Source organism: Arachis hypogaea, chromosome 3, assembly GCF_003086295.3.
Source record: "Arachis hypogaea cultivar Tifrunner chromosome 3, arahy.Tifrunner.gnm2.J5K5, whole genome shotgun sequence".
Taxonomy (NCBI): Eukaryota; Viridiplantae; Streptophyta; class Magnoliopsida; order Fabales; family Fabaceae; genus Arachis; species Arachis hypogaea.
In genome coordinates this window covers 21,951,435-22,095,613 of record NC_092038.1, presented here as the reverse complement: position 1 = coordinate 22,095,613, position 144,179 = coordinate 21,951,435, and the positions used below count along the sequence as shown (strand labels likewise).

Genomic DNA, 144,179 nt, shown 5'->3' with positions numbered 1-144,179 from the left:
CAATGCAAATTGTGTAACGCTTGCTTCCTTCGCTTCTCATCATTAACAATTCCGCTTTTTTCAAAACTGTTGTCACTCCTCCACCCTCACTTTATACTACTGTTTGAATACATAGAGAATATAGTGTGAGTGAGAAGAAGGAATCACCCCTTAGAGTTACTTAGGCAGCGTTTATTTGCGAGACAAAGACTGAGAGACAGAAACTTAAAAAGATCTTAATATTATGTTTGACATAGAAGTGTACAAGATTGAATTATATCTTAATATTCTGTTTGGTGTGAATCAAAACTAGATACCGAAATTGTGAAATTTATAAAAATACTCTTTAATTTTGTATGCAACCCTAACTCCAAATCCAAATTCAGCTTTTCAGGAATTGCAGCCTCTTCAACCCAACCCTTTCCCTCTCCGCCATGATCGTCAACCACTACAAGCTTAGGACCAACATAAAAAACTACAACCTGAGCGGCATGGGATGCAGCGCCGGATTAATCTCTATCGACCTCACCAAGGATCTCCTCAAGGCAAACCCTAACTCCTAGGCAGTGGTGGTGAGCACGGAGAACATAACTCTGAACTGGTACTTCGGGAACGAGCAATCCTTGCTCTTCTGCAACTGCATTTTCAGGATGGGCGGTGCCGCCGTGCTTCTGTCTAACAAGCGGCGGGATTGGGTGTGATCCAAGTACGAGCTGGTTCACACGGTGAGGACACACAAGTGTGCGGACGACAAGAACTACAACTGCGTGTACCAGAGAGAATATGTGACGGAAAAAATTGGAGTGTGCCTAGCGAGAGAGCTGATAGAGGTGGCCGGAGACGCACTGAAAACAAACATAACGACTTTGGGGCCGTTGGTGCTGTCGCTTTTGGAGCAGTTGATGTTCTTCGTGTCGTTGGTGAGGAGGAAAGTGATGAAGAGGAAGAACAAGGTGATTTACATTAGGGTTAATGTTGGAATTATTGAATTAGAATGAGGTAATTCAGGAATAAATTATAATTAAAATTTTTGTCGAGTCTTTAAAATTTTCTGTTTCCAGTGTTCCTATTTTTTGGAGGTATTGAAATACTAAAATTTTGAAGACGGAGACAGAAATTTAAGTACCAATCGCTAGCTCAACAAACATAATACTGAGTCTCTATCTCCCAGTCTCAGTTTCAGTATTGTGTTTAGTATAAAGTGGGAGACAGAGACTAAAATAAGAATGAAACTCTAAATTAATTTGCACGAAGGATAAAGTTAGAATTAATTAACTAAAATGGGATGTATAAAATGTTATTAAAGTTTCAGTCTCTATTTCCAAAAATTTCAGTCCCTGTGTCCCTATTTTTTGGAGGTACTAAAATAATGAAATTTTACAGATAGTTTAGTATCAGTTTTTGGAACAACATAACACTAAGTCCCAGTCTTTAATCTTCGTCATAATACCTCAAAACAAATGCTACCTAACAATATCAACGTAGTTTGAATTGATTTAAAAAAAATAATCTGATCCAAATTATAATTTATTTGCGATTTTGATTGCATCGGTTTTATTTTCTTTTAAAATCTAATCCAATCCAATCCAAACTATTGCGGTTTGGATTAGTTCTGTTTATTTGATTTTTAAAAAATTAAAAATTTAATATTTATTAAAAATAAAAATAATTTTAAATTGGTAAAATAAATATATAAATAAATATTATTTTATATTTATAAAATTCTTATTAAATAAAAATAACACATAAATAAAAAAATGTAACAAATTAAACCTATTATATATTTAATAATAAAATAATAATATTATATCCTATTTTACAATTTGAATTTGATTTATTCGATTTTGAGAAGTGGATCCGAAATTCAGTCTTATCCATGTAATTTGTTGAAAATAGAATCCAATCTAAGTCAAATTATTGCAGCTTTGATTAATTTTTTAACACTTCATAATTGTACTAAAAGTTCGAGCGCTACTAACTTCTATTCCTTTAATTATATACTGTATTTATTTAATATTGAGCTTTTGCAAATATGAATTGAAACCTTTAATTAAGAAAACGAAGATCCTTTATTTTAAATCACTTAATTGCAAAAGTTTATATATATATATATATATATATATATATATATATATATATATATATATATATATATATATATATTCACGTAATATTACATAGATTTGTTTTAAGATTTTCAAAAAAAAATAAACCGTACCCTTCTAAAAAATAAAAACAAAAATGACGAGAAAAAAAAATCTAACAATACAACTTATAAACATAATCTTCTATGTTTTTATAATTCTGTACTAAATTTTCGCACTTGTAACTAAAAGAGATAGAAATAGGAGATAAGAACCGGAAACATAATTTTGTAAACATAATTTTTTGAGCATTTGTGATGTTAAGGTGGTATTAGGTGTCAAGGATAATAAAGTAAATGAGACACGTGTCATTATTATATATGTATTATATATGCATTACACGTTTAAATATCTTTTACTTCGTTCCACTTAATGGTTTCGGTTTATTGAATGAAACCAAGTAACAATAATAATAATAATAGGGGGCATCTAGTGTACAGATGTATTTGTAAAGATTTTTGTCTTTTATGGTTGTTTGTTGATTTTAAAAGCGTGTCACTCAAAGTATTGCTTAAAGAGAAAGTGTTACCCTTAATCGTTAACTTGGCTCTGATACCAATTTTTAAGATGTAATTTCTTTTTAACTCTTCATATTTTGTTTCGAATAAATATTGAGCATTTATTACTAAGTCTGATTTTATTTTTATAGTTTTTTTTTTCAATCTTGTTTTAGTTTATAATATTCTTTTTTGCATTGATCATTGTATATAAAATCTTTTATCTGTTTATCTTTTTCTTTAATATAATTTTTCAAGTCCTCCAAAACTTCTTTTATTTCTACTCTTTCTGTTGTTTCTAAATATTTTTTTAATTTTTCAACTTCATTCTCCATTTTTTCTTTCAACAGCTTTAATTCTTTTAAGTCATAATATGGTGTTCCAGTCATTTATAAATTTTTTAAGTTTAGCTCCAACTTGTTTATATTTGTTCTTATTTCTATCCTTTTTATTATAAGGTCATTAATTTCGAACTGAAGACTATTTAATTCCCTTTTATACTCCTTTATTTTACTTTTTAATTTTTTCGCCCTATGTCTTTTTATTTTGTTTTCTGGTCTTTCAATCTTTGTATACTTCATTATTTATCTTAGAATTTCTGCAAATTCTATCATTGATTCATCACTATTTTCTAGAGATTCTATTAATTTTTCTAACTCTTCAACTTCTCCTTTCAATTTGTCATAGATTATTTTTAGAGCTTCAAATGCTCTTTGATTTATTTCAGAAAACTGTAAATAATTCAACCGATTTTCTCTTTCAAAGAGTTCTTGTTTTTTATCTTGATAGGTTACATATATTTTCTCTTTATTTATTGTCATAACTTAGTATTTAGGGTGTCATTTAATTTTTCGACTTTTTTTGTTAATTCTTTTATTTCAGAATTTTCTTCTTTAATCTTTAACTTAGATAAACTTAAAGGGCTATTAATTTTGGATTCTCTTATTTGAAAATTTGATGAAACTAATTTTCCTGATGGTTCTTTTAGTAAAAGAATTGGGTTTTCAATAGCTTTATATTTTGGTATTTCTGTTTTTACAATTTTCTGAAATAATTCATCGACATAAATTCTTTCTCTGTTTTTAAATATTATACTATGATGGCTATTTGTTAAAGCATAATTTATTGCATATGTAATTGAAAATGGTTCATTGTCTTGTTCCATTAGATTCTTTCTGTGAAATTTATAAGCCAAACTTATAGATCTTCCAAGATTTTCAGTTGATAACGGTATAGCATATCCAAGATGGGCATTGAATTTAACATTTACGTTTGCCAAGTTTCCATGAACAATTCCAATTATTTGATCTATTGGGTCATCAGTAATTCTTTTGTCACAGATTGCTAAGCTTATTGGTGAATTAATTCCTTTCATATATGTAGATTTGATTAAGACTTGTATAGTACTAATATGAATCCATCCAATTTTAGATTTTTTTGTTGATCCTTAATTTTCTCAATCTGTTTACTAAATTCTTCATCATTTATCAAAGCTATTTCAAGTTCTCCATTAGCAGATTTTATCTTTATAGGGGCTTCAAGTTGAATTTTTCCATAGTATATTATATTTTTTCTATTAAAAACTTCTTTTAAAAGATTTTGTTTATTAAAATTTTCATTTGATTTGAGATTTAATTCTGTTTTTAGAACAGCCTGTTTTTCGTTATCTAATAAGGCAGATAATCTATAATAATCAGATTCTTCCATTAATTCTAAACTTTCTAAATAATTCATAACTATGAGATTAAGACAAAGGCGTACCTTTCTGGAGAAAAACTTCCTTTATTTAAAATATTTTACATAAGATGTTTTTATCTCCAGAGGGGAGATTGTAGATACTAACTCCAGAGGGGAGTTTAGAATTGGTTTTTCCTAAGGGAATTCTTCTTCAAACTATAGAATCGCCTCGGCCGCTTCCTCCTTGCTCTCCTAGCATATGAGTACTCCTAGCCTCCTGCTTTCTATTGTTTGATGCCTTTTACAATTGCCTAAGCAACCTATTTATAATGGTTGGGTCTGATGGACAATTCCCATCCTTACCCTTCTTATGACGTCATTGCTTACGTCATTGTTTATTATCTTGCACCAGCTACATCGTTGGTGCTCTATGACCTAAGCGCTTACGTCACTATGCAATAATGTTGAGAGATGCTTCAGATGTGCTGTCCTCCTCTTTCATCATGTGACCTTCAGATGCGTTGTCTTCTTCCTTTATCATGTGGGTTGATTCCGTTTCATTATTGCTTTCTGAGATACATAGCTGGCACTTGTGGTCTTCTCTGTCTTTTATCAAATAGCAGAGATTCCTCTTTATCCCTTCGGGGAGCTTTTCTAAGAGTCCAGATAAGTTGTAGAATGCTGATTCAAATTCTACTAAGAGTCTCATCTCTCTTTCTTCAATTTCATTTCTTTTATTGGACACAAGCAAAGTATTTCTGCTTTTATAATTGATTCTTGTGTGAGATTCTCTTGTTATCTTTTGAGTTCTTTCGAAGACCCTTGCTAGTGTGCTGGCTAGTCTTCCTTCATGACTGTAGATTGTTAAATCTTGAACTTGATCAATTGGTTGAAAATTTCCTGGGAAGACGGACATGAAGATTACTTGATGTGCTGGAACCAAGCATTCTTCTTCTTCATTAAAAATAGGTTGACTATTCGTAAATTTTAGGGATATATCCCTTGGATTTACGTTGTCAATCATATTTTTAAATCTCTTTACTGCATCAATGAATCCTGCAGGAAACTCACTAATAATTTTCAAATCATTAAAAATTAAAATTGTATCAATTAATCCATACTGGAAAAACTGATAGGTGTCAGATGGGGAAGCTTCTGGAAATATAACCAGCTTTGTTAGCTGTTCTTTCGCAATAGGATAATATCCCAAGATTGCCCTTTTTTCTTCAGTCCAATTCAGGACTATGTTAAGGGTTTCTCTGAGATTTGATTTACAGACCCTTTTCTTTTCCTTGATTTCAGCCCTTGTAGGAATGTTTCTTATTATCCCTGTTCTCTGGGTTTGAATTGGAGCTTTATCTGCTCTTTTTAGGGTTTGCTCTGGATGAAGAGTTTCATATTCCCTGAAGGATTCTTTTGCTTCTTCCAGTGTTAAAAACCCTCCTTTATGAATTATCCTTGATTGATGTGTAAATGGTGCTGCTTTTTCCCAGGCATCATATACTCCTTTCATGGGGCCATTATAAATTACATAATATTTTTTATCTTGAGTGGATTTTTTGATAATTTCAGCAATTGTTTTATTTTCTGGAATTTTTTCCTCACCTGATTTGTCCACCACGCTTAGCTGGCTGAACTCTGATGGTTTGGGTTGTTGTGTTGATTTCATTGCTTCGATGACCTTCTTGAGGGATTGGATCTGTATCTTTATTTGCTGACAATGCTTGCACTTTTCAAGTTCTTGTTCGTATTTTTGAATTTCTTGATCTAATGCGTTGTAGACGAACTCCATTCTCTTGTTAATGTATCTGCAATAACATTTTTGTCACCCTTAATATATTCAATTTTTATTGGATATTGTAACAAAAATAATTGCCATCTTACCAATCGTCCATGATTATAATCAACTTTTAAATTATATCGTATAAAACCTGTTAGGTAACTTGAATCTGTCCTTAATGTAAATTCTTTGGGTAGTAAATCAATTTTCCATTTCTTAAGAGATTTAATTGCTGCCAGAATTTCCTTTTCATGAGTGGTATATCTCTGTTCTGTTGGAGTAAAAGTTCCTGAAATATACCTGCAAAGTAATTCCTTTGGGGGATATTTAGAATCTAGTGATTCTTTTTCTTGTTCTAAGCTTTTTATAGCTTTCTTAGCTTTTAGACATCCTGACCAGGTTATGTCTGAGGCATCTGTTTCTACTATTAAGTAGTCATTTTCTTCTGGAATATAAAGTTCTGGAAGTTTTTCACATAATTCTTTAATTTTTTGAATTTGCATACTATCTTTTTCATCCCATTTCCATTCTTTTTTAGTACTTATTTTTGGAAATAAGCTTTTAGTATATTCTGTTATATTTTTTAAGAATCCTTGATCAGAAATATAGTTTATACACCCTAAAAATCTTTGTAATTGTTTTCTATCTTCTATTTTATTAGGAAATAAGTTTACTTTTTCTAGAACATTTGGTTGAAGTTTTAGCCTTCCTTGAGCGGATAAAATTAATCCTAAAAACTCTATTTCTTGTTTTGCTATTCTTGCTTTCTTTTTGCTAAGAACTAATCCTTTTTCTTTACATCTTTCTAAAACTATTAATAATTTTTGAAGATGATCTTCTTTATCCTGTTTTGTAAAAATTAGTATATCATCAATGTACACTAAAACAAATTCATTTAATTCCTTTAGATTTTCTTCCATAAATCTTTGATAAATACCTGGGGCTTATTTTAATTCGAATGGTAATACATTCCATTCATAGAGCAACATACTTGTTGATTCTTTTGTTGGGCAAGTAAAAGCAGTTAATTTCTTTGTTTCTTCGTCTAAACGAAGTTGCCAATATCCTGATTTTGCATCAAGAGATGAAAATCAAGTTGCTCCTTTGATTTTTTCTAAAATAGAGTCTTTTCTTGGAAATTTATGAGCATCACCAATAGTTGCTTCATTCATCTTCTTATAGTTTATTACCATTCTTCGTTTTCCCCTTTTAATTTCATTATTGTTTTCAACGTAAAAAGCTGGAGCCGCATGAGGACTTTTACTTAATCTTATAATTCCTTTTTCCAAAAGATCTTTACATTCTAGTGAGAACTCTTCTCTATCTCTTGCGGAATAAGGAATTTTATTTGGAACATTTATCTCTTTTGTGGGATCTTTTAATTTAATGCTTACTAATTCGTTATTTGTATTTTTAATATCTAAAGGATTTTCAGCACAAATTTCTTCCAAAAGTTCTTCTATCTTTATTTCAAGATTATTTTTTGGAATGTTTATCTGAAAGTATAGATTTAAATAACATGTTTCTAGTATAGAAAATATTTTAAATTTTAAGATCTTATCTATAGTAGTAGTTGGTATTTTTATACGTTTTGATTTTTGATTTATTGAAGAATCGTGTGGAGCTTTTAAAACTATATATGTTAATTCTTGAATGAATGGATGATATAGCTTTAAAAAGTTATTTCCTATGATAAATTCCATTCCAGAATCTAACATATATATAGATGGAACAATGAACCTATAATTTTGAATAAAAATTTCAACCATCTCTGCTTTTTGGTCAATTTTATGTATTGATTTGTCAACTATTCTAACTCTTAATGGTTTCTTTAATTTTTTCCAATCAAGTTTTATATTTGAACTAGCAAAGCATTGTGTTGCTCCAGAATCTATGAAAGCATTTATAAATTTTTCTGTTATTTTTATAGTAATAAATGTAGCATTATTACTCAGTCTCTGAGTCTGTTTCTGAGACATATTCAAAAATATAGTCGAAGTTATCATCAGATTCTTCTAATGGTTCCATGAAACAAGACTTAGCAATTTCTATTTGTTTAGTAAGATCCTTTTTATCCTTCTTTTTTAGGCATTCATTTGCGTAGTGTCCTTCTTCTTGGCAATACCAACATTTACAATTTTCTTTTTTATTCGGGCAATAGTTATTTCTCTTATAAATCTTCCCATTATTCATTAGCAGGATATGGCAGTTTTGTTATATACATACTGAGATAATAATTTTTGTCTTCTTCTTTTAATTTGTAATAGTGTATTCTATATTCACATATATAAGACTCCACATTACATAAATCATATATCTGAATATTAGCTAAATGATTTTTTGCTTCTTGATATTCTTTATTATAGACTTCTTGCCTATGATCTATAATATTTTTTCCAAAAAATTCTTTATATAGAATCATCATTATATATAATATCTTATCATAAGCTGTTGTTTTTGTTTCTAATTCTTCTATTACTTGGTTTTCTATTGATGTCATATAATCTCTTATAGTTCCTTTAGTATGAAATCCTATGTAATTCCAAATGTCTCTTCCAGACAATTCACTAAGTTTTGGATTAGTAAAGGCTTCTAATAAGAAGGAATTCAACCAGTTTTCAAAAATTTCTTTTTCGTTCTTTTTGCAGTCTAAATCGAGCATTCTTTCTCCTTCCATTTCCTGGATTTTAGGAACGTATTTTGATGGTATTTTTGTATATTTTGAATCTTTATTTATAAATCCTTTTTTAAAAGCATAATTATCAAAACCTGTTTCCCATTTAAATTGAGATTGATTATCCTTAGATGTTCCAGCTTCATTTTTTATGTTTTCAGAATTTACTAATTCTTCTTCTATTTGAAAACCATGTTCCATAATATTATTTTCTTGAGCCATTTTTAATTGTTTAAAAAGCATTGTAACTTCTTCTAATTTTTTTTCAATATTCATAATTTCAATGGTGGTTTTACTTTTAAGTCTGTTATGTTGATTATATTTTGAAATTTTTCTTCTTTGGGATTCTCTTTTTCCTTATTTCTTTGAAATTTTATAGATAGTAATATTTCTTCAAGCATATCTACTATAGAATTTAATTGTGGGTTAAAAGTATGATGAAGATGTGGGGAATCATTTCCATGGTAGCATTTTTTAGAAATTCCATGTGAAAAGTAAGTTTTTTCAGGTTTTTGAAGTCCTTCAATAAAACTTATAGTAAAATAAAGGTTTTGAGAAAAATCATTTTGTATTGATTTTAAGAATTCAGTGTCATTACAGTTAACATTGGTTAAAATCATTAATTTTTGATCTATTAGTTTTGATAATTTAATTATTTCTTCTCTTAAATCTTCTAATTTACTTTTTTTCATTAGGTGACGCTTTTCTTTGTGAAGAGTTACGGTTTTAAGTTAAAAGTGTGGTTTTAGAATGTGTGGTTTAGATTTTGCCATGTAGGCACATCTTTAAAACAACATCTTTACCATATATTTCTCCATAATAATAATAATAACAATAATAATAATAAATAAGAGGGAAATCATGGCAAGTGGCATACATGCATGGAAATAGTGCTCATGATATCTTCTTCCCTGATTTCTCCGTTAAACAAACAAGGCCTCAAATTAAAGATGGAAGCGCCAGAGGTAAAGTACAACCCCATTTCTTGTAGTATTTTTGCTGGAGACACTAACATTTTCAATGCTCTTTTTTTAATATACTTCATCCACTTCAAACCCTATTTGATGTTAAACAGGATCTATTTCGTTTTAAGAGAGGTCTTCATGCTTTGGAAACTCTCAAAGATGTCTCTCATCTTGTGCTCTTTCACCACCTTGATGTTGCTGATCCTGCTAGTGTGGATTCTCTTGCAAATTTCATCAAATCTGAATTTGGAAAACTCGACATTTTGGTAACTTGACAAATTAAATTCCATATATATATATATATATATATATAATATTATAGCACTCTCTTTTTCTTTTTTTTTTTGTTTGCATGGAAGGGGATACAAGATGAATTATGTGAAAATAAAATTTCCATGTTTGCATTATTCTACTCAGAAATAAGTTTCATTGACTTAGTCAACTATATATATATAAATTTCTATTGTATGATTTGGGATTTTCTCATTTATTTTCATGTTTGTTAGTTGCATGTTAAGGATTTTTTTTCCTTACAATTCCACTAAAAAAATGAAATTGACTAATTTGTTCTGAATGTAATAAATTAAACTTCTCGTATGAAGCTCTGCATGCTAAGAGGTTTACTATCAAGTCATGTTTAGGGTTTATGTTATTAATTTTGAATACTAACCAGGAATGAGTTCATTGTCTTAATTAATAACCTTGACTTGGTAGCTTTCAATTGAAATGGATTCTATCTTTTTCCTTGTCATATATATTGATGTTTGAATATTATTCTTGAAGAAAAGAATTGCATTTTGTAGATCAACAATGCAGGGATTGGTGGACTTGTGATTAAGGACAATGATTTGGTCCCTCAAGTGTTATTCAAAAGCAGGGTAAGAATTTTACACCCAGTTTGGTTCATATTTTTTCATTTTTCAACATTTTCTATTTTAGAATTTAAAAAATATAAACCAAACACAATCTTAGCTTTTAATCTAAGATGTTTTCTTAGTATATTGAATTGGGTGAAATTTTTAGGAATTATCAGACGATGTAATAGAGAAAGCTGGAATAGTTCAAACATTCGAGCTAGCTGAAGAATGCTTGCAAATAAATTATTATGGTGCTAAAAGAACATCTAAAGCCCTTCTCCCTCTTCTCCAATTATCTGAATCACCAAGAATTGTTAATGTATCATCCTCCCTAGGAAAGTTAGAGGTAATCTTATTATATTATTTGGTATTATTCTCCATTATCATAATAAAGTTTATGACTCTGTTTTGTAGCTCTTAATATATTTTACTTTCCATGTCTAATTCAGTGTGTATCAAACGAATGGGCTGAAGGAATCTTGGGTGATGCTGAAAACCTTACAGAAGAGAGAGTTGATGAAGTGTTGAATGGATTTCTGAAAGATATCAAAGAAAGGTGTTTAGAAAGAAAAGGATGGCCTAAGGTTCTTGGTGCCTATATTATCTCAAAAGCTGCTATGAATGCATATACAAGAATTGTTGCTAAAAAGTACCCTACTATATGCATCAATAGTGTGTGTCCAGGTTATGTTAAAACTGATATAACTGCCAATACTGGACTTTTAACCGCAGAAGAAGGTGCTGCTAGTGCTGTCAAAATAGCATTGCTTTCAAATGCCTCTTCTGACCTTTTCTATTCTCAGAATGAAGTTTCTTCATTCTAATCCAATTGAGGTTGGTTATGTATATTCATTTCTTCTGTTTTTGGTAGATAAATAGTATCCATTTCTTAGGTCAAGGAAAAAGTGTTGGTGATCTAATATTTTTAATAAATTTGATAGGTTTGAAGGGGAAAAAAAAACAAAGAATTGAACATGAATGAACTTTTCAATATACTTTTTTGGTTGCCGGCAAAGGCTATTTTACCATGGTTAATCCATCCTAATCGAATTGCATATCTAGCTGAGATGAATGAATCTCTTAATAAAAAAATTGTATTTATAAAGTCCCAAATTTGGAATAAATTTAAGCGGATAAAGTCTTTAGAGCCAACATTGCACAATTAATATTTAATGGAAAGAAAAAAATTCAAAACTTATAAAAATAAGAATACCTGAAATTCAATTAGAAGAAACATTCCAATTTCAAATTTAACAAAAAATCATCTTTAGTGTGCTTTATGTTGGTCTTATTTAGTAATCTGCTATAATATTAGCCGAAATTGGTTGTCATAGTATTTTATATTGTTTGGTACCTTGATTCAATGATTATGTTAATTCGAGCCTCTTTCGATTGCAATATTCGAGACTCCAACCATTACTGTCTCTAACAACTCACATTTTGATATGGACATCTTTTTCAGTTGAGCAAAACTGTTAGCAGTTGAGGATGTAAACAAATCACGAGATAGTAGATGGTGCCAAGTTCAACAAACAATTACATGCCAAAATTTTCAAGTGTTCAAGATTTTCAAGAAATGGGGCCATCCAGGTTTGCTCAGAGCCTATGGATTCAACCTATGGATTTAAGCTGTGAAAGAATTTTGGTATAATTTTTTGTGTCAAGCAAAGGCCTTTGTGAGTTGAATATCTGTTTGAAGCCACTATCGACCACTGGGAATGTCAATCATGTTTGGATCTTGTGTTGGTGATGAATATTTTACATCAAATATTGGCTCAATAGAATCACATTTTGATTTAACTCTTTCAAATCATTCAGGGAAGAAAGTAAATGAAATGGTGGTAATGCATTTGATGAAATTTCACACCCTTCTGGAATATGCATCATAGAACTAACAACACACACATATGTGGTTAAATTAAGTTGTTATTATCCATAAAGTAATCTGTTAATAAGAATCAGATCAATCAGCTTAAAAGATTAAATGATTTCTCTTCCACCCTGTTGCCTAAAGTTGAAATCATTGAAAATAAATTGTTCATCACTTCAGTTGAAATAACCAAGTGTAGAAATTATTTCAAACTTGGACATAATAAAATTTTATTTGGAGAAGAATCTTTATTTATTTATTACCTGACTTAGAAACTATCATACTGCAGCAGCATTAAGATCATGGTGGAAGACCGAATTATTACTCGAGTTGTAAGAAACTTAAATCCTTCTAGAAACTTGATTCGCAATATATTTCAGAACTATGCCTCTACCTTACATGATTCTATGTGCAATTCTTTCAGATTGGAGGAAGATTGTAGTACTAGTGTTATCAATTTTGGACATTCAGAAACATCTAATAGACACAGCTGCTTTGACAAGTATACTATTCTAATCCATCAATGGGTTGCAACACACATAATTTGAAGAGGTACAATTCTTTTTAAATTTCCAATAATCTCCTTATTACTAGCTTCATCATGGGAGGGCAATATATTTTTGAGGGTTTCATCATAGTAATAGCTTACTTCCATTGTTTCCAAGTTGGGTGTCTTCTCAGATAATTCAATTGGCACATTATACTTATTATGCTCATCATCATTAAAACGGTAAAGTTTATTCAAACTCTCAAGATTTTCATCCTTACATTTTTTCAACCATGAACTTAAAGCTTGAGTGCATTTCCAATTCAGAGTCAAATTTTTCATCTTGGAAATATCCTATGACCAAAAGGGTTTATACTTATAAATAACTTTTTGAAGCTTGTAACTAAAAAAAGTAAGGGTGTACACTAGTTGGATTGAGGTTAGTACGAAGACAGAGAAGTTTTCATCTACAAAGACTTGTTTTTCCATTCTGCTTTGAGGTTTGCTTGAAGGGACCTAAATGCTGCAGAAAAGTTCTAATCAGTCCAAAATTATGTTGCCTATTATAATGTAGTTTTTCAATTGGTCACTTTTTTCTTTCTTTCTCCTTAAAAAAAAAAATCAAAACCGATATTATAATTTCAGAAGTTAAATGAAAATTTAAAACAACACGCATACTTTCAAAATTGATGGTCTTATTGATAATTGTATAATACATAGAATGTTACATTATACATTGGAAGTTAGAGTTGTCAGATGAAGCTAGGTCTAATTACTCAATGGGGCTATTAAATCTCTATTTCTGAATAGTTTTGGCATCTCTCTTTCCTTTGAAGTTCAGCAATATTGATATCCCTTAGAACTAGAATCCGGATCATATTATTGACTCTCTTCTTTTAAGTTTTTCTTGATTCTTGAACACAACTTTTATTTCTTTTGGTGCTTTGCACCTTTGAGCCTAGCCGTGACTCTAAGTGTTTTGTTTTCCAAGTATTACCACCTGATACATAAACACCACAAGCACTTAACTGGGAGAATCCTTTGGGTTCGAATTTGGCTTTGCTTAAATTCCCAGATAGTGGTGCTCAGAGCCTTAAGCGTACTCTTTAATAGCTTTGGGTCACGACTTTAAATGTTCAGTCTCAAAGATTACTTGACACTTTCACACCACAAGCATATAGTTAGGGAGAACAACTCTTTTGAGATTTTTAGGCCAATTTTCGACCCTCGTAACCATTGATGCTCAAAGCCTTTGACATTTTTCTTTTTCGATTTTCTTATTTTTTTTGCTGTTTCTTTTTCTTCAAGAATCAATCTTTTTGATATTTCAGAGAATCAATAATACTTCTCTAAATTCTTGTACTTCAAGAACCAATATGCCAAACCCCAACATCAAGTATGCTCAGTTAATTCATACATTTAGAGAATAAAGATAAGGTCACCACATCAAAGTAATTAGAATAACTTATGATGTAACTCAAGATCTTATGTATTTTCCTATGTTGGCACCTTGGGCTCTTCTAACCATTTCCACACATTCAGCAAACCAGTCCCATCTCCAGTGAAGAAGAGTCCGCCAGGGCCTATCTCAAAGGATCGAACTTCTTGTCTTGTAAATAGTCGACCTCTCTCTAGAAACCTGTAGAAGCAGACACAGTAAGTAGCTACAACAGTAAAAAAAACAAGCCCAGTAAAAGTAGCAAGACAAGTAGATGAAAGATTTATCATCACTCACGTCGGCAATTCATACATACGAACTGAATTATCTTTGCACGAGCAGAACAATATTGGCTTGGTCTCTGCATCAGTCATTCATACAGTCCAAAAACAGCCTATAATAACAAATAAAAAAAAAATGAATTGGACAAACCAATCACCTTCTTAAAACAAAATCAAAACATCAGCTTAAAGACATATTTGTGAACAAATGTTAGTGGTTGAACAACTTACAATTTGGTTAGTGTGAGTGTATGTCACTTCTAGAGTTCCCTCCTCGGTAACTTGAGAATTAAGATGGATCATGTTAACACAACGGCCAGTGTTGCAGTCCCATGCCCGAACTGTGCCGTCAATGCTACCAGAAATAAGTTTGTCTGAACCAGCCGGCAGTGCAATCCCAGTGATTGCCTGTCAACAAAATTTGAATATTAGCATAAACAAATCCAACTCAATGGCACTTATTAGTTTAACTAGACTAAACATCTTAGAAATAAATTTCCTCACCCTCAAACTTATTTCAATTGCAATATTCACTTAACTTCCAAATTAAACCAAGACAATTAACTAGAGAATAAGTTTACCAAATACACTAAACTGAATGTACTTTCTTTTTACTATTATATTTTTATTTATGAATATTCATTTCTACTATTTAAAAAAGGATTAATTAAACTTTCTTTCTCGATAATATTTTCTGAGATTCAAATAAGATTTTTTAGAATAGTAAGACATTTTTTTCTTTTTAATTTCAAATTAACCACTTATAGTCGAATTTAACTCGACCAAATTTCTGTTAAAGCAATAGATTTCTCCAAAAGAAGAATTTATGATTTTTTTTTTGCATTCTCACAGAAGATGAATAGAGAGCTACAACAATAGAATGATGATGATGGTGACCGCGAGAAGACTATGGATCACACTCTCCTGCTGTCAAATCCAATACATTTTGGTGAGATTTTTTGTTGCTCTTTTTCACGCCATATTCATGTTCCATAGCAACTTGATCAACTTTTACATAATCCATATATTTTAGTTTCGAACCGGTGGTGAAGCTTTCAATTGTGGAGTGCATGCACCGTTTTTAGAGCCAATGATGGCTTTGAATTTGTTGACAATGAAGCCATCGGTGTTTCCCATGTGGAGTAAGATTTGGAAATAAGAGGAGGAAAAAAACCCAAGACAAAACTTTTGATTAATGAAAAATTTCCTTTTGTCCTTTCTGTCTTTGCTCTGCTTCGTGTTCACTCATTTTGATTCTATTTTGTCATTTTAAATGTTGATGCATCTGCTTCTAAGTTTTGTCCCTGATCTAAGCTTTTAAGTTCTAATCTTTGTATGTGCTTCATGTTTGTGTTTGTGCTTGTGCTTCATGCTTATTGCATAATAATAAAACATTTAAATGTACTTATTATAATTTGTACTATATTTTAATTTATTATGTGTTTTGTGGTGAAATTATTAATTTAAAAAAAATGCTCAAATTTAAATAAATATATATTATGTATGATATATAATCTTAAAAAAATAAATGTATAACAAGTAAATTATGTGAGTCTATGAATTTCCAAGTCGAATTTACAAGTTGAGTTTAGATGAGCTCAATAAATTTATTTAGATTTGTGGAGTTGACAACTTTACATGTATTTATATATAAGTATATAATGACTAATTTTTCGTGTGCAGAAAATATTTTCAAATTAAACCAAGACAAAATACACTAAACTGAATGTACTTTGGTGTGTTCATATCAAATAATAAAAGGTGGAATCAGACATGTATAATTGTGTTCATGAAGCTTTGCAAGTGTAGAAAACCCATCACCATAAAACCATGAATGCAAATTCTGACACAACTCACCATGCACACAATTGTCAGTCATCCAATCTTTGCAAATACTGCGTGATTTATCCACACAAGCCTCGGCAACAGTAACCACATCTTCCACGTCTGCAGTCTTTTCAATCAATACAGCCTTTTGTTCACACTTGCTTGGCTTCTCAACAGATATAGCTTCTGGTCTGCACTCATCAACAGCCTTTAGTGCATAATTTTCTGGCTTCTTGAAGGCCTTGGGTGTGCAATTTATTGGCTTCTTAGCAGAGGAACTGGCCATCTTCTCAACGGACGAATCGGGCTTCTTCGAATGCTTATATGTGGTATTGGCATTATAGTATACATTGGATGGGGAGGTTGGTTAGCTATGTGAAAATGGACAAGGATTTCTGTTGCATCTCCCAGCTAGCCAATACTTACATGTTGGTGGTGTTGTACGACGCAACCGTTTAGTCCTCTTTGTTGTTGTTATAACAGCCATGATACTACGAAATAAAACACAGTATTCCCATCAATATATAACACCCTTCATTGCTCATTAATCTCTTCCAAAACTTAAACAACAACCCAATTAGAACAAGCTGCAGAATCCATTCCCTCATCAAAACCCACTTCTCCATCAACCCAACTTAACACCACTACTTAAGTAAAATACAATATGAACACTAAGGAAGACAAAAAAGAAACTCCAAACAAGGTAACGTGCTAAGAAGCAAACCTGAATTAAGAGTAGAATTGAGTTCGGAAAGTGCAATAAAACTAATAACAATTAGAATCACTGAATCAGCGAAGAAGAGAGTGTAAGAGGGTGTTTGTATAATAGTGTGGAAAATTGGATCACGTCCTTTATTTATAGGTTTCGTTGACGATGGAATTAAACCGAGAAAAATCAATAATCAATAAATATTAAATAGTATCATTATGAAATTCATTTATAGCTCGAAATCAATTCTGTTATATTCTGTTATATTTTGTATTTATTTTAACAAAAGAATATATAAATACTAATGGTAAGAAACACAATTTATTTTTTATTTTTTTATTTTTTATTAATATTTTATAGCTATATTTTTTATTATTATATTTTTCTAATTTTTTAAATTAAAAAATAAAAATAAATTAAATTTTTATAATATATTTTAATTTATTATTAAATAAAATATAAAAATATTAACTTTTATATTTTTATTTTTTGTATCATTTATATATACCATTATTAGACCAAGTTAGCATGCTAATGCCAACTGCCAAGTAGCATTAACTGTCGACAATAATCTCTAGTCAGCATCTTATTAGTAGTAATTTATGCTAAGAAATAATTTATGATAAAAATTTATTAGTAGTAATTTATGCTAAGAAATAATTTATGATAAAAATTTAATTACAATCAATTTTAACTGTCAAATAATTTTATTGATTTAACTAAATTTTTATTTAATAATTTTTAATTATTAATTTTATATAAAATTGACGGAACTTGAATTTTTAGTTGATTCTCTAATTCTAAATTAAAACAGATTAATAAATTTCTTTCAATTGCACATAAAGTTGATCATTTTAAAAAAAATATGCTTCACATGTTTTTTTTTAACGAAACAAATAAATTAACGCATAAAATCATTGAAAAATGTGAAGTCATAAGCCTATACAAGCCATCTTCACAAACCAATCCATAACAAAAACCAACTTATCAAATCTCATAAATTTCAATCAAATTCAAATCCTTAATCATCAACACTAGTTTTCTTAATCAAATTCATAATTACATTATTCTCTCAATCAAACCTCGTCGACTACATTCGATTGAAAAAACCATCAAACTCGTCCTGGTTTAATATAATCCTTGCATCATCAAACTCGCCCTGGTTCGATGCACTCGAACTTGCATCATACAATATTTGTTCTCAATGTTTGATTTCAGAAACGAAACAACGATAAAAAAAACAAAAATGTAGATAAGAAGAACAAAAAATCTGCGAACGCAGAGAAGAAGAAAAGAAAATCACTTGGTTGGATAAATCGCTTGATTGTAGAGCTTTTTTGTTATTATATGTGCTTATTGGTGCGCGAAATTGTGAACAATACTTTTCACAACTCTCATAATCCCCGGTCATGAACCCCAAAAACTTGGTGTTCAATACCATGGCATTAACACAACTTCGCACAACTAACCAGCAAGTGCACTGGGTCGTCCAAGTAATAAACCTTACGCGAGTAAGGGTCGATCCCACGGAGATTGTTAGTATGAAGCAAGCTATGGTCATCTTGTAAATCTTAGTCAGGCAAACTCAAATGGATATGGTGATGAACGCATAAAAACATAAAGATAAAGATAGAGATACTTATGTAATTCATTGGTAGGAACTTCAGATAAGCGCATGAAGATGTCTTCCCTTCCGTCTCTCTGCTTTCCTACTGTCTTCATCCAATCCTTCTTACTCCTTTCCATGACAAGCTTATGCAAGGGTTTCACCGTTGTCAGTGGCTACCTCCCATCCTCTCAGTGAAAATGTTCCTATGCTCTGTCACAGCATGGCTAATCATCTGTCGGTTCTCGGTCAGGCCGGAATAGAATCCAGCGATTCTTTTGCGTCTGTCACTAACGCCCCGCCTGCTAGGAGTTTGAAGCACATCACAGTCATTCAATCATTGAATCCTACTCAGAATACCACAGACAAGGTTAGACCTTCCGGATTCTCTTGAATGCCGCCATCAGTTCTAGCCTATACCACGAAGACTCTGATCTCACGGAATGGTTGGCTCGGTTGTCAGGCGAGCACTCGGTTATCAGGCGATCAACCATGCATCGTGCAATCAGGAATCCAAGAGATATTCACCCAATCGAAGGTAGAACAGAGGTGGTTGTCAGTCACACGTTCATAGGTGAGAATGATGATGAGTGTCACGGATCATCACATTCATCAAGTTGAAGAACAAGTGATATCTTAGAACAAGAACAAGCGGAATTGAATGGAAGAACAATAGTAATTGCATTAATACTCGAGGTACAGCAGAGCTCCACACCTTAATCTATGGTGTGTAGAAACTCCACCGTTGAAAATACATAAGAACAAGGTCTAGGCATGGCCGTGAGGCCAGCCTCCCAGTGATCTAAGATAGCATAAAAATGAAGATAGCTACCAAAGTCTCTCTATCATGATCTAAGAACTAGATGTCCAAAGATGAAAATACAATAGTAAAAAGGTCCTACTTATAGAAAACTAGTAGCCTAAGGTTTACAGAAATGAGTAAATGACATAAAAATCCACTTCCGGGCCCACTTGGTGTGTGCTTGGGCTGAGCAATGAAGCATTTTCGTGTAGAGACTCTTCTTGGAGTTAAACGCCAGCTTTAGTGCCAGTTTGGGCGTTTAACTCCCAATTGGGTGCCAGTTCCGGCGTTTAACGCTGGGATTTCTGAGGGTGACTTTGAACGCCGGTTTGGGCCATCAAATCTTGGGCAAAGTATGGACTATCATATATTGCTGGAAAGCCCAGGATGTCTACTTTCCAACGTCGTTGAGAGTGCGCCAATTGGGCTTCTGTAGCTCCAGAAAATCCACTTCGAGTGCAGGGAGGTCAGAATCCAACAGCATCTGCAGTCCTCTTTAGTCTCTGAATCAGATTTTTGCTCAGATCCCTCAATTTCAGCCAGAAAATACCTGAAATCACAGAAAAACACACAAACTCATAGTAAAGTCCAGAAAAGTGAATTTTAACTAAAAACTAATAAAAATATACTAAAAACTAACTAGATCATACTAAAAACATACTAAAAACAATGCCAAAAAGCGTACAAATTATCCGCTCATCACAACACCAAACTTAAATTGTTGCTTGTCCTCAAGCAATTGAAAATCAAATAAGATAAAAAGAAGAGAATATGCAATGAATCCCAAAAACATCTGTGAAGATCAGTATTAATTAGAGGAGCGGGGCTTTTAGCTTTTTGCCTCTGAACAGTTTTGGCATCTCACTCTATCCTTTGAAATTCAGAATGATTGGCTTCTTTAGGAACTCAGAATCCAGATAGTGTTATTGATTCTCCTAGTAAAGTATGATGATTCTTGAACATAGCTACTTATTGAGTCTTGGCCGTGGCCCAAAGCACTCTGTCTTCCAGTATTACCACCGGATACATACATGCCACAGACACATAATTGGGTGAACCTTTTCAGATTGTGACTCAGCTTTGCTAGAGTCCCCAATTAGAGGTGTCCAGGGTTCTTAAGCACACTCTTTTTGCCTTGGAACACAACTTTATTTCTTTTATTTTTCTTTCTTTTTCTTTCTTTTTCTCTTCTCTCTTTTTTTTTCCGAAATTTTCTCTCTCTTTTTTTTTTATATTCACTGCTTTTTCTTGCTTCAAGAATCATTTTTATGATTTTTCAGATCCTCAGTAACATGGCTCCTTTTTCATCATTCTTTCAAGAGCCAACATTCATGAACCACAAATTCAAAAGACATATGCACTGTTTAAGCATACATTCAGAAGACAAAAGTAATGCCACCACATCAAAATAATTAAACTGTTATAAAATTCAAAATTCATGCAATTCTTATCTTTTTTCAATTAAGCACGTTTTTCATTCAAGAAAGGTGATGGATTCATAGGACATTCATAACTTTAAGGCATAGACACTAAGACACTAATGATCACAAGACACAAACATAGATAAACATAAGCATTAATTTTCAAAAAACAGAAAATAAAGAACAAGGAAATTAAGGAACGGGTCCACCTTAGTGATGGCGGCTCTTTCTTCCTCTTGAAGATCCTATGGAGTGCTTGAGCTCCTCAATGTCTCTTCCTTGTCTTTGTTGCTCCTCTCTCATGATTCTTTGATCTTCTCTAATTTCATGGAGGATGATGGAGTGTTCTTGATGCTCCACCCTTAGTTGTTCCATGTTGGAACTCAATTCTCCTAGGGAGGTGTTTAGTTGCTCCCAATAATTTTGTGGAGGAAAGTGCATCCCTTGAGGTATCTCAGGGATCTCATGATGAGTGGGGTCTCTTGTGTGCTCCATCCTCTTCTTAGTGATGGGCTTGTCCTCATCAATAGGGGTGTCTCCCTCTATGTCAACTCCAACTGAATAACAGAGGTGACAAATGAGATGAGGGAGCCAAGGTAGAGGACTTGTCCGCCACCTTATAGAGTTCTTGAGCTATAACCTCATGAACTTCTATTCCTTCTCCAATCATGATGCTATGAATCATGATAGCCCGATCTATGGTAACTTCGGACCAGTTGCTAGTGGGAATGATTGAGCGTTGGATAAACTCCAACCATCCTCTAGCCACGGGTTTGAGGTCATGCCTTCTCAATTGAGCCGGCTTCCCTCTTGAATCTCTCTTCCATTGGGCGCCTTCTTCACATATGACTGTGAGGACTTGGTCCAACCTTTGATCAAAGTTGACCCTTCTAGTGTAAGGATGTTCATCTCCTTGCATCATGGGCAAATTGAATGCCAACCTTACACTTTCCGGACTAAAATCCAAGTATTTCCCCCGAACCATAGTAAGATAATTCTTTGGATCCGGGTTCACACTTTGATCATGGTTCTTGGTGATCCATGCCTTGGCATAGAACTCTTGAACCATTAAGATTCCGACTTGTTGAATGGGGTTGGTAAGAACTTCCCAACCTCTTCTTCGGATCTCATGTCGGATCTCCGGATATTCACTCTTTTTGAGTGAAAAAGGGACCTCGGGGATCACCTTCTTCAAGGCCACAACTTCATAGAAGTGGTCTTGATGCACCCTTGAGATGAATCTTTCCATCTCCCATGACTCGGAGGTGGAAGCTTTTGCCTTTCCTTTCCTCTTTCTAGAGGTTTCTCCGGCCTTGGATGCCATAAATGGTTATGGAAAAACAAAAAGCAATGCTTTTACCACACCAAACTTAAAATGTTTGCTCGTCCTCGAGCAAAAGAAGAAAGAAGAGAGTAGAAGAAGAAGAAATGAGGAAGAAGGGGATGGCTTTGTGTTCGGCCAAAGGGGAGAGAAATGGTGTTTAGGTTGTGTGAAAATGAAGGAGTGAAGGAGGGTTTATATAGGGAAGGGGGAAGGGTAGGGTTCGGCCATGTATGGGTGGGTTTGGGTGGGAAAGTGGTTTGAATTTGAATGGTGGGGTAGGTGGGGTTTTATGAAGGATGGATGTGAGTGGTGAAGAGAAAGATGGGGTTTGATGGGTGAAGGGTTTTTGGGGAAGAGGTGTTGAGGTGATTGGTGAATGGGTGAAGAAGAAGAGAGAGAGTGGTGGGGTAGGTGGGGATCCTGTGGGGTCCACAGATCCTGAGGTGTTAAGGAAAAGTCATCCCTGCACCAAATGGCAAGCAAAATCTCGTTTTGTGCCAATTCTGGCGTTAAACGCCGGGCTGGTGCCCATTTCTGGCATTTAACGCCAGCTTCTTGCCCTTTTCTGGTGTTTAACGCCAGTCTGGTGCCCCTTTCTGGCGTTAAACGCCCAGAATGGTGCCAGACTGGGCGTTAAACGCCCATCTGCTAACCTTACTGGCGTTTAAACGCCAGTAGGTGCGTCCTCCAGGGTGTGCTATTTTTCTTCCTGTTTTTCATTCTGTTTTTGTTTTTTTCATTGATTTTGTGACTTCTCATGATCATCAACCTACAAAAGACATAAAATAACAAAGGAAAATAGTTAATTATAAAACATTGGGTTGCCTCCCAACAAGCGCTTCTTTAATGTCAGTAGCTTGACAGTGGGCTCTCATGGAGCCTCAGAAATGCTCAGAGCAATGTTGGAACCTCCCAACACCAAACTTAGAGTTTGAATGTGGGGGTTCAACACCAAACTTAGAGTTTGGTTGTGGCCTCCCAACACCAAACTTAGAGTTTGACTGTGGGGGCTCTGTTTGGCTCTGTTTTGAGAGAAGCTCTTCATGCTTCTTCTCCATGGTGACAGAGGGATATCCTTGGGCCTTAAACACCAAGGATTCTTCATTCACTTGAATGGTCAACTCTCCTCTATCAACATCAATCACAGCCTTTGCTGTGGCTAGGAAGGGTCTGCCAAGGATGATGGATTCATCCATGCACTTTCCAGTCTCTAGGACTATGAAATCAGTAGGGATGTAATGATCTTCAACTTTAACCAGAACATCCTCTACAAGTCCATGGGCTTGTTTTCTTGAATTGTCTGCCATCTCTAGTGAGATTTTTGCAGCTTGCACCTCAGAGATCCCTAACTTCTCCATTACAGAGAGAGGCATGATGTTTACACTTGACCCTAAGTCACACAGGGCCTTCTTGAAGGTCATGGTGCCTATGGTACAAGGTATTGAAAACTTCCCAGGATCCTGCCTCTTTTGAGGCAGTTTCTGCCTAGACAAGTCATCCAGTTCTTTGGTGAGCAAAGGGGGTTCATCCTCCCAAGTCTCATTTCCAAATAACTTGTCATTCAACTTCATGATTGCTCCAAGGTATTTAGCAACTTGTTCCTCAGTGACATACTCATCCTCTTCAGAGGAAGAATACTCATCAAAGCTCATGAATGGCAGAAGTAAGTCCAATGGAATCTCTATGGTCTCATTTTGAGCCTCAGATTCCCATGGTTCCTCATTGGGAAACTCATTGGAGGTCAGTGGACGTCCAGTGAGGCCTTCCTCAGTGGCGTTCACTGCCTCTTCTTCCTCTCCAAATTCGGCCATGTTGATGGCCTTGCACTCCCCCTTTGGATTTTCTTCTGTATTGCTTGGGAGAGTACTAGGAGGGAGTTTAGTAATTTTCTTGCTCAGCTGACCCACTTGTCCCTCCAAATTTCTAATGGAGGACCTTGTTTCAGTCATGAAACTTTGAGTGGTTTTTATTAGATCAGAGACCATGGTTGCTAAGTCAGAGGTATTCTGCTTAGAACTCTCTGTCTGTTGCTGAGAAGATGATGGAAAAGGCTTGCTATTGCTAAACCTGTTTCTTCCACCATTATTGTTATTGAAACCTTGTTGAGGTCTCTATTGATCCTTCCATGAAAGATTTGGATGATTCCTCCATGAAGGATTATAGGTGTTTCCATAGGGTTCTCCCATGTAATTCACCTCTTCCATTGAAGGGTTCTCAGGATCATAAGCTTCTTCCTCAGATGAAGCTTCCTTAGTACTGCTTGGTGCATTTTGCATTCCAGACAGACTTTGAGAAATCATATTGACATGTTGAGCCAATATTTTGTTCTGAGCCAATATGGCATTCAGAGTGTCAATCTCAAGAACTCCTTTCTTCTGATTAGTCCCATTGTTCACAGGATTTCTTTCAGAAGTGTACATGAATTGGTTATTTGCAACCATTTCAATCAGTTTTTGAGCTTCTGTAGGCGTCTTCTTCAGATGAAGAGATCCTCCAGCAGAGCTATCCAAAGACATCTTGGACAGTTCAGAGAGACCATCATAGAAAATACCTATGATGCTCCATTCAGAAAGCATATCAGAAGGACACTTTCTGATTAATTGTTTGTATCTTTCCCAAGCTTCATAGAGGGATTCTCCTTCCTTCTGTCTGAAGGTTTGGACTTCCACTCTAAGCTTACTCAATTTTTGAGGTGGAAAGAACTTTGCCAAGAAGGCATTGACTAGCTTTTCCCAAGAGTCCAGGCTTTCTTTAGGTTGAGAGTCCAACCATGTCCTAGCTCTGTCTCTTACAGCAAAAGGGAATAGCATAAGTCTGTAGACCTCAGGGTCAACCCCATTAGTCTTGACTGTGTCACAGATTTGCAAGAATTCAGCTAAAAACTGATGAGGATCTTCCAATGGAAGTCCATGGAACTTGCAATTCTGCTGCATTAGAGAAACTAATTGATGCTTAAGCTCAAAGTTGTTTGCTCCAATGGCAGGGATAGAGATGCTTCTCCCATAGAGGTCGGGAGTAGGTGCAGTAAAGTCACCCAGCACCTTCCTTGCATTGTTGGCATTGTTGTTGTTTTCGGCTGCAATGAGTTCTTCTTCTTTGAAGAATTCGGTCAGGTCCTCTAAAGAGAGTTGTGCTTTGGCTTCTCTTAGCTTTCTCTTCAAGGTCCTTTCAGGTTCAGGGTCAGCTTCAACAAGAATGCTTTTGTCTTTGCTCCTGCTCATAAGAAAGAGAAGAGAACAAGAAAAGGTGGAATCCTCTATGTCACAGTATAGAGATTCCTTGAAGTGTCAGAGGAAAAGAAAAGTAGAAGACAGAAGTAGAAAATTCGAACTTATCAAAGAAGATGGAGTTCGACTTTTGCATTAAGGGATAGTGTTAGTCCATAAATAGAAGGATGTGAGAAGGAGGGAAGTGGTTTTTGAAAATTAAGTAAGAAATTTTGAAAACATTTTGAAAAACACTAATAATTTTCGAAAACCAAGAGTGGGAAAGAGATCAAGTGATTTTTGAAAAGATTTTGAAATTAGAAATCAAAAAGATTTGATTGAAAACTATTTTGAAAAAGATGTGGTTAAGAAGATATGATTTGAAAAACATTTTAAAAAGATTTGATTTTGAAAATTAAAAACTTGACTAACAAGAAAAGATATGATTCAAACATTAAACCTTTCTCAACAGAAAAGGCAACATACTCGAAATGTTGAATCAAATCATTAATTGGTAGCAAGTATCTTTGAGAATAGAAAGAAATTGATTTTGAAAAAGATTTGATTGAAAAATTGATTTGAAAAAGATTTGATTTTGAAAAGATTTTGAAAACTTAAAAAAATTTGATTTGAAAACAAAATCTTCCCTTTTAGCCATCCTGGCGTTAAACGCCCAGAATGGTGCACATTCTGGCGTTTAACGCCCAAAACTATACCTTTTTGGGCGTTAAACGCCCAACCAGGTATCCTGGCTGGCGTTTAAACGCCAGTCTGTCCTTCTTCACTGGGCATTTTGAACGCCCAGCTTTTTCTGTGCAATTCCTCTGCTGTATGTTCTGAATCTTCAATTCTCTGTATGATTGACTTGAGAAGACACAAAGTAAAAACATTTTTGGATTTTTAATAATAAGGACAAATCAAAATGCAATTAGAATCAAATAACAATGCATGCAAGACACCAAACTTAGCAGTTTGTATACTGCTGACACTTATGAGAATGCATATGAGACATACAAAAATACTCAAGTCAATTGAATTCAAAGATCAGAGCACGAAAATTATCAAGAATTACTTGAAAATCCTTAAGACACATGAATGAATGCATGCAATTGACACCAAACTTAAGATGAGACACTAGACTCAAACAAGAAATTTTTGGATTTTTTGATTTTTTGATTTTTTTGTGTTTTTCGAAAATTAAATGGAAAAAGATATCAAAATTCTTAATGAGAATTCCAGGAATCAGTGCAATGCTAGTCTAAGACTCCGGTCCAGGAATTAGACATGGCTTCACAGCCAGCCAAGCTTTCAAAGAAAGCTTCCGTCCAAAACACTAGACATGGCCAAAGGCCAGCCAAGCCTTAGCAGATCACTGCTCCAAAAGCAAGATAGATAGAAATCAACAAGCTTTTGTGATGATAAGTTGAAACCTCGGTCCAATGAAATTAGGCATGGCTTCACAGCCAGCCAGACTTCAACAAATCATCATGAAACTCTAGAATTCCTCTTCAAGAATTTCGAAAAAAAATAAATACCTAATCTAAGCAACAAGATGAACCGTCAGTTGTCCAAACTGAACAATCCCCGGCAACGGCGCCAAAAACTTGGTGCGCGAAATTGTGAACAATACTTTTCACAACTCTCATAATCCCCGGTCATGAACCCCAAAAACTTGGTGTTCAATACCATGGCATTAACACAACTTCGCACAACTAACCAGCAAGTGCACTGGATCGTCCAAGTAATAAACCTTACGCGAGTAAGGGTCGATCCCACGGAGATTGTTAGTATGAAGCAAGCTATGGTCATCTTGTAAATCTTAGTCAGGCAAACTCAAATGGATATGGTGATGAACGCATAAAAACATAAAGATAAAGATAGAGATACTTATGTAATTCATTGGTAGGAACTTCAGATAAGCGCATGAAGATGTCTTCCCTTCCGTCTCTCTGCTTTCCTATTGTCTTCATCCAATCCTTCTTACTCCTTTCCATGGCAAGCTTATGCAAGGGTTTCACCGTTGTCAGTGGCTACCTCCCATCCTCTCAGTGAAAATGTTCCTATGCTCTGTCACAGCATGGCTAATCATCTATCGGTTCTCGGTCAGGCCGGAATAGAATCCAGCGATTCTTTTGCGTCTGTCACTAACGCCCCGCCTGCTAGGAGTTTGAAGCACGTCACAGTCATTCAATCATTGAATCCTACTCAGAATACCACAGACAAGGTTAGACCTTCCGGATTCTCTTGAATGCCGCCATCAGTTCTAGCCTATACCACGAAGACTCTGATCTCACGGAATGGTTGGATCGGTTGTCAGGCGAGCACTCGGTTGTCAGGCGATCAACCATGCATCGTGCAATCAGGAATCCAAGAGATATTCACCCAATCGAAGGTAGAACGGAGGTGGTTGTCAGCCACACGTTCATAGGTGAGAATGATGATGAGTGTCACGGATCATCACATTCATCAAGTTGAAGAACAAGTGATATCTTAGAACAAGAACAAGCGGAATTGAATGGAAGAACAATAGTAATTGCATTAATACTCGAGGTACAGCAGAGCTCCACACCTTAATCTATGGTGTGTAGAAACTCCACCGTTGAAAATACATAAGAACAAGGTCTAGGCATGGCCGTGAGGCTAGCCTCCCAGTGATCTAAGATAGCATAAAAATGAAGATAGCTACCAAAGTCTCTCTATCATGATCTAAGAACTAGATGTCCAAAGATGAAAATACAATAGTAAAAAGGTCCTACTTATAGAAAACTAGTAGCCTAAGGTTTACAGAAATGAGTAAATGACATAAAAATTCACTTCCGGACCCACTTGGTGTGTGCTTGGGCTGAGCAATGAAGCATTTTCGTGTAGAGACTCTTCTTGGAGTTAAACGCCAGCTTTAGTGCCAGTTTGGGCGTTTAACTCCCAATTGGGTGCCAGTTCCGGCGTTTAACGCTGGGATTTCTGAGGGTGACTTTGAACGCCAGTTTGGGCCATCAAATCTTGGGCAAAGTATGGACTATCATATATTGCTGGAAAGCCCAGGATGTCTACTTTCCAACGCCGTTGAGAGCGCGCCAATTGGGCTTCTGTAGCTCGAGAAAATCCACTTCGAGTGCAGGGAGGTCAGAATCCAACAGCATCTGCAGTCCTCTTTAGTCTCTGAATCAGATTTTTGCTCAGATCCCTCAATTTCAGCCAGAAAATACCTGAAATCACAGAAAAACACACAAACTCATAGTAAAGTCCAGAAAAGTGAATTTTAACTAAAAACTAATAAAAATATACTAAAAACTAACTAGATCATACTAAAAACATACTAAAAACAATGCCAAAAAGCGTACAAATTATCTGCTCATCACTTATATCGGATCTTTTATTTAATTATTAAATTTTGTCTAAATTTATTATTAGATTGAATTAGATTTAATATCCGGTCAATTCCAAACAATTTATAATATCTTCGCTATATCAAAAAATAAAAATAAAAACTCATCTTTCGTATTAGATAGTTATAAAACATAATTAAAATTGAATTCATAGTTCAAATAACGTATTGAAGGCTGAAGCATCATAATTAGGGCAATTTACCTAAATAAAATGGTTGGGATAAATTTTTACTCAAATGCAATAATTACAATTCATTAATAGGTAAACCGTGATAAGTTACTGTTCATACCCTGGCCCAATAATAAAGGCCCAGGTCCAAAAGAAAGGCTTAGTCCAGAGGATTGAGCCTTACTACGCACCGACCTGGTGTCAAGAAGTCGGTGTTGACTACGATTTGTCCTAAAGAAGTCGGGCACGAGATTAGCTGGTAGATAAACACTCATTCAAATGAGTAACCGCCCCTAAAATCTCTCTAATCGCTTCATCAAGCCATATCTTAACCTCCCTAAGATAATGGGACGGTTAACACCCTAAAGATATGGCACTACTCCAACGGTGGTTATTGGCTCACCACTATAAATACACTGACACCCATCAGGTATCTCTAAGCCCAATACTCTCTAGACCTGTTCATACCCTTGCTAACTTAGGCATCGGAGTGTCTTTGCAGGTACCACCCCCATCTCCTCGTACAAACAAGTCGGACGGAGTCTCCCGAGTTGCACACTCATTCAGAATCCTCCTCCTTCACACATTTGGGCCAACCAACGTCATTTAACCCATCAATCTCCGGTTACCCACCGTAACATTGGCGCCGTTGCCGGTGACCCGAGAGATCATTCACCAATGGCGGACAGATCCCACGAAGAAGGTCATGTGGAGACAGACTCTGAGCAAGAGAATCTGGACACAGGAAATAACGATGTGGATCTCACCCTCCACCAGGAAATTGATAATCAGCACAGAGAAGGCACCTCCGGAGTAAAGAACCCGAAGGTAAACTCCTCAGAAGGGCGCGAGTCAGAAAAAAAGGACCATCCCATGTAACTGAACTCATGGGATTAGTCCACAGCTGCCTGGAACAGTTAGAACAGGAGCGGGAGCGGCAAAAGGAAACTGAAAAGAACCTAAAAGAGGAGATGGAACGACGAAAAGAGTTAGAAAGAAAACTCTTAAAGTTAGAATCCTCCCTCAAAAGTCGCAACTCCCGTGACGAACAAGAAGAGCCGCCCTTAGGTGAGGAAGATCCTTTCAGCGAGGACATAATGAGAGCAAAAATTTCGAGGAACTTCAAAAGCCCTGATATGGACCTCTACGATGGAACCACGGATCCAAAGCATCACCTGAGCAACTTCAAAAGTCGGATGTACCTAGCCGATGCTTCCGACGCTACGCGATGCAAAGCCTTCCCGACCACTCAATCGAAAGCAGCGATGAAGTGGTTCGATAGCCTCCCTCCGAGGTCGGTTAATAGTTTTGAAGACCTCTCAATGAAGTTTTTGATGAGGTTCTCAATCCAGAAGGACAAAGTGAAACATGCACCGAGCCTCTTGGGAATAAAACAGGAGGTCGGAGAATCTTTACGAGCCTATATGGAAAGGTTCAACAAAGCATGTTTGGAGATTCAAGACCTGCCCACAGAGGCAGTCATAATGGGATTAGTCAATGGACTCAGAGAAGGCCCCTTCTCGCAGTCCATATCTAAAAGACACCCCGTTTCTCTAAGTAATGTACAGGAAAGAGCTGAAAAGTACATCAATATGGAGGAAAACGCCAAATTAAGAGACCTGAGTTGGCGACCTGGGCCCCCTCCCTCAACAAAAGAGAGGGAGAGGGAAACCAAGAAAAAGGAAGAACTCGGTCTCGAAAGGCCAAGAAAATATCACTCTTATACTCCTCTGAAAGTTTCTATAGTGGATGTATACAGAGAGATTTGCAACACTGAGAGATTGCCACCCCCTAGACCCATTAAAAATAAAAAAGGGGGGAGCCGCAGCGATTACTGCGAGTACCATAAAATATATGGTCACTCCACAAACGACTGTTACGATCTTTAAAATGTGATAGAAAAGCTGGCTAGAGAAGGTCGGCTTGATAGATATCTCATAGAAAGGTCGGACGGTCATGGAAAGAGAAAGCGAGACGAAATGGATAGAAGAGACCCACCACCGCAGACACCAGAGAGACATATCCATATGATCTCAGGAGGGTTCACGGGAGGGGGACTTACCAAATCCTCTCGCAAGAGACATCTCAAAAGAGTCTACCAAGTCGGGGAAGAGTCACCCGACCTCCCTACCATTTCATTCACAAAAGAAGATGGGTAAGGAATAATCCCTGGACACGATGATCCAGTAGTAATAACTATGATCCTAGCAAATGCCCATCTCCACAGAACCCTAGTAGACCAAGGAAGCTCGGCGGACATTCTTTTTAAGCCCGCCTTCGACAAGCTAGGGTTAGATGAGAAAGAATTAAGAGCCTACCCCGACACCCTATATGGATTAGGGGACACGCCAATAGAACCACTAGGAATTTTACCCCTTCACACCACTTTTGGAAAAGGGGAAAAATCAAAGACTATGAGTATAGACTTCATAGTCATTGATGTGCGGTCAGCATATAATGCTTTAATCGGCAAAGCTACCCTTAATCGGCTCGGAGCAGTGGTATCCACTCCCCACCTTTGCATGAAATTCCCGACCTTAGCGGGAATAGCGACGGTAAGGAGAGACCAAAAATTGGCGAGGAAATGCTACAATGAAAGCCTAAATCTGAGAGGAAGGGGCAGAGAAGTTCACACAATAGAGCTCGGTGGCGCAAGGGCCAGAGAAGAGCTGCGACCACAACCGGGTGGAAAAACCGAGGAGATACAGGTCGGTAAAGAGGAAGGGAAAAATACTCATATAGGAGCCAACTTGGGGGAAACCCTAAAACAAAAATTGACCAAGCTCCTAAGAGATAATTCCGACCTCTTCGCCTGGAAGGCCTCTGACATGCCAGGGATAGACCCGGAACTCATGTCCCACAAGCTCTCGGTTTATCCAGGATCCCGACCTGTACAACAAAGAAGACGCAAGTTCGGTCCAGAACGAGCCCTAATAGTAGAAGAGCAAGTGCAGGCGCTCCTGGAAGCTGGCTTCATCAGAGAAGTCAAGTACCCAACATGGCTAGCCAATGTAGTGCTAGTCAAAAAACAGAATGGCCAATGGAGAATGTGTGTCAACTATACCGACTTAAATAAGGCATGTCCCAAGGACCCTTATCCCCTACCAAGTATTGATACCCTAGTGGACTCCAGCTCGGGGTACCAGTACTTATCATTTATGGACGCCTACTCGGGATATAACCAAATCCCGATGTATGAGCCAGACCAGGAGAAAACATCATTCATCACACCAGAGCTAATTTCTGCTACGTGGTCATGCCATTCGGATTGAAGAATGCAGGAGCCACATATCAAAGGTTGATGAATAAAGTGTTTTCCCCTCACCTAGGGACCCTAATGGAAGTATACGTCGACGACATGCTGGTAAAAACCAAGAAGGAAGTCGACCTCTTGTCAAACCTCTCACAAGTCTTTGACACCATAAGGCTGCACGGGATGAGACTAAATCCCGCAAAGTGCGCCTTCGCGGTGGAGGCAGGGAAGTTTCTAGGGTTTATGCTAACACAAAGAGGGATCGAAGCCAATCCCGATAAGTGTAGAGCCATCCTAGAAATGAAAAGTCCGACTTGTGTGAGAGAAGTTCAGCAGCTCAATGGCCGACTTGCAGCCCTCTCCAGATTTTTGGCAGGATCGGCACTAAAATCCCTTCCTCTGTTCTCCTTATTGAGAAAGGGATGTCAGTTTGAATAGACTCCGGAATGCGAGGAGGCGTTCCAAGAGTTCAAAAAGTTTTTAAGCCAACCTCCTATTCTGACTCGACCAGCACCTGGAAAAAATCTCGTCCTGTACTTATCCGTAGCGGACAAAGCTGTTTCATCAGCCCTAATAAAAGAAGACGAGGTCGGACAACATCCAGTTTATTTTATCAGTAAAGTTCTACAGGGCCCTGAGCTAAGGTACCACAAACTAGAGAAGTTTGCCTACTCCTTAGTAATAGCCTCACGAAGGCTACGACCTTACTTTCAGGCTCACACAATAAGAGTCCGTACGAACCAACCCATGAAGCAAATCCTCCAAAAGATGGATGTTGCAGGGAGAATTGTTCAATGGGCAATAGAGCTCTCTGAGTTCGACTTAAGATATGAAACTCGGACAGCAATTAAAGCCCGGTGCCTCACCGACTTCGTTGCAGAATACGCAGGGGATCAGGAGGAAAAACCGACTACATGAGAACTCTATGTAGACGGATCCTCCAATAAAACAGGGAGCGGCGCAGGCATAATATTGGTAGATGAAAGAGGAACCCAGATAGAGGTTTCCCTAAAATTTGAATTCCCAGCTTCAAATAATCAGGCAGAATATGAAGCCTTAATTGCCGGATTGAAATTGGAAGAAGAAGTCGGTGCTACAAAGGTGATGATATACAGCGACTCACAGGTGGTGACCTCCCAGATAAGTGGAGAGTATCAGGCAAAAGACCCAAACATGAAGAGGTACTTGGACAAAACTCTGGAGCACCTTGGGCATTTTGCAGAAACCGAGGTTAAACACATAACTCGGGATTTAAACAGCAGAGCAGACGCCCTGTCCAAATTAGCAAGTACCAAACCAGGAGGGAACAACAGAAGCCTGATTCAAGAAACCCTCCAGGAACCCTCAGTAGCAAAAATAGAAGACAAACAAGAAGTACTTGAGGTAGTCGGTTTAAACCTCGGATGGATGAACCCCTTAGTCGAATACATGAAATTCGACATCCTCCCTAAAGAGGAGAAAGAAGCTAAAAAGATCCAAACGGAAGCACAACACTACACCTTGGTGAGAAATATCCTCTACAGAAGGGGGATATCAACACCATTGTTAAAGTATGTACCAACCTCAAGAACCCCCGAGGTATTGGAGGAAGTACATAGTGGGATCTGCGGAAACCATCTCGGAGCAAGGTCACTAACCAGAAAAGTAATCCGACCTGGATTCTACTGGCCGACCTTGCAAAAGGATGCCACAGAATTTGTGAAAAAGTGTCAACCATGTCAGATGCATGCAAATTTCCACGTGGCTCCACCAGAAGAGCTCATCAGTATCACTTCTCCATGGCCTTTTGCAAAATGGGGAATGGATTTCTTAGGTTCTTTTCCCCAAGCGCCAGGACAAGTCAAATATCTGATCGTGGGAATAGATTACTTCACAAAGTGGATAGAAGCAGAACCATTGGCCACCATCACCGCTCAAAGAAGTCGCAGGTTCCTCTACAAAAATATCATCACAAGATATGGGATACCTTACTCCATTACTACAGATAATGGAACCTAATTCACCGATGCTACCTTCAGAAGCTTAGTAGCCAGTATGAAAATCAAACATCAGTTCACCTCGGTGGAGCACCCACAAGCCAATGGGCAAGCCGAGGCAGCCAACAAAGTCATACTGGCAGGGCTAAAGAAGAGATTGCAGGAAGCAAAAGGAGTTTGGGCTGAAGAGCACCCTCAAGTGCTTTGGGCTTACAGGACAACCCCCCAATCCGCTACGGAAGAAACACCTTTCCGACTAGTTTATGGCGTAGAAGCCATGATACCAATAGAAATCAATGAGCGAAGCCCAAGGGTAATTCTCCATGACGAGGTCAGAAACATACGGGGACACAAAGAGGAGCTCGACTTGCTCCCCGAAGTCCGAGAAGATGCCCAGATAAGAGAAGCAGCATTGAAACAAAGGATGACTACAAGGTACAACAAAAAGTCATTCGAAGAACATTTGCCCCCGGATGACTTGGTCTTAATCAGAAACGACATTGGAGTCAACAAATCAGGAGAAGGAAAGCTCGCCGCAAATTGGAAGGGACCATACAAAGTCAATGAAGTTTTAGGAAAAGGTTATTATAAAGTAACCGACCTGAACGGCACTGAGTTCCTAAGGTCGTGGCATGCTTGTAATATGAAAAGGTACTACAGTTAAAAGCGAACTCTACTCCCTGATGTACTCTTTTCCCAACTTCATGATTTTTTCCCATAATTAAAGGGTTTTTTCCGGAGAAGGGTTTTTAACGAGGCATCATAGTAGAGGCTAAGGGAAAATAGGCTATTAAAACTGTTAGTAGCAAAAAGGTACCTCCCCAATTAATAAAGATTTTTTTTTCATCTACAATATCTCTTATAAACTCCTTTCTATTTTCTAAGTCTTTCGACGAAATGCGCCGACTTAAGCTTGACAAAACGTGAAAATCCCATGAACCGACCTAGATGGTCGTCAGAATAAAACGACGAGGTACAAGTCGGTGTAAAGAGGTTATATAAGCCGATCGTAAACAACTCGGAAACAACTCGACTCGCAAGTCGAAACAAAACTCCGAGTAGAAAAGCTCGAAAACACTTCGACTCAGAAGTCGGAGTGAAGAACCGAGCAGAAGAAAAATGTATCGCAAAAATAACCTAAGTCATAAAAACCCAATAAAATATGGTTGGGCGTAAGGAATAACAAAAAAGAGATTGAAAAACCTAGGAAAAAGTTTAAAGGCTATCTAAAAGTCCTTAAACGAAAAAGGCTCGGAAAAACAGACGAGCCAATGGGAAAGGTTTTCGGAAAAAGATCAAGGGGGCTTTGAAAAATTAAAATCAGAAAAGCATACACGCATAAGGTAACTTAAACCCTTATCCAAAAAAGGGTATTTATTTTGTTAATTTAAAAACCCTTATTCAAAATGGGCACTTGCTAAAATATTTTGTTTACGGCCTTAAAAGGCCAAAAGAAATTGTTCAAACGTCACCAAACAACATATAAAGAGTTTAAAAAAGGGGGGACTCACAGGCCGAGCCCCCATATAGCCATAAAAAATTATTTCTGCAGAGGAGTAGACGGATCACCACTACCAGAATCAGGAGGAGCGCCACCAGGACCGGGAAGAGAGGCATCCACAGGAGATGAAGAGGAAGTCGGAGGAACAACTGAAGAACTCGAAGCGTCCTTGGAGCGAGGAGGGGACTCAATAATCCTCTGCCTCCGAGTCTTCAATTCTGACTCGGAAACGATTACGGGGGCAGGAGGATCCACAATAGCACCATCAATAACAACTTTATCAGGATGTAAAGGAGAAAGATCCAAGTCGGGAGCAATAACTCTGACTTGCTCCAGGAAAATCCTCCAAGACTCCTCGGCACCAAGCAATAGAGTCCTCCAACTCGGCATACGCATTTTGAGAGTTCAGCAAATCCTTCCTCACAGATACAAGATCTTGAAATAAACTCTGATAACTCTCCTGTGCTGTCTTCCTCAAACTCGCCTCCATGTTGCATTGGGCCCGCAACTTGCTCTCCTTCTCCCGAAGGCTATCTCTCTCCGCCCTCAGCTTAGCTACCTCCTCCTTCAACTCCCTCTCATGGTCCTGGTAAGAAAGAAGGCTCCCCTCCAGCTCCTCAACCTTCGAGGTTAACCCCAAAGAGCTGAGAGGAGTCTTCTCAAAAATATCCAAAAGCTTGCCACAAACACCCGCCGCCCTAAAACTCTCCTCAGCCAGAATGGTGAGATGGTTTCGAACAGAAACATCATCCATACTTATATGAGGATAGATGTTCTTTTGGACGAATGCAAGAGCATCCGCCTTAACCCCACCATCAAAAGAAGAGCCAGACTCTAAAGTCTTGCGCTTCTTCTTCTCTGGCTCAGGAAGAAGTCGGGCGGAGGGGAGTGGCCGAGATAAGGTTGAAGAAGAAATCACAATGGGTTGAGAGGGAGTCCCCACGTTCTGAGGAGGAGGAGGAGGAGAGATGATCGTCCTGGCACCACCAGCCCTGGCCCGGGACTTTGCCTTAGCCTCCTGAACTCTCTGGTAAGATTCCTGAGCATTCTTCCTTGCCATGTCTGCAAAAGAAACAATTAGCAAAAATTACAAGTCGGCAAACCTCAAGTCGACAGATACAAGTCGGAAATAAGAAATGCATATACTACCTAGTTGCGACCGAACAAAGGTCGGCGATCCCTGGAGGAATTTCCTAGTGTCCAAGTATGGGGCCCTCCCCCACACTTCTCGGAAAAATTCCATAATGGCCGCCTCCACCTCGTCCAGGTCGTCTAGACCGTACTTCTCGCAAGGGGAGGCCTCCAACCAATAGAGGGGAAAGCGAGGGGAAGAATTCTCATCCAGGAAAAAGGGGTGGTGACCCTCTACGGCTTGCACTTTGAAAAAATAATTTTTGAAGTCATGGAAAGATTCGTCAAAGAGGGTGAAAATTCTCTGACCTTGTATGGCTCGGAAAGACACTCACTGCTGCTTATTATTTAGCCCACTAAAAGGCTTAGTCATGTGAAAAAGAAAGAAGAAAATCCTCAAAGAGGTCGGAAAGTCCAAAGCGTGACTAATAAATTGATAAATTTTCAAAAAACCCCAAGAATTGGGGTGAAGCTGGGTAGGGGCAACTCGACAGTGGTGCAAAACAGATATTTCAAAATCCGAAAAAGGAAGAAAAACGCCCAAACGGGTGATCATACATTCATACATAAAGAAAAAATGAGGGGCCGCCTCATTGGCCCTCCCAAAACACACCCGGTCTTCCGGACCCGGGATTACCAACTCATATTTTGGCTCGTCCTCCTCCGAAGTACAAATCCTGTGGTGAGTACGAAGATGAGTAATAAACTCAGCGTCGACCAAGGGTTCCTCCCCTAGGACCGTGACATCAACCCACTGAGAAAGAACATCTACGGAAGCCATTTCTTTTTTCTTATAAAAGGTGACAAAAACCTACAAAAGAAAAAAGAAAAGAAAAATCAAAAAACACGGTCTCTAAAGGGAGGAGATACGAAGCCAAAATTTACAAACCAACCTATCTACCCACAAAATAAAAGCATGCAAACACAAAGCATGTCATGAAGGAAGAAAAGCTAACCTTTATCCAAAAGTGAAGGTTGGAAGAAGCAGAAGTCTTCAAACGCAAGAATGCAGCACGAACGAAGAAAGAAGAAATTTGAAAGATTGCAGAAACGGAAAAATGAAAGAGAGGGAAAGTATTTATAAACATGCTAAGGGGCATAATGGTAAAAACGGAGCAGTCATTAATGAGAGTGCACCGTTACCAAAGCCATCAATCCCTAGGTGCATCCCTAACGGACACGACGCTTGAATAGACGTAACTGTCAGAAATAAAAGGTCGCGAAAATCACGTCGGTTTAAAAACCCGTGTTTCCTCCAAGAAAGTCGGCTACGAACCCGAGTTAAATACTTGAACCAAAGCCCTAAAGAGATCTTGGGCTCAAGTAGGGGCACTGTTCATACCCTGGCCCAATAATAAAGGCCCAGGTCCAAAAGAATGGCTTAGTCCAGAGGATTGAGCCTTACTACGCACCGACCTGGTGTCAAGAAGTCGGTGTTGACTACGATTTGTCCTAAAAAAGTCGGGCACGAGATTAGCTAGCAGATAAACACTCATTCAAATGAGTAACCGCCCCTAAAATCTCTCTAACCGCTTCATCAAGCCATATCTTAACCTCCCTAAGATAATGGGACGGTTAACACCCTAAAGATATGGCACTACTCCAACGGTGGTTATTGGCTCACCACTATAAATACACTGACACCCCTCAGGTATCTCTAAGCCCAATACTCTCTAGACATGTTCACACCCTTGCTAACTTAGGCATCGGAGTGTCTTTGCAGGTACCACCCCCATCTCCTCGTACAAACAAGTCGGACGGAGTCTCCCGAGTTGCACACTCATTCAGAATCCTCCTCCTTCACACATTTGGGCCAACCAACGTCATTTAACCCATCAACCTCCGGTTACCCACCATAACAGTTACCACGTTTTACTTTTTACACATAAACTGTGGCAGGTAAGCACAGTTTACAAATGAGACAAATGAGCATAAATCGCGGGAAGTAAGCACGGATTATACATGAATAACGTGGGTGAAAACCGTGCTAGGTTCCCACAGTTTATGAGTAGTTAGTGATCATAAAACCCCATAAGTTACCACGATTTATGCGTGGAGTAATATAAATACAAATTTCACCTATCACATTGACTAAACTTATTTATTTACGTAAAGTTTGTTTATGGACTCAACAAACTTGTTTACATTTTAATACGATTTGAATTGTATTAATATATTTTTATAAATTTTAATCAATTTAATTTTATTTAAATAATTAGATTTTTAAATTATAAAATTTGTATTAGTTGTAATTTAAAATTTAAATAGATATAATTTAAATTAATAATTTATAAAATTGTATGTATTCGTATTATTATACTCATATGATTAATTATATTTATTCGATTTTTAAAAAATAACAGTGGTTAATTTTTTTATTTAAATATATTTATATTATTTTTAAATTAAAAAATATACTTATTTAAAATAATATGAGTATGTTTATTTAAATTTAAAAAATTTTAAAATAATAAAAGTATGTTTATTTAAAATATTAAAATTTTAAATTTTAAATAAACTTACTTATATTAATTTTAAATTTTATTTGAAATAATATAAATATGTTTATTTAAATTAAAAAATTAAAATAGTAAGAGTACATTTATTTAAAAAATTTTAATTTAAATATAATATAAGTGTATTTATTTATTAGTTAAAAATTAATAACCATTATTTTTTTAAATTAAATAAATATAATTAATCATATGAGTACAATAATACGAAACATACAATTTTATAAATCATTAATTTAAATTATAGCTATTTAAATTTTAAATTACAAACTAATACAAATTTTATAATTTAAAAATCTAATTATTTAAATAAAATTAAATTGATTAAAAATAAAAATATACCAATACAATTTAAATCTTATTAAAACGTGAATAAGTTTGCTGAGTTCATAAACAAACTTTACGTAAATAACTAAATTTAGTTAATGTGATAGGTGAATTTTGTGCAAACTTTATAAAAACACAATAAAAAAAATTAAATCCTAAAAAATAACATGATTTTTTTTAGAATTAAACTTTTTATATTTTATAATAGAAATAAAAAATCTGATTAACATTGAGCTAGTCCAATATTCTAGATAGTTTTTTTTAGTGTAATTCGAATTGCATCCCTTATAATTCGAATCAGGTAGTAAGTTCGAATTACGTACGAATTTTGGCTGCATATTTCGAATTGATCAACTTTGAATTACTGTTGGTTTGTAATTCGAATTACATAAAAATATGCTTCTTAGTTTTTTTTTTTATCTTTTTTTATATTGTTTTGGTGTTTAACACGCTTCTTAGTTTAATTTATTATTATTTTCTTTTTTAGATAAAATTTAATTAAAAAATATTATAATAAAAAATATAATTATAAAAAATTAATAAAATAATAAAATAATAAAAAATTAAATTATATCTCTTATTAATATTTTTATATTATTTTTATATTTCAACACATAATATTTATGTTTATATTTTATCTATTAAACATAATTTTATTATTTTTTTATCTTTAATGATGTAAGTCTCATATGCATCTAAACAACTAAACATATGAAACTAGCTACATTTTTTTTATCTTTAATGATGTAAGTTTCATATGCATCTAAACAACTAAACATATGAAACTAGCTACATGAAACACATGGGTGCGTTTGTGTATGTGTGGGTTAAATTGGGAAAAAAATATTCAATGAAATCCAAGCCCAAAAAATTTAATATACATATATAACCGCCTGTCAATTTCTTTATGGTTTCTTACAACTTTTTTCCCAATATGTTTGCCACATTTGTTTATGTTTTCCATCTTTGTAATATAATTGTGTGAGACTGTAATACATTTAGATCTACGTGAGAATCAGCTATTTGGATCTGTGATATTTAAGATATTTTTATTTATAATAATAATAACAAAGTTTTGTTCTGCTAGCTAGAATCAGCTACATAAATCAAATAATGCTATTAAATTTTATCATGTGTCATGTTTATAGAGAGGTTATTTGCATGTAAATCTTGTTTGACTATCTCATAAATGATCTTTTTAGATTTTCCTCTACTTTTCATTACTTGTTCATCTTCCATTTTATCTACCCTCCTGACTGGATGCTCTGTCGATCTTCTTTTCATATGTCTAAATCACCTAAAACGCGATTCTACAATTTTTTCCACTATAGGTGCTACTCCAACTTTTTCTCTCTTATATCTTCATTCATTATTCTATCCAATCGCATATGACCACTCATTCATCTCAACATCTTCATTTCTGTCACACTTAGTTTATGTTCGTGCTTCTCTTTGACCGTCTAACACTCTGTACCATAAAAGTATAGCCAGTCCGATAGCAGTGCGACAGAATTTACCTTTAAGTTTTAAAGAACATTTTTGTCACATATAAAACCAGACGCACTCCGACATTTTGACCAACCTATTTGGATCTTATGATTTATATTATATCATGTTCAATCTCTCCATTATCTTGTATGATACACGAAGATACTTAAAACTCTTAACTTTTTATAGGATATTTTCTCTAATCTTCACCTCTATATTAGGGTTTTTCCTTCACAGACCAAACTTACATTCCATATATTCCGTCTTTCTACAATTTATGCGCAGACCATACACTTTTAGAACTTCTTTCCATAAATCTAATTTTTTATTCAAGTCTTCCCTTAACTCTTCTATTTTTTATTTAAATTAAATAAAATTTATGAAAATACATAAATACAGCGTAATTACATAAATACACAATTGGTCACATCTCGATTGTTGAGGAGTTCTAAAAATTAAAAATATCTCGGATGTTGAAACATGTGTCAGAAGAGTAAAATGGGTACTGAATACCCGAGATACATGCAAAAATAAAATATGAGTATGCACAATGCGAATATATTTATGTAATTACGTGGTACTTTACGTATTTTCGTAAATTTTATATTTATTTAATTTAAGTAAAAAAATTCGTGATATTTACATAATCCAATCTAAAAATTGCGAATATGATTCGATTCGCACACTAATTAAATCGAATTGTAAATTTTAGGTAAGTATTTGTATATCTGCGAATCTCCACAAAATAAATAAATAAATATTTTTTGTGGAATAAAAAAATCTTTTATCCGTTTCATCGCATATTAATATACATATTAATACACACCACCCTGCTCTGGTGTTCCAAATCTTTCATCCGTTTCATCGCATACCAATGCACAGTCAAAAAGTGGCTCCACTAGTATAATATTGATGAATTTCTGACTGCTAAAACAACTGGAGTTCCCGTGAAGTCTAAAAAATAGTTAGTGCGACCACTATGCTGAATTCAGATATTTTGGCAATTGGCAATATTATTTCTCACACTTTTGTTTTGAAGTTTTTTTTTATATATATTTACATCTTCTTTTGGAATTTTTGTTAGCAAATTACATATTATAGCCCAGGATGAATCCATCTACCGTCTTGTTTTATGTGTGTTTAATTGGTGGAATTTTCTATTTTAATTAGTTTAGTTGTGTTGAGCCTAGTTTGATTTTGGGTTGATTAATGATGACAAACATTCAATTGGGTTGAAAGCCTAATATTGTTTAATGTGTGTTTTATTGTGGCAGGCCCATTAATTCTCTCACAGCCAAACAAAATAACTTGTTCATTCCTTTGATGCTTCAAGTAAATGCACAAGCCCAATACCTCACTCTTGGTTCACCATTCAGCAAAAATGAAAGACTATGCATTTGGCAACAGAAAAAGGACAGCTGTCTATATCATGAGCAAAACAGGACATCTGGCAAATAAAGGAGGCAACAACATAACAAGGACAGGTGTGGCTTTGTAAAAGCAAGAAAGGAAACTAAGACAACCACTAACCCAAGGACATCAGCTGAGCAATACTAGGATCGTGGTTGAGCAAAACACAATCGAGCAAAGAGCACAGAGCAGCAACAGCAAGGAAATGGAGCAGAATGCAAAAGAAGAGCATGCCAAGGAAGAAGGCCAAGCAAAGGTAGTGGTCGAGCTCCTCAAGCAACAGAGGTAGTGGAGCATGGTGAAGAAGGACTACTGCCAGCTATGACAGTTCCAACGAGCAGCTGGTACAAAGAAATGGAAGAGGAACAATGAAGCCAAGTTGAAGATATATAACAAGTTTCATTCCACCATTTCAAGACAAGAGAGAGAGACAACACACACTCAGAGCACCATCTCTAAAATAGAGTTGGAATCTCTTTCTTCTACTCAAGCTTAATTATGATCTTTGTGTTTATAGCTGTATTGCGTTATTTTCTGTTTTGAGAAAAGGTAATAATGTGAGGTTCAAAAGCCAAGAGAGAAAAGGCAAGAGTGATGCAAAATAGACACAAATTTCTGATGTATTTTGGGTTTATGAAATAGGATTAGTTCCCTTTATCAAGTTGGGTTAGCACTTGGGGAAATTGACTCTGGTTGATTCCCCTTTCTGGTTGGGTCAGCACTATGGGAAGCTAAGCTTTTGGAGGTGAAAGCTTAGGGGGTAGATACTAGTTGAATTAGGAAAAATTCAATAGTATTGGTGTATGTAATCTGTGAATGATTAGTGAAAATTCCACCATGGTTTGTGGTGGAGACTGGATGTAGGATTCATTGCACATAGAATCCGAACTAGGATATATGCTGGTCTTCATCTTCTCTTCCATACTCTTTACTGTTCTGTGTATGAGACTATTTCAAATAATCTTCTACAAATCGTGCTATAACAAAAACAGAATTTGAAGCTTTAAGTTTTAAACTAACTTGATTCAATCCCCCTTCTCAAGTTCAACTAGATCCATCAAGTTGTTATGCAGTTGTGTCATAAGATTGGAAGCATTGTTGGTTCATTTTCTAAAGAAGTCGTAAGGAGAGGTTAGTATAGACACATTAGAAATGCTATAGGTTTAAATATCCAAAAATATAAAAACTTAAACCTTACACATTTAAAAACTTTCCAAGAATTTTTAAATGAGCATAACTTAACACCAGAAAAATATCCAAAACTCGATTAATATGAACATCCAAAAATCCAAAATTTAGAACATAAAAAAATCCATATATTTGAACATTCATAATTTCATATATTCGGATATCCAAAACTACAAATTGAATATCCAAAACTACAAATTTAAATTGGAAAAAATCTCATGAAACATTCATAGTATCGTAGGATTGAACATTTAAAATTCTTTAATAAACCTCCAAAATATCTATAAGAAGAAAAAGGAACAACTCCAAGCAAAATGCAGCAACAACAGCAGCCAGAGATTTTTCATCAAACAAGTCTTGATAGAAGACAAGAAATAATTACCTCTTGTTCATACAAGGGCTTAATTAACTACACATCAAAATTTGTTGGATCTATGTGAGAGGTATCAGATGACATGGGTAGAGAAAGAGAGAGAGTTAAGAGCGTTAGTGAAGGAATGAAATATTAGAATGATTATACATTGTGTACACACAGGTTACAGAGTATAGTTCCTATATTTATACTGCTAATACATAACATGTTGATTCTGTTACTGTATCTACTTCCGAGGACGTAACTAATATTTGAACCCTTGTACACTTTTAATTAGGAGTTCGAATTCAAACGGATCCAAATTAATAAATTGTTCATTCAATTCAATCTAAACCGACTAAAATTACGTTAATTTGAATTTGATCGATTTTTTTTGGCAAACCACATGTGAATTAGATTGGATATCAAATTTGTTTTTCAAAATCGATCCAATCAAATCCAAACCAAACCGTACATGTAATACAATATTATTATATTTAAAATTACATTTATAATATATTTATTTTGTTATACATTTTTATTTTATTTATGTATTCTTATTATTTAATAAATATTTTATGAATTGAAAAACGAAATTTATTTATTTATTTATATTAACCAACCTATAATTTTTTTTATTATTATGTTATCTGATTTTTAATTTTTTAAAATATTATTAAAACTTGTTATATCATTATTGATTATTTAAGATTTAATATTAAAATTTAATATATATTATTTTTTTTAATTTATAAAACTCTAATTCAATCCAATCCAAACCACTTAGATTGAATTGTCTAAAAATAATCTAATCTAAATTACAGCACAAATAAAATTAGTATTTGAATGGACGTAAATTTTTCCAACAAAACTGAACCAAATCGCATTACAAACACTTCTACGTTTTTTTTTGGGACATTTAACACTTCTACGTTTAATAGTGGCAACTGGCAAGCATTTCAACCATTTTATCATTTTTTTTGGGTCATGACCTCATACCTTACTATTTCTTTTATCTTTTCTGATCCCTTTTGTGTCTTACTCTTTTATCTTTTCTGATCCCTTTTGTGTCTTACTGATGACGAAGTCCAGGTTCTTGATGGGCCATGAAATGGGCCTTGATGTTCTAAAATAACGGGCCAGTGGACCACAAAAGAAATCCTCCTGAACAAGAAAACCATAATGCTTCTGCTATATGCTTTTACTCTTCACTCCAAAGTTCCATAGCTTCAGAAGATCGACTTGTCTTGTGCCGGGTGCACTTTCTTTTGTTCTTTCTTTTTCTATCAACAGCACTTCCAAAATTTTCCTTCCCACTTTTTCCGTCGCAGCATAATCCTTCTATTCTCTTCTCAGTAACTCCCAGTTAGGGGTTTTTTTTTCAATTTATCAGCTCCTCCTCCAATGGCGCCCGATCCTAATCGCACCGCCGCAGGAGGTGGCAGTGGCAGCGGCACCAGCACCGCCAACGACGAGGTCGTGAACAAGAAGAAAGTCGAGAACGAAGATCTGGTGAGTCTAATACCCTGGCCTCTAGTTTTAGTTTATGTTGTTACTCGAATTCTAGGGTTCAGGATTTTCTATTTAACTTATGGAGAGAAAATTTTGATTTTTCTGGGGAAATTTGTGCAGTCCGATGAGGATTTGGCGTTGAAGCAGCAGCTAGAGTTGTACGTGGAGAGGGTTCAGGATTCCGACCCAGCTTTGCAAAAGGTTGCTCTTGAGAGCATGAGGTAAACCTAGTTTGTACTTGAGAATTCAGTGATGAGAGTTAACTCTATGATTTGAATGATTAACTTAGCATTTTGTTGAAAGCGGATTGAATCTGGAACGTTTGGTTGTGTTACAGACAAGAAATTCGTACTTCAACAAGCTCCATGACTTCGGTTCCCAAGCCGTTGAAGTTTCTTCGTCCACATTATGGAACCTTGAAGGCCTATTATGAGACAATGGCAGAGTCTGATTTGAAGGTAAGGTTATTTATGTGGTTTTGGTGCTGGCTTTATGAGACAATGATGGTAGTATTTTGGTGATTAACTGAATTGTCTTTTGCCAATGCAGAAGTACTTAGCTGACATATTATCAGTTCTGGCCCTTACTATGTCTGCTGAAGGGGAGAGAGTAAGTATTAGTTGATATTTAAAAATAAATTGAAATCATATGGTTACTTTGGTGAAATGAAATTTCCATTATTTGACTACTGTGTGGTTTATAACTCTATCAGGAAAGCCTCAAGTACAGGTTACTGGGTTCAGAAGGTGATATTGGTTCTTGGGGCCACGAGTATGTTAGGTGAGAATTTCTTTTCTTGTTTAGGTCTGTTTTTCATTTTTGGAAGATGGATTGCTGTTTTGTAAGCAAACAACTTAAAGGATTTGAAACTAAAATTCTGGTCGATGAAGTCTGAATGAATTGGAGTATCATACTTCTGCTGATTGATAGTATCTTTTGTTAGGAATCTGGCTGGAGAGATCGCCCAAGAGTATGCAAAACGACAGGTTGGGTTTCTAGCTTTCTCAGATGATTACTATTTATAGCTTTAGCTTAAATGTGCTTTAGCATGCATGTATCACCACATTCATTGATATCAATACTATATCATCAGACATAGTATAACCCCCCCCCCAAAAAAAAAAAAAAAAACAAAAGCAGAAGAAAAGTAGGACTTAATTCCATTAAACTTATTTTGCAACACCGTACAGTGCATCATTTGGTGTCCCATTATTTTAGCTTCAGGTACATTCGCAGTCCATGTGCTAGGGTGTAGTTAGTGTTTAGTTAGGAATTCAATGTGGCAATACCTACGTGCCCACCCATTCACCAGTCCTGTTAGCTCTACTTATAGATCTTAATAACCACAAGTTTAATATGTAATTGTAGTGATAAGTGTCTAATATAATATTGTCTCTTAAATATCAGGTCTTTGGCTAAGGATTTGATTTGAGTTGTGCTTTACTATGTAGTGTAGTTTACCCATATCAGATTGTCAAGTTCCTTTACAATCTAAGATTTCATGCTCTAATTCTCTCTTCACAGAGTGAAGAGGCTCCTATAGATGATCTCATGGAACTCGTACAACAAATAGTTGCTTTTCACATGAAGGTATGACATATGCCCATTGTCTTTGCTTTTGGAAAATGATCAGGGCACTACAAAATGTTAGAGTATATTTTCAACAATTTGACTAATTTCAATCGTGCTGCAGCATAATGCAGAACCTGAGGCTGTTGATCTTTTGATGGAGGTAATATGCTAGATCGCATTTTATGATGTGTCTTAGCTACCATATATTGTGAGTTACATCTGTTACTTTTTTAATATATAGGTGGAAGACCTGGATATGTTGGTTGATCATGTTGACAAGACGAGTTTTAAGAGGACCTGCTTATATCTCACCAGTTCAGCTAAGTAAGTGAAAATGAGGATTCTTTTATTTATTGTCTAAGAGAATTCAATTAAATTCAGGACAGATACAAAGAAAGGTTGAAAAACAGAAGTTTATCATTAGTTAATTGTGCACGAACTTCGTATCTCCTGTTTTTAATGAATTTATTGTTTGTCTGGCAATCTGTTACTCTTTCTGTTGGTTTCCTACATGTTTGGTATCTCTAGTATTTATTTCTGAACCATTATGTTATTTAACAATAAGAGTTATCCTTATACTGCTGTGAAGTGAAGTGATGTAATGTTCTGATTTGAACTGTGGTTAGCTTGTACTGTTGTTGGGGTTGTGGAAGACAATGGTGTGGTATGGGTGTTATTTGTTTACTTGTGATGATAGATTGAATTGTTATGTTATACTGTCATAATTATGGATTTAACTTGTTGATTTGATTTTGGAAATTTTAAGAATGGTATTTTACAATGTACTGGTGTTTGAGAAGGAGTTTGACTTTCACTGTGAGGGAACAGTTTGAAGGGTTGATCATGAGATAGTTATTGTGGTCATAATTATTATCATTTTACATCGATATTTATATGTGATTTTTCTTGGATCAACTGTTCTTTAGGGGTATTCGACTTTGGACACTGTCATAGATGCATTAACAATATTATTATTTACTTATTATATTTTACTTCTTCAGATACCTTCCCGGACCAGATGACATGCTAGTGTTGGACATTGCATATATGACCTATCAAAAGTTTGAGGAATATCCAAATGCACTCCAAATTGCATTGTTCTTGGATAACCTGCAGGTGTGACACTGGATTTCTGGATCTCAATTATTTTCTGATTGTGATTTATGAACATTTTTTTCTCGTGTTTTTTTGTATAGAGAATTCATAAGATCATCTGCTAAATTTTGTACTTGTATTCCCAATACTTGTGAAGAAATAATTTATATGTTGCTTAAATTATTATTGCTGTTTATAACTAACACTATTTTTGACAGTATGTGAGACAGGTGTTTACCTCTTGCAAGGATCCGCAGCGAAGGAAGCAATTCTGTTACATACTTGCACGTCATGTAAGTCCTGGAATTTTTGCTTAGCAGAAATGATGGTAATATGCCCATGTCAAGAGCTAACCTGGATCAGTAAATAGTAATCATTTGAGAGTTTGTGGATACTGCTAGATGTTGACAAATAAGCTAGAGGCAGACAGAGACAAATATTTCACATTTTGTTTGAGATTTTTCATTTAGCTGGTTTTTCTTTTTTGTTAACTATCTGTTGTGTTTGTTTACTTGTAGGGAATTACTTTTGAGCTTGATGATGAGTTAGTTCCGGAGGAGGATGAGAAAGAAATATTGCAGGAGATAATAAACAATACTAAGTTAAGTGAGGGATATCTGACTCTTGCTCGTGATATTGAAGTCATGGAGCCGAAGTCCCCTGAGGATATATACAAGGTGTGGCTTACTTGATAATTGCTGGCACCTTATTCTTAACTAATGCTGTATCTAGTTACTTCCAATGCCTTTAGATGTTGGGATAAGACTTGATTTTATAAAACTGAATTTTGTTGCAGGTTTAGTATTAGATATTTAGATATGATCCAGGATTTGGTGCCTTACAGCACGATAGCCTGGATTAACAGAGAATTTTTATACACATGCATACTGCTGCAAGCTGCTGAAGCTTTCTAGAGTTTCTTTTATTAAAAGAATTTGTCTTCTGAGTTTTGATGTGTTCATGGCCTATATATATTAGAAGCGTTTTCTTTTTAATTTTTTAATTTGCTCGGAATCTAATGTTCAAAATTGTTTGGTCTTTTGTAGGCACACTTGCTTGATGGCCGGGCTAGTGCTGGTGCAAGTGTCGATTCAGCTAGACAGAACCTTGCTGCTACTTTTGTAAATGCATTTGTAAATGCTGGTTTTGGTCAGGTACAATGTACCTTATAATTCAGGATTTTGTATCTTCGTATTTATTGTGCTTTTACATTATTGATGTTTTCTATTTTCCTAACTTCTCCCTTTCTTTCTGTCATTATTACAGGATAAGCTAATGACTGTCCCATCTGACTCTTCAAGTAGTGGTTCTTCTGGAAATTGGCTTTTTAAAAATAAGGAACATGGGAAGACTAGTGCCGCAGCTAGTTTGGTATAAATTTATTAATTGAACCTTCATTTTCATTATTGATAAATGAGGAATGCCACTTCCATTATTTCTAACTTGTATTATTACAGGGTATGATTTTACTCTGGGATGTTGACTCTGGACTTGCACAAATTGACAAGTACTTCCATAGCAATGATAACCACGTCATTGCTGGTGCATTATTGGGAGTTGGAATTGTCAATTGCGGTATCAAGAATGACTGTGATCCTGTGGGTTCAAGTTCTTCTCCTTGCTTCCATATGTTGCATATTTTTGTTTCCATGTTGATTCTTATTTTACTACTTTCAGGCTATGGCACTTCTAGGTGACTACACAGATAAAGAAGACTCATCAATTAGAATTGGTGCAATTATGGGATTAGGAATTGCTTATGCAGGCTCCCAGAATGAGCAGGTCAGCTGTTTCTCTTAATTTTTTTTCTTGGAATTTTGTTTTAGTAAAGCTGAGAGAGGTATGCCTGTTTTTATTTTCAAATTCAAAAAGTTTTGATTTATGCTTTGCATTTTTCAGTTACGTTGCAAATTGGCACCTATATTGAATGATGCTAAAGCTTCACTTGATGTGATTGCTTTCACTGCTATTTCATTGGGCTTGATCTATGTGGGTTCTTGCAATGAGGAAGTCGCTCAAGCAATTATATTTGCACTGATGGATAGGAGCGAGTCTGAGTTAGGAGAGCCTCTTACAAGACTTTTACCTCTTGGCCTTGGTCTTCTATATCTTGGAAAGCAGGTAGTTATTGTGTGTCTAGTTATCTTTTGTTTATATGCCTTTTGGTTCTTCAATTGTTCTGCTTTTTTACTTATTTAATATTATATAGTTAGGAGAAGTTCTATTATGAAATGCAGTCATGGTCACCAATGATTGTTGTTCTTTGCTTCAAATTGTGTTTTGTGACAACAGGAAAGTGTGGAGGCGACTGCTGAAGTGTCGAAGACTTTTAATGAAAAAATTAGAAAGTATTGTGACATGACTCTCCTATCATGTGCCTACGCTGGAACTGGGAATGTTCTCAAGGTACAGTGCTCACGATAATTCAATCACAGATTTTCTAGAAATAAATCTATGCTGCAGCTTTGTGTATTCACAATTTTCTTACACTTCTTCCTACCATGTAGGTTCAAAATCTCTTGGGTCATTGTTCACAACATCTTGATAAAGGTGAAACGCATCAGGGTCCTGCGGTGCTTGGAATAGCTATGGTAGCAATGGCTGAAGAATTAGGACTAGAGATGGCTATTCGGTCATTAGAGCATCTTCTACAGTATGGGGAGCAAAATATCCGCCGAGCCGTTCCTCTGGCACTTGGTCTACTGTGTATATCGAATCCAAAGGTAAAAATGGGGCTTGCTTCTCATGGCTGCAGACTTGTAGTCTTTATAGATGCATTCTCTTCTCAGAAAAGATTATCGAATTGAATGTCTGTAATTATAATTATTGGGCCAAGATGTCGCATCTGATTTTCTCTTTAGATGACCTTTTACTGGATTATGCCAGGTCAATGTTATGGATACCTTAAGCAGACTTAGCCATGATACTGATCTAGAAGTGGCAATGGTAAAGATATTAGAACCTAGTTCTCATTATGTTCTATATAACTCACTATTTGTAGCTAAAACTATATTTACTATGTTACAGGCGGCAGTTATCTCCTTGGGTCTGATTGGTGCTGGAACAAACAATGCCCGAATTGCTGGCATGCTTCGCAATCTTTCAAGCTATTACTACAAGGATACCAGCCTTCTATTTTGTGTATGCTTCATCCAAGTTACCTTATTTTTTCAATTCTCAATGTTGTTTTGGTCATTAAATTTCATTCACTACATCTTCAGGTGCGGATTGCACAAGGTCTTGTGCATCTGGGAAAGGGCTTATTGACACTTAATCCATATCATTCTGACCGTTTCTTATTATCACCGTGAGTAAAACCTTTTTTGCTAATCAGATTTTAATCATCAATTAATTTTGATGCCGGTGGCCATCTTCTCCCCTGATTTATGTTTTTAATCAAAGTTGTTCTATTCGATTTTTACAGGACAGCACTTGCTGGACTAATTACCATGTTGCATGCATGCCTTGATATGAAAGCTATTGTGCTTGGAAAATATCACTATGTTCTCTACTTCCTTGTTTTGGCAATGCAGGTTTGTTTCACTATCTGAACTCTTTCCGGTTATCTAATCTTCCTGCTTTTTTATGCCCTATCTGAGTTGCTTTGTTTCTCTTGCAACAGCCAAGGATGTTGTTGACAGTGGACGAGGACTTGAGGCCTCTGTCTGTCCCTGTTAGGGTCGGTCAAGCAGTAGATGTGGTCGGACAAGCAGGTCGCCCGAAAACGATCACCGGTTTCCAGACTCACTCCACGCCTGTTCTTCTGGCTGCTGGGGATAGGGCAGAATTAGCAACAGAAAAGTAATATATGACTGCCTTGTATGTTTAAAACTAGGCTCTTGTTGTCTTCTAACACTAACACTTTTTTTGCAGATATCTTCCCTTGTCGCCTATTCTCGAAGGTTTTGTTATATTGAAGGAGAATCCAGATTATAGGGAAGAATGAGGGTCACACTGATACCTTTTTGTTTGCTTTATTTATCTAGTCTCTGGACAGTATTTATAGTTGACGTACGGATTTAACATTTTCTCAAGATGTAGAAGAAATTATTTGGTCATATTCCTTTGTTTGGATGAAAAGGATGGAAACTACTGTTCAGGTGATCTCAGTTTGTATTGTTAGCTTTGTCAGTTCATTTGTCAATTTATAATTATATTCTTACACGATTACTTGATCAAGAATAATCAGATATGAATATTCCCATCCATTAATTCCGAAGACAACGTATTATCAAAGTGTGAAACAATTTCCATCCTAGTGTTCGATTTGGGTTACTCAGTTTTGGGAGGTATTATGCCTAATTGGGGACTCGGTTAATTATGGCATTATGGTTTTCCTTTTTTTTGAGTAATTGCCCATAATAATTACCCAAATTAATCTCTTTTAAAAGTGGACACTTTAGTTTTCAAAGGATTTTAATACACAATTCTATTTCTAATGTTTATTTTTGTTAGTCGATATAGTTGTGGGTTAATTTTAATTTTCTCCATATGATAACGTCAAATACTGAACTGGAACGTTAACTTGTACGAATGGCTATCAAGTGTTTGATAGCAAAAAAAAGAGTTGAATTTTAAATTAGTTCTTGAATTTGTACTCAGAGTATCAAAATGATTTTTGAAATTAATGATTATTCAATTTGTCTCTGAAATTATTTTCTGAGATTCATAGTAATTTTTAAAATAATTTCCGTCAATCTTTGTCATTAGAGAGGACTGAAACAATGTTATTTTATACTTTAAAAAATCATTTTGAGTCCTCTTCTCCAATCTTACTTTCTTATACTCAACGTTACTCTCTCACTCACAACGGTAGAGGCAAGTTTTTTTCTCACTATTACGAGATCGAGGTGCTCTATGAACACGCTGTCCAGCCTTTCTCACTCCACTGTTGCCATCATCATCATTCTCAAGCGCGCCCACTCGCTAGCGACCCCAAGGCCCACCAATAGCTCTACAATAATAGCAGATTTTTGTTCCTCTCTACTCGTAGCCGTTTGCGCTCTTCTTTTGCCTCCTCTCGTCCCTCTGCATCCTTTTCTCTGTAGCCAAGGTGAGTTTTTTTCTTTTAATTTTTTTTCAGTTATTTAATCATTATTGTTTAATGTTTTGAGTGATTGTTGGTTGTTGCTACTGATTCTGTTTTAATATAGCTGTAATGGTTGTTTTTTTATTGTTTTTCTATTCTGTAACTATTGCTATTTTTTTTGTGATTGTTGCTATTTAGGTTGATTGGTGCTTGTTATCTAGGTTAATTGATCTTTTTTATTGTTGTTAATTTTTTTTATGATCTTTTGTGATTGTTGGTTTTCTTAACTTTGTAATTTTTGCTGGTTATGATGATGTTGTTGTTGCTATTATAAAGTTGAAAAAGAAGAAGAAGAACAGTATGAAGAAGAGAATTGGTGAAGATAATTGGGAATTATGATTTTCTCTTATAAATACAAACGACGACGTGTCGGGGATTAGTTTTTTTTTTTATAAATACAAAACGACGTTGTTTCAGTCTAATTCAGCTCTCCAATGGCAATGAAAGAAGAAAATTATTTTGGGGACTACTATGACTCTTGGAGGAGAATTTCAAAGATGAATTTAAATAATTATTAACTTTAGGGATTACTTTGAGGTTTGAGTACAAATTCAAGGATTACTTTGAGGTTTAATTCCAAACAAAAAAAGAGAAGGACTTGCCCCCTAAATAAATTGGGACCGGGCAGAGATTAAGGTATATATTGATTAAATTGAGTTTGAATTGATACATTTGGTTAAATTATATTAGATTTTACTATAGTTGAATTGATATATTTGGTTGAATTATATTAAATTTTATTATAGTTGTGTTATATTTTTAAGAGTTAACTACTAATTCGGTATTCGAAAGTTGACAAAAAACTCTTTAAAATATGTTATCGATAAAACAACTCTCAAATGATTTTAAAATACCACGAAAAGAACCAATAATTTTTGTAAGTAACAAAAAAAATTCATATTTAGCAGTTCTAAATTTTTGTGACAATATTTAAATATTTAAAAATGTCACAATAATTTTTTTTAGAAAAATTCACTTGATAAAAAATTTAATAAATTTTAAAGATGAAAATATTTTATTTTTTAATAATGATGGCAAGAATTTGTATCAAAATTTAATCTTAAAAAGCGTTTTTAGATATATATTTAATATTTAGTTTTGTTTTATCGTATTTTTAAATATTTTAGGATTTATTTATGTGAGAGCCTTTTAGAATTTATTTTTTATTTTTTGTCAACAATGTGAACTTTGGGATTTGGATTTTTTAAATTTTGAATTTTACTTTAAAAGATAAAGTGTGATTTCTCACAATTTATTTCATAGGTAAGATTAAAAAAAATATGAAAAAAAATTATTTAAGGGTGAGAAATCACACGCGAATTTTTTTTCATGTGAGAGAGAGAAGAGTGTATCTCTGAATGGTGTGACAAGAGAGGTGCTTTACCTTGCTATGGTTAAGACAAATCGGTGCCTCCGATTTGTTTTATTTTTCAAACAAACAATCACAAATCAGACGGTCCGATTTGTGTTTTCGAAAATAAAAAAATTTTTAATGTTGAAATCGGACCGTCCGATTTTTATTTTTAAAAATAAAAAATAAAAAATACAAATCGGACCCTCCGATTTGCAGTTTATTTTTTTCTTCAAACAAATCGGACCCTCCGATTATAGTTTATTTTTATCTTTAAACAAATCGGACCCTCCAATTTGAACAAATACCAATAAAAAAATACCATATAAAAAAAATCTAATCTTCCAATAACAATGTATTACACATATATTTAATCAATATTAAAAAGAATTAGCCGAAATCAAAGGGAATTGTAGCCCTGGTAGAAACTCGTTGCCAATGCCTAGTCTCCATAGCTAGTGGTTGGATAAATCCCTATAGCTAGTGGCTATATCAATCCCTATGGTCATGACAGATTAGTCCCTGTAGCTAGCCCCTCTCTCTCCCCCTCCCTCCCTCTCTATCTCTATCTCTATCTCTATCTCTATCTCTGAGTGGGTGAAGTTTAACTACATATATAGTCGTCAGCTAAATAAATTCAGCGATCGTAAACTACGTGTCTTTTGAAATGTTAGTTGAGTTATCTGCTTCTAAAACCAATTGGATCAAAGAACAGAGTGTAATCACATCGCATGGAGTTTCATCAATTCAGGTTTTGCAAGAGACATAAAAACAACCAATTTACCATTCCACCAGCCTGCATCCTCCTGTTCCTCTCTCTTTAGCGGCGTAGTTGCCAAAGTCATTCTCTTCTGCGTTGCTTTCATGGCAATCTCGTTTCAATTTGTTACCTTTGGTTGCGAAACAAGATGAAGGAGCAAGAAGAAGAGATCGAAGATTGGAAACTGGAGCACTGGCACCACAAATTCTCTTACGATGAACTCAGCCACACAACAGTAGAATACCTTTTAGGCTCTAGTAGGTTCAGAAGAGTATACAAATGAACGCTTCAGAACAAAATAGACGTGGTCATTATGGCTAGGTTTGGTAAAATTTTTTGGAAAGATACTTGCACTTTTTAAAAATACAAGTTTCTCATTTTGTGTTTAGTAAATAAAAAAAAAAACATGTTTTTGTGTTTGACTTTAAAAGATTGCAGTACTTTTGAAAGCAATTAAAGTAAATCTTTTTAAAATTGGTTTGTACTTTTTAAATTTTAACAGTCTAATATAACCTCATATATTAACTAATTTTAAATTTAACGTTTAAATTTATGTCTTTTATAGTATTTTTAAATTTTAAACCCTATTTTACCAAACGAAATTATTGTTGGTTGTGTTTATTAAAAGTCATTTTTAATTTGATTTACAAAACATAAATGTTATATCTTTTAAAAAATTATCTTTTAAAAGTTTTACCAAACTAAGTTGAAATGTTTCAACCACGACTCAAAGCAAGGCGTGAGGAAATTCATGGTAAAAAATTATCTTTTAAAAGTTTTACCAAACTAAGTTGAAGTGTTTCAACCACGACTCAAACCAAGGCGTGAGGAAATTCATGGTGGAGATTTCAAGCTTGGGAGGCTCTGATGCGAGGATTATTGATGATAAAGAATTTTCACAAAAATATCTCGTTGTAAGTATAGTTTTAAACCAACAACGAATCCTCAAATCAAATTTAATTTTAGTTGTCACAAGTTCAACCCCAATAAAATAACCGAGAGTATTAATCCCGGATCGTTCTCCCTATGAATTGCAATGAAGTGCTCAATTATTGGCTATGGATTGTATCTTTTGGGATTTTTGATATAAGAGACAAGAAACATAAATGACAAGAAGGTAAAGGAACTCAAATGGTAAAAAGTTCTTGGCAAGAGTTGATGGTTAAGGATCTCTATCCTTATCACTAACCACAATATGATAATTGCAAGGATCAATCTCATTAAGTCATCCTCTAACGAGTGAAAAAAAGTCAAATGAGCTTTATCAATCCCACTCCATAAGTCCTAGCCACTCACTAATTGACTTAGTGAAAGCTAGTGTCAATGGACATCAATTATCAATGACTTGGACATTAGTAACTCAAGGTCACCTAAGTTACCATCCCAAGTCAAGAATAGAAAAATCTACTCTAACATCCTTCCAAGCATTTTATCAAACACTTAGAAGGCATAAAAGGAAAGCACAATAAAATGATAAGAAATATAAAATCTAACACTACCAAATGCAAGGAAATAACAATAAGAACATCAAACATAAATTGCATTGATTGAAATTAAAGGGAACAAAAGTGCATCAACGTAAAAGAAGCAAAATAGAAGAAATTAACAAGAAGAACTAAGAGAGTAAAGATATAGCAACAAGGAATTGAAAGGAAAAGCAAATGAAAACAACAATTAAAACTAGATCTAAGAAAATCCTAATCTAAACCTAACCTAATTCGAGAGAGAAGAGAGAGCTTCTCTCTCTAGAATTATAACCTAAAACATGATGAAAACTCCAAACTAACACTACTTGATTCATCCCCCTTTAATCTTTGGGTTCAATAGCATCAGAAATGGGTTGGATTGGGCCGAAAATACTTCAGAAATCGCTGGCCACGAGTTGCCTTTAGTGAGTCACGCTGATCATGCGACGCATACGCATAGAACGACGCATACGCATCCTTAAACGCCAAGCAACTATGGCAAATTTTATATCATTTTGAACTTCTGGATGTTAGATTTCCAACGCAACTGAAACAGCCTCATTTGGACCTCTGTAACTCAAGTTATGGTCGATTAAGTACGAAGAGGTCAGGATTGACAACTTAGCAGTTCCTTCATTTCTTCATGAGTTCTCCATTTTTATATGTTTTTTTTCTTCATTCCCTCAATCCAATCTTTGCATTCTAAGCATGAAATCACTTAAAAAAACATATCAATGCATCGAATGGAATCAAGGTGAATTAAATTTAGCTATTTTAAGACCTAAAAAAATATGTTTTCACTCTTAAGCACAATTTAAGGAGAATTTACAAAACTATGCTATTTTCGTAAATAAATGTGGGAAAAGTTGATAAAATCTTCTAAATTCAACACAAGATAAACCACCAAATTGGGATTTATCAGGCTCCAACACAAGAACTTGGTACAAAACTACAAAGGAGAGAGATTTATAACACAATGTTTTGTGAGACCTAAACAAAACGATGTCGTTTTTGCAATGCTTATAGGGATTGATATGTCCATTGGCTACAAGGGCTAATTTGTCCAACTCATTATACATTTGTGCAAGTTAACGTTCTAAATCAGTATTTGACATTATTGACTTACAAAAAAATTGACCAAAAACTATATTGACTAAAAAAATAAATATTTTTAAGAATGTTGTTCATACAGCTTGAAATAAAGGAGCTCCAGATGCGGTCAATTATTTGTTGGAGGTTCCTAAAGATACAACTAGCTTCAATAAAAAGATTTTTGCCAACATTTTTGTTAAGAAAAGGGAGTTAGAGAGGCTTTTGAATGACGTTTAGATTACTCTGGAGAGTCAAGAGGATCAACAGTTTAGGATCAAAGAGCAAATTTTGCATCAGGAACTGAATTCTATCCTTCTTCAATAAGAACTGTTGTGGTACAAAAAATTTAGAGAACAGTGGGTGAGATGTGGAGACAGAAATAAAAAATATTTTTATTTGCAAACGGTCATCAGGCGAAGGAGGAACAAAATTAATGAGTTGTTTTTGGAGGACGGATCTTGGATCACAAAGACTTCAACTCTAGAAATAACGGTAAATTCTTTTTTTTAAAAAACTCTTTTCTACAAGGGAGGATATTGACCTAGACGCTATGAGGCTTTTTTCCTGTCCGTCTTTTAGTACTGAGGCTTGTCAAATGCTAGTGGAACCAATGATGTCTGAAGAGGTTAAAAGAGTTGTGATGACCATGAGTTCATTTAAAGACCTAGGGCCAGATGGATTTCGAGCAATTTTCTACAAAGAATTTTAAAAATCTCTTAGCAATGATATGTGTGGGCTGGTCAAGTGAGTCTTTGAGGATAAGCCAATGAATGTGGCTATTTTTGATACTCTCATTGTTCTAATTCCTAAAGTGAAAGTTTCCTCTTTCTTACGGGAGTTTCGGCCTATTAGCTTATGTAATGTAATTTATAAAATTGTTACAAAGATTCTAGTTAACAAGTCCAGACCTTTTCTGTTGAAGATCATTGGTTCTTTGCAAGGCGGGTTCATTTCAGGGAGAGGAACCACAGAGAATATTATCATTGCTCAGGCTATTATGAACTTTATGAGGAATACCAAGTCTCGAAAAGGGACCATGGCGTTCAAGATTGACTTGACTCTCTCATTTGATGTTTGCGGATGACCTCTTGTTTTTCTGTAAGACATCGAAAGTTCAAGTAATAGAGGTTATGCATTACCCGGACTTATTTTCTAGAACGTCAAGTTTGAAGGTAAATCTTCATAAGTCGAAGGCCCATTGTTTCAAAAGGGTGTCAGAGAGGAGGAAAGAGGTTTACTTAGGGGTATCTAACATCCGATTTTGCAATGATTTGGATAAATACTTGGGAATTAATATCGGCCATGCCAGAGCTTCTAGGAGGATGGCTCAGGAAGTTATTGAAAAAATTTCGAGAAAGCTCTCCAGTTGGAAGGATGCTTGCTGAATAAGGCAGGGAGGCTTTGTCTTGTCAAATCGGTTATGCCCTCTATCCTGATTTGTGACATGCAAATTTCTCCACTCCTGAAGTATGCATGTAATAAAATTGATTCCTTGATGAGACAGTTCTTGTGGAAAGGCCAAGCGACCAGAAAAGAGCTGCCTCTAGTAAGGTGGGAGGTCACCATAACTCCTAAAAAGGCAGGATGATTGGATATTAGGGATACTTCCTGTGTTAACATGGGGCTTCTGAAAAAGTTGGTATGGGATTGTCTAAATAATAGCGAAAAGTTGTTGGTGCAGGTTTTGAAGTATAAATATTTCAGGAATCAGCCTGGTATGAGCGGAAATAGTAGAAATTCTTCATCAGCTACTTGAAAGAACATTATTAGTGCCTATGAGTATCTCAAGGAAGGGATTCATTGGAATGTTGGGGATGTCCACAAATCAGTTTGGTATAATGAGTGGACTTCTTTTGGTAAGCTGAAACCTTGTTCCTTATGTGCATATTTCTGAATCAGATTTCATAGTGGCTGACTTGTGGAAAGGGATATCATGAGAGGTTGATAGTCTTACCACGCCTATTTCGTATGAGATTAAGAGGTTTATTCGTGGTCTGAGATATCATAGTTTGACTAAGTTGGAACCACAATAGGAGTGGTGTCCTACAGCAACAAAAAAGTATGGTACAAGAGAGGGTTATAGATAGTTATTAGAGAAAATCTTGAATTGGAATGCCAATAGCAAATGGAACTGGTTGTGGAATACTAACATTCCGAAGAAGTTCAAATTCACTATGTACCTTGGCTTACATGATGCTTTACCGACTGAGACCTTTTGATTCAAGCGGCATTTAGCTTCTTCAGATATGTGTAAGAGATGTAACAAGATGCAGGAAACAATGGAGCATTGCCATAGAGACTGTGAAGGATCAAAAGCAATTTGGCATATGTTGGATCCTAGTATCATGAACTCGACGGCTGGTACTGATCTTGAAAAGCAGTTTCGGAAGGCCTTGGCTGATAATGAGGCATCTTTTGGTGCAGGATTTTGGTGGGTATGGAGACATTGGTGCAATGACATATTCAATGTTGACAACCCTTAGACAGACCACAAGGTTGTTTCCTTAGCCAGAATTACCGCCAAAGACTTACAGGTTTATAGGAATCGAAACAGTGCCTTTAGGTTTTTCCAAAATCACCTGTGTTGGGAACCACCGACAGACAATAATTTTAAAGTTAATTGTGATGCAAGCTTGTTTTTGGATTCAAAATTAGCGAGATTTTGGTGTATTATTAGAGATTCTAAGGGATGTTGGATCTCGGGCTGCTCTGGAAGCATTGTCCCCTGATCTATCATCAGATGTGAATTATTTGGTGCTTGGAGGGGGTTCGTTTTAGCTCAGAATTGCAGTTTGAGTATATGTGAAACGAATTGTCTTGATATTCTGCCCATTATGCATAATTTTACAAGTGGATATTCATCTAAAGTAACATATTTGGTTCATAAGATTCAGCAATTTTTATCTTGTCATTGACTTGTTCACGTTAAGTGGGTATTCCAAAAAGCACATAGAGCTGTGAATTAAATGACTAGATATGGTGCCAAGAGTAACTCTAATAATGTTATTTAGTTTGAGCATTGTGTTTATCTCCAGCAAATCATCTGCTCAAATATAGGATAGTGTTTACTTTGTTTCTTTGCGTGTTTAGATAAGAGATAAATATTGACTAAAACTTTTTGAAAATTAAAATGTCCACTTTTAAAAACGTAAAAAAAAATTTAGATAATTACTCCTTAAAAATTTTTAATTATTAATTTTTTTCCAAATAAATTATATCTAATTCAAAATTTAAATTTAAATTTTAATATTTTAAATTGTTAATTTTTTTCTCAAAATCGTAATCAACTTATTCAATTCAAATCACAAGAATTCAAATTGAATTGGATTAAAAAATAAATTCAAATCAATACTATGCAAATTATAACCGTTTAGATCAAATTGAACTAGTTTAAAAAAAATCAAACCGATATAATACAAATAACAACAACTTATATTTACGTTTTAAATCGATTCAAATTGTATTGCAAATATATTTTTTTATCTTATAATTAGTAAAATATTTTATTTTATTTAAGAATAAAATATTATTTAGTTCTCAATATTTGAGTTAAATTTTAATTTAACCTTTAACATTTCAAACGTCTTATTTCAGTTTCAAAAAATTTTAAAATTGACATTAATAGTTTACGAAATGAGTCACATAGATATTAATAACATTACTAGTTAAGTCATATCTTTTTATATGTGTTAGAAAAATATAATCAAAACCTTCTTGTAACACTTTTTCTCCTCAATTTTTTTGTTGTATAAAACTCCAAATACTAACAATCAATCATCAATACTTCAAAATTAAAGAAAAAAACTTTTATATTAGTGATCTTTGGTTCATCGATTTTATTTATATACTGAAATCGAATGTTATTAACTCTTTAATATGCGAATTATTTGTATCAAATTTAATAGTGGAACAACATTAAACCTGTTTAAAAATTTTTTGGAATTAAAATAAGACGTTTAAAAGTTTTTGAGACTAAAATAGGACATTTGAAATGTTAGAGACCACATTATAATTCATCCCAAACGTTGAGAACTAAAGTAATAATTTATCTTTTATTTAAAAGTAAAGACACTTTATACGGGTATGTTTAAAATAAGTACAACAACTTTATATATATTGCATGTATCATATTTTTATAAGCAATTAAATTTCATTAAATGTAAATTAAAAACTTTTATAAAAGAAAAATATTAATAGACTATAATAAATATAGAATACATTAGGTATTATTAATACATAAATAAATATTTTTTAATATATAATATTTTAAACGACAAACATAATTTTTTATTTTTAAATAATAATTATAAAATATATAAATACAAAAATATATTTTTGATTTATTAAGATCAATTATCATATAATAAAATTTTATAATATTAAAAAATTATATTAAAATAATATTTTAAATTGTAACGTAAAAATATAAAATAAATAAATTTTATTTATATTACTTGACAAATAATTAAATTATTATATTTAAATTTTATTAACTAATTACTTTGTAAAAAATATAATTATATAACACATATTTTTATTAAAATATTTATAAAAATATAATTTATTTAAAATATTATATATAATATATAAAAATGTTGATATTTTATTTTTTTTAATTTTTTAAAAAATTATTTTGAATAAAAAAAGAAAAAAATAAAAAATACGCATATTTTTTTTATGAAAGAAGCACATTAAAAAAATCATAAGGCACGCTTCTAACAGTTTTTTTTCCTTTCTTTATTTAAAATAACTTTACTTAAAAAATTGAAAAATAAAAAGGTGAACATGTCTATGTATTATATATAATATTTTAAATAAATTATATTTTTATAAATATTTTAAATAAAAATTATATTATATAATAATATTTTTAACAAAATAATTATTTAATAAAATTTTAATATAATAAATTAATTATTTTATATTTTTATATCACAGTTTAAAATATAATTTTAATAGTTTTTTAATATTAAAAAAATTATTACATAATAATTAATTTTATAAATAAAAAAGATTTATATTTTTTATAAATAAAAGATTATGTTTATCATTTAAAGTATTATATTAAAATATATTTATTTATTTATGTACTAGTGATGTTTAGTATATTATAATCTATCAATATTCTTCTTTTATAATAACTATTGATTTATATTTAATAAAATTCAATAATTTATAAAAACATGACACATCTAATACACATAAAGTTGTTGTGCTTATTTTAAAGATACTTTGGTTCGGTTTTGTTACAACACTTCCGTGGTAAGACTAAAGGTGGCAGCATGTACCCTACTCGTGGTACCTAATCGAGTCGAATCTTGCCAATCCAATTTACATCGGGTAGGATTGAGTGCAGAGTGAATTCTCATACGAGTTAGATAGGGTGCGGATTGGGTCTCAGTCCTACCCGACTAATTCACACCCTATATATGTATATGTTATATGTTTATATAAAAATATGTTTTAGGTGGATGTTGCGACAAATAGAATTTTTATAAACTTACAATGATTTTATTTCTGTTTGTGTTATTAATTTTAGTAAAGACTTTTATATAGAATTGAATATTTGATATTTTATGTTATTTTATGAAATAATTATGTTATTTGTGGGATGATTGTATTATTTGTGTTTAAATTTTTAATTTATATATTCATCAAATTATATAATAATATTGTATGTTTTTAATAATCTACAAATAAAATTAAATATCCACAGATTGAGAATAAATAAAATTAAAATTAAAATATTTTCAACTTATAAATAGAATAAAATTAAATTTATGTAAAAAATTTAACACAAATAAAATTAAAATTAAATCTAAATCTTATTCTACTTTATCCATCAACGTATACTTGTTTAGCACTTCAGGAATAGAAAGCTCCTCTTTAAATAGTTCCTCAGGAATTTTGGCGTTTTTGAATCAACAGAGAAAAAAATATTGAAAATAATAGCAAATTAATAAATAATTTAAAAAAGTTGCAATTTAGTATAATTCAAGAAAAAGTGGTTCCTGATTAAAAAAAAATAACTTTTGTTAGTTTTGATTGTCATATCATAGAATTGGCATTTGGCCATTATTTTATTTTGGAGGAAATGCATGTAATCATAACACAAAATAATATTGTCAATTTTAGAAACAATTTTATATTCTACATAGGAGTAGATAAATTTTAAGAAAAAGATAAATAAATTTTTAAACTTTTGTCACGTGAATATTTTCGTCCTTAAGAATTGAAAAATACATTTATGTTTCTAACTTTTTTAAAATCAGGACATTTAAATTCTTCCGTCCAACTGAAATTCTAAAATGTAAAAGAAATGTCTGACGTGGATGCCGTTATGCTAATGTAGTCGTAACAGTGTCCCACATGGTTGTGGCAGAAAGGTTTAAGGACAAAAAAGTCCCCCAATCCTAAAATGACTCCGTTCCATGCTCAACCCAAAAATTCAACCCGACATTGCAACCCCTCTTCCCTCTCGCACTCGCTGAAGGTTTCCCTTCCTCTGTGGCTTTTTCAACACTTGCTGAATGTCGCCTGCCTCGCCGCATTGATTGGAAATGGAAACGATGTCTCCATCTTCTTCGTTATCACCATTCGTTGGTTACTTTCTCCATCCCCAGCAACGCCATTATTATATTCTCTTCAAACCAAATCCTGCCGCACTAACCTTCTTCAAAGGACCATTGTAAATATCGCCTGTCTCTATTTTATTTTACAGAAAAATATCGATCTACATTAGAATTTATTTTACAGACATGTTAATAAAAAAAATAACTATGCTAATTCATTCTTTTATGATTTACATGCACTTTGTTTTTCTTGTTTTCCTTTTTCACTCTCTTATTTGGTATACGGATACCTAAAAACCTTGCAAGCCATTGTGGCTTCCCAGTAAAAAAAAAGTAACATCTTAAGAGCATTCCTATCACCACTCCACATGCATATCCCACTATCACCACTCCACATGCATATCCCACTGCACAGAATTTTCAGCCAAATTCAAAATTTTTCTCATGCTCAAAAGTCAAAGATGATGAGGTATGTCCATTGTCCTCACTTCCATTGCTTGATTTTGATAAAAAGAATTCACATGGCATTGCATTTCCTTCGTATGAATAATTTTGGAATGTGTTGAATTGGCCACATATAGGTATAGTTTTCTCTAATTGATTTTGTGAAACATTTAAAACTGCTAGAAAATTCAAATTTGTTAAGGCTAAAGAAATCTCACCCCTCAGCTGATTCCATGAGAGATCCGCATTCCAAATTTCTCAAGTTATCCAAAGTTTGTGGAATAATGTCACTGATTCTATTATGTGAGAGATTGAGCCTTTTGAGAAAATTTAGTTATCTAATTACTTGTGAAATTTCACCCACAAATAAGTTATTTGACAAGTCTTTAATTGTAAAAGTTATTAATATTTTCACTAGTTTCACTAACTGATCTTTTATGTTGACTACTATTGATACAAAATATGATCTAGAAGAATGGACATGCATATATTGCAACCCAGTTTGAATGTAATTGACATTCATCATTCCTTAAAAGTTATTCAAGTATGATACAGACAAGGACCCACTAAAATAGTTGTTGGAGAATAAGGGGTAGGGAGAGAGGATAATGCTTACTCGAAGCGATTTGACAATGAAATTCTTGTTCAGACGAGTTTGGTGTACAAGTTGAATCTCGAGTTCGGAGACACGTTGTAGCAAAGGTTCATCCATAGGGATGCTAATGAATGAAAGGAATGTTGAGAACTTCTCAAAAAAAACTAATTAAACACATGATGCATTCTCGGAGTTGCAGCCGGCAATCAGGGACAAGCTTGGGAGGAGGTTTAGACAGAAACGGTGTCGTTTTAGGGTTGATGGACTTTTTTTGTCCTTAAACTTCTGCCACATCCACGTGGGACACCGTTATGACATCATCAGCATAACGGCATCCACGTCAGACATCTCTGTCATGTTTCATAATCTAAGTTGAATGCAGGGATCCAAATGTCCTGGTTTTAAAAAGGACAGAGATATAAATGTATTTTCAATATTTAGTGATCAAAATGTTCGCGTGACAAAAGGTTAGGAATATATTTATCTTTTTCTCATATTTTTTTTTTGTTTATCATGTATCTTCCATTACTAAAAACTAATTCGTCATAAATTAAAATTCTATTTAAGAATTTATCGGTGAACAATAATTCTTATATATACAAAGCTAAATTTAACTATTAACAATTATTTAAATAGACAATAAACTATTCACTTGCCCAAATTAATTAGAGTAGATATGCATAATGGTGTCTATGATTATGGACATGGACATTACACAAACGCAGCCACCAAACACGGCCTTAGAGTTGGCATCTCAGTTTAGGCTTAAATACAAAATCCAAAGAAAACTTCTATTGGGCTCTGATCCAGCCCAAAGTTCCAAACTACGAAGAACCATACAACATCCAATAGCAACGGCTACGACGCTGCAAAGGGTTTTGGTCTCGCTACTAAAAACCCTACTTCTATCCCCAAACATTTCCGTTCCCTAAAATGGCCACCGCCGCCGCAAGATCCATCTTCCGGTCATCCTCCGCAGCCCGCTGCGCCTTCCGCGCCGCGGCGGAAGCCAAATCCTCTCGCTCAACGTTCTTCCGCATGGCCTCCAATAAACCTCTCTCCCAATCCACTCGCAGGTAATTCAAATCAATGCTTTTCCTTGAAGCTTCTTATTTGGTTATTTATTTGTTCATTTTCAGTTTCCGAATCAATTATTGATGCATTGTTTCTGTGATGCACGAAAGGATCCCTGTTGAATTGAGTTTCTGTGTGGAATCGATGATGCCGCTCCACACTGCCACCGCCTCCGCTCTTATGAATTCAATGCTCGCAATTTCTCGCCACAGATGCGGTTGGATTCCTGAAGGTATAATAATCCTTTTAACTTCTCTCCTAACTGTTCTCAATTTTGGTTTCAGTGCACCTTTTAATGGACATGTTTGTTGACATTGTCATTATATCATGAACAGTTATTTCTGTTCTTGATGGCTAGTGGAGTTAGTTTTTTAGTTATTCATTAATTTCGGTGTCTTCCAACTTGATGGGTACAAGTCGTTTCTGCATTGTGAATGAATCTATTTATTCATTCCCCATTCATTAGATCAATTATTGATAGGCCTTGTTCGTAAAGTGCAATTGATTGCAATGCTTTTGGTGTAATTAATCATTAATGTGGATGCCAGTGTTAGTTTGGGACTCGATGGTGAGAATTATTTAAGAGGGATTTAGTAAGAAATCTTTGAGAGTTATGTTGTTTGAGAATAAAATAAAATAAGAAGAGCTTAGGAAAACGAATGGTTTTGATTTGGGTGTTGTGTGCTCCCTCTCATTGGGTTGTGTTTGCTACGATTTTCTGACAATTCAATTTTGCTTTTTGGATTAGGTAGCTAAGCATCTCTAGGATACCTTGATGTTCTTTCTCCAATTAGTTTTCTGGTATGTTTCTTTCAATTCCTGAGTCATGTGAGATTTAACTTTTAACATATGGGGCATTTAAAAAGTGTATGTAATGCAATTTTGCCATGTGCAAAGGAAAAAAGTGGTTCATTTTTTATTTATCTGATGCTTAGCCCTTCGTTTCTCCATCTCTCTAAAAAATTTGTATATCTTAACATGCCCCCTCACATAAAAGCTATTTGGCCAAAAGTGTGAAAAATGCTTAAATCCACCTTCTGGTGCTGAAATTCAACTTATTTTATTTAAAAGAATGGAGATGTCAAGGTATCAAACTCAAGAACATCTTGTTCTTGAGGTTTTGATACCATGTCATAAATAATCTCTCCCAAAAGTTCAAGTTATTAGTTTTGCAAAATGAGTGATGTTATATCTTAACAACTACCAATGGTGTACCTGAGTTAATGGATTAATGTATTCCCTGAATCATCTTTTTCCACTTATGCTTTAGTGAACCCACACGCAGTCCTTTTGTTTGTAGGCCAAATGCAGACTACTTGAAGAATCAGGAAGCGAAAATAGGATGACATGGACTTCCTAGTTCCTATCATAGGATGTTGAGCTTTTAATAAATGATTATGTTGTTACTAGGAACGTTTTCTGAAATCTATAACGAATTATTTAACATTTTTCGGAGCACATTTGTTGTGTTCACGGATTTGTTGAACATCATTATGCAAACCATTTCTTAGTTTACATTGTTGGTTATTTGTGCCTCTATTTATGCCCAAATTCTAAACATTAGAGGACAGGGACTTCGTATAATAAGATTTTGAGCTTTAAACAAAGAATTTGTCATCTTGAAATAATTACAAGACAACCCCTTAAGTGTATTTTCTGTAGCACATTTTTGTGCTCCTGTATTTGACATTTGTCATCATGCAAAATACACCGTAGTTTACATTGTAGTGTCTCATTATTAATCAAGCCTAAAGTTTATGCATCTTGATAATAGTTGGCACTGGTTAGGAAATGAAAAAGCATGTCAAGGTCGTTTTTCCAGGGGTCTGATTATGAAACTTCTGGATGAACAAGTAATTATTGATTGAAAGGGTTGAGATGAAATACTCCTGACACCCACATAGGAGATTTTCTATAATTTAGTGTATTTGCCCACAACTTGTGTGTTATTTAGAGGCATTGTGCATATCTGTCATGATTCTGTTGCTGAAATTCTATCATTATAATCATATTGTAGTAAATTGCAATTCAATTATCTTCCTGATTTGTTTTCACCATAAATTAGGGTCAAACAGTAATATAAGGGGTTATAGTGTATTGATCTATTTTGTTTAACCAGATTGCAATGATGATATGTGATAAGTGTTCGGAGGATTGAAGCGAACTTGTATTACAAATCTGTCATGTGAGACTATCTGCTGAGAAAATCAGGAGTTTTGACTGAGCCATTTGGAAGGGCATCTTGTGTCCCAATAAGGAATTTTAGGCCTATTGTTAATTTACTTTCTCAAATATAAGTTGAGATATTTTTGCATAAAGCTTTATATTGTTTTCCATGTTACTTAAAAAATTTGTATTGAATTAGACTGGGATGTTTAGTGAATGTAGGTAGTTGGAAATTCTGTAATTCCAATAGAATGATAACGGGAATTTTTGAAATGAATTGAAATATTCAATGAATGTTGGTATCACGTTGTTGTTTTGACTAGCTGGAGTTGGATACTGACATTTTTTTCCTTTTGTATGGAAACTAATGGGGCACTTTCAATTGACATGAAAATTTGTTCATCATTTTGGCCTTATTGCTTATGTATTCTGGGTGGTTCGTGATGTTTATTTATTTTATCTTTCAGAAGGAGATGGGTCATGATGTGATTACTACGTGCATTATGCTCAAAACTTTCTTGGTGATTTTTTCCAACTTCTGATTAAGTGTTTTGCTTATCTAGATCTGTGACTTCCTGACCAACTTTTGTACTGAGTTGGTCCGCCACCAGTTTTCAGAACCGTGCACTCCTTTCTCATGAAGGTTCGCATAGCATCCCAATTTTGTAAGAGATACTGAAAAATACTGTGATGCATTCGCTGTTTCATTTTAGCGTGATCAAATATTAATCATGTTCTGTTGAGTACATTTTGGCAAGAAACATATGCCGAAATAAAGAATAAATCCAAATGTTTTTTTTTTCATTTGCCCATAATCACTCAACATGAGGAATATTTTATGACCCAAATAAAAGAATAAATCCAAATATTTTAAGATACGAAGAAAGGAAATGAAGGAAAATTAGAGAACGTGTTCATAATACCAATAACAAAATAATACGTCAAAACTCAACTGTTAAACTGTGATCCCACTTGGCCACTTATTATACATTCCATCCGATATTGTTGAGATTGAGAGTTGATTCAGCATATGCATTCAAACATTTTCGTCATTTGTGTGCATGGGGCAACTTCTAACTGAATTTGTGGAAAGACCACGGGATATATTATCATACGTAGCCAATAAGACCAATATAAAACAAATATTTGCTTCGCATGTGAAGCATAGGCACAATAATAAGCCTAACACAACCAAGACTTTACCACATGAAAACTGCACAGCAATCAAATCACTTACGGTCAAAACAAAAATCAGAACCTCTAATAACTAGAAAAAAGATTCAACCCCCAGAAAGGAAGAAAATATAATCACTCCTCAACTACATTAACCAGTTCATATTCAACTAAAGAAAGATTGTTGTCCTCTTTAACTTGAAAGCTTGCCGGTTCAGTGACCTCAATCCTCCCCCATTTATCAACTGCTAGCCTCATGGATCCCTTGAACATGTCAATCTTTGCATTTCGCAGAATTAACGTCGCCCCTGGATTCATAACGTCCACTGAACCCAAAAAAAGAAAAATTAATTGCTCGTCATGTTTTTATTGATAATTTTTTTTTTAAAAATAATAAACACAAATTCGTAAGGATTATAATTCGAAGCAAACATATTCGAACTCCACAATAACTATTTTCTACAAAGTTGTGGGAGAGAAACAAAAAAAAATGTAAGAAATAAGAAAGACCAAATTTAAAATTAGGTTACTCCAATTCTGTGAGAAATGAAATAAGAAAGTCGAGTTCATAAATTAAAGAACAAACGCAACAGAAAAGGCACCTTGTTCGTTACGAGCGGTGAAGATGACGGTGCCGGTTTCGTCTCCGATGAGGCACTCGGAGATGCGAGAGGGGCGGCGGGAAGGGCGAGAGAGGAGCATGGAAGAAGAAGATCGAGGTCCCTTAGTTCCTACAGTCTTGACTGGCTTCGAAGAAACGACTTTAACGGTCAACGTGTGACCGTTGGTTCCCGGTTTCAGCTGGTCAACCTTTATGAACACTGGCTTCCTCTTTGCCGCTACTGCTGCTGTTGCTGTTGCCATAATCTCAGGCTTCTTCTAGAATCTTCGATTACTTAATGGAGTGAGTATGAATGATGAATGAATTCTTCTTTTGTTTTGGTAGGTTTGTGAAGAAATGTGTTGCGTTAAACCCTAATATTTGTTCATTTATTTTTCTTCGGATTTGGGGATTTAATTCATCTTTGGGCTTTTCTTTTTCTCCAGTTTCTGAGTGACACACGTTTTCGGGCTTGAAAATGTATTGATGTGTTTATGGTTTCAAAAACGATAATTGACTGCAATACTACATGAATCCATTTTCCAACTCAATTTAACTACCTTTTTTTTCCTTATCCTATTTGTTTTTTCTGTTCATTTAATTAATTAGTTTACTTTTTAGCCTAAACTTAGAAATTAGAATCCAATATACTCCTAATCTTATAAATAATTGTACACGGTCAATTGATATAAATTTATAAGAAAAAGGCATTCTATTGTTGAACTTATAGTTTCTATTATTTATAAACCTCATTAATTTGATTTAAGAGAGATTCGATTTTTATTTTTATATTTTACTAACTTTTTTCATTTTAAAAAAATTAATTAAAAAATCATAAATTTAGCTTCATTAAAGAAAACTAGAGATAAGTATTGTTTTACTCAATAAGATTTAAGGTTAAAATCAAAATCGTCCCTAATCTTATTTTGAATTTAAAATCATCCCCAACATTTTATTTAATATTAAAATCGTCCTTTTGAATAAAATATTTTTCTAAATAACGAAAATATCCCCTTATTTCCAAAGTTCCACGCTTCTTCTTCTTCTTTCATTAACAACTTCTTCCTTTAACAAAATTTAGAACCATTATTCTTCTTCCATTAACAAAATTCAAACATAAAATTCTTCTTCTTTTATTAACAAAATTCATATCTAATTAAAATATTAAGAAATTTTTAAATTCATCTCTAATTACAAAACCCAAAAATCTATACATCTAATTAATAAGAACTGGCAAAATGAATCAATAGGTTAATTTCAATCAAATCAAATTGATACCTAAAAATCATAACAAAATTATTCCAATAAATTAAAAAAAATAAACAACATACTTAGAAATTGAAAAAACTTTACATATAAAGATAAAAAACTAAAAAAACATCAATTTATCACTTGAACATCTCAATAATATAAATTATTGCATCTGATCCAACTTCAAGTAGTGTAGATTGACAAAAAATACTAGAAAATTTGTGGAGCTTCACGGAATGATCGATGGATGAAAGCGAGGCAAGTGAAATTGGGGCTAAGAGCGAGGGTGGTGACACCATCACGATGGTGGCGAAAGGTCCTGAGGGGAGTGGAGGAGGGAAGGAGGGGGTTGTGGAGGGCGACGGTGAAGCGCGATGAGGATTAGAGTTTCTTTTTTCTGAGTCCCTACTTCTTTCATTTTTTGAATTTCTGCTTCTCTCTTTTCTAAAGATGTGAATGAGAAGAAGAGGTTGTGATGGAAATGATTATCTGAGGGCATAATTGTCCGACGGACAATTTTAATACTAAATAAAATGTTTGAGACGATTTTAAATTCAAAATAAGATTAATAACGATTTTGATTTTGACTTTGAACGTTAAAGACCAAAACAGTACTTATCCCAAAAAACTACCTCTTGACTAAGTCAAAGTTATATGTGACTGAGAAAATTAAAAAAGTGATTCATTGGTAGAATTGAAAGGAAAAATTACATTAATATTGTCTAACGACTAGACCCTTGGATTTTTTTTAAATAAATAAATTAAATATTTTATTTATGAATATAGATAATTTGTAGTTTATTTACTAAATTGTGCTCTTTTATTTATTTTATTTACAGTGCAAACGAGATAAGACATGTTTGCTGTTGCATGTATCACAATTGCATGCGTATTGTGAAACAAGGCTTATTTCGTTTATACTGTAAATGAGATAAGCAAGGTCCGTGCCTATATAGGCAAGTCATTTACAGCATGACTGTTGTAACTTTCAAGCTGTTTTTACTTCCTTTCTTCCTCCTGTGGACATTTTTGTTGATATTATTGAGGTAATTAGACATTATAGCATGCGCAGATGCACGAGATGATGACCTCAACCGCTTGAACGCGACGTGGCATATCGCTGCAGCGATCGACTTCCAAGTTAATGTTGTTATTTTTTTTAGTTAAATAAGCATACAGTTATAGTTAGGGTACTTTTATAAATTTAGTATCTGTTAGGTGATGGAATATATTTTTAGTAAGTGTTAATTAGTTAATTTAATTAACTTAATAGTTAATTTAATTTATTTAGTAAATATTTATTACGTTTTCTTATTTTTTTAATTCGAATTTTATAATTTTAATTATAATGTTGAATATGTTAGATAAATTGTTTTACTGAATATTTGTTGTAATGTTGTTGGATAAATTTTTTAAATGTTTGATTTTTAAAGTTAATTATTCAGAATTCATCTAAATTATGAAATGTGAAATAATTATTTATCATAATTATTATCTTTTTATTTCGAATATAAATTTTTTACTTCTGAAATAGATTTATTATTGAAATGTTTTATTTTTTAACAGAGACCTCGCCTACTACTTCTTAGACAAGTGAACCACACTCTTGCACCACTGGACGTCATTCTCCCTTACTTGAGGGAGGCTGCGTTTGGCAACACGATGCAACTTAGAGACTTTGTGTTTGACAACCACCCTGTTTATTCCATTCGTAGAGCGTTAGTGTTCAGAGACCCACACTTTTCACCTGCCTTGGGGTAAATGCACCATTATCCTGCAGGATGTTGTGTACCACCTTGGGTTACGCACGCACAGAGAGCCAGTAGGTGGATACTTCCGTGACTTCCAAACATGGTACCAGTACCCAACCTGAAAGTGGGTAGAGGAGCTCCTCGGGGCCAGGCCTCCTCATACTCAGCACCAGGAGTCGCAGAAGAAGGAGTCATTTTCCATCAAGTTAACATGGCTTAGGGACCGAGTACGACTTGTGCCACCTACTACAGATGCAGCCACCTCTGACAATAGACGAAGTGTTACATCCTGTTGCTGATCGAGAGTTACCTGATGATAGACAAGTCAAACAATCAGATCCATATCAAGTGGTAGTCATTATTAGAGAACTTCAAAAGGTGTCGCAGTCTGTCTTGGGGGTCTGCTGTGCTTGCATGGACGTAGCACTCGTTATGCTCTGGAACACATCGATCTATCATTGACATTGTTGGATGCACTTTGCTACTAGTCTCGTGGATATACCATAGATTTTTTTAGTGGTGCTCACCTGATAGACAGATTATGACGTTTTTCCTAGCTGAGGTAACTATTTTTATATATGGTTTTTGTCCTTTTTGTTTATGTAGTTCAACTTTTCTTGCATAAATTGAGACAATGTTATTGTTGCATATGTCCACAGGTTGATAGGTATGATCCAATAGAGTAGGAACCAGTTTGATAAGAGAGTCCTCCGATGGCATCTTCGTTTGATCAGTTGCAATTGCATGTGGTACGCGGCGTTGTTTTATTTAGTTGTCTCTAAACATTTGTTGTTCTATGAAACGAAAGTAACCTGATGAGGTATATTACACATTATTTTGCAGTTTCTGTGGATGCCATACAACGATCCAGCCTTACAGGCCATCACTCTTGACTGATTGAGAGAGGAGACAGAGTGGGGGACACGGATGTCTGTAGTTTTCCTTGTCTGTTTCAACATTGTTGAGTTTTACCATGTTGATCGACTGGAATGCCAGTTCGGTGGCCAACAGCTAGTGTCTGGAGACCCGGTCAATATCGACAGGTTTCTCGCCACCACAGGACAGGGAGAGGACGTGTGGTGGCCCACTTGTCATCAGGAGTGATACGATAGATGGATGGCTCAATTTAAGGGAGGTCACATGATTTCCATACAGCCATTCACAGACTATCGGTCTACGCAGAAGTATTGGGTCTGGTACCAGCATGCTTCCCGCGTTAGACATCTGTCTAGCCAGGACGTGCTTGATTATCCTAGTCTTTCAACTCTCCCAAATGACGTGTAGCCTATCGCTATTCAACCTAGAGATGTGCTTAACCTTTTCCGAAATGTCCCTGATCATCGTAGGCATGCCAGGGGGTTCGACCAGACACCTAGAGGCCGACTAGAAAGGAGAGAGGTGCACAGGACTGCGAAGGAGCTGCAGGCCTCGAAAGGAGTGGGTCAAACCTCACGGGGAGCGCTTAGATGTCGAGTCTGATGAGGAGGGAGAATATGCCCGACACGAGGAGCACGGTAACATACCATCTGGCAGGGAGGACTCACCACCGCCACCACCACCACTGGTCTTACAGCCACAGTCTATTCAGGACGATCCTTTTGCAGCTCCACCTAGCTGGGTGGATCTTGGTGCATCGACTAATCATCATGAGGCCAGCATGTTAGGCGAGATCCAGATTAACGAGGTATTTGAGATTCGAACCACTGACCAATAAGCCATGCAGCATATTATGGACCAGTTCCACACGGGTAGAGAGCGGAGTATCGGCCAAGGTCTTCATCATTCATCAGCTCCTGCTTCTACCTCAGTGTGGGTTCCTTACTTGTCATGGGGCCTAGCTACTCGTATGACACAGATGTGCGTGCTAGTGCTGAGTATGCGACACTACCATTAGTTGACTATAAGCGATTGGTGACTGTATCCCAGCCGCTGCTGCCACACCACATTATCCACATATGCAGGCTCACTACTAGACACAACCATATCCTCATATACTGATGTGCAGTACCATGATACTCAGTCATGCCCACATCCTCCACCTACTCCACCACTGCACGTATAAGCACTTTCAGCTCCACGACCTACCAGCCACCAGGCCCTTTCGATAGACACAGCCTCCATTGTATGGTACTGGACATCGCTTGCATTACCCACTTGACCAGCATTGATGATATATTTTACATACTTTTGTATTATTTATGTTGTATTATGTACTTTATTTAGGTTGTGTTACTGATGTTTATTTAGATTGTGTTTTGTACTTTATTTAGTTTGTGTACCAACACTTTAACTAGTTTGTTGGAATTTAAATTTATCTATCATCGTCTATTATCCAACTTATGATAGTTTAGTACCTGTTTTCAAGTTTACTTGAATAAAGAACGTTGATTACTAACTCATATTTTGCATTCAATTTGTAATAAATGAAATAAACCACAAAATAAGATAATTAAACAATAGAAATACACGCCACAACTAGAATAAATGGAATACACCAAAGACATACACAACTAGTTATCCTCTATGGGTTAATTAGAACAGTCTCTCCGAGCATGGCCGGTTTGCCTACATAGCCCACACCATTATGAAACCTCAAGAAAACTGGTCTGCCGGATACTTTTCTATGCATGGTAGGATTAGGATGCAAACGTGTCTTGTACCATTCTGGCCATAGCTTCTTGTTTGGTATTTGGGAAAACTCAACCTCGTGCACCTTGAACACAGCTTCTTGCATGTACACTGGATGAACATATGTTTCTCACTCGACACTTGCGGCGACACAAGCAACAAGTGCATGACGACACAGGAAATATAGTGACTAAAAAAGACCATAGTCACATGTTCTCCCACTCAACCGAACACGGAATGAACCTTGACTTCAACCCTTAAAAGGATCTAACTCCTCTACCACAAACATTGAGGCCCCCTATTGTAGTGTGTAACATACATCTTGGGGATTCCCTCCCTATTCTTCTCAACAACAACTAGCAACCATTGAGAAAAATGATTACCTGCTGTCCCTGTGCCTCCCTACTCTTCCTGACAAATAATTGTTGCAGCCTCTTGTAAGTGCATTTAACGATAGCTGAAATCGGTGAATACCACATATCCTTCAGAATTGCATTCATGCACTCGGAGATGTTAGTTGTCATGTGGCCAAACCTATGATTGCTATTACAATGTTGTAACAATATTTTTCTTGTTGAATCTACTGACCCATTTTGCTAGTTCACGCGATAGCCCTCTCAAAGCACCCATGTACCACTCGTACCTAGCGTTGCTTAGACTATAAGCAGCATTCATGAGATATCACTTTTCCTTGGTAGATTTGAAACGAGATATAAAATTCGCGGCCATGTTCTTGACACAGTACGCATGGAACACTAAGGGAGGCTTCCAACTACTATCATTGGCTCTAAGTGCGGCCTTGATCGCTTAGGACCTATCAGATATAATCAAAAGCCCTTCTTGTGGTGTCACATGTCATCTCAGGTTGGTAAGGAAGAACGACCAGGACTCCGTAGTCTCAGACTCGACAATTACAAATGCCATAGGAAGGGTGTTATTGTTATCGTCTTGTGCCACTGCAATTAGCAATACATCGTCATATTTGCCATACAGATGCGTGCCATCGACACAGACGGAAGGCTTGCAATTCTTGAAAGCCTTTACACAAAGAGAAAAAGCCTAAAATACCTTATCAAATTGGCTGCAGTTGCATGCCACCAAGTGGCCATCATAGTACGGTACCTCCCGAAAATAACATATTATTCCGAGACAACAACTTTGCAATGCTTGCAGCAACTTTGGCATCTTATTATATGACTCATCCCAATTACCGTATATCTACGTAATTGCCTTTTGCTTTGCCATCAAGACCTTTATGTATGAGGGTTTGAAGTAATAGCTTTGCCTAACTGCACCTTGTAGAACATGGATAGTAATTGATGGGCTGGACTGTGTGAGGGACAGAATGTCACTACAAATGAGAATGCTATCTAACTGTCGATGGTCCTGAGACATAGTGAGGGCTAAACAGGTGTGTGCACCACCAGATTTACGCACTTCCCTAACGAATTAAACTATAATCGGTAGGCATTTAAAACCAAAATAATCATGATAAATGAAAATATACATTATAATATAAAGTAAGGCTTACCAATATCTGAGATTCTGTTGGAGGACAACACGAAGAATCCAAGGACATCCTGCTACAAATTTTCTACAGTGTACATGGTACTTTGATCGATCTAACTCCTAACTTGATACTCAGCACTTTTCCGAATGCTGTAATTCTTCAACCTTGCATAACTGGCTATCTACTTTTGAATATGTGACCAATGCGAAACTCAACACAACCACCATCTATGTTGTAATTATCCCTACCCATATTGAAAAATAAAATTTTCTCGTGCATCGTGTCCGAGTCCAATGTATGATAGTGATTGAGTACAATTGATAACTCTGGAATTGGTTACAGGGCAGGCGAAAGATACCGAACTAAAGCACCGGATGGAGTCTCTGGTACAAAATTCTCATCATCATCAACCTCAGAAGAAGCACTATCGTTGCTATTGGAAACATACTCCTCATCAAACTCTTCCATGTCTACCATTGGACTAGCACATTGTAGCAGTGGTGGTGCAAGAGGTGGGTCATGCTGGACAAAATTCAAGTGGCCAGAACCACCACCACCAACATCACCCACCTCCACAGAAAACTCCATCATTTGTTCTACCATAATTTTTCCATGAATATCAAACATGAGGTCACATGCTCATCGCCATCTAGCCAAAATAGACGAAACCGAAAAACTTCATCTCCTATCAATGCTAGCAACCTATACTCAACTCTTCCAAACTCTTTTGTCCCATTAGCATAAGGTTCGTCAATATTAGATTCTTTAGCTCAGATAAAGAATTTACTTTCTGAATACGTAATAGAATAGGGTTATCAAACTCAAATATAACCCCAATGTTTCTCATAAGACAATTGGGAGAAACACTTACAACAACATATCCATCACCACTAGACATTTTTACTAAATTTATTGAAGAAAAAGAGAGGAGAAAAAGAAGTGAAATATTTGTGGAGAATACAAATGGTTGCATATTCTTTTATAGCTGCTCGAGTTTCGTTATACTTTATCTCGTTTACGCTGTAAATGAGTTAATTTTTCTAATATATCATTTACAATGTAAACAAAATAAGTTTGTGCATATCTCGTTTACAGTATAAACGAGATACGTATTGATCGCTCTCCATCATGTATTATGTGTGCAAACGTGATACGTGTAATGATAAACGTGTCTTATCTCGTTTATAGTGTAAATGAGATATATACAAGCTTATTTCGTCTACACTGTAAATAAAATACTGTAAATAAGATAAGTAAAAGAATACAAATTAATAAATAGACTATAAATTATCTATATTCATAAATAAAATATTTAATTTATTTATTTTTAAAAAATCCCTAGCCCTTCTCTTTGTTTTTATAACATGCAAGTACTACCGCATTGCTAAAGGAGAAACAAGCATGTATTACTAATTAAGTAATATAGCAAGTAGGAGGTGTACATGGGCCGGGTCACATCGGGTTTGGCTTAATCTAGATTCGGCCTGAAATATAGATTTGGCCTAATTTTTAGATCCTAACCCAACTCTAGATCTGATAAAATTTACGCACTTTCGGGCCGGATGAAAATTAGGTCTTTAATATATAAAAATCACCTAATCTCCAACCATTATTTCACAATTCACATAGTAAAATTCACTTAAAAAATATAACAAGAACCAACTCTTCTCTAAAATTAAAGCATAACCATAATTAATACTAATATTGTCTAATAACACCAAATATTTAAATCAATACAAATAACACAATATCATGCATTAGTCTAAAGTCTTATGTATTTTAAACATAAAACATTAACTTATAATTACTAATAACACAAAATATTAAGGTTTATAATATTTAAATTCCACATAAGAATAACCATCATCCATCACTAATAACACAAAATATTAACTGTGTATGATGACCGGGCCGAATTCGGGTGACCCGAATTATGACCTGGACCCGACTCGAAATAATGATCGGGTCTATTTTTGAGACTCTTACCCGACCCTACACCCGATGAAATTACATTAAATTAGCCCCTAAAGTATTCGGAGCCCAACCGGGCCGAGCCATGTACACCCCCTAATAGCAATAGCAAGTAAATGTATTTTCTCCACTTAAATTAGTTGGTATAAAATTCTCTATACTCAAATATTGTTTTGCCGTTTTCAATACAAATATTTTCTCGTTGGAACTATTTTTTGTTTTAATTTTTTTTAATTAAATTATTTTAGGTAATATAACTTAAACATTTAGATTCTAGCATATACTAGCTGTCTTATCTTCGTAAGTGCTTACAATAAAGGAACGTCCAAAATCCAAAAGATAGTAGAAATTTGGTAAAATATTCATTTTCGGTTTCAAATAACAAAAAAAGAATGAAAGGATTAAAAACTGATAATCTGGACATATAGGCTAAGAACCGTATTATACACCTTACTAACGTTTTTACTCTCCTCTTCACATTTTCCCCTTCATATCCAATCACTACTGTTACAATAAAACAAAAAAAAAAAACCGTTCCAACACTTTATATAAAAGAAACTTTCATCATCTTTATTATCACGCCCTCCAAACCAAAGAAAAGAAAGTACAAGTTCTTCAGCACAAGTTCTTGAAAATGCTGGCAATGGAAACCCTTCCCGCATTCCCTTTTCCTCATACATTCTTTGATTCCGATGAATTTGCACCACTTCCTGAAAAATGCCATCAAGATTTAACATTCAATTTCAAAGTCAACCATGACGCTGAAAAACTTAAAGAACAAGAGCAAGATTTTAGTTTTCCATGCTTTGAAAGTCTAAAAGAGACATTTGTAACTGCGGAAGAGATATTTGACAACGGTCTAATCAAACCAATCTTTCCCGTTCTCCACCAATCTCATATGATCACGGCGAAAAATGGTAATGTGATATCATCACCTCTCCGGCAATTCGCCACGAGAAACGGTAATGTGATATCATCACCTCTTGGGCTATCGCCGGAGAGGTTCTTTGTTGAGCAGCATTGCAATGTTCTTCCTTTAGCTTCTAAATCACAAGGAGTACCTAAACCAATAATCTGCGAGTTGTCGAAGAAAATGACGAATTTGGAGGTGGAAGTAGTCGAGGATTCGAAAAAGAGGTGCAATAAGAAGAGCTCGATTTCATTCTTAAATTTGTGGCGGCTACGCCGGCACCTGAAGCGTCAAAACTACAATGATGGGAAGGACGGTCGAACTTTTCCAGCATCAACGAATAAGAAAACAAAGGCAAAGGGAAGGAAGGAAAAGAAAAGAGTATCAGCTCATGAACAATTTTACGTGATGAACAGACTTAAGAAGGAGAGCAATAAACGAAGGTCTTTTCTTCCTTACAAACTGCAATTATGTGGATTATTTGCCAGCTTGAGAATATTTAGTGGGAACCTTCTTTCATATACCCAATCTTAGCTTTTCCTTGCTCATTTGGAGGAGTTGATGAAAAAGGCATATCCAATCCCTACTTTTCTTCGGCTACAAAATTATTGTACATTTTATGTTATTATTTATTTATTTATGTGACACAGGAGTTTACTAGCTTCTTGATGTAAGGGAATTTTTTTTGCTCTTGATCATATTCAGGAGTTTCCAAATTCCCAGACAATGTAAATTTAATAGTTTTGGTAAAAAAAAAAAAAGAATTAGTGTTCACAGATTTTTCCGCCTCTTTTTTTTTTTCCATCGAATATCATCACCTCTATTGCTTATAGATTCTTCATTCTTCACACATTTAAAGGGGGGAAAAATCATCCTATATATAATTAGGAAAACATTAGTACAAACTCAAAAGCCACAAGTTGGGAAAAATTTTATTTCCCTCCAACTTTGTCATTTTTTCATTTTATACCTAAATTGTTTCTATAATGTCTTTTAGTTATCATCAAGAAATATTACAACATTCTTATAAAAATCTTTTGGAGCACATAGCTAATTTGTAATTCTTTTGCACATCATAAAATTCCAAAAATGAGAAAGACAAACTTATTCAGTTATATTAGCCCATCTGAAAAGTGCCAGAGCAAAATTGCTATTTATCTTTAGAACATTGTAAAGAGGGTGACACTGTCACACAGTACTCTTGAGAAATGTGAGATTTCCATTAAAAAATAACGCATGTGATGACACATATTCCATTTTTTTCTCCTTTCTGGGATAGGTAATACCTATACTCCAATTTTCATGGGAAAAAGACAAAAGAAAAAGTTCCAATTACAATTACAATTACAATGGTTCTCTTGCTATCATCAGTTTCTCAGAAGAGGGTAAAATCTTTTGCACATTTGACAAATGTTAGCATGGAAGCCATTTGCACATTTACCCCCTTTCTGTCTGTCACCCAAATCGGTTAGACTCTGATCAATCTGCAAAAGATATCATAGGACAAAGACTTGCAATAAGTTATAACAAACCAAAACATAAATTGGAAGTAATGACTGATGAATACCTTGAACAGATTTGAAAGAATGCAAAATTGCTAACACAGCATGCATTTTACTTGGTCATGGTTGATGACAAGTAGAAATTCCAAAATATTGAGCCCATTGACATGAAAGCTACTCGTGCTTGAAGAGGCACGACCCTGTACAGATATATAGATATAGAATTCAAATAACAAATAAAATCCAAAATTCACAACAATCTCATTATAATAATACTAATGTTCATAGAATCATCAAACTAGCCATTTTACCCATTCTTGTAAAAACAAAATATCCCCTACTCCATCAAAATATGAACACAAAAATATTAGTATATTCTCCTACTTGGGCAACATTGGTTGGGTTATAGATTAATGTTGAATAACAGTAGCTTAAAAATAATAACCATATAAACTACTCTAGGAATTTTGTTAGCTTAAAAGTTTCTGGAAAAATAAAAAATTGTATGCTACTCTACGATTAAATGATTGTAGCTAAAAATAATAGCCGAAAAATAATAACCGTGTGAAGAGATCACTTAAGTTTGCAAATCTATTTGCTAGCCATACGCAAATAGTAAAATATACAAAGTTTAGTTCACCAATCACTTCATAATAAAAGCACCTTATCAACAATGACCATGAAACATGGATACTTTAGGTGTTTTTCTATTTGCAAATGGCTAGCAAATAATATCCACATAGAGAAATAATATCTCAATGGGCAACAATCACATATTTATGTTTTCTTAATCATTTCTCTAACAGCAAGAGACTTTATCCTAATATGTTTAGAGATGAAGGGCCACCACTTACTAGTTGGTGGGTGAATTAACTGAACTATATCACAGTCAATTGTCTAGGGTTTGGCACTGGTGTCGCATTCTAACAGCAAAAACCAAGTTTCCCATCCAAACTCTCTGAGACACAGTGCTGTAACATGCAATAACTCAGCATACACTGTGGAAACGGAAATCACAATCTGTTTATCCCTGTGGATAGCTTTATTAGTTAAGTGAGTTGTATAATGACTCACTCGTAAAATTAATAAAATTATTCATTTTTTGAGATATTTTGCAACTTGAGTTGGTTTTGGCTTGACTAACCCATGGGGTTAATTAGATGGGCAGCATAGTATTTGAGACGACTACCTCAACAGTAAAATTCTTCTGCCCTCAAATATCAGATCTTTATAATCATGGCCTTGTCCATTCACTAATTGATCTGTTGGCCTTGTCTACTTGTAACTTTTACCATGAACTGAAAATATTTTCCTTACTAACAAAGACTGTTATCCTTGTGTTACATACCCTGGAGAGAGAGAGAATGCTGAGTCAGCAGCAAAGGTAGCTAAAAAAGGGAAGAAAATAATCCCTTTACCTTATCATTATTCTAGAAGAAGCAATAAAGAAAAGGGATGAATAATAGGGCAGGAGAAATGTGTAATCATAAGTGACAATAATTTATGATTGGATTAGTCAGATGACAGAATCAGGGAGGCGTAATCGTAGGAGTTGAATGCTAATTATGATAATTAATTTGAGGGAAGGCAATAAAAGGAAGAGCTGATTAGGTGAGAGGTAGGAAAAGATTTGGAAATGCCTAGGCTAGGAGAGAAGAGGACTCTCAAAGTTCCTCGGTTGTCTTTTACTATTCTATTATATTTCTATATTTTCCTTAAAATAAATTCCAGTGTAACAACTGGTATCAAAGCACCAATCTTAGGTGTTCTGTGCATGGTTTCCACGCGAGCTGCCATGGAGTCGAGGTTGGAAGTCTTGGAGAAGCAAATAGAGGAGATGAGGGAGGCTCAGAATCGTTCGCTGGAAGCTTAAAACCGATCATTTGAACTCTTATCCACCAACCTGCTGAGACAGGTGAGGGAAATGCTTTCGCAACAACACCATGACCGGGGAGGAAACGGGGCTGGAGGGAGAAACGGGGGAGATGGAGAAGGTTCAGAAGGCAGAGGCGGTGGCAATAATGAAGGTGAAACAGAACAGAGGAGATTTGAGCCTACTAGAAAGCTTGACATTCCCATCTTCTCGGGAGATGATGCAAATGGCTGGCTGGTGAAGATGGAAAGATATTTTCGTGTCACCCAGGTGGTTCCGGCAGAAAGGATGGACTTTGTCACTCTTGCTTTGGAGGGAGAGGTTCTCGCATGGATGGAGTGGTGGAAAGAATACACACCATTTCAGAGATGGAGACGATTCAAGGAGGACTTATTGAAATGTTTTCAACCTGGAGCTGCTCTCAACCCCATGGCTCCGTTACTAGAGGTGAAATAGGTGGAGGATGTCGCTCAGTATAGGCGAGAGTTTGAGGCTGCAGCATGAACGCAAAGAAACCTGGGAATAGTTTGGGGACTTACTACTCACAAGACCTTTAAGGTCCAAGGGGAGATTCAAGGCAGAACAGTGGTGGTGCTCATTGACCCTGGGGCTTCGGCAAATTCATTGCCACCGAGGTGGTTAGGCGGCTAGCGTTACCGGTGAGAAATATAAGGGAGTTTCAAGTGGAGGTGGGGAACGGTGCTGTGGAAAAGGGGAATGAAGGTTGTGAAGGAGTTCACTTGAATATTCAAGGGGTCCAAATAGTCCAAAACTTCTTTGTAATGAAGCTGGGTTGTTCGGAAGTGGTGTTAGGAGTAGGATGGCTGGCGAGTCTAGGGAGGTTTGTGGGAGATTATAGAGAATTAACATTGAGCTGGAAGCAAGGTGGCAGGGAGATGCAACTAAAAAGTATGCTTCCTTGAGCAGAAGCAGGGCTTCATGGAAGAAGACTTTGCACGCTCTGAAAAGTGATGGGGAGGGTTATGTGATCACCACCAAGGTTGCTGCCACCAAGGAGCAAGAGCAAGAGGTGATTTCTGCTGAAGCTAAACAATTTCTGCAACAATATGGGGACTTGTTTCAGACCCCTGTAGGCCTCTCACCCAAACGCGAGAAGGACCATGCAATCATCTTGAAGGAAAGGTCAGAGATTCCTCGCATCAGATCCTATAGATACCCACAATATCAGAAAACCAAGATTGAGAAAATTGTAGAAGAGATGCTGAATTCTGGCATCATACATCCGAGCACTAGCCGTTCTCAAGTCCGGTGATCCTAGTTAAAAAGAAAGATGGAGGCTGGCGATTCTGCGTAGATTACCGAGCATTGAATCAGAGAGACCATAGTTGATAAATTCCCAATTCCGGTGATTGATGAGCTGCTAGACGAATTGGGAAATGCAAACGTATTCTCTAAGCTAGACCTCAAGTCCGGCTATCACCAAATAGGGATGAGAGAAGATGACATCCACAAAACCGCTTTTCGAACTCATGAAGGACACTATGAGTTTCTCGTGATGCCCTTCAGGCTCACAAACGCTCCTTCCACTTTCCAAGCACTCATGAATCAGGTGTTGTGGCCATTTTTGAGGAAGTTTGTTTTGTTTTTTTTTTAAGATATACTTGTCTATAGCTTGAGTTTGAAAGAACATTGGGGTCATTTGCAGCAGATTTTTGAAGTCCTCCGGCGCAACCAGCTCTAACTCAATAAGAAGAAATGCAAATTCGCCCAAGAACGTATTGAATACCTGGGTCACATTATCTAAAGAAGGAGTGGCAGCAGAACCCAAAAAGGTTCAAGACATGGTGGATTGGCCAGTTCCAAGGGACCTCAAAGGGTTGAGGGGATTCCTTGGGTTAACCGGTTGTTTCGTGAAGAATTATGGAGGCATACTTGGCCCCTTACACAACTACTGAAAAAGGATCAATTCAAGTTGGGTAATGAGGCACAAGGAGATTACTGCTGGATATGCATTGAAAAATGGGAGGTTGCTGCACCAAGGGCATTTGGTTATTCCAAGGCATTCGAAGTTGATTCCCAAGATATTGGAGGAATTCCATGACACAAAGTTGGGAGGACATTCTGGTTTTTTTCGAACTTATAAGATGATAGCTGGAGTACTGTATTGGGAAGGAATGAAGAAGGCCTTCATGGATTACGTGAGACAATGTGAAGTATGCCAAAGGAACAAACATTCCACCTTGACTCCAAGCTGGGCTGCTATAGCCACTCCCTATTCTGACAAATATTTGGTCGGATATAGCTATGGACTTCATTGGAGGCCTACCAAAGGCACAAGAGAAAGACACCATCTTCGTTGCCGTCGATAGGATGACGAAGTAGGCTCATTCTTTCCCTTATCTCACCCTTATTCAGCAAAGGAAGTTGTAGACCTGTTTGTGAAAGAAGTGGTGAGACTTCATGGGTCCCTACATCGATTGTTTTCGACCGTGACCGGCTGTTCATGAGTGGTTTCTGGTCCGAAATCTTCAAGGCAGCAGACACATCATTAAAGATGAGCTCAGCCCATCATCCCCAAACGGATGGGCAAAGCAAGGCGGTCAACAAGTGCGTGGAAACTTACCTCAGGTGCTTTGTGGGGTCTACACCAAAGCAATGGCCCCGATGGCTGAATTGGGCAGAATATTGGTATAACACCAATTATCATGGGTCGATCAAAATGACCCCCTTCAAGGCCCTTTATGGAAGGGAACCCCCGGTTCTGTTGCGGGGTCAGGGCGAAGCTGCGGTTGAAGAAGCAAGAAATCTTATGGAGAAAAGGAATTAAATGTTGGATTAATTGAGGTTTCAACTAGAAAGGGCCCAAAACCAAATGAGGACATGCTGATAAGAAGAGGAGGGACGTCACTTTTTATCCAGGAGAGTTTGTGTACCTCAAACTGCAGCCTTATCGAATGAAGACCTTGGCAAAAAGGGTCAACCAAAAGCTGAGTGCAAGATTCTATGGCCCTTATGAGATTCTTGCGAAGATTGGCAGGTTGCCTACAAGCTTAAATTACCGGAAGGAGCTCGGGTGCATCCGGTCTTCCATGTTTCTTTATTGAAGAAGTGTGTCAAGCCCACTGCTCAGATTCAGCCACTTCCTACGACTCTAACAGAAGAGTATGAACTACAAGCTGAACCCTAAGAAATCCTAGCTGTTAGGAAAAATGCGGCTGGTAAATTGGAGGTGTTGATCAAGTGGAGGGACCTTCCAGAATTCGAGAATTCGTGGGAAGCAACAGCTGCAATTCAAGAAGCCTTTCCTTCCTTTCACCTTGAGGACAAGGTGATGCTTCAAGGGGAAGGTATTGTTACATACCCTGGAGAGAGAGAGAGAGAATGCTGAGTCAGCAGCAAAGGCAGCTAAAACAGGGAAAATAATAATCCCTTTACCTTATCATTATTCTAGAAGAAGCAATAAAAAAAGGAGGAATAATAGGGCACGAGAAATGTGTAATCACAAGTGATAATAATTGATGATTGGATTAGTCAGATGAGAGAATCAGATTAGTCAGATGAGAGAATCAGGGAGGCATAATTGTAGGAGTTGAATGCTAATTATGATAATTAATTTGAGGGAAGGCAATAAAAGAAGGAGCTGATTAGGTGAGACGTAGGAAAAGATTTGAAAAGACCTAGGCTAGAAGAGAAGAGGACTCTCAAAGTTTCTCTATTGTCTTTTACTATTCTATTGTATTTCTACATTTCCCTTCAAATAAATTCCAGTGTAACATCTTGCTTTATTATAAACGGCACTGCTAACTATGTTGAGCTTCTTGACATGCAATAAAGGGCAATAGGAAGATATTGAGCTAGTTCTTAGGAAATAAGGTATTGCCATAACTTTGGGAAATGATCCTCCCTTAACTAATGAAAGTACTGTGTATAAAGCTTATCACAAAGAGTGGACAAACACAAATCAAAGAGCACTGACTTTTACCCAAAATTTATTTTGCTTCCATTAGAGAAAAGTATGCAGTAAGCTGAGACTAGTCAATTTACGAATTACGAATAGTTCCATCAATGAGGTATGATGCAAATGGTGGTGTTAAGCAATATGTAATGGATTTTCTTACCATACCCAGAAGGGAAATAGGATATTCGCCATGCAGTAAAAAGCCTGCCCCATAAAGAGAAGAAAATCCAAGGAAAAACAAAAGTCTTGATATAGAAAAATAAAGAATAAAAAAGGCATGTTCATCACAAAAGCCCTAAATTTCATTGAAGCTAAGAAGGTTAACAATGTCGGTGAGTCATGCTTGCATTTGATATTAAATCTACCAGTACATATTCTTTTAAATTCAAGTAGATCAATTCTGAGGCATCTAGTTATTTGCTAATTCCTTGAGAAGGTTCAAGAGCAAGCATAATAATGTATTTTGTCAACAATTTTTCTTTTACATTTAAAAGATGTCATTAATATACAATGGAAGAAGGGACAAAAGTACACCTGAAAGTTTGCACGCTGGACACGATTACACTTCAATCATTTAATGAGTCATGCGTGCACACCATTTATATACTCCGGCGGACACAATATTTTTCGTGTTTATTTTGGTTAGGAAGAAGGGACAAAAATACACCTGAAAGTTCACACGCTAGACACAATTACACTTCAATCATTTAACACCGCCACACGCCGATGGTCGGAAGGGTAAATGTATCCGTCGAAATATATAAATAATGTGCACGCGTGACTCATTAAATGATTGAAGTGTAATCGTGTCCAGCGTGTGAACTTTCAGATGTATTTTTGTCCCTTCTTCCATATACAATCTAAAGACAGAACTTTAGTAACATAATAATGATAATTTTGACAGTTCTTTTTATTTTAAAAATGTATTTTGTCTTTTATCTCATGCCACTAAAGCCACACAATGCAAATGTAAACAAAGATACTAGAGTCAATAGTTACACAATGCAAACCATCACCTTAACAGCTTGCCAATATCGCTAGAACCACAAGATCCATTTTCAATCAAAAAAAAAAAAAAACAAAGTTATCGAGTTTTGACTAACAAATGAAATGTCACGTGGACAGTATACAAAATAAATCTTGATTCAAATGTAATTCAACTAATCCTATGAATTTAGATTTCCATGCAAGCATGTCAATCCATCGTGAATTTAAAGGAACATCAACCAAATCAGATTCATAGTAACTGAAAGCATACATTTCACCTTTAATTTGTTGGCTTATTTGAAAATTTTGAAGGTTTTTCAGTTTGACTTAACCTACCTTCTCATGAAACCATCAGTTCAACTTACTTTTTTAATTTAAATATCATATATGATATATGGGCCAAGGCACTACTAAGATGTTGTAACACTCTTCTCAATACTATTGTTTCCTTTAGATTTATTCATATCTTCTTAGAAGATTTCTTATGGCAAGTTAGTATCATGGTATCAAATAAGATATGTTCCTCCTATCTTTCTCTAGATTAGGGATAGAAATCATGGTTAATATCCCACTCCTCCTTTTGTGTATCAAAACAAATTCTCAGTAAATCATATTTGCAAGGACCTAAAATATGGTGCACAAGAAATTTATCATCCATAAGATATTCAAGGTCACTAGGTTTCATAATTACAGTCACAAACTGAATTGGCATGATATAGTGTTGAACAGCATCATACATCTCATTGCTGATGTTGATGAGATTGTACCACAATCGACCAACCCCAAATGAAAGCTTCTAATGTGGAAATGTATGCCTGATCAGAAATAGGGACTTTAACCACTCCTTGTTATGGACTTTTTACTTAATATTATTATCATCAATTACGGGACCCAAATATCCACATCAAGATGTACAACAAACGAGAATTAATGAATACGAATATCTCTCTCCATCGTTTTAGAATTATTATTCATGAGCTCAATATAATTAACGTGACACATGAAAAAAGCCACAAGAACTTGAAAGGAGCAAGACATTAATTAATTAGATGGGAAGTTGTAAATAGTAATATGCACATTATGCATTAAATAACAAGGATTCAAAACATAATATAAACTATCATGTTGGCTAACAATACATTATACAAGGCAACCACTACAATATTCAACTTGGTGGCAGAAAAATTTTATTGTTAAGGTCATCCTGAGCACCATGTCATACCAAAACATAACTAACTAAAATGACAAAACATTCAATAAAAAATTAAAAAAGAAAACACAATAACTATAGATTTTACATATAATTTACTGTGAAAATGTACACTCACTTAACCATAAAATATCTTAAATCCTATGAATCCATGGAATTATAATCAATATTTTATGATAATAACTACATCAAAAAGTAAAAATAAATCTGTTTTTCCCTTGTTAAATCTTCTCTTGTGCCTCTTTTAAGCCAATATTTGCTATATTTTCAGAGTCAAGAATATACTTACAAGTGAAATGATTATTGAAACTTACACTATAACATCTGGGAAGTTCTATTCTGTAAGAGTAAGATTCAAAACTAAATTACGAAATCCATCTAACAATAATTTCCCATAATTCTTCATTATGGTATCAAGAAGTATTAAGCTTCTTATCACGTCATAGAAAAGATGCTTCCATAATCATTTCCTAGAACAGGAAGGGGAACTTGGGAATTTATTACTTGATAGGTGAAAATGAAAATTCATTGTTCTATGAAGGTATTTTGTAAATTGCATCGGTTTAAAAATTTTCCTAGAGCAACTTAGCAAGTTTTTCCTTTACATTATTATTTTTCAAATTAAGATGTAAGAATACCGAAGGCACACAGCTCACTGAACGTGGTTTCTAAACCAAAGCTATTTGCATTCACAAGTAGAAGATTGCAAAAGAAGAAAAACACATACATAAAATAAATGAAAGACAAAGTTGAAATAATATGCGCACCAGAAATTTAATGCACTGACAGGGATCCAGAATCTAAATCCTGTGGAAACCAATTAGACATAAAGGCTCACATCAATGGATATCAAATACAGAAGCATTGGCAAGTCAAGTGATCATAAATACTCACTTCGTTTCAATATATCTGTCAAATTTTAAACATTTTATACTTTCAGAATATCTGTAAATTTCTAAGATCATAGAAGTATTAAACTATCAATTCTTTTCTTCCCACAAAGTAGTGTTAACTGTGATACTAATTATATTAATTGAATAAGTTTGTTTTAATAGGAACCATTTATGATGTTATTATATAAGCAAGATTAATACAACACTTTTCTTAAGAGGTTTTTTTATTGTTTTTTAACAGATCTAAGTAAACAAAGGGAGTAACAACCAGTTGATGAGGTTTGTACCATAAAGTAATGTTGGAAGAGCATCTCTTTGGTATTTTTGTGGAAGCTCTTTGGCCTTCCCTAGCCATAAATTATTCCACGCAAAAACAACAGCAATGACACATGGACCTAATATAATCTGGTTTAGTAAAACCTGCAAAAAGGCAGAGTAAAAACACAGAGAGAATTAGAAAGTATCCTTAACAAATGTTGCTTGCTTCTATAAATTAAATTAAATAAAAATAATAAACGAAGTGAAAATTGATTTATCTTCCTAAAAGATACCTTTCGAAATTATTATGTGCTCCCAAAGCACTCAGGTGAACTATACTCAACTGCTCATATTATTTAGCTCAAATGTCAATTTATACATTGCATGTGCTACATTAGCACTCTATAATTTCTCAATATTCCTAAACATCCACCTAACTACCAACAAAGAAAGAGTTTAGTGATTTTAAAGATTTCAAGGAATCAAGACATTAAAAAATATCTACTTTTCACTAGAGTTACTATTTAGCAGGATGCTTAACTCATAGTGAAGCACATAGCACTACCTTTAACACAATGTTCTGAATCGATGGTTTCGGCAAAAAGCGGTCAAGCCATTGGTACCAAGCATAAGAACCAGGGCCATATAAAAGGAATCCATAAGACGTCATTCGCAGAGCTCGTAGCCAATCATGGTCTGAAATTTGGCTCAACGCATCCTATGAGGAAACACTTTTGTTAACTAACAAAATAGCCAATCCAAAATTATCTCTAACCATTTATCTTTCTTTGAGAAGGCAAACATAACATCTCAAAGAAAATGCATTCTACAATGGGATTAAAATGGTATCTACTGCAGTGTTTGGAATGAATTAAAGAGGGAGCAGATTTGATTTTAAAACTCTTTCTAAAAAGAAAATTAAAAACAAATAATTGATAAATCCCAATGGATTGAATAGCTTTAGCTTTGAAATTCAACAAAAATCAATAAGATTTTGTTTTAAATTTTATATTAAGTAAATCAATAGTTTTAAATTTTATATGAAGTAAATCAAATCATTTTCAATTCCAAACATTATTTCCAGATATAGTAATTGATTTAAAAATATATTTCAAATTTCATCTTTGTATTATATTCATTCAAAACATGAGACTACTTATGTGAATTTGATGTTTTAGTAGGTTTGAAGATCAGAGATCTATAAAGCCCCATTGTGAATTTGATGACATTAATTAAACAGTGTATTAACCCTGACGTGTGCAAAGATGTTATAATCAACTTATATAATAAGTTTCCAACCATAAAACTAGTGTTGCTCCTAAATATAAATTATAATAGTATTCATTTATTTTTGTAAATATTAATCATTGTGCAAAAATAACCATAAGAACAATAAAAATCAGGGGAAAAAAAAGATCCAAAGAGAATTCTATTTTATACGATGCATTATACAGAGCAATCCAGAAAACTATTTATAGCCAAAGCACAAGATATCCCCGTTCAAATTCATACAATAACAATGGTAATAATTTTAAAATCTGATAATAAAATAAAGTAATTCAAAACAACGAGTTAATTAAAAGAAAAAAAAAACTCTAGTATTTAGAACTTGGTCCGGTTCTACATGTTCAATAAACCCGCGACTAAGACTAATTTCTAGAAAACAAAAACTCAGCTCAATGAAGAAAGTGGAAAAAAATAAATAAATTTAAATGGAAGAAAACAAGAGTTGCTTAAAATAAAATGAATGAAAATGATTCTACTTACTTACCTGAGGGTCATTGCTGTGCTTATTAACAGCCTTTGCTTTGCACCAACGGTCTCTAATCTGTGCGATTGTGTCGCCGGCGAGGGAAAGGGAGGCAGCGGTGACCGCCTGTTTCAACGGAAACCTGTAACCCTGGCCGCCGGTTGAACCGGAATTGGACCGAATACGACGCCCTTGAGACGGCCTCGGTTTCCTCGATAACGGGTTCCAGTTCCATAACCCGCAATGCCCACCCCCAAGTGCGTCCATTCCACGCACGCACAAAAAAGAAATGAAAAATCTCAAATTAACCACAAAACGCGCCGTTCCTTGCTTTTATAGGCAGCACAACTCATACCTAAAAACGCACCGTTTCATGTTCCGAACTTTCCCTCTGAATTTTAAAAAATAAAAATAAAAACTGGATTTCGTTTTTTTTTTTTTAATTATTTTCCTGGTTTTCAGCTGAGAGGCCAAAGAGCAAAGACTATCGCAATTGAGACAAAATGCTACAAAGGCTTCGTTCCTTCAAACAACAATAACTTCGACGAGTGAGGTCTAAAGGGTAAAAATTGAATTTTGGTCGAATCAGTAATCATATTCTAACATGAAATTTGGTCTCAAAGAAAGAACTTTTGGTTGGTTCAAATCATGATTATTTGCAACCTATACACAAATACCAACTATATTACTTATTATTATTAGTCTTATGAGTCATTCACATGAGAGATTGCTGCAACTCGCACAATTCTGCATCAAGAAACCAAAACAAATCAAGCAAATCCATTCAATTCTGATAACCAATGGTTACCTACTTCACAACCCAAATGCACCATCAAGCCTCAAATGGAAGCGCACCCAAATCTTCAATGCCCTTATTAGAGGTTACCATTGTGGTGGTTTCACACACAAGGCTATTGTCCTTTTCACACACATGCTTGGGAACCAAGCTTCACCAAACAGCCACACTTTCCCTCCAATCCTCAAAGCTGCCACTGCTGCTACTTTCCTTCCTCATTTGGGCACTGCCCTTCACTCGCAGGCCTATAAGCGCGGCATTTTGTCTGATCCCTTCATAGGGACCACCCTTGTTGCCCTCTATGCAAGAAAGAATGACATTGCTGGTGCATGCAAGGTGTTCGATGAAATGCTCCAGCCGGGCCTCGTTGCTTGTAATGCTATGCTCAATGCTTTGTGCACTAATGGGGACACAGAAACTGCTTTATGTCTCTTTGATAGCATTCCAAACAGGGATGTTGTATCTTGGACAACAATTGTGAATGGTTTTGCATTGAATGGGAAATTTGGTGCTGCAATTAATTTTTTTGCAAAGATGATGCGTCACCGGGATGTGTTGTATTGTTTGGTGAAGCCTAATGAGGCTACTTATGTGAGTGTGATCTCTTCATGTGCCAAATTAGATGGTAAACCAGCTCTTGATTTTGGAAAGCAAGTGCATGGGTATCTGGTGGTGAATGGTAGCCTTGGAGTTTTTGTTGGAACTTCGTTGATAGATCTCTATGGGAAAATGGGTTGTTTGAATTATTCTATTAATGTCTTCAAAGTAATGATTTCCAAAGAGGTCTGCACTTGGAATGCAATGATTTCTTCACTTGCTTCAAATGGTAGGGAGAAAGTGGCTCTGGATATGTTTGACAAGATGAAGATAGAAGGGTTGAAACCAAATAGCATTACCTTAGTAGCAGTTCTTATAGCATGTGCTCGAGGGAAATTTGTCAGGGAAGGATTGGAGCTGTTCCGATCAATGTCAGACGACTTTAAAGTCGAACCAGTAATGGAGCACTATGGGTGTGTGATTGATCTTTTGGGTAGGGCAGGGCATTTGCAGGAAGCAGCTGACATCATAAGAAATATGCCTTTTGAGCCTGATGCCTCCGTATTGGGAGCGTTTTTGGGTGCATGTAGAATTCATGGAGCAATTGAACTTGGAGAAGAAATCGGAAGAAAGCTACTTAAATTGCAGACACAACATTGTGGTCAATATGTGTTGTTGTCAAGCATTAATGCTGAGAAGGGAAGATGGAGTCATGCCTTTGATCTAAGGAAAGAAATAACGGAGGCTGGTATTCAGAAAATTCCGGCATACAGTATGGTTGATCTGACATAGTTTTTTCTTCTGTTTAGTCTGTGCTGTGTACAATAACTCAATAAGGTAACAAATTTTGATTTCTTCGTAACATGAATGTAAACATTGAGAAATTTATTTATATAACTGTCTGGGGTTTGACCAGAGTTTTGCCAACTGAATCTAAGTTCCTACATGAAACATATAAGATATAGAGATCTAAGATGTTTCACATATTAAACTGAGAAGCTCTTTCAAATAAATTTAAAGTATTGAATGCTTACTAACAAGCACACGTGCATGCTGAAGCACAGGCAGAAGGAAAAAATTATGAGTGGGGCTTTAAGAAAAGAATTGGAGAAGAGGCAGCAGCTTCTTACAGCATACTTGTAAGTAATGAACCATCTGCTGTGTGAGTTTATCGATAATGCGCATTTAAATCAAGATATTTTAAGTTTAAAACATCTGATAATCAACAGCTTGTTGAGAGAACTGATTCTGGAGATATATAGTCCTGCTTTTATGTGTTTAGTCCATCTCCATATGTATTTGATTTAGCAGCAATAATGAAACTTAAAGCCTCAAGCGAGAGAGCAAGAGCCTCTTACTCACACACTTACAGGAATCAGGCTCCAAAAGGGAATGGAGACAAAAGGCAGTTGTCATTGGTACTAATACCATTAGGATGACAGGTTTTTCCCGAAATACTTTGTACTATTACTTCTTAGGAATGTAGTGGTTGTTGAAAAGCAACATACGAAATTTTCTTTCTATAGAATAATATCAGCTGATTACATGCTGATAATTTGGATGTCAGCTGGTTAGGATTTATTCTTACATATTGATACATGACTATGGAAGTACATTTTTATTTTTCACTCAGATACAACGAAATGCCATTCAGTACTCCCTTAACTACAAAGAAATACCCTATCTATAGGTGCACAAGGCATATTCGTGGTTCAATTTCAACAGATAGCTAGATAAACTTAGTTGCTAGATTTGGCTCTCTTGCTTTGCAACCACTAAAGCCTGCTCTGGTTCCTTCTCCTCTTCTGGTTCTGCCACCAGCAATGCCTGCTGGTCTAACTTGTCGTCCACCGGTGCTTCCTTGTCTTCAAGTTGTTCCACCACTTGTGTCCGAAAATATTTGAATATTACGAGCAAAATAAAAGCTGCAAAAAAATAATTACTTGATAAGCAAAAATTACACAATGTTGTCAAATGCAGATGTGAATTAAACTGTCCTGAAGGCAGCAGATGATACTCTAAGAATCATTGTCCATCGAAGGTAAACATTGTCTTGATGCATATTCAAGTTAGATGAGATCTTGATACTATTAATGCATCTTTTCTATTTTTACTTCTTTCAAAGGCCATTTATCCTTATGAAGAAGGCTGCAAATGAGTTACCTGTGAAGACTCGAGTCTTTACTGTAGATAGATTCCAGAAGGTTATCAATGCTGATGCTACCACGATCTTCTTATGAGTGCAAGCATTCCATGTGTCCAACAATCGCAATTTCAAGCACTCAGCTGCAGACAACATAAAACCATATCTTATACAATGCCGAGAGCGAGAGAGAATATCTTTGTAATTGGCTGGAATAATGCATACCTCTCTGGTTTACTTGAGCAGAGTAGCTAGAATAGAGCTTTGGGACAATGAAGCTGACAAAAAATCCTGATTGTATAGATTTAATAATTTAGCAAGATATGTATGCATTGGCAAATGTAGTGAAAAATTAAGACATTGATCATTCATTTCTTGAAAATGTTATAGAATTGGTGTACTTACCAATGGCACACAACCTCCATGTTGTAATGAGATGGCCATACTCTGCTCCTAGTAAAAGAAAAGGAGCAACCTGCAACCAGCCATTTATAATTACTAATTTTGGAAATTTTTTGAAAAATGTTAGAATGATTTTTTGAAATGAAAACTTTTCTGAGGACGATTACTTTCAGCGTCATGGATGGCTCTCCTGAGAACAGCTCTCTAGTCTTTGAAATGGCGAAATTGAGAGCAGGAAGAATCAACTTTGCAAGGTGTAAAATATCATCTTCTTTCAGCTTGCCTTTACTCATTTTCTCAACCTGGTTCCTGAACACAAGCATACAAATTTTGAGAGTACAGCCAACATTAATAGATAGATGAAGAGAAAGAAACATTGTTGTGAAAGGAAGTTTTCATACCTTTGACAAAGTGAATTTGAGATAAAGGAAACTCCCAACAACAGAGTTGCCAACTGTGATATGGCCGAGAAAATGCTGCAAGTACAAAGCACAGAAACCTCTTAGAATTTTCCGATCTGAGTTGTATTATTTGAAATCACTTTGGATGGACACCAAGCCAACTTATTCTCTTCTACAATCGTCCCATTCATATGCAACAGGGAAGAGAGTAAGTCGACTTGGTGTCCAAAGAGAAACGAGTTTTCTCCTAGGGAGAGGAGTTGCATACAACCTGAAGTTCAGTCCTTTAGTGAAGCAAGAAGACAAGAAACAAAGAGATCCAAAACCAAACCATAGGGTAGTCTTTGATACATCTTTCCACATGATCAAATCATTCATCCACTGCCCAACACTATCTACTAGATCACCTCCATTATCTTCTTCAGCTTCTGAACACCATGGTAATCATATATAAGTTACTCTGCATATATTTAACTATACTATCTTCACAAGTATAGCTCTGAGATTAGTTATTCCCTTTGATTGAAAACCTCATAACAGTGATCAAGTAAAATCTCTTTTATAGTGATGCTATTTGGACCATTTAATGTAAAAACAAAATAATAGTAAAAAACGAAAGGTAAATTTGTAACAAAGAATAAGTAGCCATTACTTGGAGATGAAATTGAAGGGGGCACAAAAGGGACCAAGCTAAGTCTCTCCTTCTTTGATCTTCCACTATGCCTTCGCTTCCTCTGCTTCAAAACCTCATCCCCAAACATCGCAACATCCTTCTCTTCCTTGGTCTCAATCTCGGACCGCCGCCTCGACCTCCTAGAGTTCCTTGGCGATCCCAGCACCCCACGGCTCTTACATCTGCGCCGGAGCCCAGAATTAACCTCTGGCAACTCCTCTGCGGCAGCAGCAGGCGAGTCGAACCGCGGCTTGGACCTCCTCGCAGGCGAGGGGGAAAGCAGAAGCAGCTCCCTGATTGGAAGACAGTAACTGCCATCTTTACTTTTCTTAGAAGAACCATTTGGAGACCTTAGAAGAGACAGCGCGGAAGGTGACGAGGACTGGGGTGGCGGCTTCAAATTTGTTGGTGAGTGAACGACATCAAGTGAAATCCGAAGCGGCTCTGCAGTGGGTCTTCCGTTTTCGTCGACGCGAGCCAATCGCGACGAAGACTTGGATCTAGATTTAGAGTCAGCAGAGTAGTAACGGTGGTAGTAAGGGGGTGCAGAAGGTTCCATAAATAAAGTTTGAGTTGAATTGAATTGAAGTGAGTAATTGAGTAAAATGAGCGTTTTGGTTTTTGTGAGTTGCCAAATTTTGTTGAGCCACATTGATTCATGGAAGTAACATATTTGTTTTGGCGGTGTTTGTAGTAGCCGTTGGAGAAAGACGCAAAGGAAAATAGTGTGTATGCGTTCTTTTGTTTCTTTCTTTCTTTCTCTCTTTTTGAAAATCTGGTGGGATGCTGCGTTAGTGGGGCCCTAAGCTTTAACGGTAGGTGCTAAAAATAGTTTTTTTTTTCCTTTTTTTTATCTGTAAATAAATGAATGCTTAATGCTGGGGTTTAATGTCACATGACCCTCGAACAAAAATATTTGTTACCATGTGCCACGTGATGGGCTTTTCCTTTTGTTAAACATTAAAAAAATTCTCTTACACTATGTTTGGATGTGTGATGAAAAATGAGAGGAAAGAAAATAAAAGAAAAAATAAATTTTTTGTATGTTGTTTGGATGAAGAGAAAATAAAAAGAAAGAAAATAAGAAAAAAATATGGATGAAGAGAAAATTACTTTATTACTTTTATATATATTAATTCCACATAATGAGTTAAAAATCTTGTTTTTTGTTGTCAGAAGGGTAAATATGAAATTAACATTGGCCTTCTCTCTTCAGTTTTCTTGGTAGTATTGAGAGAAAAACAATTATATGGGCACTATGCCAACTTTTTGGTTTTTCACCCATTTTCTCTTCTGTTCCAAACAATGAAAAATGAACTTTTCCACCCATTTTCTTTTCTTTTATTTTCCTTCCTTTCAAAATCATTTAAACCAAACGATGTGTTAGGATTCAAACCCAATTTATTTTTCATATGAAAAATTTCATTGTGTTTTTGCTCAATATTAATATTGGGGTATTTTACCCATTTGTGGGTGCAGACTCAACACGCGGAAGTCGTGGTGAATAAGATTCGTCAGTAGTATGGCAGTACTCTACCAACACGCGGTAGTCGTGTTGCCTTCGAGTTCAGCAAATTTTGTAAAAATTCTCGTGCATTTTTGAAGAGCTACAACAACACGGAGTGGGTGTGTTAGAGATAATATGTATACAGGAGACAACTCCTTCTTTCAATAACCAGCGACACAAGACTGAAACTCTATAAATAGATCATGTATCATTGTTTGATATATTAAAAATCTTATGAATAATTACCTAAATTAGTTCCTAAAATTTTTACAAACGGACACTTTAGTCTCTGCAAAAATTTAATATACAAAAACATTTTTAAAATTTTTCTCTTCAAACAAATCAATCCCTGACTTACTTTTCCTGTTTGTACTCGACGAAAAATGATGAAATACTATGACACGTTTAGACCCCACGTGACCTGTTACGTGTTCGGGTGATGCAGATGAACAAATAAGTCCCTATCCTTGTCAGCAGAACGATGCCGTTTCTTGTTGCCTTCCTCGTATTTGTTCTCTGAAAATCAAAAACCTACATTTTTCACGTTCTGAAATTGGGCGTGTTCCAATGGCAAGTAGTGGAGAAAGCTCAGTTGCTTCTAGTCGTCGTAAGGAAGATTTGTCTATGAGAGTGCTGATAATCTACAACATTATCAAAACAGGACCATCCTTGCCTCTCAGATAATCATCTTCATCCAAGTCAGTGACTTTGCATTATCCTTGTCAGCTTGAAAAGTAATCTGTTTCTAAACCTTGAACACAATATCACCAAAACAGCAGGAATAATATGGGTGCTCCACAAATTCGTAGGCACTTATAGTTTCAATTATTGTTTCTCCAGTCAGATTATCTACATCAGATGCCGGAATAATTTTCCATTGTATTGCGCACTTGTCAGGATCTGACAGAGTACATTAAGTATCGTAAATCCTCATAAACTCACTTGCTGATGAGCTTTTCTGATTGATCGCCGCCACATCCGGGTGGAAAATTCTGATGAGTCATCAGTATACTGCCTTGATCTCCTAGTTAGAGGCACCAGCGAGAATATCAAGGACCTCATAGAGAAAACTACAAGAAGGGATTATGTCGTCGGGGTTCAAAAACGAAGCCCTCTTTTGCTCTGTTCAGATAGAGCGTGCTTTTACGGTAGCTATAGCGGTGGCGAAAGAGACAATCAGGCAGGATCTGACATGAACATGCGACGGAGCGACGGATCCTCCAGTGAAGTTAGCAGCGGGGAGAGACGCAGAAAAGGAGTTGCATTGGTTTCAATTGGGAATGGAATGTAAGGGTGCAGACTTATTTATCTATCTGTATCACCCTGATACGTAACGGGTCATGTGGCACCTAAACATGTCACTTCATCATTTTTTGTTTAGTAAAAATGAAAAAAATAAATTAGGAATTGATTTGTCTATTGAAAAAAAATCTTAAAGATGTTTTTATGTATTAAATTTTTGAGAAAACTAAACTATGTTTTTTAAATTTTAGACTAATTTAGTAATTAGTCAAATCTTAGTTATTGTTGAAAATTGAAATGTAGATAATTTTTAGTCAAACTCATATATATATATATATATATATATATATATATATATATATATATATATATATAATTATTGACTTGTTATTAGTCTCAACTCTTTTATTTATTGTTGTTTCGGTTATATTAAAGACCTTAGAAATTGCTTTTGCTAAATCAAAATTAATTTTGTTTCATTAAAGAAAAAAAATAACAATCTATTTCTACTACGAACTACTCACAAGCAAAAATCGACTAATTTTTTTTATATTGATTAAATATATGTGTAATACATTAATATTGAAAGATTAGGTGTTTTTTTTAATATGGTGTTTTATTTAAATTGGACGGTCCGATTTGTTTAAAAAAAATAAACTACAAATTAGAGGGTCTGATTTGTTTAAAGAGAAAAAAACTACAAATTGTATGGTCCGTTTTGTATTTTGTATTTTTTTATTTTTTAAAATAAAAATTGAACGGTCCGATTTCAACATTAAAATTTTTTTTATTTTTGAAATCACAGATCGGACCGTTCGATTTGTGATTGTTTGAAAAAAAAAATAAAACAAATCGAAGACACCGATTTGTAGCTTTCATAGCAAAGTTAAATATTTTTCTTCTAAAGGGGGTGCAAACATTGACAAAAAAGCTTGTACTTCCTTTGCTAATTGGATTAACGACTGCGGTCTTATTGATCTAGGATTCATTGGTTCTAGATTTACCTAGAGAGGTCCCCAATGGGAGGGGCAAGAGAGAGTCTTTAAAAGACTCGATCGAGCCCTAGCTAATGCGGTTGGAGGACAAAATTTCAAGAAGCAAAGGTGGAAGTGCTCCCAAGGATTGGATCTGACCACCACCCTCTTCTTATAACTCTTCAAAGTAGAGATGTCATGCAAAGAAGGGATAGACCGTTCCGTTATGAAGCTATATGGGAGCATCAGCCAAATTTTAAAGAGTTTGTTAAACAGGAATGGAACATTAATCAGAACCTGAACCCCACCCTTTACCACTTAAAAGGGAAGCTTCAACATTGGAATAAAGACACCTTTGGAAATATCTTCAAGCAAAAAAGAAAGATCATGAATAGACTGAAGGGCATACAACGCCACACCACCTATGGCAAAAACAAATTTTTTGATAGATTGAAAGCAAACCTACACCAAGAAATGGAAGAAATTCTCAAAAAGGAAGAGATCTTTTGGTTCCAAAAATCTAGAGCTCAATGGATAGTTGAAGGAGATCGCAATACAAAATTTTATCACACCAAAACTATCATTAAAAGAGCCAAAAATAAAATCAGCAAGCTTAGAAACCAGCAGGGAGAATGGATAGAAAATGGGACCGAAACCAAGGATCATGCTGTTCAGTTCTTCAAAGACCTATATCAGGATGAGGTAAACATTATTCCTTTAAATTTTACTGCTCAAACAAGTCCTAAAATAGATTCGTTTTTTTGTAGGAATTTGATAAAGACTCCAACTCTAGAAGAGACAAAGAAGGCAGTCTTTAGCATTGGTTCCTTGAAGGCTCCAGGAAGAGATGGTTTTCCGGCCCTCTTCTTTAAAAGGAATTGGGAGATAGTGGAAAACAAGATGATGGAGCATGTGACAAGGTGCTGGAACAACCCAGAAGAAATAGAAGAAGCCAACACAACACTCATAACCCTCATCCCAAAAATTCAAACTCCGGAATTTATCACTCAGTTCAGACCGATAGCTCTATGTAATGTCAACTATAAAGTGATTACCAAGATTCTTGTCAACAGAATTAAGCCAACCTTAAACGACATCATAGCTCCTTACCAATCCAGTTTTGTGCCGGGAAGGAACATCCAGGACAACATTATTATAGCAAAGGAAGTGATGCACTCTATGAAACGGATGAGAGGGAAAGCCAAATTCATGGCGATCAAGATTGATTTTGAGAAGGCGTATGATAGAATCAACTGGGATTTCTTAGAGAAAAGACTGTTGGAGATTAATATGCCTAGAAAATGTGTTGGCATTATCATGAAGTGTGTGAGAACAGTTAAATACAATCTGTTGTGGAATGGGAGCATGACAGAGGAGTTCTCACCTAAGAGGGGAATCAGACAAAGAGATCCCATCTCTCCCTATCTTTTTGTGATATGTATGGATGCCTTATCCCAACTTATAGAAAAAACCGTTGAACTGAATAACTGGAAGCCGTTCACTATCGGAAGAAGGGGGCCTAAGATTTCCCACCTTCTCTTCGCAGACGACCTTTTAATCTTTGCGGAAGCTACCCCTACTCAACTTCAAAATGTGATTGACACTATGAACACCTTTTGTAATGCCTCAGGTCTTAAGATAAACCAAGCAAAGACTTCTATAGTTTTCACTAGAAATGTCTCTAATCAAATCAAGCAGGAGATGTATAGTATGTCTGGGTTTAAAGAAAGCAAGGAGCTCGGAAGATACCTTGGAGCCATGATCAACAACAACAGAAAAGGAAAAGACAACTACAAGGATGTCATGGATAGAGTCCAAAACAAGCTCAAGGGGTGGAAGAGCAATTGTCTCTCTCTTGCAGGGAGAATCACCTTAGCTCAAGCGGCCATCAGCCCTATGCTCAATTACGAAATGCAACATAGCAGAATACCTAAAGGAATATGTAATGATATTGAAAAAATTCAAAGGAAGTTCATCTGGGGGGACGAGGAAAATAAGAGAAAAATGCATCTTGTAAGCTGGAAAACTTTATGTCAACCGAAGCATGAGGGAGGTTTGGGATTCAGAAGACTCAACTTAATGAATGATGCATTTCTACTAAAAGTCATTTGGCGGTGGAAGAATAATTCGAACTCCTTATGGACGGAAGTTTTAAACCACAAATATGAGAAAGATCAAGGAATGGATGACATCATTCAGTCTAGAAATTCAGATTCAGCTCTTTGGAGAGAAATGACCAAATTATGGACAACCTTCCAGGAAAACACCATTCACTATTTAGTTAATGGACTTGCGACAAAATTCTGGACAGATTATTGGTTGGACAAAGGCGAATGCTTGATCAACTACAACCAGAACTCAACATTTGATGAGAATAGCTTAGTTTGGGAGTGGACAGACAATGAAGGAGAATGGGATCTGAGTAAGCTCAAACAAGCTTTACCAAGTCAGATAATCGATAAAATAAGAGCAATCCCTCCACCAAACTTAGAACAGGAGCAAGATACCATGGGTTGGATGCACTCTCCGGATGGAGACTTCTCTGTGGCAAGTACCTACAAATTGCTAGCTGGATGGACAGAACCTAAAAGCTCTATTTGGGATGGAATTTGGAAATGGAAGGGCCCTCAAAAAAATAAAATCTTCATGTGGTTAACTATGCATCAAAGAATCCCTACAAAAGAAAGGATGAAGAAAATTTGTGGTGGGAATGGTTGTTGCCACCATTGCCCAGATAAGGAAGAAAACATCCTTCATGTCTTAAGGGACTGCCCCAAGGTCTCTAGAATTTGGACCCAGTTAATTAAACCAGAAGCTATTGGAAGTTTTTTCGGCCATCAACTATCAGATTGGGTGGAGCAGAATCTAAATCAAGAACTAGGAAAAGAAAACAACTATAGCTGGAGGGACACTTTCATGACAACATGCTGGAGGGTTTGGTTTTGGAGGAATCAGGAAGTACACAATCAAAACTACCATAGACCGAAAGAAGCTATCAATGAAATTATCTTACAAGTACAACAAAATAGTGAAGCTTTTAAGAAAGATGAGCACCTGACTGAACATGAGAGAAGAACTGAGATTTATGTATCCTGGAAACCACCTCCGGAAGGCTGGGTGGCTCTCAACACGGACGGAGCTGCAAAAGGGAATCCCGGCCTGGCATCCTGTGGAGGCGCAATTCGAGACCATCGGGGAAGGTGGCTGGGGGGTTTCTCTCGCAGCATTGGCCTCTGCTCGGCTTTCAATGCTGAGCTTTGGGGAATCCATGACGGCCTCAACCTTGCTTGGACTATGGGAATGAGGAAAATCATTATATATAGCGATGCCGCTGCTGTTATAGCCCTTATTAATAATCAGCGAGAACTCCATAACCATCCCAATCCTTTGGTGCGTTTAATTGCAAATTGGAAGAAGAGGAATTGGGAAATTTGCTTCAGCCACATACTCAGAGAAGGTAATAGAGTGGCGGACAGATTGGCGAGAATCGGCGCTGAAATTGATCCTGGTCTTGTCTTTTGGGATGCTCCGCCGCAAGAGGTGAAGGACTTTGTGCATGAAGATGGGAGAGGGGTAATGTTTCCCCGTATCTCCAGGCGCTAGTGTGCCTTCTTTGTTTTCTTTTGTTTTTTTCTTTCTTTGGGCCTATGGCCCTTCATATCATCAAAAAAAAAATTTTCTTCTCACACTATTGAGAGATATACTCTTCTCTCTCCCACACGAAAAAGAAAAAATGACAAAAATCTTTGATAACTTTTAAGAAAAGTCTTCGGTATAAATAGAGGGGAGACATCTACATGTATAGATTTGTCTTGGAAGAGTGTTGACTAGACAAGTATCTATTGAAGGAGATAAATTCTGTGACGAATCTGATGGTACCTGTACTTGTAATAGGAGTTGTTACTGTGAAGCACATGCAACTTTTGAAATTAAGGGAAGGTGATTATGTTAATTACAATATGTGGGATTAGCTAGTAGAATGAGTTGTTTCATGGTATAAAGGGTTGGACGTGGTTTATTTGGATAAATAAATATTTGTCAAGTAATATAAAATAAATTTTATTTATTTTATATTTTTATGTTGTAGTTTAAAATATTATTTTAATATTATAAAAAAATTTGTATATAATAATTAATCTTAATAAATAAAAAAAATTTATATTTTTTGTATTTATATTTTATATTTTTTAAAATAAATTTTTTTATCTTTATATAATAAAATATGTGATAATCTTCTTTATATATATATATATATATATATATATATATATATATATATATATATATATATATATATATATATATATTAAGGGTGGTAAAACGGGTCGAATTTGTCGGGCCGACTCGCCGAACTCGCTAAAAAATATGGGTTGGGTTAGAATTTGCAACCTGTTAAATTAAAAAAATTCGTTAAATTATGTATATATGTTCTAACTTCTAATTATGTGACTTTATTTATTTTATTTTATAATTTCGTATATATGTTTAAATTATGTGATTTATTTTTTAAAATAAAGATGGTTCTATTGACAAATATTATAATAAACAAATTTATTGAAGTTAAAAATTTTAAAAATAATAATAAAAAGTCATATTATAATTTGACTATTTTTTATTTGTAATTAATTGTTTAATTATTATTTTTTAGTAAATTTTAATTAATTTTATTTTTAAAAAAAACAAAGTCAAACGACTAGCATTTTATACCCACTTTAGTTGGCGGGGCGGGCTGGCCCGTCTCTCTTAAGGTGCGGGCCTAGGTGAGGCGGGGCGGGTTAGGGCGAGCCGGCCCACATTGCCACCCTAATATATATATATATATATATATATATATATATATATATATATATATATATATTAGGGGTGGCAAGCGGGGAAGCCCGCCCTGCCCTGCCTAGTGAGGCGGTCCCAAAATCCTAGCCCTCCTCGCCTAACGGCAGGCATAGCCCGCCAAATATCTTCTTTTTTTTACTTTTAACTATTAAATAATATATATAAAGGCATAAAAAATCTCTCTTATTTTTTATTTTTAACTATTATAATTTCTAAAAGTATAAACAAATTATAATTTTTATATTCACAAATATTAAAGTCTTTGTAATTATAAATATCTAATAAATATAAATATAAACCAAGTTTTCATCCAAAGCATAATTATAAATATTGTTCCCAAAGTAAAATAAACATAATCTAAAACATAATTATAAATATTGTCTCTAAAACAAAATAAATATAATCCAAAACACTCAATTTTCATCTTCATTCTCTTGTAAGTTATGTTGGGGGAAGTTGGGTTTTGGCAAAAAAAAATTATAAAAATACCCCTTGCTAAAAATAATAAGCCCGGCGGGGAAACCCACCCGCCCCGCCAAAGCCTGTGGTTTAAGCGGTGCGAGTTAGGCGGGCTTTTGCTATTTGGCGGTCCCAATTTTTCAGCCCAGCCCGCCTTTTTTGGCGGGTTACGCGCACCGACCCGGCGGGTTTAGGCCCATTTGCCATCCCTATATATATATATATATATATATATATACTATTTAGTAATTTTTTATATATTAAATAATTATAATCATATAATAACATTGAAATTAGAAAACATATTAAATCTATTATAGTATAACTATTTAAAATATCATTTTTATATAATCTTTTAATATTATAAAATAATTTTGCATAAAAATTTTGTGAGTTTGGCAAATTCTTTTAATTTGACCAGTTTCAAATCCTACTCCGATCTACCTTTTTTAGCGAATTTGGCGGGTCGGTCCGACGGACTCGATCCGTTTTGCCACCCCTAATATATATTAAGAAGATTATCACATATTTTACTATATAAAGGTAGAAATTTTTTGATCTAAAAAATATAAATTAAATAAATACAAAAAATATAAATTTTTTTATTCATTAAGATTAATTATTATGCAAATTTTTTTATAATATTAAAATGATATTTTAAGCTATAATATAAAATATAAATAATTAAAATTTATTTTATATTACTTGACAAATAATTAGATTATTATATTTAAAATTTATTAACTAATTATTTTATTAAATATATTATTATATCATATAATTTTTTATCAAAATATTTGTAAAAGTAAAATTTATTTAAAAAATTATATAAAATACATGAAAATATTAACTTTTTTATTTAGGTATGTATTTAAAATTATATTATTTATTATATTTTTTTTAAAAAATTGAAAAAAATAAAAAAGTTAATATTTTCATGTATTATATATAATATTTTAAATAAATTATATTTTTAAAATATTTTTATAAAAAATTATATTATATAACAGTATATTTAATAAACTTAGTTAGTTAATAAATTTTAAATATAATAATCTAATTATTTGTCAAGTAATATAAAATAAAATTTTAATTATTTTATATTTTTATGTTAGTTATAGTTTAAAATATTATTTTAATATAATTTTTTAATGTTATAAATTTTTTTTGCAATAATTAATTTTAATAAATAAAAAATACTCATATATTTTATATTTAATTATTTAAAAATAAAAGATTTTATTGCCGTATAAAGTATTGTGTATTAAAATATTGCCATTTAAAATATTTATTTATGTATTAGGATATTCTATATTTATTAGAGTCCATCAATACTCTAGTTTTATATTAGCCTTTGATTTTCATCTAATAAAATCTAATGGCCTATATAAATGTGGCTCATTCAATAAGCACATAATGGTTGAGCTCGTTTTAGACATACCCTCTATAACTCATCATTTTATGACAGCCCATTAAAATAAGGGTAGTGCTACGATGCTATAGTAATCTTTTTCAATATACGATGAAATGAAGTGGCAAGAAGGAACGGTGGACGTGTTGTTCACCTGTAGCTATAATTAGGGACAACAGCTGATACACAACAGATGGGTCACAATCATCCGTCAGTTGGAAAAAAATAGTTGGTGAGGTTTGCAGGATAAATTAATGCATCATTGAAAAATTAATTAATGGTTAAGAGAGATAATCTCTCGTGTCTTTTTTTGGGTATGGCCATACTAACTGGACCAACAAATACTCTTTTAAACATAACACTCAAATTGGGCCATGAATATAAAGTTCACAAGGAGAATAAGTAATGATAAATATAATAATAATAATAATAATCTTATATATATATATAAAAGAAAACTACGAATTTATTTATAAACTCTAAATACAAATTTTATTTTAATAAATACATTAAAAATTAAAATACATTAAAAAAATTTAATATATGAATTAAAAGAAAAATTTAGTTATAACAAATTTTTTATTTTAATTTATATTAATTTATTATGTATGTATTCAATTTATTATATATATATTGTACATAATAAATCGAAATTCGATTTATATGTAAATACCTAAAAATTGAGTTTACCTGATTCGATTTATATAGATCTATTTAGGACATATATAAAACTAATTTTTATTTAAGACATCCGTATAATTTTAGTTTCTAATCAATTTATTAACATAAATTATCGTTATTTTTAAATCCAATATATATATTTTAGTTTTATTTTCTCATAAATTTACTATTTTTTTAACTTTTAATGATTCATTAATTACTTTGTATTTACTGCGGTCTTCAAATTTTTTATAAAAAATAAAAAATCAAAATCATCAAATTACAAAATACTAACAATAATTATTTTTTCTTTTTAATTCTTGAACATAATTTTACTTTACTTAAGATAGTATATTTAATACAAAAAAATAAAGCATACCAAATAATAATATTTTAATTCCTGAGTATAAATTAATTCTTTATTAACATGAAAAATTAAAATCTAAAAATAAAAAATATCATTATTAGCATGGACAATAACAATGCAATATTCAAAATTAAAATATTATTATCTGATATGCTTTATTTTTTTGTATTAAATATACTATCTTAAGTAAAGTAAAATTATATTTAAGAATTAAAAAGAAAAATAATTATTGTTAGTATTTTGTAATTTGATGATTTTGATTTTTTATTTTTTATAAAAAATTTGAAGACTGCAGTAAATACAAAGTAATTAATGAATCATTAAAAATTAAAAAGAATAATAAATTTATGAAAAAATAAAACTAATATATATATATTGAATTTAAAAATAACGATAATTTATGTTAATAAATTGATTGGAGACTAAAATTACACCGATGTCTTAAATAGAAATTAGTTTTATATATGTTCTAAATAGATCTATATAAATCGAATCAGACAAACTCAATTTTTAGGTATTTACATATAAATCAAATTTCGATTTATTATGTACAAAATATATATAGTAAATCGAATACATACATAATAAATTAGTATAAATTAAAATAAAAAATTTGTTATAACTAAATTTTTCTTTTAATTCATATATTAAAATTTTTTAATGTATTTTAATTTTTAATATATTTATTAAAATAAAATTTGTATTTAGAGTTTATAAATAAATTCGTAGTTGTCTTTTATATATATATATATAAGATTATTATTATTATTATTATATTTATCATTACTTATTCTCCTTGTGAACTTTATATTCATGGCCCAATTTGAGTGATATGTTTAAAAGAGCATTTCTTAGTTCAGTATGGCTATACCCAAAAAAAGACACAAGAGATTATCTCCTTTAACCATCAATTAATTTTTCAATGATGCATTAATTTATCCTGCAAACCTCACTAACTCTTTTTTTTCAACTGATGGATGATTGTGACCTATCTATTGTGCATCAGCTGTTGTCTCCAATTGTGACTACAGGTGAACCACGCGTCCACCATTACTTCTTGCCACTTCATTTTATCATGTATTGAAAAAAATTACTATCAGCACCATAGCACCACCCTTAAAATAAATCTTCTATCTAAATGTTAACTATTTTCTGACTAAACCCACTAAAATAGTTATTTCCAAAAATATTTATGCACAAAATCTTATAATAGAACTATAAATTAAAAAGGCCTACAAAATCTTATATTTTTATATTGCATTGTTTTAAAGTGCAAGTCTAAAAAAAACCACGTCCAACCTTTTATACCATGAAACAACCCATTCTACTAACTAATCCCACATATTCTAATTATCGTAATCACCTTTCCTTAATTTCAAAAGTTGCATGTGCTTCAACTGTTACAAATACAGGTACCATCTGATGCATCACAGAATTTGTTCCCTTCAAAGGACACTTGTCCAGCCAATACTCTTTTAACACAAATCTATATATATAGATGTCTCCCCTCCATCTATACCGAAGACTTTGCCACTTAGGATTTTATCAATTTCAGAAAAAAAAAAAGCATATGATTGAATTCCCTTTTCGGAGTTTTTTAATTTTAATATTAGGGTAGCTTTGGTGTATTCCATCGATATTGGAGTGTGGCGTGCATTACAGGAGTGTGGGGGCTGCGAAGGTGAAATCGGACGGTACGATTTGGGAGTGTATGAAATCGGACGGTCCGATTTCTGGCGTGAATGGTGAACAAATCGGACCGTCCGATTTGCGCACCATGGCCACGCGTCGAGCATGCACGAACCCAGGGAGTGGACCCCTTCTCACATTGGAGTAAAACCCCAGCCTTCCATCCAGTGCCCAACTTCGTTCCTCTCTCACTCTCAGACCGTTCTATCTCTTTCAAAATCCATTTTCTTTCTTCCATTGAAGAAGCTTCAGTAGCAAAAAAATTCAAGGAGGGAGAGTTGAAAAATGCCAAGGAGACGAAGAACAAAAGATGTGAATCGTCCAGAGTTACACATTGTTAATTATCTTGATCAACTTAATTATGTAAATTTATTTTATTAAATTAATTTTTTTTAATTTAAATAATAATAATAATAATTAGATTACATGCAATTTTTATAATTAGTGAATGTATGCTGTTAGTTAGTTATTTCAAGTGTTAAGAGTTGTGTAAGTATAATTAGTGAACTAAGTGACATTAATTTATTTATCCTGAACGAGGTATTATTATTATTATTATTATTATTATTATTATTATTATTATTATTATTATTATTATTATTCTAGTGATCGTTAGTTTAGGTTTAGTTTAGTAAGTTAAACTAGTTTAGATAGTTAATTACTGTAAGAATAATAATAATGCGGTTAGTTAGTAGAATAATGTAATGTATGGTTGTTAATTTAATTTCCATATGTGCCCGTACAATAATAATAATAATAATAATAATAATAATAATAATAATAATAATAATAATATACAAGAAAATAGTGGGAAATCAGTTATATAAATATAAATTAGATATTATTAATAGTTATTACTATAAACTAAATAGGATTTAGTTTAGATATTGGAGTTAGAATTAACAAATATAATTTTATATTGCTGTCGAGTAATAATAATAATTAGATTTAATTTTAAATTTATTTGAGTTTATCATTCTATCTATTTACATTAAACGAATGGAAATCGTTATTAAGAAAAGGTTAGGATGTAGATATTAGAAAATATAGCTTTCATGGAAATAATAGTAATAAATAGATGTTAATTTTAGTTTCATTTAAGGTTTATTAATTATGTTATGTTGCTTATATGATAATGAGAATGCAAGAATGTTAAATATGGTATGTTAATTAAGCATGGTTATATTTGATTAATGTGATATATGGCTAAGTTTTGTAGGCTTCACGAATGTTAATATGCGATTATTATATGCCACCGGATCCATATAATCCAATTGTGGAGGGGCATTTGCGGGAGACTGGATTTTATTACGTTTCGCAGATTGGAGTTGTCCAATGTCAATCGGCATTGGTTAATGCTCTGATCGAGAGATGGCGGCCCGAGACGCATACTTTTCATTTTCCAATTGGCGAGTGTTCCGTGACGTTGGAGGATGTGGCGGTAATTTTTGGGCTTCCGACAAATGGTCTTCCAGTTACAGGACCGACTATGAGTAGTTATGAGGCGTTAGAGGTCGAATGTCTCCATCCATCATTTTGGTGTTGCACCCAGGAAGACAGAATGTAGAGAAAGTTTTGTAAAGTTGACTTGGTTTCGGAGACTAAAAGAACATATAGTCTTAGATAATGATATTCAGGTTCAGAGGTATGTAAAGTGTTACATAATGTTATTATTTGGGACCATTATGTTTGGGGACAAGTCTGCGGCAGGAGTGCACTGGAAATTTCTGCCGTTGCTCCGTAACTTCGGCGGGATTAGAGAATTTAGGTCATGCACATGGCGAGGTCTTGACTGGACCTAAGAATGAAGATTGGTCCGATGTGCATTTATCTTGGGTCATGCAATGGACGAATCGGTATAGTCACGTTCTTTCTGATCCACTGGTTCCATTACATAGTCCCTTGGATATTTACATGCAATGGTATCGGACTATCGGGGGGCATATGGTGCCCACTTGCAATTGACAGATCTCGCATTTCAAGAGAATATAGAGGGCCACCCAGCAGATCATCAGGATAACCAACCGCCGCCTCCATCACCGCCCCCACCACCACCCCCAGTTTCTCAGCCAGAAACACAAGAGGCACCTCAGTCATATATTCCTCAGAGTCAGCCTGCGGATTACTTTACTCCATCAGTTCCATTGCATCAACAGTATTGGGGTGTTCCACATTTTGACTCAGGAGAACAAGCCTCATTTAGCCAGTTACTTGGATTCATGGCTCCGCAGGATCCGAGTGGTCTTGCTTCAGGTAGGATGTCGTTAGACTCGAGAGCTCGACACCACACATCCTCATCACATTCTGGTGGTCGACATTCTATTGATTCGAGTCGGAGTGAAGTTGCCATGGGAGGTGTCATACAGAGCGGGAACCCACGACGTATTCCGATGAGTCTCATTCATGAGAGTAATAAGGCAGCTGCTGATGAGGCTGATGACTACCTAGTAGATCGTCTAGATGATGATGATGATGACGATGACGATGATGACGATGAAGATGAGGATGAGGATGAAGATGAGGAAGGTAATGCGGATGATACAAATGGTGACGATGACTCCGACGGCAACGATCCAGCGCCTAGTGCAGGTATATTTATTTGAGAAATACGCTTTATTAGAGCTATATTTAATTGAGAAATACATTTTATTTGATCTTGTTCTATTTCAATAGGTACGGCCACAAGTCAAAAGGGAAAAGGATATGACCTTAGGACTGATCCTCCATGCCGAAGCGCTAATAGATATACTCCATCTACTTTTAAAAGGGTTGCAAAGAAGTGCAAAAAGTTCTGTGACAAAATGAAGTGGGGAAGAAGAAAGTAGCCCTTTATTCGCGTTGACTATGAATAATTAGAGTAAATGTGATGTACTATTTTCATTGGAGTTTATGTGATGTACTATTTTCATTAGAGTTTATGTGATGTACTATTTTCATTGGAGTTTATGTGATGTACTATTTAATTTGCGTCTCGTTCTTTTAGGTCATGTATTATTTTAATTCGCACGTACTATGTTAGTTGGAGTTTATGTGATGTACTATTGTATTTGACATGTACTATGTTAAGCAGAGTTTATGTAACTAAATATGTTTGAGTTCGTATAACATATTCATATAATGGGTTTACATAGTCATGAAACAGGATCATAATTTCATATAACAAGTTCATGAGATAGGTTCAAATAACACAAGGTCATATAATAGTTCAAATAGTCATGCAACAAGATCATACATACATAACACAAGATCATATAATAGGTGCAAATAGTCATGCAACAAAATCATAAATTAATATAGCAAGTTCATGTGGCTGGATATGCACTTGCACCACCACGTTGACAACATCTGCTACGGCTGTGGCCCTCGGCCCCACATTGCTTGCAGCGCCTCGACGCACGCAGCATCCGAGTGTCCATCTCGTTCAAGAAGCGGGTCATCTTTGGCAGACCTTTGGCAACACGTCTAAGAAACGGATTGCCTACAAAACGAGATCCATTATAAACGGGCCACATTGTTGGATTTCCTAGTGGCCTAAACCTAGCTCTGTAAACTCTTCGAATTTGGTCCATCTTGTATACTTCATGAACATACACCTGCCAATCAAGTCGCTGATTTGCACAACAAGCAAATACATGTCGACACGGAATGCGATCCACTTGGAATTCGCCACAGTCACAAACTCTTCGACGTAGGTCGACTGCGTACTCCACTCCACTAGGCATCTCACGTACCTCAAATACCTCATTCTGTCTATCAAAGCAGCTAACCTGGATGTTTCCCGATGCCCGCTGATTTGCATGCAATTTAGTCGTCACAACCTCAGAGAACACATGTCCAGCATTAATACGTGCCTCAGCCTCGGCCCTTTTTCGTGTGAATAACTCATTAAGCCTGTAAAACGTTGCCTTAACAAGTGCAGTGACTGGGAGATTACACGCTCCTTTCAAAACCGAGTTGATGCACTCCACCAGATTGGTTGTCATATGACCCCATCGGTATCCACCATCAAATGCCAAGATATACTGCTCGCGCGATATCCTGTCTAGCCAGGTACTGTAGGCCTCACCGCGTTCGCACAGTCGCTGATAACGCATCTCGTACTCGCGGACCGTCCTCGAATATCCTGTGTTTCACAAAAGGCATCATCATAAAATCATGCATTATAACATAATATTAGACAATAATTGATTTGTTTTATTCATATTTACCTATGTTGACGATAAGCTTCTGCAAGTATGGAGCCTTGAACTTTCTCAAGAAGTTCGACTCTATATGCCTGATACAAAACATGTGGAAAGCCCTAGGAGGAGACCAGACTCCGTTACTCCGAACAATAGCTGAGTTGATGGATTCATGTCTGTCGGATATAAGGCCCACACTGTCACGCGTCACCACATGCTGTCGCAAGTTACTGAGAAAAAAGTGCCACGCGTCTGAAGTCTCCCCCTCCACTATCGCGAATGAAATGGGCACAATATTGTTGTTGCCGTCTTGAGAAACTGACACTAACAGACAACCTTTATATTTTCCATACAAATGAGTTCCGTCTACCTGCACTATTGGCTTGCAATGTCTGAATGCTCTGATACATGGGTAATAACTCCAGAAGACTCGATGTAAGACACGGATGTCAGGAACCAAGTCATCACCCTGGTACGCAGGTATTGTTTCAAAGTGAACGACCACTGATGGCTCTTTGTGACACATGGCCTCAAACCATATGGGCAAAGCTTCATACGAAGCTTCCCACCCGCCGAAAATTGACTCCACTGCCTTCTGCTTTGCTAACCAGGCTTTCCGATAACTTACAGTGTAATTAAACTTCGACTGTACCTCCGCAATGACTGATTTTACTTTTATAGATGGGTCAACTTCTACCAACGGCTTAATTGCTTCTGCAATTGTGTCGGAACCCAATTTGGAATGATCTTGAGAAATGCATGCTCGAGTACACGTGTGACTACCATTGTACCTCCTTACCTCCCAGCAGTACTTTCGGGACATTTTACTCACCCTGATCAGCCAGTCACAACCGGAACCGTACTGTGTACATTTAGCATAGAATGTTGTTGGCTCCGACTCGTACACCCGATAATCCACGCCTCGACGGATTGTATAATCTTTCATCGCCTTAATCACTGCTTCCCTAGAACTGAATTCCATCCCGACCATAAATTCACCATCCGCTACAACAGGAAGCTCTGCTACATTCACACAAAAAATTATGTACTCTAATTAATAACTACATATTGGTCATATAAATACAAATAAGTAATTAAATACATAAGAAATAAAAAATCAACCAAAAAACTAAACGCTAATTACCGTAGTTATCATAACCGAACCGGTCATCAACCAGGTCAAATGACCGGGTCACTGGTTTATCCGGTTGAACCGGTCATAATTAAATCAAATTATTAAATTATAAGAATAAAATTAAGCTGAACAAAAAAATAAATAATAACACAATCAATATCAATATACCAATGTCGGAATCGGTTTCGTTTGAGCCGGACCGATTTGGTTCGAACCGGTCTGGCTTGGTTCGAACCGGTCCGGTTTGGTTTGAACCGGTCCGGTTTGGTTTGAATCGGTCCGGTTTGATTTCAACCGGTCCGGTTTGGTTTGCTCCGGTCCGATTTGAACCAAACCTACCATGTTTGTCATGCTAACTAATAAATCTGTCATATTATTCTATCATACATTGTATCAAAACTGCATACCTGCATTCATATACTCAGGAAATTCCGGTGTATGCATGGCCTCCAAGTCCAGTGAGCGCATGAAAGTAGGCTCCACAAACGGATGCTGGTTTACTAGTGCATTTGCCACATCGGCCACATCTGCCTGCATTGTGTCCTCGGCCTGATCTCCATCTCCACCCGGATCAAGGCATTCATAATTACTTTCGAATTCCTCCTCACTATCACTATTATAATTTTCCATCTCAATATTCCGGTCTGCTTCCGACTGCTCAAACTCAATATACAGCTCGATGAATGATATCTGTGAGCGAGTTTCCATGTACATTGAAAACATATCTTGCATGCTCGCTTCATCGGTTACATATTTGATTTGAAACTGAACGAACCCACCAAATACAGATATTGGGTTCCTGTACAAAATGCACGATATTCTCCTACATATTTGAGAATCAATCTTCTCACAAATTACACCTTTTAATTCTTTAAACGACAATGTAAATGGAATAATAATATCCAATGGATTTTCACACACAAATTTTACACCTTCAGCTGTTTGTAATAAAATCTGCCCATGATAATAAATCTTTAACAATACTCTATCATCCATTATGATGTACTCACAGAAAATACTCTCAAACTTGCTGCAAATAGGATCTTCAAACAATAAACATGAAAGCTGCTGCCGAAACAATGAAGAAGAAGAAGAAAGAACTAAAGGGGTTTCAGGAGAGAAATTTCACAGACTAACAAAAAATGGAGACTTCGGGTAATGTCGAGGTATATATAAAACCATAAATCGGACGGTCCGACCGCATGCCAATTTTACTACGCCCTCAAATCGGACCGTCCGATTTTCATCACTTTCAAATTCAGAATTTCTATCATTCAGCAAATCGGACCATCCGATTTCAGTTAACTTAACCAAAAATATCGCAGCCTCATGTAATCGGACGGTCCGATTACTATGCTCGAAATTTTCCCTGAATCACAAATCGGACCGTCCGATTTGTGCACCCCCTTCTCCAACAAAGAAATCGGACGGTCCGATTACTAGCCCCTGCTCAGCTAACTAACGCCGTCACATTACTGTATTATCTCCTCAAACCATCATAACGTTGAGTAACACACGTTACTTTCTCATATGAAAATTAATGAGCCTCCCTTTTCGTGCATAATTATTAGTCATTTTATTCTTTTCTTCCCTGAATTCTCCTATCGATCGCTTCGACGTAGCAACAGTACAAAAAATAAAATGAAATGGAACGAAAGCAATTTGTGATGCTCATCTTTTGTTGCTCTTACAGCCATAACCTAGAAAATTGATTGAAACAATTTTTTTTTCTGGTTGCACAAAAACAGAATGTGAAATATGTACAAAACTTGTTCTTCATTTCGTAGCGAGAGTATAAAATATTAATAGAATGTTTCTTCTCTGATTTTCCAGTCTTACATACGAAAATTGCTTCAAATAATTTCGCAGACTTGGCTGCAAAATTTTCTAATAATACATAAAATTGTAAATCCTTTTCTTATCCAACTTCAAAATTAAAGAATTTTTTGTTTAAATAAAAAGCCGTTAACTACCTCCCTCTTCAAGCAAACCTCCAATTTATCACTTCCCTTCTTAGTCACTTCATAAGATTTGCCACTCACACTATAATATATATTAGATTATTTTATGCATTAAGTTCTTGATTATGTGATTGTTAAATTCAACCTGAAATCATACGATATGATTGCTTGGAGGGAAAATTAAAAAATAAAAAACATAAAAAGATTTTTAATTTTATTGATCTCCGTTAAGACAAAGTAAAAGATTGGTAGCATCTGGGTGAAACTGGGTCAGGCTGTCCAGCAAGAGTTCATGACTCAGCTCGTTTCAACTCGTCTTATTTTATTAAATAAGATACATTTTAGTTTTTTATAAAGTTTATTAATTAAAAAAGTCAGACTATAGACTTTAAAAAAAATATATAAAATTTCATAAACTGGCTCGTCAAAATATTTTATTATAAAAATAAATTATTCTTAATTTAGAATTTTAATTATTTGTTCTTAACAAATTTAAAACAAAACTAAAAAAACAATAATCATTAAGACTAGTTAAGATTATATTTTTTTTTAAGAAAAATGTTTAAGTTAGTGAATTATAAGTACAATTATGATATATGACTAACGATCGATATATAAATGAATTATAAATTTTTAAAATATATATATATATATATATATATATATATATATAATGTCAATTTAGATTTTTTTTAATTTATTATTTTGAGATATAATTTATCAAACAAACTTTTCAAATAAACTGCTTGCTTGTCCGACTTTAAAATAGGCTAGACTTGAACATAAAAAAAAAAAAAAAAAAAACTTGTGAAATCGAAAAATAACATACCTAAACTTGAACCATATATTTATAACATAGGCCAAATTGGTCTAAATTAATACTCAGCTCGACTGGTCTATTTTCACCCTAAGTGGCATCATAGCATAATATCATATCCTATCCATGTGAGAGCAAAACAGTGTGGTAGGATGTCAAAAGCACACAGCACATTACCTCCCTAATTTCAACACATATTTGCAATTAGTAAGGAAAATTCTTGACAATAATCTGGCCAGCTAGACTCACTTGTCAAATTGACGATATTGCCAACCTTTAATTTCTACACTTTAGGATATATTTGTAAATTACTATATATAATTTTCCTTAAAAGCTAAAACCCACAACAAATTATTGATATGGAATTATGGATATTGTTTTGTTTATGGCAACTGGATGGCATGGCGAAGGCTGAAAGCTTTGATCCTTGAAAGTCCCTCTTTGAGAGCAGAAGGATCAACAACATATGTGATTCGAATCCAATTCTTTAGTCCAACAGTCACACCTATAAAAATATTATCTGCCAATTAATACCCATTATAGGCTTATAGCTCTACTGGAATTTTAATTTTGTTAAAAAAAAAATAATTACCAGGAAGTAGAACTACGGATTCTTCTTTGGCCAGCTTGACACAGAAGTCTACATCGTCAACAATGCCTTCAAGTTTTGAAAAATTAATCTTTAACTGCACCAACCACCAATTTATTATTTTATTAATTAGGTACCGTCTCTTACCATAAAATAAATAAATATAATAGATTATTGCTCGTATGTCACAAAAATAAATAAATAAATAAAGAAGTGTTTCAACTTCAAGCAAAAATTAATACTCAAATTAATATCTAAAAAATTTTAAAAGAGATATTTAATATTTTAATATTTAACAAAGTTATTAATCACTACTAAATAAGTCTCTAGTCTTTTATTTTATTTAACAAATTAATTTTTACTTCAATTTTTAAAATAAATTAAACAAATTAATCTATATTATTATTTAATAAAGACAAAACAGTTTTTTTTTAAATTTAAATTCGTCAATCTTACAATATAGACAAATAATTTAATGTACAAACTAATTTTTCTAACAAAACAAAGTTTGAGAATTGATTTAAGGTTTGCTGGTGAATATTTGTAGAGAAATGTTTTGCAAATTTTAGCTTGATAGTAGATACGGATTTTTTATTTTAATAAATAAAATAAATATAATATTTAATAAAATAAATAATTTTTAAAGAATTTACCGATTTAAATTCTTCTGTCATATCACGTTTACCGTATAAATAAGATGACAATGCATATATTTCGTTTATACTGTAAACGAGATATACACATCTCCGTCTGACTTACTATAATGAGATATGTGAACATTTATCTCGTTTGCAGTGTAAACGAGATATGATAAAAAAAATTTAATTCGATAAATATTCGTAATAATATTTATTTTGGTAAATATTATATTTATTTTATTTAATAAAATAAAAAATCCTAGTAGATACACCTGTAATTATTAATGTTTAATGAATTAGATTAACGTTCATTCTTAAAAATTATTATGCAACAAAAATTATAAATTTTCTCACCGATAAAAATTCCGAATTTCATTATCATCTTAGACTATATATATAAAAAATAAAGAAGAGGCAAAAGTGTTTGTGCTACTTACCATTGCGGTCATGGTTCCCTCAGGTTTATGGGGACATGTCAAGCATGGAATCTCCTTACATCTATCATACAGTATTTCTGCTGCCTCTTTCATTATGTTCAGATTTTTTGTATAAAAATCATCTTTCGTTTTCTCAAGAATCTGAGGTACTGCTGCCTGTCAGTACAATTATATTAATATTATTATTTTCAAATTCCAATAATATACACACATATATATGTATAATTAAAAATGATATTATTAATTAACGAATAATAAAACTACTTTTCGAATCATTCTTAAGTGTTCTCATATAAATAAAAACATTTATTCTTTCTAACTAATTTATACTACATACACTACTAAAATAACTTTATTAATAAATATTTGTTAATAACTTATCATTCAACTAATAAATTATTATAAGAACTATAATTTGTATCAAGAATATCTAAAAAAATGCAATGAATACATGTCAAGGAGACATAGGAGCAGTATCGATTTTAGAGGTGTGTTTAGTTTGTATTTTTATTTTGTTTTTATTTTTAATATTTTTTGTTTTTTATGAAAAAAATAATAATAAAAATTATAAAATTCTGTTTTTTATTTTTATTTTTTTGTTTATAAATTTTAAAAATAAAAACTATTAAAAATAAAAATAAAAAATAAAAATACAAACCGAACGTATCTTATAGATGTTCCGATTTTTTGTGTTTATTTCTAGTTTCTACGCAATTCGGGTGTGTTGACTTTGATTTTTTTTTTTAAATAAAAAAGTCAAATCACACTCGCTAACACCTAATATAAATAAAAATTTTTATTTTTGTATTTACAAAAATTAACTTTCAAACTTGGAATTTCAAGACAAAGTATATAAAAGTTAATTACTTTTATGTTTAGATAGAAATATTTGAAAATATCAATAAATTGTACACTGATAATAAATATAAATTACTCAACTCCTTTTTTTAATTAAACCACCATTTATTATTTTCCAAATTTTTTAAATTAGAAAAGTAGTGTAATATCGATTGTTTCCCAGTTAATTACGAACATTCATGCACACATTGAAATATGAAGAGCAAGATAGATTTTGATTTGTACCTGCACGAAGGTTGGAGGGTTACTTGTGATGTCTAGGTAAGTCTTAATATTCGTCACAATCTGATAAAGAAAGAAAAGAATCACGTGTCAACATGGTGGAGTAATTAAATAATGAAATAATTTCTTAGATTAGCTACTTGAATTGAAGAAAGAAACAAAAAGAAAATCTAACCCCAATATCTTGTAAGATTCCATGAGGATCACATGTGACAATCCAACCAAGCCTCCAACCTGGAACGACCCATCGTTTTGACAAAGAACCAAGAGTGATTATAGGCACTATTGATGCAAATGCTCCCATTGCCACGTATGGTTTGCTTCCAAATGTTAAGTGAGCATAAACTTCATCGGATATTATAAAGATTCCAAGTTTCTTTGCTGTTTCTGCAACCTGAAAAGAGTGCCAACAAGTTATTAAAACATTCTAATTATATCTAAGATCAATTTCATGCTAGTGTATGTGTTAGGACTTAGGAGATTATTAACTCCTACCGTGTACTAAAATATTAAATCAAACTCCATAAGAAATTATTCTCTCTTATTTTTTTAATAATCATATTTGAAGTCATTTTTATGATGTGACAAAATAGACACTAATGTTTAACATATCCCATGAACATGATGACAACATCATGTGAACATTCTTTTAACATATCATTAAAATTATTTGACTAAATTACTTAAATCTCTATTTTATTTTTCTTTTAAACACTAATATCATGTTAACTATTCACTTTGATAAAGACACCCAAAAAAAACCATTACCTTGTATTACGGGACCTATAAAATAAGTCTTCTATAAGATAAATAATTCATATTAATATTAGGAGTTTAATTTTATTATATTAATAGTATAAAATATTTTATATAATTATCTAATTTGTCTATTTTATTAGATGGCTATTCAGATTTTCTATGTAAAAAGTTATTATTTTTATTAATATAACATTAAATAATTAAATACATGTATAGAATTATTTTATACTGTACACTAAAATTAAATTACAATATTAAATATATTCATTATATTCTTTGACACTAACAAAAATAAGTTCAAACATGATTGTTCAACTTTTTATGACGATGGAATCCTATGATTGAGAAAATTATGTGAACATTTGACCCAATTGACATAAGAAAGTGGAAAGTATGTACCTTTTTCAAATGATGATAGGTGAAGACATTGCCACAAGGGTTGCTAGGATTGATGAGGACCATGGCAACGGTGTTGTCATCAGCTAGGGCTTCAAGGGAATCAAGGTCAAGCTCCCAGCCTCTATCCGGCAAGAGATCGAAGTAGCGAACTTCGAGGCGGCAGAAGGCGGCGCGTGCTTGGTACTGCGGATATCCGGGCCTTGGAAGAAGAATGTTGGCGCCGGGGCGTGCAAGGACGGTGGTGATTATGTTTATAGCTTCGGTGCAGCCAACCGTTAGGAACACATTTTCCGGTGATAACTTGTACGGAAAATCTGAGGATACAAGATCTGCAACTGCCCTATACCATGCAAATTAAATTAAAGCCTTTTAAATATCTCATTTTTAGTAAATACTATCCTTTTTCTAATGTGATTTTAGAACATTTAAAAATTTTGGCTTTTTTATTGTTTATTGTATTCTCAAATTCGACAGATCAAGAATTAATCCATTACGAATTGAAATTTCATTTAAAGTTTGTTGGTCGTTAACAAGTAATTGCAGAAAACGAAATTCAAATTCTTAATACTTTTTTAAACGAACTAATAAACTAATAACTAAAATAAACCCAAATTGATTGTTTTGGTCTTAGCTACTAAGGAGTGGTTATTGTCACATTTTTTTATTTAAGTATATATATATATATTCTTTTCTCTGAAATGTGTTTTTTTTTTTTAATTAAATGCACAATTCTATGAGCTATAATTACATTTTGTGGTTTTTATTTGTCAATTTTGTTTTATATTATACAGAGATATAGTTAATGTAATTGATATTAAAAATAAAATTATTATTTCCATAATTTTTTTAATTATTAGTTTTCACAAAAATTAAATACTCTATAATTATTAATTAAATAGAAAAGTAAAACGTTTCGAGAAATTATAATGATATCCATATATATATATATATATATATGTATGTATATATATTAGAAGGCTTTTTTATTAAACCTTTATATATGTATGTGTCACATGTACATGTGCGTTAATATTAAAGAATTATATCAATTATTTATGGATTAATACCAAGAAATATTAATAATTTATGTTTATATAATATAATTTAAAGTTTATAAACAATAATAGTATAATACTGAAAGCGAAAATACATATGGAAATTATAATATTTTAGAATTTTTATTGTGATATATTTTTAATTAATAATTAAAATATTCTTTAGAAATCTTTATTTTAAAAATTAACATAATACTAATTTTTAAATTTATAATTTTTTAATTAATTAGATAAAATGTGACTTATTTTATTAGTAAAATTGACTTCACAACAAATAAAAATACTATAATCATAAACTATAAAAACATATGTCAAATAATTACTTCTTTTAATTTTTATTTATGTAAGAAATGGAACATTACGAAGAATATACAAAAATTAAATGAGAGATGTAATAATAGCTATTTTGGATGTGGCAATATATATTCCCTTCGTTTTATTGTCGTCACTGTTTGTGTATTCCATCAAATGTTAACGTGAATTAATACTAATAAATTTTTTTTGGTAATTAAATACTAATAAATTTATCTTGTCACGTTATATATCATGCAGCATTACAGAGTATGACCAAAACCAATTTGATGAGGACAAAAAAAAGAGTTAGAAACACGATACCCAACACCGAGAAAACAAAACGTGTATGCAAACCTAAAATGAATTAAGTCAATTAAACCATTTCTTTTAGCTCAGAATTTTGGAATAATCTTATTTATATTAGAAATGTTATGTAGGCAACACATTTTCTTTATTTTTGTCTTGTATTGAAATTAATACTAACCAATTTTCCACTTTTCTCACTAAGTGTTGCTCCTTACTAATTTTGAAACTTATTATTATAAGTAGAATTTTATTATTTTAGAATGGTAATAAATTTATATCAATGTAAATTAAAAAAATTAAATAATGAAAGGTATAAATAATTATTTTGTACCTATTTTCATACTTATACATTTATACTATTTAAAAATATTTTTCATGTGTTACAACTTATAAATACAATAACTTATCTTAAAACTAGACAGTATTCAGCTAATAAAATGTCAATTATTTAAAAAAGAATTATTACAAAAAAATATTTAAAATATTTTTTTCTTGTATTTATTCACACAAATAATTTTTGTAATTTCTAAAATTTAAATCCAAAACCTCATAATTAAAATATAAAGTGTTTTATAACCAAAAATAAAATAAAATATAAAGTGTTTCTCAATTGATATTATATTTATTATTTTTGTATATATTTAATAAATAAAAGATAAACTAATAGGCTCTTTAGTATTTATTACACTAATTGAAATAAATATATCTTTTTATATTTTCAAATACACCTTACAATATTAATTCCCTACAAGCTTGTATGAATTTTGTATATAGAGAATGTTCAAATCTCAGTTTGTTGGGTGAAAAGTGAAAACTAAAAAGAGACAACTATTCAATAGTGAAGAGATCAATTAGTCTTTGGTCACATATGTCTTTATCTCGTTTAGTACAGTGAAGCTGGTCTTGTGCATCAAGTTTTCCATACTGGTGGCTAAAACTTCAAAAAAAAAAAAAAACAAACAAACAAACAAACAACGATATATGCACTTTTTGTGTATTTTTTAGTTTTAGTATTAAAAGTAATTATTGTTAAGAAATAAAAATAAAAAATATTTTATATAATAAAAAGTGTAAATAAAATATATAAATAAAATAGTATAATATTATTTTTTAAAATTGAAAAAATAATTCTTTAATAATAGAATTTTTATCTTCTAAAATAAGAAAATTAAGTTAATAAAATAATAAAATAAAAATTAATCATCATTAATTTTATAATTTTTACAAAATATATACTCTACCATTTTAATTTAAAAATAATTAACTCTTTATTTTATTATTTTATTAATTTTTTTTCCCTAGAGAATCTTGATCATTCTTAACATGCTGTCCACACCAGTGCTTGGGAAATAGAAATGCACGCAAGAAAGTTGTAGAATTATCTGGCATACTAATTAAAAATGCACTCCACAGTCTACACCACAATTGCCGTATGCATGAGTTTGACCTAGTCAAAAGCCCATAACATATTCAATTTCAAGCTGTAAAATAGTTTTTAAGAGAGAACAAATTAAGTAATACATAAAAACTAATATTATAATAATTAATTTTAGTCAATATTATAATAGATTGTCGAACAAATTTAGTATAAAACTTACTAAAAATAAAATTTTGTCCAATTTTCATTTCAAATGTTTTTTTAATTGAATTTTAAATATTTTTATTTTTAAAATTTTTGAATTTTTATATTAAATATTAGCTGTAACATTAATTATATATATTAGGTTCTCAAGATTTTCCTTTTATGTTTTGTGAAAGATGCTAGAAATTTTTGTTAAAAAGTTTTAAAAATGAATATTAAAAATTATTATATATGATGGTTTTATAATACATATAAATTTAATTTTGATATATAACAATAAAAAAATTATACATATATTTAATTATATTATGTGTACATTAAAATTAGTTATTAATATAAAATTATATTAAAATAAATTAAATTATACATATATTAATACATAAATATATTATAGGTAATTTAATAGTTAATGTTTGGTATGCAGAAGGATGAGATGAACATATAAAATGATTTAAAAAATAGTAAAAGGGAGCAAGATGTAGAAAGAGAAGGAAAGAATGTAATTAAGAAGAACCTTCTTGCTTGGAATAAGCCACCGGAAGGAGCATAAGAATTGAAGCGAAAGGACTCAACAGCTTCGGCAATGGCGTGAGGAGCATCTTGTGTGGTCCTAAAGCAGGGGAAATCAGTGGGGTCCGCACGGCACAAACGAACCACGTCTCTCTCATCTTCTTCGTTGATGTTGGAAAGCATCATGCTGTACACTCCTCTCACTGATATGGCTGATGAACCATTATTATTATTATTATTATTCACCTCTTTGTTCCCTTGCAAGAAGTTCCATTTCTTCTTTCTCATGGATCCGTTTCCGTTCTCCATTGACATGGATCAGATATCACACTCTTTATTCTTTCGTGATTCTATGCACTTATATTACACATATACAATAAAAAAGGGTCTAATTTATAGAGAGGCGCACGTCGTATATTATATATATATGGCACATAGAGAATATATATATTGGGTGGATTCTAGCATGGTTATATACAGGACGGACATTACGGGGGGCGAGAGGAGAGGCCTTGCCTCAGCTTTTCTTTAAAAAGATTAATAATTAAGTATAATTTAATTTTTTTTTAAATTTATTTAATATTTAATTTAATATAAATAAAAATTTAGTTTAGTCTAATTTAAATATTTATAAATTTTAATATTTATAAAATAAATAATAATATTAAAAATTTTGAAAAGATATTATTATTAATATTTTTAATTAAATAAAATTTTTTAAATTCTATAAAATAGATTTTTTTTGTGAGCGTCCTTCTTAATTCATTTGATTAATTTTCTCTGTTTCAACTACTACAATTGAAAAATCTTTTTTATTTATAAATATTGTGAAAAATAACTCAGAAACAAAAAGAAAGATGAATTTTTTGTTAATTGTCTTTTAATTAATTGAAAAGAAAATTGTTGAAAAATCTGACATAGATTCTATTATCCATGAATTTTATGATACCAAGAATCGACTACTTCATTAATAAAAATTACATACATATTTTTGTACTTTAAAATATATTCTTTATCGATATATTTTTGTAATACATTTTATATTATATAATTTTTATATAATTTTTTAATATTATATATGTTATAATTGGCCTTTCCATAATAATATTTTTAGATCTGTCCCTGGTTATAGTAATTATATAAGTATTGTTAAAAATAAAATCGTATCTTTTTTATATTTTGGTGTCATTTTTTTTAAGCAACATTTTTTAAAAATATTATTTTAATTTTAACGATACTTTTTAAAATACTATCATCACTATAGTCATCCTAATATAGTCATACTAAAATAATCTAATATATTATTGTGTTTTTAATAGGAATAAACTATTATGTTTGATTATAAATATCTGAATATTAACTATTAAAGATATAACATTCTTTAGTATGGCTTTTTTTATTAATTTAAATTTTTTTTAAAATAATTTTATGATATTAAAATTTATATAATCAAAAAATTTAGAGTCCAGACCAAAAAAATAGCATAAGATAATAAGAAAAGAAAAGAAAAAAACTTATATACTCTTTTACGAAAAAATATAAATCATTTATGTCTTATTTTAAATTAGTTTATTTTTAAGAAAAGTTATTTATAACAAATATTAATCTTCCTGATATAACATAATTTGATATTCACTAAAAATTGTTTAGTTTGATAAAACTGTTTAATTAATTACTCATTATTTATTTTTCTGAGATTTCTGAATAACTTTGTTGAACTAACTTAGTTTTTTATAGATGTAAAATTAGTTTTTATATATTTCATGATTAAATTTGTCTGTGATTAAATGTTTTTGTAGTATATAACAATGTATTCTTTAAATTGTTTACTATATTTTAAAGAAGAGCTCAGATATTTGTTTAGAATTGTAATTTTTTTTGGAAGTGATGACTGTATATTAAAATTAGTTATTAATATAAAATATATTTTAAAATATAAAATATATATTAAAAATAAATGAAATAATACATATTTATATATAAATATTAAAATATATGATAATTAATTTTAGTGGTTGATTTTAGATTTTTAGTAGGCATGTAATATTTTTCTATAAACTAATACTTTAATTTGGAGTTGAAAGTAGAAAAGAAAAAGATATAATTAGTAAGTTATAAATGCCATTCCGTAAATGGTTAAAATGTATCCATTTTGGTGTTTTAGGACCACATATGAATTTCTGGTTTGAATTTTCAATTAATAATTTTTGTTCAAGGTACATTTAATTTATTAATTATTCCTCATTCTCATTAAAAAGGAAAATGTTACATCAATGTCGTCTCATGTCACTTTCATATTTCTATATAAAATAAAATATTTAATAATTATTTGCTGAGACGCATCAGACATTTTTGTTTATCCATCTCCTTATGTACGTTGCTCTTAATTTGTTTTTTAGACTACTAGAAAACTGTTTAGCAATTTCTATTATAAAGTAAATCATGTATGGATTTTACTTTAAAAATGTTCATATATAGAGATAATAAAATAGGATTCACGCACACACATAATTTATTTAACAGTAAAAATTGTTACATAAATTTTTAATATAAAAATAGCATTTTTGTTTTAGTTTTGACATTAATTATTGAAAAAAATGAATTTAAAAATGTAACAGATGATACGCTATATATGCTTTAAGAACTGATATATTTAAACATATATATCTTTAGAATGTTAGAAAAAATTAAATAACTTATAATTAAAAATGCTTAGCTTGTCTATTACCATATGTAGATAAGTGCAGTTGGAGAATCAACAATTCAACATTAGGTAACATCAAACAATACCATGATTCTTTTTAATTTTTTATGCCACATGATGAATACTCGATTTATGTTTTAAAAAAAGAAGATGCGCATTTGTTTTAGGACAAAGAAATATGCATTTTATGAAAATTAAACCATATTTAATTAAGAGACGTACTAATAGGGTCAAACATGATAGAGTTTCTTACGTATTAAGCTTTTGGTTTGTGTGGTAGGTGTGAACTAAGGCATGAACATGGTAATATAGTCACTGTTATGAAACCAGGCATTCCAAAAAAAATGACTTCATAGATACCCCCACTTTGTTGTGTGTGACACTTTTTTTTTTTTTTTAAGCATAAACTACTAAAATAGAGGTGGTTTTTGAAAATACTGATAAAAACATTTTTTATTTTTTATAATGATAAAAATATTTTTAAAATATTGTAAAATACAATAAAAATTATTAAAAATATTTTTTTATAAATGACAAATAATTTTTGTATTTGCAAATTACTTATACATTTGATCTAAAATTTTGTAAGAAATTTTTATAACTATTTGAAAAGTACATAAAAAAATAAAAATTTTCTCTAGAATTTTTTCTTGGCCATTAAAAAAAATAAATCGCAAAATCTACTAAGTAAAAAATCACCAATTTTAAAGATAAGAATATTTTATTTTACTAATTATTATTACAAGATAATCGTATCAGAATTTAATTTTTAAAATATATTTAATGTTAGATATTTTTGTTGTATTTTAAAATGTCTTGAAAACGTTTTCGTCGTTAATAAAAATAAAAAATATTTTGTCAACGTGTTAAAAAATCGAGAGCAATTTTGATAATTTATTTTTTAAAAGAAAAGTGTATTTGAAATTCGTCACAACTTTATCTTAAGATGGATTGATGAATCACTTTGAATGGAATTACCCTTGGATATTATAATGATGAAATGATAAATTTCAAATAAATACATATAAAATAAAGGATTGGTTTGGTGATAAAGCTATTTGTGAGTTTTCCCTTCATTTTCTTTTTGCAAGTTGTCCAAGTTTAGACCCCACTGGATTCAATTTTTAGTTTAAGAAATGTATATATTACTATCTTTGATGGAAGAAAAATAACATAAATATTAACTATATATATATTATTTAACTTTAATTTTATATTTTATATGTATTTTATATGAAAGCTGATTTAATTATTATCCTGTATTTCACTCTAAAATCTGAAATATCCCATGTATTACAAGGTTTTCATCACAAGTTTGTCTTGAAGTGAAGTTGATAATAACTATATTACCTTTTAAAGCATAATTGAAATGACCGAATTGATTAGTTGTAAGAGGCTTGCTACACATACAAGTCTTTTTGGCTTACAAGTTTTATAAGTTGGCACAAAACCCAATAAAACACACGCATTACACTCCCACATTCAAGAGTAAATAAACGCACGTTATTCAACCACTTCCTGATTCCAAAGCGCGCTACTCACCATACATTATGAACGACTCTTCTTCTTCTTCCTCCATAAAAACGAGTTTTTTGCCAAATTTAAAGATAATAAAACTTCACAAATACACCCAAAAATTACAGAAATACACTCAAATGATTACAGAAATACACCCAAAGAATTACAGAAATACACCCAAACGGTTACAGGAATTCACCTAAACGATTATAGAAATACACTCAAAGGATTATAGAAATATATCCAAAGGATTACAAAACTACACCCAAAGGATTTAAGAAATACACCCAAAATTTGTTGAAGTACACCTTATGCATAATTCATAACTCTTTCTCTTTCTAAAAATTTGTATAAAAAAAAAGTTTGTATGTGGAAAATTATTCTAGTTGTAATATGAATGTTGGACGATTGATGACTTGGTCAGCTAATAAGTCTAATTATGAACTATGTTCATATTTTAATTTTTTGTTTATCAATTTTTGAATCTCTTCAATTAATCAATTATATTGCTATATTAATTTTAGTATTATATTTTAATTTTGAAAGTCCTATTTAATTTTGTTTTATATTAACTCTTCAACTTATGATTAACAATTTTTAGACAAATAATGTTTTTTACATCATTTCTTTTCCCTTGGATTGTTTTTTAATAGAAACTTATGTTGTTTTTTGTGTTCGTTTTTTTTTTCACTTCATCTTTTATATTCTTTAATTAAAATTTGTGTTAATTTGACTTTTTAATATCAATTCTATTTTCACAACCACTACTGTCCTAAATATTACTATTGTAATTTACAGTAACCTTCCTTTTTTATTTTCTATTTATTTATTCTTTTCTACTACACGTTGTCTATTTATTGGTTTTAATTTTTACTTTTATGCTAAATACATTGAAATGATTTACTATTACTAATACAAATATATTTTTTTTAACAACAATGCTAGGGAACTAACTCTATATAAGCCAAGAATCAGCCAACTGGTAAATCAGAAACACCGATAACTTTAACCGGATGTTGCTATTGATAGGCATACAGATGTTTCTTTTTCTTGTAAATTGGATTGTTTTGGATATGATTTCTATGTTTCATGTGTTATGCATTAATAAAACATAATTAATTATATGGAACTAACTAATGAATGATCAAAGCATCTGTTTCGTGATTTTCTTCTATCACTAGCGTATCTTCCCTCATGTTTTGAACGTGGTCAACAATAATTTAAAAAACAAATTAAATTATAAATTAATAAAACTAATTATAATTAATTATGTTGTTCCATTCTTGGCTGATTATTAGTTGATTCCATATACTTTTCCTTTTTTTAATGATCCTCACTAATTAATTCCTCATAAATATTATAGTATTTTCGGTTTTTAATTAATTTCTCTAGGGTATATCTCCTAATATTATATACTGTTTGGAATCATAATTTATCATAATTCTTAATCAATTATTCTAAAGCAATTAAAGCATGTCTACTATAAATTCAGTGATATATATTAACTTGAACTATATTCTTGAATGGGGAAATTAATAAAAAAATGAAAAAATAAATATTCTACCTGTAGATTTTGAAACATAAACTATAAATCACAAGTTATTTACATATCTTTTTTGGTTTTAAAATTTGATACTAAATTAAATATAACTTAATCCTTAGTTGAAAATGATATGTCGATCAGTTCACGTACTACCGTTTTTTATTTAATTTATTTGGATATTATTCTAATAAAACATATGAAGTGAAGAAATTATTTTTGTAATTAAATTTAACTATATCTTTTTTCTTCTTTTTATGCTTTTTTTCTTTCTTCTTCAGCTGAATTTTATTTTGTTAATAAGTTATTGGACTAACTTGATTGAATTTAATAACTAAAATGACTTGGTTATATAACATTATTGTATTTTAATTGATTGAAAACATTAATGATAAATAACATGACAAAATAATAAAATAAATATAATGTTACTCACAAATCTAATATTATCATTTAATAATAATTGTAGGGTAATAGACTTTTAAAATCTAATATATTTTTATACTTCGTTTGATTTTTATTAATAAATTTTGATAGGTTAGATTGTTTGTTATTTGTACATATTACATAAATCATGTTAGCGTATTGAGTGTTTGTGTTTTTATACATAGAATCATGTTAGTCTAGTGGGTTTTATATACAATTCTAAAAGCATATTATCCTATCATTATTTATATGTTAAAGGATAACATTGGATTTGTTAGTAAATGGTGACAAAATAGTATCGTGATTTCGTGTTTTTTTTTTTAATAGTGTACTAACCTGACATGATTTATGTGTTAAGAGACAATATAATTTTTCAATCAATCACAACAAAATAGAACTATTTATGAATAAATAGTAATATTTTTTATTCTGTGATTATTTATATAAATTATAAAAAGAACTTATACGTAATAAATTTTAGTTTAAAACATTTTGATAAATATAAATTTTTTTTTAATTTTATTTTAATATAAAACCAAATAACTCACTCCTGTAGATGCAAAAATAATAAACATTTTAATATTAAAATAGAATAATGCTACACATCCAACTAAGTTAAATAATAAGACTTGGAATAATACTAATTATAACTAATTTTGTTATGTTAAACTAATTTGATTGAACTTGATTAACAAAAAGATTTGGATGTGTAGCATTATTATAAAAGTAAAATTTCTTTTGCAACTAGCATACAAAGAAATTTTAATGCAAACAAAATGATCTTCCTGTACATGAATACGATAAGTGGTGTGAACATCAATTTTGTGACTTGGGATTCGACAGAAAAAGAAAAATTGGAGCTTGGAGAAGTACCCTTGAATATTCCATTTACTTGGTCTGGACAAGACTTTTATATTGTCTACGAAAATAAAATAAATTTTAAGAATTGTTAGATAGCCATAATCAATTTATTAGGCGGTAAGATAAAAAATAAATTGGATGAATGAAATGTTTAAAAATAAATGTAATATTTATTGCTAAAACATAATTCAGGGCAATTTAGATCAGAAGTTTATGAAAATGAAAATAAAAATAAAAATGTTTGCTTGTATGTTATATTTAATTTGTTGCAAGAAAATTATTATCATTATTATTATTGTCGCCGATGTTTTTTAATTACTGTTTATACTATTATTATGATAATTATAATTATTAAAAATGATAACTATATATTAAAAATGTTTATCGTTATTTTCAAAGGCGTAAATACATTTTTTTATGTTTATGAATTGAGTAATTGACCAATCAACTCTTTATTAATAGAAAAAGAAATCATAAATTTTAGAAGTTCAGAACATTTTCCAATGCTTGTTGAGAAACTAATATAGAACAAGATTGTAACTTTATCTTTTTCTTGATGGGAGAAGGGAAGGACAAGTCTTTTCTTCATCATGATCATTAGACGAACAATTCTACCTACAAAATTCGACCATGCATTATTATTATAATAGTAGAAATAATTATTTTTACAAATTTGTTACTTGAATAATGATTTAAATATATAAATTGCTTATACATTGTATAAAATTGATCTCAAATAAATCATCTTACATCGCTATAATCGACTAAGGCCAGCATAATAGCATCTAGTGTTCTTTACTTCTTTATTTTACGTTAAAAAGCAACGTTTGCAGCGCTGGTTTCAATTTTAAATTAATATATTATTTTTCTGTTTATATTTTCACGGGTATAATGTATTTAGTGCTAGGCCTCATTTGTTTGTTATTCCAGAATAAAACAAGTACTCTTTTAATAAAATAAATATTTCTGAGATAAAATGAGTTATTTGTTTTATACTATTAAAGATCAAATAGAAACAAAAAATATATAATTTATTATGATTTTTGAAAAGTTTAGAAGATGCATATAGAGAAAGAAAATTTTAGATCTTTGTAAAATAAATACAAAAAATAGATTAATTACCAAGATATGTATCGAAAAGGTGGAAACTCACATGTAGTTATTTTTATGTGAAATTGATATTTGAGAACCATTCGATAACTTGATAAGTTTGACTACGTGTGAGTCTTCATCTTTTATTTACTTACATTACACTCTTGTGATCTGTGAACCGCACTGCCCTTCTCTTTCCTTTATCTCGAGTAATCTCTTCTAGCAATTCGAAAAACCACCATCCACATTCCCAATAGTAGACATCATTCTCAGGTCCACAAGGCCATCTTTGTTCCCAAGTAGCATGATGACACTCTCTTCTGAATTCATAGGAGCACAAAGTAGTTTCTACTTTACCTAAAAAAAGATATCACACTGCAAAACTAGATAAAACAGTTTAAACAGAGGTATAACCGCAGAAGCAGAAAATAGCATAACGTTTTCAGTCAACTCAACACATCAAAAAAACACACTACACGAGTCTGAGTCCAATGAACAATTGAAGATGACCAAGTAACAGATCAAACCCTTAGAATATCCAATACAAAAACAACTCATCATTTCAAGAGTGCAAAACATAGGAAAGCTTAATTAGCAACAAGAAAATGCAGAGCGCAACTAGGAGGATTGTGTTCAAAAACATCAAGCATACACAGTGGAATAGTGCAAACAAAAATTTATCAAATAAAAGTTTAACACAAGATAAGACAGCGGCCATAAAACCTCATTTCATGAGTTTAGTATCACCTCAAATTATTTGGACAACGTAGTAAGGTACAAGAGAGTACCTCTTGAAGTGACGTCTTGTGGAATTTGATGTTTGTCCCGCAAACGATGAGCCACACAACTGCACGACCTCTAGCTCGTCCACACAAACACATTTAATCCAAGAGTCTCCTCTTTATTATCCAAATCTTGTTCTCCGTTGCCCTTTAATGAACAATAACCCTTTTAAGAATTGGAGAGGGTGGTATCTAGGTATTTCACTATTGAAGAGGAATTGTGTTTTTCACTTAAGTGTATCCCAAAGCCCTTTAGCCTCACTTGAGTTCCCTTGACCTTTCTCCCCACCACCCATCATGACCCAGCAAGCACAAGCAGCATAAGACGAAAATAGAAGCAGAAATCACTGAGAAATGGATGAGAGGACGAGAGAAAAAAGAAATAAACATGTAACTATTGGGGCCTTGGGTTTTAATATGATGGGAAGTACTAAATTGAGTCCTACAAATGACCAACGGCAACTCACGGTTGTTAAATTGAGGGACTTATTTAGGCATATTTGAAATTGGGGGACAAGATTGATTCACCAGTTGAATACTTGAATTCGAGACCATTTTGGCATTATCCCTATATTAGCTCTAGGACATTAACTAACAGTTTAAACATTCATTTTGACAATGAAAATTACTGAGCACTTGAACCTATCTAGTATCTAGCATGACAACAAGAGCTCAATCAATCAATGATGGCAACTTGATCTTGTATTGCAGACGACATTGTCAAACATTCAAGGGATAAAACTCCAGCGTAGTGATGGCAAGTTTGCAGCAAAAAGATGGGAATTTCTATGGATTATAATTATTAAAAAAATAAAAATAAAAAGAACAGAAAAAGTTAAGAGTTCAGAAAATAGAAATGATTTTCTAAACAAGTAAGCTAAACCACAGGTCAACTATCCATTAAATGCTAAACTACTGGATTTTATGAGTTAGGTGGTTGGTGAGTGGTGACTTCAAAGGTTGGGACTCAGACATTGGGGTTTAGTGCTGGACTAATAGTGAAATTCAGCTGAATATAGTTAGTTATAAAGAAGTATGATAGGGACTTGGGTATTATGGGGTGCCCAAGGTCTCACATCGAGTAATATGAGATGTTTGATGTTTTATTTAAGAAGAGTGGTTCCTTCCCTTAATAGCCTGTTTCTGTTAGTGCAGGTAACAAACAGAACTCAACCTCTCAACCATTTTAAGATATCATAACAAGTTATGACACCATGGGCTCAGTCTTCACAATTTTTTTCATGTGAAAGCTTATTAAGGCCATGAAAAAAGCGATGCTTTCTCCTCTTTGAATGCCTACGAGACTCTTTGGTCATGACAAAGGACACAAAATGCACCTGCATAAGCAAAATGTTTTCAATGAAGTTAATGAAAGTTTTTAGTAGGATGAATTTTTTTTAATGGTAAAGTTGATGAATATGATTTCTATTTCTTAATTGATACAATTGAGTTATTCAAGACATTTGAAATAACATGTTCTATTAGTTGTATCATTATAATGTAAAAAGTAAGCAACTCACATACTTCACAGTAAAAAATATCAATACATAACCATTTTTAAAACTCTATTTTTTACTACATATATTAGAATAAGTATAATAAATCCATGCCACAGGAAGACTTATTAAACAATCTTTTGTAAATTGATGACCCCTGATCCTCCATGGTTTTTGTGATATCCATTTTTGTTGTTAATATTTCTTCTCTTGTTAAAAAAATGCTATAAAATAAAGAAGATTACAGGAAAGAAAGTGGACAAGATAAACACAATCCATAAAGACTTAGAATTTGCTAGACAAACCTGGGAATTATTACGTATGCCAAAATTCTGAAGCGGATCATCATCCCAATTACCATATATCTACGTAATTGTCTTTTGCTTTGCCATAAAGACCTTTATGTATGAAGGTTTGAAATAATATCTTTGCCTAACTGCACCTTGTAGAACAGGGATAGTAATTGATGGACTGGACTGTATGAGGGACAGGATAATACTACAAATGAGAATGCTATCCAACTGTCGATGGTCCTGAGACATGGTGAGGGCTAAACAGGTGTGTGCACCACCAAATTTACGCACCTCCCTAACGAATTAAACTATAATCGGTAGGCATTCAAAACCAAAATAATCATGATAAATGAAAATATACATTATAATATAAAGTAAGGCTTACCAATATCTGAGATTCTGTTGGAGGACAACACGAAGAATCCAAGGACATCCTGCTACAAATTTCCTACAGTGTACATGGTACTTTGATCGATTTAACTCCATAACTTGATACTCAGCACTTTTTCGAATGCTGTAATTCTTCAACCTTGCATAACTGGCTATCTACTTTTGAATATGTGACCAATGCAAAACTCAACACAACCATCTATGTTGTAATTATCCCTACCCATATTGAAAAATAAAATTTTCTCGTGCATCGTGTCCAAATCCAATGTATGATAGTGATTGAGTACAATTGATAACTCTGGAATTGGTTACAGGGCAGGCGAAAGATACCGAACTAAAGCACCGACTGGAGTCTCTGGTACAAACTCCTCATCATCATCAACCTCAGAAGAAGCACTATTGTTGCTATTGGCAACATACTCCTCATCAAACTCTTCCATGTCTACCACTGGACTAGCACATTGTAGCAGTGGTGGTGCAAGAGGTGGGTCATCCTGGACAAAATTCGAGTGGCCAGAACCACCACCACCAACATCACCCACCTCCACAGAAAACTCCATCATTTGTTCTACCATAATTTTCCCATGAATATCAAACATGAGGTCACATGCTCATCGCCATTGAGCCAAAATAGACGAAACCAAAAAACTTCATCTCCTATCGATACTAGCAACCTATACTCAACTCTTCCAAACTCTTTTATCCTGTTAGCACAAGGTTCGTCAATATTAGATTCTTTAGCTCAGACAAAGAATTTACTTTCTGAATACGTAACAGAATAGGATTATCAAACTCAAATATAATCCCAATGTTTCTCATAAGACAATTGGGATAAACACTTACAACAACATATCCATCACCACTAGACATTTTTACTAAATTTATTGAAGAAAAAGAGAGGAGAAAAAGAAGTGAAATGTTTGTGAAGAATACAAATAGTTGCATATCCTTTTATAGCTGCTCGAGTTTCGTCATACTTTATCTCGTTTACGGTGTAAACGAGTTAATTTTTCTAATATATCATTTACAATGTAAACAAAATAAGTTTGTGCATATCTCGTTTACAGTGTAAACGAGATACGTATTGATCGCTCTTCATCATGTATTATGTGTGCAAACATGATACGTGCAATGATAAACGTGTCTTATCTCGTTTATAGTGTAAATGAGATATATACAAGCTTATTTTGTCTACACTGTAAATAAAATACTGTAAATAAGATAAGTAAAAGAATACAAATTAATAATAGACTATAAATTATCTATATTCGTAAAGAAAATATTTAATTTATTTATTTTTAAAAAATCCCTATCCCTTCTCTTTGTTTTTATAACATGCAAGTACTACCGCATTGCTAAAGGAGAAACGAGCATGTATTACTAATTAAGTAATTATAGCAAGTAGGGGGTGTACATAGGTCGGGCCACATCGGGTTTGGCTTAATCCAGATTCAACCTGAAATATAGACTGGGCCTAATTTTTAGACCCTAACCCAACTCTAGACCCAATGAAATTTATGTACCTTCGGGCCAGATGAAAGCCGAGTAAAAATCGGGTGAAAACCGGGTCTTTAGTATATAAAAATCACCTAATCTCCAACCATTATTTCACAATTCACAAAGTAAAATTTACTTAAAAAATATAACAAGAACCAACTCTTCTTTAAAATTAAAGCATAACCATAATTAATACTATTATTGTCTAATAACGCCAAATATTTAAATCAATACAAATAACACAATATCATGCATTAGTCTAAAGTCTTATGCATTTTAAACCTAACACATTACCTTATAATGACTAATAACACAAAATATTAAGGTTTATAATATTTAAATTTCACATAAGAATAACCATCATCCATAACTAATAACACAAAATATTAATTGTGTATGATGACCGGGCCGAGTTCGGGTGGCTCGAACTATGGCCCAGACTCGACCCAAAATAATGACTGGGTCTATTTTTGAGACCCTTACCTGACCATACACCCGATAAAATCACACTAAATTAACCCCTAAAGTGTTCGGGGCCGGACTGAGCCGGGCCATGTACATCCCCCTAATAGCAAGTAAATGTATTTTCTCCACTTTAATTAGTTGGTATAAAATTCTCAATACTCGAATATTGTTTTGCCGTTTTTAATACAAATATTTTCTCGTTGGAACTATTTTTTGTTTTAAAATTTTTTAATTAAATTAATTTAGGTCATATAACTTAAACATTTAGATTCTAGCATATACTAGCTGTCTTATCTACGTAAGTGCTTACAATAAAGGAACGTCCAAAATCCAAAAGATAGTAGAAATTTGGTAAAATATTCATTTTCGGTTTCAAATAACAAAAAAAGAATGAAAGGATTAAAAACTGATAATCTGGACATATAGGCTAAGAACCGTATTATACACCTTACTAACGTTTTTACTCTCCTCTTCACATTTTCCCCTTCATATCCAATCACTACTGTTACAATAAATAAAAAAAAACCGTTCCAACACTTTATATAAAAGAAACTTTCATCATCTTTCTTATCACGCCCTCCAAACCAAAGAAAAGAAAGTACAAGTTCTTCAGCACAAGTTCTTGAAAATGCTGGCAATGGAAACCCTTCCCGCATTCTCTTTTCCTCATACATTCTTTGATTCCGATGAATTTGCACCACTTCCTGAAAAATGTCATCAAGATTTAACATTCAATTTCAAAGTCAACCATGACGCTGAAAAACTTAAAGAACAAGAGCAAGATTTTAGTTTTCCATGCTTTGATAGTCTAAAAGAGACATTTGTAACTGCGGAAGAGATATTTGACAACGGTCTAATCAAACCAATCTTTCCCGTTCTCCACCAATCTCATATGATCACGGCGAAAAATGGTAATGTGATATCATCACCTCTCCGGCGATTCGCCACGAGAAACGGTAATGTGATATCATCACCTCTTGGACTATTGCCGGAGATGTTCTTTGTTGAGAAGCATTGCAATGTTCTTCCTTTAGCTTCTAAATCACAAGGAGTACCTAAACCAATAATTTGCGAGTTGTCGAAGAAAATGACGAATTTGGAGGTGGAAGTAGTCGAGGATTCGAAAAAGAGGCGCAACAAGAAGAGCTCGATTTCATTCTTAAATTTGTGGCGGCTACGCCGGCACCTGAAGCGTCAAAACTACAATGATGGGAAGGACGGTCTAACTTTTCCAGCATCAACGAATAAGAAAACAAAGGCAAAGGGAAGGAAGGAAAAGAAAAGAGTATCAGCTCATGAACAATTTTACGTGATGAACAAACTTAAGAAGGAGAGCAATAAACGAAGGTCTTTTCTTCCTTACAAACTGCAATTATGTGGATTATTTGCCAGCTTGAGAATATTTAGTGGGAACCTTCTTTCATATACCCAATCTTAGCTTTTCCTTGCTCATTTGGAGGAGTTGATGAAAAAGGCACATCCAATCCCTACTTTTCTTCGGCTACAAAATTGTTGTACATTTTATGTTATTATTTATTTATTTATGTGACACAGGAGTTTGCTAGCTTCTTGATGTAAGGAAATTTTTTTTGCTCTTGATCATATTCAAGAGTTTCCAAATTTCCAGACAATGTAAATTTAATAGTTTTGGTAAAAAAAAAAGAATTAGTGTAGACAGATTTTTTCGCCTCTTTTTTTTTTCTTTTCCATCGAATATCATCACCTCTATTGCTTATAGATTTTTCACACATTTAAAGGGGGAAAAAATCATCCTATATATATATAATTAGGAAAACATTAGTACAAACTCAAAAGCCACAAGTTGGGAAAAATCTTATTTCCCTCCAACTTTGTCATATTTTCATTTTATACTTAAATTGCTTCTATAATTTCTTTTAGTTATCATCAAGAAATATTACAACATTCTTATAAAAATCTTTTGGAGCACATAGCTAATTTGTAATTCTTTTGCACATCATAAAATTCCAAAAATGAGAAAGACAAACTTATTCAGTTATATTAGCCCATCTGAAAGGTGCCATAGAGCAAAATTGCTATTTATCTTTAGAATATTGTAAAGAGGGTGACACTGTCACACAGTACTCTTGAGAAATGTGAGATTTCCCTTAAAAAATAACACATGTGATGACACATATTTCATCTTTTTCTCTTTTCTGGGATAGGTAATACCTATACTCCAATTTTCATAGGAAAAAGGCAAAAGAAGAAGTTCCAATTATAATTACAATTACAATGGTTCTCTTGCTATCCTCAGTTTCTCAGAAGAGGGTAAAATCTTTTGCACATTTGACAAATGTTAGCATGGAAGCCATTTGCACATTTACCCCTTTCTGTCGTCACCCAAATCGGTTAGACTCTGATCAATCTGCAAAAGATATCATAGGACAAAGACTTGCAATAAGTTATAACAAACCAAAACATAAATTGGAAGTAATGACTGATGAATACCTTGTAAAGATTTGAAAGAATGCAAAATTGCTAACACAGCATGCATTTTACTTGGTCATGGTTGATGACAAGTAGAAATTCCAAAATATTGAGCCCATTGACATGAAAGCTACTCGTGCTTGAAGAGGCACCACCCTGTACAGATATATAGGTGTAGAATTCAAATAACAAATAAAATCCAAAATTCACAACAATCTCATTATAATAATACTAATGTTCATAGAATCATCAAACTAGCCATGTTACCCATTCTTGTAAAAACAAAATATCCACTACTCCATCAAAATATGACACAAAAATATTAGTATATTCTCCTACTTGGGCAACATTGGTTGGGTTATAGATTAATGTTGAATAACAGTAGCTTAAAAATAATAACCATATAAACTACTCTAGGAATTTTGTTAGCTTAAAAGTTTCTAAAAAATAAAAAATTGTATGCTACTCTTCGATTAAATGATTGTAGCTACAAATAATAGCCGAAAAATAATAACCGTTTGAAGAGATCACTTTAGTTTGCAAATCTATTTGCTAGCCATACGCAAATAGTAAAATATACAAAATTTAGTTCAACAATCAATTCATAATAAAAGCACCTTATCAACAATGACCATGAAACATGGATACTTTAGGTGTTTTTCTATTTGCAAATGGCTAGCAAATAATATCCACATAGAGAAATAATATCCCAATGGGCAACAATCACATATTTATGTTTTCTTAATCATTTCTCTAACAGCAAGAGACTTTATCCTAATATGTTTAGAGATGAAGGGCCACCACTTACTAGTTGGTGGGAGAATTAACTGAACTATATCATAGTCAATTGTCTAGGGTTTGGCACTGGTGTCACATTCTAACAGCAAAAATCAAGTTTCGCATCCAAACTCTCTGAGACACAGTGCTGTAACATGCAATAACTCAGCGTACACGGTGAAAAAGGAAATCACAATCTGTTTATCCCTGTGGATATCTTTATTAGTTAAGTAAGTTGTATACAACCACAATGACTCACTTGTAAAATTAATAAAATTATTCATTTTTTGAGATATTTTGCAACTTGAGTTGGTTTTGGCTTGACTAACCCATGGGGTTAATTAGATGGGCAGCATAGTATTTGAGACGACTACCTCAACACTAAAATTCTTCTGCCCTCAAATATCAGATCTTTATAATCATGGCCTTGTCCATGTCACTAATTGATCGGTTGGCCTTGTCTACTTGTAACTTTTACCATGAACTGAAAATATTTTCCTTACTAACAAAGACTGTTATCCTTGTGTTACATACCCTGGAAAAAGAGAGAATGCTGAGTCAGCAGCAAAGGCAGCTAAAAAAGGGAAGAAAATAATCCCTTGACCTTATCATTATTCTAGAAGAAGCAATAAAGAAAAGGGAGGAATAATAGGACAGGAGAAATGTGTAATCATAAGTGACAATAATTGATGATTGGATTAGTCAGATGAGAGAATCAGGGAAGCGTAATCGTAGGAGTTGAATGCTAATTATGATAATTAATTTGAGGGAAGGCAATAAAAGGAGGAGCTTATTAGGTGAGAGGTAGGAAAAGATTTGGAAAGGCCTAGGTTAGGAGAG

General features: G+C 33.6%; 10 protein-coding genes, 1 long non-coding RNA gene and 1 other non-coding gene across 31 annotated transcripts; 7 read left to right on the top strand and 5 right to left on the bottom strand.

Moving 5' to 3' along the window:
* The first annotated feature begins 9,593 nt into the window (after window positions 1-9,593).
* Window positions 9,594-17,020, top strand: LOC112789840 ((+)-neomenthol dehydrogenase). Of its 10 annotated transcripts, none has more exons than XM_025831928.2 (10): window positions 9,594-9,716; window positions 9,827-9,982; window positions 10,520-10,594; window positions 10,740-10,919; window positions 11,023-11,407; window positions 12,036-12,163; window positions 12,736-12,775; window positions 12,868-12,995; window positions 15,502-15,598; window positions 15,683-17,020. In XM_025831928.2, the coding sequence occupies exons 1-5, from the start codon at window positions 9,633-9,635 to the stop codon at window positions 11,395-11,397; spliced, it is 870 nt and encodes a 289-aa protein (XP_025687713.1). In that variant the 5' UTR covers window positions 9,594-9,632; the 3' UTR covers window positions 11,398-11,407; window positions 12,036-12,163; window positions 12,736-12,775; window positions 12,868-12,995; window positions 15,502-15,598; window positions 15,683-17,020. The 10 variants fall into 10 exon arrangements, with proteins under 10 accessions (XP_025687713.1, XP_025687712.1, XP_072088673.1 ...); XM_025831927.2 differs by having other exon boundaries at window positions 12,733-12,775; XM_072232572.1 differs by having other exon boundaries at window positions 12,036-12,218; window positions 12,733-12,775; window positions 16,654-17,020.
* Window positions 17,021-24,908: 7,888 nt separating this feature from the next.
* LOC112793843 (small nucleolar RNA R71) lies at window positions 24,909-25,016 on the top strand. The gene has a single exon (XR_003198535.1). It is a non-coding gene; the product is annotated as a small nucleolar RNA R71 (small nucleolar RNA).
* Window positions 25,017-45,315: 20,299 nt separating this feature from the next.
* LOC112789839 (26S proteasome non-ATPase regulatory subunit 2 homolog A) lies at window positions 45,316-52,625 on the top strand. The gene is made up of 25 exons (XM_025831921.3): window positions 45,316-45,750; window positions 45,871-45,971; window positions 46,088-46,208; window positions 46,300-46,359; window positions 46,463-46,530; window positions 46,694-46,736; window positions 47,275-47,340; window positions 47,444-47,482; window positions 47,564-47,646; window positions 48,324-48,438; window positions 48,636-48,710; window positions 48,936-49,094; window positions 49,464-49,571; window positions 49,684-49,788; window positions 49,875-50,015; window positions 50,095-50,199; window positions 50,317-50,538; window positions 50,710-50,823; window positions 50,925-51,140; window positions 51,304-51,363; window positions 51,445-51,558; window positions 51,639-51,724; window positions 51,842-51,950; window positions 52,040-52,218; window positions 52,291-52,625. The coding sequence occupies exons 1-25, from the start codon at window positions 45,643-45,645 to the stop codon at window positions 52,361-52,363; spliced, it is 2,670 nt and encodes an 889-aa protein (XP_025687706.1). The 5' UTR covers window positions 45,316-45,642; the 3' UTR covers window positions 52,364-52,625.
* Window positions 52,626-66,490: 13,865 nt separating this feature from the next.
* Window positions 66,491-69,830, top strand: LOC112789838 (protein NUCLEAR FUSION DEFECTIVE 6, mitochondrial). 8 transcript variants are annotated; one of them, XM_025831916.2, is made up of 4 exons: window positions 66,510-66,862; window positions 66,971-67,092; window positions 67,609-67,661; window positions 68,161-69,348. In XM_025831916.2, exons 1-3 carry the CDS (start codon window positions 66,720-66,722, stop codon window positions 67,614-67,616), a joined length of 273 nt encoding a protein of 90 aa, XP_025687701.1. In that variant the 5' UTR covers window positions 66,510-66,719; the 3' UTR covers window positions 67,617-67,661; window positions 68,161-69,348. The 8 variants fall into 8 exon arrangements, with proteins under 8 accessions (XP_025687700.1, XP_025687701.1, XP_025687705.1 ...); XM_072232569.1 differs by lacking the exon at window positions 68,161-69,348 and adding an exon at window positions 69,494-69,830 and having other exon boundaries at window positions 66,588-66,862; XM_025831917.2 differs by having other exon boundaries at window positions 66,588-66,862; window positions 68,980-69,348.
* An 87-nt stretch (window positions 69,831-69,917) lies between these two features.
* Window positions 69,918-71,390, bottom strand: LOC112789837 (uncharacterized protein At4g28440). Its single transcript, XM_025831912.3, has 2 exons — window positions 70,802-71,390; window positions 69,918-70,525 (listed from the first exon to the last, which is right to left on the bottom strand). The coding sequence occupies exons 1-2, from the start codon at window positions 71,061-71,063 to the stop codon at window positions 70,335-70,337; spliced, it is 453 nt and encodes a 150-aa protein (XP_025687697.1). The 5' UTR covers window positions 71,064-71,390; the 3' UTR covers window positions 69,918-70,334.
* Window positions 71,391-80,554: 9,164 nt separating this feature from the next.
* Window positions 80,555-81,355, top strand: LOC112774600 (uncharacterized). Its single transcript, XM_025818468.1, has one exon. It carries the CDS (start codon window positions 80,555-80,557, stop codon window positions 81,353-81,355), a length of 801 nt encoding a protein of 266 aa, XP_025674253.1.
* A 667-nt stretch (window positions 81,356-82,022) lies between these two features.
* Window positions 82,023-93,620, bottom strand: LOC112789834 (uncharacterized). 4 transcript variants are annotated; one of them, XR_003196425.2, is made up of 7 exons: window positions 93,235-93,620; window positions 92,029-92,181; window positions 91,493-91,625; window positions 91,080-91,119; window positions 88,276-88,319; window positions 82,389-82,523; window positions 82,023-82,305 (listed from the first exon to the last, which is right to left on the bottom strand). XR_003196425.2 is itself a non-coding variant. In XM_025831906.2 (7 exons), the coding sequence occupies exons 1-6, from the start codon at window positions 93,478-93,480 to the stop codon at window positions 82,436-82,438; spliced, it is 699 nt and encodes a 232-aa protein (XP_025687691.1). In that variant the 5' UTR covers window positions 93,481-93,620; the 3' UTR covers window positions 82,023-82,305; window positions 82,389-82,435. The 4 variants fall into 4 exon arrangements, 3 of the variants coding, with proteins under 3 accessions (XP_025687691.1, XP_025687692.1, XP_025687693.1); XM_025831906.2 differs by having other exon boundaries at window positions 88,281-88,319; XM_025831907.2 differs by lacking the exon at window positions 88,276-88,319.
* Window positions 93,621-93,786: 166 nt separating this feature from the next.
* Window positions 93,787-97,165, top strand: LOC112789833 (putative pentatricopeptide repeat-containing protein At1g10330). Its single transcript, XM_072232568.1, has 4 exons — window positions 93,787-95,383; window positions 95,611-95,685; window positions 96,527-96,587; window positions 96,672-97,165. The coding sequence occupies exon 1, from the start codon at window positions 93,920-93,922 to the stop codon at window positions 95,336-95,338; it is 1,419 nt and encodes a 472-aa protein (XP_072088669.1). The 5' UTR covers window positions 93,787-93,919; the 3' UTR covers window positions 95,339-95,383; window positions 95,611-95,685; window positions 96,527-96,587; window positions 96,672-97,165.
* On the bottom strand, window positions 96,036-98,886 carry LOC112789832 (reticulon-like protein B17). The gene is made up of 8 exons (XM_025831903.3): window positions 98,145-98,886; window positions 97,764-97,920; window positions 97,493-97,567; window positions 97,259-97,400; window positions 97,095-97,164; window positions 96,915-96,980; window positions 96,710-96,832; window positions 96,036-96,471 (listed from the first exon to the last, which is right to left on the bottom strand). The coding sequence occupies exons 1-8, from the start codon at window positions 98,815-98,817 to the stop codon at window positions 96,293-96,295; spliced, it is 1,485 nt and encodes a 494-aa protein (XP_025687688.1). The 5' UTR covers window positions 98,818-98,886; the 3' UTR covers window positions 96,036-96,292.
* A 20,519-nt stretch (window positions 98,887-119,405) lies between these two features.
* On the bottom strand, window positions 119,406-127,554 carry LOC112789831 (probable aminotransferase TAT2). The gene is made up of 7 exons (XM_025831902.3): window positions 127,055-127,554; window positions 123,304-123,643; window positions 122,321-122,539; window positions 122,149-122,208; window positions 121,066-121,221; window positions 119,994-120,087; window positions 119,406-119,906 (listed from the first exon to the last, which is right to left on the bottom strand). Exons 1-7 carry the CDS (start codon window positions 127,363-127,365, stop codon window positions 119,785-119,787), a joined length of 1,302 nt encoding a protein of 433 aa, XP_025687687.1. The 5' UTR covers window positions 127,366-127,554; the 3' UTR covers window positions 119,406-119,784.
* Window positions 127,555-135,109: 7,555 nt separating this feature from the next.
* On the bottom strand, window positions 135,110-137,819 carry LOC112789830 (uncharacterized). The gene is made up of 3 exons (XR_003196423.3): window positions 137,775-137,819; window positions 135,980-137,310; window positions 135,110-135,548 (listed from the first exon to the last, which is right to left on the bottom strand). It is a non-coding gene; the product is annotated as an uncharacterized lncRNA (long non-coding RNA).
* Window positions 137,820-140,751: 2,932 nt separating this feature from the next.
* On the top strand, window positions 140,752-141,552 carry LOC112774569 (uncharacterized). The gene has a single exon (XM_025818467.1). It carries the CDS (start codon window positions 140,752-140,754, stop codon window positions 141,550-141,552), a length of 801 nt encoding a protein of 266 aa, XP_025674252.1.
* The last annotated feature ends 2,627 nt before the right edge of the window (window positions 141,553-144,179 follow it).

Bases quoted from the DNA above. Each gene is read 5' to 3' on its own strand.
- LOC112789840 (XM_025831928.2), top strand. From the start codon at position 9,633: ATGGAAATAGTGCTCATGATATCTTCTTCCCTGATTTCTCCGTTAAAC. The intron at 10,595-10,739 runs GTAAGAATTTTA...TGAAATTTTTAG, and splicing joins AAGTGTTATTCAAAAGCAGG to GAATTATCAGACGATGTAAT. The intron at 10,920-11,022 runs GTAATCTTATTA...TGTCTAATTCAG, and splicing joins CCTCCCTAGGAAAGTTAGAG to TGTGTATCAAACGAATGGGC.
- LOC112789839 (XM_025831921.3), top strand. From the start codon at position 45,643: ATGGCGCCCGATCCTAATCGCACCGCCGCAGGAGGTGGCAGTGGCAGC. The intron at 49,095-49,463 runs GTGTGGCTTACT...GGTCTTTTGTAG, and splicing joins CCCCTGAGGATATATACAAG to GCACACTTGCTTGATGGCCG. The intron at 52,219-52,290 runs GTAATATATGAC...CTTTTTTTGCAG, and splicing joins GCAGAATTAGCAACAGAAAA to ATATCTTCCCTTGTCGCCTA.
- LOC112789838 (XM_025831913.2), top strand. From the start codon at position 66,720: ATGGCCACCGCCGCCGCAAGATCCATCTTCCGGTCATCCTCCGCAGCC. The intron at 66,863-66,970 runs GTAATTCAAATC...GATGCACGAAAG, and splicing joins CTCTCCCAATCCACTCGCAG to GATCCCTGTTGAATTGAGTT. The intron at 67,093-68,979 runs GTATAATAATCC...TTGTTTAACCAG, and splicing joins ATGCGGTTGGATTCCTGAAG to ATTGCAATGATGATATGTGA.
- LOC112789837 (XM_025831912.3), bottom strand. From the start codon at position 71,063: ATGGCAACAGCAACAGCAGCAGTAGCGGCAAAGAGGAAGCCAGTGTTC. The intron at 70,526-70,801 runs GTGCCTTTTCTG...TTTTGGGTTCAG, and splicing joins CACCGCTCGTAACGAACAAG to TGGACGTTATGAATCCAGGG.
- LOC112774600 (XM_025818468.1), top strand. From the start codon at position 80,555: ATGGAAACCCTTCCCGCATTCCCTTTTCCTCATACATTCTTTGATTCC.
- LOC112789834 (XM_025831906.2), bottom strand. From the start codon at position 93,480: ATGGACGCACTTGGGGGTGGGCATTGCGGGTTATGGAACTGGAACCCG. The intron at 91,626-92,028 runs GTAGTGCTATGT...GCCTTTTTGCAG, and splicing joins TTCAGAACATTGTGTTAAAG to GTTTTACTAAACCAGATTAT. The intron at 82,524-88,280 runs GTATGGTAAGAA...ATATCTGTACAG, and splicing joins ATATCCTATTTCCCTTCTGG to GGTCGTGCCTCTTCAAGCAC.
- LOC112789833 (XM_072232568.1), top strand. From the start codon at position 93,920: ATGAGTCATTCACATGAGAGATTGCTGCAACTCGCACAATTCTGCATC.
- LOC112789832 (XM_025831903.3), bottom strand. From the start codon at position 98,817: ATGTGGCTCAACAAAATTTGGCAACTCACAAAAACCAAAACGCTCATT. The intron at 97,921-98,144 runs GTAATGGCTACT...CATGGTGTTCAG, and splicing joins CCCTTCAATTTCATCTCCAA to AAGCTGAAGAAGATAATGGA. The intron at 96,472-96,709 runs GTAACTCATTTG...ATTTTTTTGCAG, and splicing joins AAAGACTCGAGTCTTCACAG to CTTTTATTTTGCTCGTAATA.
- LOC112789831 (XM_025831902.3), bottom strand. From the start codon at position 127,365: ATGTCAATGGAGAACGGAAACGGATCCATGAGAAAGAAGAAATGGAAC. The intron at 122,209-122,320 runs GTTAGATTTTCT...TTTCTTTATCAG, and splicing joins GAATCTTACAAGATATTGGG to ATTGTGACGAATATTAAGAC. The intron at 121,222-122,148 runs GTACAAATCAAA...TTGTACTGACAG, and splicing joins ACCCTCCAACCTTCGTGCAG to GCAGCAGTACCTCAGATTCT.
- LOC112774569 (XM_025818467.1), top strand. From the start codon at position 140,752: ATGGAAACCCTTCCCGCATTCTCTTTTCCTCATACATTCTTTGATTCC.